The sequence below is a fragment of the Oreochromis aureus genome, linkage group 19 (genome assembly GCF_013358895.1).
Source record: "Oreochromis aureus strain Israel breed Guangdong linkage group 19, ZZ_aureus, whole genome shotgun sequence".
Lineage (NCBI taxonomy): Eukaryota > Metazoa > Chordata > Actinopteri > Cichliformes > Cichlidae > Oreochromis > Oreochromis aureus.
The window spans coordinates 24,407,631-24,522,037 of NC_052960.1; the positions used below are offsets into that span (position 1 = coordinate 24,407,631).

At 41.0% G+C, this 114,407-nt stretch overlaps 6 protein-coding genes across 25 annotated transcripts; 1 reads left to right on the forward strand and 5 right to left on the reverse strand.

Moving 5' to 3' along the window:
* Positions 1-5,520: 5,520 nt before the first annotated feature.
* On the reverse strand, positions 5,521-29,842 carry letm1 (leucine zipper-EF-hand containing transmembrane protein 1). 3 transcript variants are annotated; one of them, XM_031750935.2, is made up of 14 exons: positions 29,511-29,842; positions 25,250-25,307; positions 24,521-25,013; positions 20,448-20,591; positions 19,234-19,371; positions 18,693-18,896; positions 18,446-18,565; positions 18,154-18,285; positions 17,876-18,034; positions 17,298-17,426; positions 15,936-16,070; positions 15,564-15,757; positions 12,523-12,661; positions 5,521-10,923 (listed from the first exon to the last, which is right to left on the reverse strand). In XM_031750935.2, exons 1-14 carry the CDS (start codon positions 29,593-29,595, stop codon positions 10,771-10,773), a joined length of 2,283 nt encoding a protein of 760 aa, XP_031606795.1. In that variant the 5' UTR covers positions 29,596-29,842; the 3' UTR covers positions 5,521-10,770. The 3 variants fall into 3 exon arrangements, with proteins under 3 accessions (XP_031606795.1, XP_031606793.1, XP_031606796.1); XM_031750933.2 differs by having other exon boundaries at positions 12,523-12,679; XM_031750936.2 differs by lacking the exons at positions 5,521-10,923; positions 12,523-12,661 and adding an exon at positions 12,694-13,312.
* Positions 29,843-31,994: 2,152 nt separating this feature from the next.
* nsd2 (nuclear receptor binding SET domain protein 2) lies at positions 31,995-46,850 on the forward strand. 3 transcript variants are annotated; one of them, XM_039603793.1, is made up of 22 exons: positions 31,995-32,140; positions 33,635-34,275; positions 34,500-34,668; positions 34,767-34,930; positions 35,356-35,589; positions 35,870-36,089; positions 36,490-36,596; positions 36,786-36,900; positions 37,053-37,168; positions 37,408-37,497; positions 37,597-37,723; positions 37,832-38,032; positions 38,578-38,757; positions 40,292-40,448; positions 40,552-40,754; positions 41,141-41,244; positions 41,637-41,906; positions 42,138-42,254; positions 42,573-42,714; positions 42,821-42,927; positions 43,032-43,230; positions 43,713-46,850. In XM_039603793.1, the coding sequence occupies exons 2-22, from the start codon at positions 33,664-33,666 to the stop codon at positions 44,012-44,014; spliced, it is 3,936 nt and encodes a 1,311-aa protein (XP_039459727.1). In that variant the 5' UTR covers positions 31,995-32,140; positions 33,635-33,663; the 3' UTR covers positions 44,015-46,850. The 3 variants fall into 3 exon arrangements, with proteins under 3 accessions (XP_039459727.1, XP_039459729.1, XP_039459728.1); XM_039603795.1 differs by lacking the exon at positions 31,995-32,140 and adding an exon at positions 33,056-33,169; XM_039603794.1 differs by lacking the exon at positions 31,995-32,140 and adding an exon at positions 33,226-33,459.
* A 1,467-nt stretch (positions 46,851-48,317) lies between these two features.
* Positions 48,318-62,772, reverse strand: jade1 (jade family PHD finger 1). Of its 9 annotated transcripts, none has more exons than XM_039603434.1 (12): positions 62,532-62,772; positions 60,822-60,904; positions 60,356-60,550; positions 59,709-59,776; positions 58,866-59,023; positions 57,364-57,548; positions 55,691-55,902; positions 55,030-55,197; positions 54,544-54,660; positions 52,846-53,439; positions 50,922-51,039; positions 48,318-50,234 (listed from the first exon to the last, which is right to left on the reverse strand). In XM_039603434.1, the coding sequence occupies exons 2-12, from the start codon at positions 60,895-60,897 to the stop codon at positions 49,183-49,185; spliced, it is 2,943 nt and encodes a 980-aa protein (XP_039459368.1). In that variant the 5' UTR covers positions 60,898-60,904; positions 62,532-62,772; the 3' UTR covers positions 48,318-49,182. The 9 variants fall into 9 exon arrangements, with proteins under 9 accessions (XP_039459368.1, XP_039459369.1, XP_031606797.2 ...); XM_039603435.1 differs by having other exon boundaries at positions 60,822-60,968; XM_031750937.2 differs by having other exon boundaries at positions 60,413-60,550; positions 62,532-62,771.
* Positions 62,773-63,234: 462 nt separating this feature from the next.
* asmt2 (acetylserotonin O-methyltransferase 2) lies at positions 63,235-72,120 on the reverse strand. 3 transcript variants are annotated; one of them, XM_039603630.1, is made up of 9 exons: positions 71,793-72,120; positions 71,608-71,698; positions 70,901-71,075; positions 70,364-70,493; positions 70,136-70,204; positions 69,937-70,055; positions 68,937-69,074; positions 67,705-67,827; positions 63,235-66,669 (listed from the first exon to the last, which is right to left on the reverse strand). In XM_039603630.1, the coding sequence occupies exons 2-9, from the start codon at positions 71,686-71,688 to the stop codon at positions 66,458-66,460; spliced, it is 1,047 nt and encodes a 348-aa protein (XP_039459564.1). In that variant the 5' UTR covers positions 71,689-71,698; positions 71,793-72,120; the 3' UTR covers positions 63,235-66,457. The 3 variants fall into 3 exon arrangements, with proteins under 3 accessions (XP_039459564.1, XP_039459565.1, XP_039459566.1); XM_039603631.1 differs by having other exon boundaries at positions 71,161-72,118; XM_039603632.1 differs by lacking the exon at positions 71,793-72,120 and having other exon boundaries at positions 70,901-71,331.
* Positions 72,121-74,043: 1,923 nt separating this feature from the next.
* On the reverse strand, positions 74,044-81,087 carry pgrmc2 (progesterone receptor membrane component 2). Its single transcript, XM_031750930.2, has 3 exons — positions 80,576-81,087; positions 77,971-78,126; positions 74,044-75,816 (listed from the first exon to the last, which is right to left on the reverse strand). Exons 1-3 carry the CDS (start codon positions 80,916-80,918, stop codon positions 75,719-75,721), a joined length of 597 nt encoding a protein of 198 aa, XP_031606790.1. The 5' UTR covers positions 80,919-81,087; the 3' UTR covers positions 74,044-75,718.
* A 5,604-nt stretch (positions 81,088-86,691) lies between these two features.
* larp1b (La ribonucleoprotein 1B) lies at positions 86,692-111,711 on the reverse strand. Of its 6 annotated transcripts, none has more exons than XM_031750928.2 (19): positions 110,901-111,711; positions 108,469-108,530; positions 106,953-107,009; positions 105,902-106,127; positions 103,105-103,278; positions 102,348-102,473; positions 102,027-102,195; positions 99,700-99,844; positions 99,291-99,468; positions 98,293-98,480; positions 97,072-97,431; positions 92,735-92,846; positions 92,328-92,497; positions 91,839-91,945; positions 91,020-91,180; positions 90,721-90,865; positions 89,848-89,957; positions 87,780-87,907; positions 86,692-87,464 (listed from the first exon to the last, which is right to left on the reverse strand). In XM_031750928.2, the coding sequence occupies exons 1-19, from the start codon at positions 111,271-111,273 to the stop codon at positions 87,192-87,194; spliced, it is 3,264 nt and encodes a 1,087-aa protein (XP_031606788.2). In that variant the 5' UTR covers positions 111,274-111,711; the 3' UTR covers positions 86,692-87,191. The 6 variants fall into 6 exon arrangements, with proteins under 6 accessions (XP_031606788.2, XP_039459458.1, XP_039459459.1 ...); XM_039603524.1 differs by having other exon boundaries at positions 91,020-91,177; positions 92,735-92,849; XM_039603525.1 differs by having other exon boundaries at positions 92,328-92,494; positions 110,901-111,710.
* Between the last annotated feature and the right edge of the window lie 2,696 nt (positions 111,712-114,407).

The following is a 114,407-nucleotide window of genomic DNA, read 5'->3' on the forward strand; positions in this document are numbered from 1 at the left end:
TAACTTAGTATCTCAGGGTTTGTAGTTTTCTGTTGGGTTTTTTTGCATCTTTATGTTCATAAATTGTCAACTAAAAGGCAACCACGAGGATTTTTGTGTAATAGCAGATTTTGTTAGTGTGTGACATAACAGGAATTTTTCATAGACATCACCTGCCAGGTGTTACATTAACATTTAGCACCACTGTGGTTTGTGAGGTGTTGGTTTTTTGTTTGCAGTCTCTTGAAATGTAGGTTAACTTTAAGTGTTTTCAAAGCAACATGAGGTTAAAAGGAAAGAAAGAAATCTGCAGTCGGTCAAATAATAGCTGACTGAAGGTCCTCTTTTAATTTCCCATTTTTAAACTCCAAAGATGAGCGTTCATAACCTTTGCTATCATCTACACTTAGCACAAACTGCAGTCTCTCCAGTTCTTTCTGTGCCCAAACTAAAAAAAAAATCAAAGTTTAAAGCTGTCGCTTTTTAAAACAGTGATTTATAACTGTTTTGAGACTAGCTGGTATGTATGGAAACAGCTGGTAAAGACACTTTTTTTTTTCCTAAGGAGGTGGTGGAGACCAAACACTGAGCTAAAAATTGAGATACATTTTACTTTATTTCACGAGGTGGGCGTAAATCCTATAGTTAAAGTAAGTTGAATAAACAGGCAATGTATTTCAATCCAAAACTTCAGAGTCATTATACTGTAGGTAGATTGTTTGTTTGATTGTTTTAATAAATGCAGTTTTGTGAGAGATACATATGTAAACGGCGCAATGCAAGATTAAACTCCACCATTAAGTCCACTTAGAAAAAGTCCAATAGGCCAGTCAACTCAAGAACAGATGAGAAGTAATCAGACGTGAAACTCTGGCTTTTTTTATGTTGACTAATTGTGATTTTTAGAATAGTGCTCCTGCTCTTGGTTATGTTTCTAAATTATGTTCTAATGGAGCCCCCCCTCCCCCTCCTTTACTATTTTTTTCTTTTACATGAATAACTTTGCTTTTGTGTGTAAAACGTGCTATACAGCTTATTTTCTTTGTTTCTGGTGTCCCAGTTGTGGAAAAAAAAAAGGTTCTAATCTTTGTGTCTTATTGTCTTAAGTGATTCAAGATATCATAATTTTTTAATTGAACCCACATTTTTAAAACTGCACTCCCTCATAAACTTTAAAGTTTACGTTCCGGCTTTACAAATATAATGATGCACAACTGCACATGGTGATGATTTTTTTTTCATATGCCCTCAAGACTAAAAAACACCCAAAAACCCCATAATTTCTGTTCTGTAGGAAATGAGAGATAATCATAAAAGTTCACAGCAGCCACAATCCCCTTTGTAAACAAGATGTTAATGATTAATGTGTTTACAACAATAGAAGCTCCAAATAACGGCTTCATTTTAAGCACTGTAACCATAACAAGACACAAAAAACAAGGACATGTGTGAAAGCTGAGCTACAGGCACTGATTTTTACACACGGTCATTAATGAACTAAGCCTCTGCTGTGGGAGACCCAAAACTTAAAAATAAATAAATAAAAATGTTACAGTACAGCAGCATGAAGCACCTGTGAAGAGACGAAAAGACATCATCTGCGTGTCATAAACAAGTCACTTCCTCTTTCTTTTGTTTTAAGAGTACATGAAGGGCCGAAGCGTGCCACACATTCCCGGCTGAATGTTTTTTCTCCTCCCCAGAGTCAGACTGGCCCAGTCAGTTCACATATTTGAGAAAATCTCACAGCTCGCTGCGGGAGCTGTGAGGAGAGTGTGAAATATACAGGATGACAGTTTTTCAGCAGCATATCCAACACAACAGGAAGATTCCTCACAAAGCTGCGTTTACAAACTGCGCTCAGGTACGACAGTCAGGGATCAGCTACTGCCACATGACATATTTACATTTAAACCACGTATTAAAGAACACAGTTTATACTACAGTTAAGACCTCAAAATGAGCCATCAGCTGTTTTAAGTGCACACTTCATGGAAACTCTCAACTCTGTTATTTTCATATAGCACAGAAGCATTTGAGATCTGCTTCTGTGTTTTATTTTGTGGCTTTCAGCAGCAGGTACCAAACTGGCAACCACCCAAATCCCTCTAACAGATGGAAAGGTGGATCATCTTAAATAACATCCTGGAAGTAATGTTTGTGAGCATAAGGGGGATAAAATCAAGCGTTCTGGGATTAATAACTTAAAATATATATCTATATATATCCATTATTTAACTCTATACATAAAATAAAAACTAAATTGTCTATTTGCAAAGCACATACAAACATTGTACAGCTCTGATATTCACTCCCAGCAACCTAGAGTGACCCATCTAAAATAGGTAGTTTATACTCTTTAGCCTTTGACCCTGAATTCCAAAGATGCATTTTCCAAACTTGTTCATTTTACATCCTTCACATTGGAAATCATTCCCAGTGAAATTAAAAAAGGCCGTACTGTGTTACAGCTAACGCTCAACAATCCTGAGGGCAACAAGCTTTTTCAGCATTGCACGTTTCTGCCATTCAGTCTTGTCTTTGTCTCCATGAACCTGATTACAAACTGCATGCACAGAACTGTCAGCATCATCATCTTTGCATTGCTGAAGCCTCTCAAAACCTCCCAGGCGCCTCTGTAATCAACACCTCCTCATTAGAATATTGTTCCTCCATAAACAAAAACTCCCTGAAGCAGACACCTCGCGCTTCCCGAGATCAATGCGATTTCTTCAGTTACAGGCTGCAGGCCCGAAACGCCGTCGCCGTGAGCTGGTTTAGAGATGCGCTTCCCCTTTTCCTGACAGGCAGCCCAGACAAACTCCTGACACCTACCTGCTGAACCGACTGAGGTGTAAATATCTTTTGTTCTCTGCGGGGATGTGATGAAGGATGGAAGCGGAGCGCAGGAACAAAGAGGGAAAACATTTAACTTGACTGTTACAGGGTGTCTGCTGCTTTCAGCGGGTTCAGCTCTTCTGGTTTTAGTGCTCCGTTAGCAGGTGTTTACATTCGGCCACACACATTTCGCATGACTGGGTTTCATTTTCAGCATTTTAAAGCTTGCACAAAAGCATGTCATACACCGAGGAACAATGTGAATGTGAATAAAGTAGCCGCACTGAATGCATAGGGTCCCAAGGATTCCCAGTTTTACATCAAATATTCAGACACAAGCTATTGCAAATTTCTTTTGAACAAAACAGTGACACGAAAAAATACGTGTCACTGTTGGACTGTGTCTGAAAGCTTCTGCATCACAGCTGGGGGATTTTTCTGCGACTAATTTAAAGTGGAGCACTGTCTCGTATTTTGTCTGTGACACAACCCGGATCGCAACCGGGCAGCAAAGTAGAGGAGTCGTGTTCGGCCTAGAAGTCCCCTCCTCCTGCATGAAATAGAAAATGTTTCTGTCAAATTCTTACAAGGAGCCCAGACTACACAGTGTGGTGTTAGATGAGGTGGACGTATTTTTGTTACACCGCGCCATCAGAAACACATTTTCTACAGTAATGTACCGTTATTTTTGAAAACAGCTAAAAAAGCTGAGAAAAAAAAAAGATATAAACAGCAAGCTATTCTATGTGTTTTGCATCTCATTGTTCTCGTGTCTTGCAATGGGCCACAGAAACCACTACAGCCATTAATCAGCTGTTCACAAGTTGCCTGTTTCAGAGATAAAAGGTCCGAATCCAAATATGACAATTAAAGTCGCTGATTGGCTTCTGCTTGCATGATATTTCCGTTCCTTTTAAAACATTTTAAGCTTCACTGCATTGTTTAGATGAGTTTTAATCATACATATTCATAACCTTATGTCTTAAATGGCTCCATTCTTTGTTATGTAACAGTTAAAAATAATCAGAAAAAGCTCTGTATAGGTAAGACTTCATAGGAAACATTAAATGACATGTAGACGTGCCGGTTTTATCACTCAGCTGCATGTCTGTCTATACGCGTCTCCACAACCAAGCGTTTTTAATTATTTAACAGCAGAGAGGAAAGGCAAAGGTTATACTTTATGCATTTCACCGGCGCAGGCTGCGTGAGTCGCAGTATTTCAACATGTTCCTGCTATTAGGAAGGTCAAATCCAAGGTCAAAGCAGAGGTTGAAAGGTCAAAGAGGATTGATATAAGATTTGAAATGTTACTTTTCATACTTCATTTAAGCCTTTCACCAAAATAGGGTGAATATTTAAAGTGGCCATCTGAACACGATACCTAAATATTAAAGTCGAATTGTGTCTCAGACATTCTCCGGTTTTGATTAAAGACCAACAATTTTAAGAATCAGTTTCAGTTGCTAAGTGTTAGTAAAGTCTGACTAGATTTTTTTAAAGCATTTTTGCTGTAGTAACCTTTTTGTTAAAATGTTAAATAGAGCAGCATTAGAGTTTTTATACATACAGATTTATAGTATTTTAATACAATTTATGCTTATAAACCGTCTATAGAGCTGCCAGTCTGTAAAGTAACAGTTGTAGTGCTGTTACATCAGCTGCTATCTATAAAGTCTCACCGTGAATTAAGCTGCACTCAAGTACTTAACTTAAAGTCGGTTTTCTTCTTTTAAGCTGATTTCTAAATTGAATGCAAACAAGAAAGCTTTAATGAGGTAGGGGATTAGAACGGCCTTATTTCTCCTGTGGAACATCGTGAGCTGTACTGACTCTGTGTGTGTCGAGTGCCTCCCTTCTTCCCTGCCACAATTATCCTGTTGCCCTCTCATTGGATACCGCTCATCCCGCTTCTCAAACCTGTCTCCAAAGTGCACAGTTAAATAAAGCCAATCTGAAATCTGTCACAGCGCCTGGATGAGCTCACAGCGAGGTCAGGAAGTGTCTCAGAACTAAACAGCCTGTCACCACAGAGGTGTCTATACCAAATCCAGGGTGTTTCTCTAACACTTCAGCATGCAGTTTGTAACGGGGAATTCACAGCAAATTACCACACAGTTTGCCCTGGGCTTTAGTCATTTATAATATCAGAGATCACAGCCTGGGGAATGAAACCAATGCTGAAAGCATCCACAAGATAGAGAGCAACCCACTCCCAGAAAGTCTGTACAAAAATACACACAGATTTGTGTTTCTCTGTAGGCCATGCTGCATAAACCACGGTCACAGGACGGACGTGCGCGACCTCTGACGTAACTTACTGGACATATTTTGTTTAATTGGCTCGTTATGAGGATAATGTAGCTCAGAAAGTGGGATTTTACCATCACGCTCTGAACAAATGGGGCTGACAGCAAAAATAAAAGCTAACAGCATAAGTGCATAGCTTAGCATTAAATGATACAGAACTCAAGGTTATATTTCAGATCTTGCAAGAAAAAATAAGATTTCACATGTGAACATGTGGCTCAGTCTAAAATCCTTTTAAAATAAATGTATTTAAGATGGTGGTTTGGGGTGAGAAATAACAAAAACTGGCTTCACTGAGCTTTACAGATGACACACAATGGCTAAAATGTTGGTGTGGATGACTTAGAAAAGATAATGAGATGTAAAACGAAACAATAAAGAAATCAACAAAAATGAGAAATCATAATTTATTCAAAACTTGTGACTCATTCTGCAAATAATGCTTTCTTTACATAAACCCAAGATCTCAGTTAAAAAGTGTTGTCATACATTTGAAATTCAAGTTCAACTAAAATCAAATACCCAGTCGTGAAAAAAAGGAAACTTTGATTCAATAAATAAATAACAGAATTTTTTCAAGCAAAATGCAGTAAACTATACGTGGATTATTTTTAACATATCAAAAACATCGTGTCACCAGGTAAGATTTTACACTGCAATTTTACTGCAACTGTAGCATCGTCTTTCAAACTGAGATTTTCTCTGATTTCTGTCTTTTTTATTTGGTTTTCTTTTTTACAACTTGATTTCATAAAGTTCTTTGGGTTTTGTTTTTTTCCCCCTCTCTGAGGTTTAATATGGTGTAAGCTGATTGTGGCCTGTCTGATGCTTTAAAACAAATCGAAGATGAATTTTGGTCCGGGTTTTTTGTGTGTCTGTGTGTTCAGAAAGGAGCCAAAGTGCATTATGGAGGCGACAAAGCTGTGATTTTGCCTTGGCATCTTCAATTAGAGTCTGAGCTGAAAGATTGCAGTTTCGGACACAAACGATCCCAAAGGAATATCAATATCAATAAATTATCAATAAAGTTTGATCTTAAAAGGGGAGGCACTTTGGCTTCTTCTTGAACACAGCTTTAGAACAATTTGTAACCCTTCATAGTTTTTGAGACATCGACATCATCAGTGTGATTGTTTTCCATCCAAAAAACTTAAATAAATTCATGATTGATACAAATTAAAGCTCATATGCAAGTTTAGATTTATTATAACCCTAACCCTTATATCAGAAGTTTCATAAACACTCCAGTTTCAAAAAATTTGAATTTTCTGGCAACTACTTCAAGGTTCAGTCTTTACAGGGTTAATGGTGTTGGCTGCACTATGATTTAAAATATAGTGAAATCATGTTTTCTACTTTTCAAATGAAACTACAGACAGAGCACATCCCCACTGCTTTACCCATTTCAGCTGCCTTTTTCCTCTTTAAACAGACTGTACTCTTACATCCAGCACAAGAGAAAACTCGATTATATTTTACAAAAAGCTGCATATCACTAATAATAAAAAAAAAAGACTGGCGCAAAAAAAAGTGGGGGGGTTACTACAAGCTCAAACCCCAAACAGGAAGAATAATACGATTATATCATCAAAAGAAGCCAAATCCGCAATGCTTTTTAGCTACTCTACCTGATAGCACACAGGACCAGGGCACAAGAAGCCCCCCCCGCCCCCCCCCCCAGCACAAAATATGTTGATTTTTGTCAGAAATTGACAAGAAAAACTAAACTGGTGGAATCAGCTGAGGCTAAAGAGCAAGCATTCAGTCTTTAAGTTTTAAGGTCAGCTTCCCATCACCCATGAGTTTTTGAAATCAGTCCATAGTTCATCAGCGCGGATGACTTTAAATTACAAAGATTTACAGCGTACTGCTAACAAACTGAAGCCAGTTGTTTCACCTCAAAATGGGAGAAAACAAAAAAATAATCCTTTAAGCGTTTGTTCTTTTAAACCCAACACCCACAACTGAGCAGGAGTCTGAGAGGACGGTTTGTATTGTAGACATTCACACAGAGACGGCCAGTCAACACATAACAACTGCTTTAAAAAAGAATAGTGCATTTACACTGTGGCAATACTGTGCAGAGAACAGTCAAAGTTAGTGACAGTGTGCTAAAAATCAGCTCAAATTTTTATTTCTCCTGAGTCACTTTCTTCTAAAATATCATGAGGGAACTAAATGAAGGAATAAAAGGCAAGAAATGAGCCTCGGCCTGGTTGGCAATGGAAATTTGCTGACACAAGCCTCGAGTCAAACTGCTTTCACTGCCAACTGCATCTCTACATTTCTCTCCCCTTCTTTCTCCAAGACTGCAGTTTAAAGAGCACAGCAGCCACAGACAAGGACATACAATCAGTTAGGGAAGTGTTAGTTTGAGGGAATTTATATTGTAATCATTTTGTGGTAATATGTAGGTTTTGAGATGTTTTGGAAGTTAAAAAAAAACAAACTGATTTTTTTCCCCCTTTTCCGTCATCTTGGAATTTTAGAGTTGGCTAGACTTGTAAATAAAGAATATGATCAAATCTTCCCACTGGTGAAGGTGGAACCAGTTCGTTTTTAGCTGTTTGCAGAACAAAAGGGAAAAAGTGGCTGATTATCTGCTTGTTGACTAGTCGGGTCTCTTTGGCTAAACTGAAGCTCTGTGCATTTAGTAAAACATGGCAAAAATCACGTTAAAGGTAAAAATAAGCTCTCAGGAGCTCTCTGTGCAACTGTACGTAACTGACATCAATACTGACATCTGCATTTCAGCAATGACTGCAACGCATAAAAAGTCCCTGTCGATTTCAACCCTTTCTGGACCTGCACAGGAACCCTGTGTATTGATCTCCAGCAGTCTTACACTCTGGTATTCGTCTCTTTCCCCTGCTCTGACCTTTGACCCTCTGTCCCTACAAACAGGGCCAGTCGTGCTGATATACAAAGTGCTCCTCAGAGTTCAACCTTGTCAGGCGGGAGGGGTGACACAAACACCACGCTCTCCTGCCGAGTGTAGACGAGACCTTGTCACAACGTTCTTTTAAAGTGTTTACACTGGCTGCTGATTTATGCAGCACGCGGCGTGCCATGTCCCGCCGGAGCGTCTCTAACCTAAACACAACCCTCCAGCGGAGCTGGCTTTGGCCCATGTATGGGGCGAGTGTTTACCTCGCACCCATCAGTCTGACTGGTCCCAGGCGAAGCAGAGCCTTTGCTCCGCCAGGCAGCACTGGATGCGAGCTGGGACGATGCCCGATGGAAGATGAACAAGCTCTTAAACTTCCACGTGTAGGACGGCAGATTCTGGGAATGGATTAAATGAAGCGTTGTCCACTCAGCATTATCTTAAGTACCACTCCGTCACCCTCGTTTACACCCGAGTTCTTCTCTGGTTATGCAGGAGGAACACCAGAGCGGTGGCAAAGACCGTAAACTAGGTCAGCTCATCAGACAGAGGCGGCTGGAGGCGTTACGGTGGGTTCACACGGCACCCGCGTGTGGCTGGACAGGAATCCAGTTAGGTGAGAAATTCACCAGCGCTCAAAGAAGCAATCAGATTTTTGGATTTCATCACTACCAAGAGTTTTTATCTGAGGTTATTAGATAAATCTGTCTGCAATTCTTCTATTTTATCCCTTTTCCCCCATGAATAAGTTCATTAAGATTACATTTCACATCATTTAAATGTCAGAAATGTCAACATGTCTTCAAAATGCTCCATAATTATGATAATTAGACAGAAAAAAATGTTTATCGAATACTGTCAGCACCATTAATGGTTAGGGAATAAAATGTCATTATTATACATTTTTTTTTCCATTCATTTATTACAGGGATTAGCGAACTGGAAACATGAGGTTGGAGTCTTCTAGGGGGCATTTTCCTCACACTATTTTCAGTTTTTAGGAAGCACCAATGAGCAAAATAATAATTAGCTGCACCCCTGATCAAAATATGCAGTTAGTATGGTTTAAAGTTTCATTGCCAAGCTGATGCAGTGTGAACACAGAATGGGATATGTGGATAGGTAGCAGGATATATTTAATCATCTAAAATCGTTACACAGCCCTGAGGAATCCTTGTTTACATACTACGTACATTCATGGCTACAGTGCAAAGAAAAAAAAAAAAAACTATATATAATTTTAAAAAAAGACAGGACGCAATTTTCAAATTCATCCAAACAAGAATTCACCTTGAATTATTATGCAAATCGGAAACGTCACAACTCCGTTAAATTCTTAAAAATCCTCAGAAATAAATATGCAGTTATAAGAACCATAAAATTTGTGTGATAGGAAGGCCACTTTGCATTTAAACAACGAGAACTACGACACAACTCATGAACTCATCTATCGCCTGAACGGATGATTTCCAGACTAATTACTGCAAAATGAATGTCTTACTTTGCCTAAACTTTGCCGTCCCCAGTATCGTTTGTTGGGTTTGCGTGCTTCGGTAAAAATCAACAAGGAACATTTAGAGCCTTAGCGACGGATGGCGAAGGCTGCTCTGAGAGACAGAGCGAACGAGCAAAACATCATAGCTGCTAAAACGCTACAACAACATCTCAATATCCAAACTGAAGGGCGAACGCGAACCCAGTGAACGAACATTCGGGGACAGCCCGACTGACTAGTCACAGCAGCATCAGACACATTGGTGGCTTCTGTCCCTACACTGATCCTACACAGTTTAAATGCATCTTTGCTGTTTTGCCTAATGACTTTAGGAGTACCTCGAATGTGCTAATAATGCATCTCAGTGCAACTTTGGCATTAAATAAAGAGCTACGAGTGAACACAGGAGGAGTATTTATGAAGAGCTGCACTAAATGTACTTTTTCCCCATTCGTGAGTGCAAAATGTAAAGAAATTGCAGTACTATAGTTTTGGTTTTCATGGAAAAAATTTGATGTCCTACCTAAGAAAAACCTAAATTGTTTTTAGCATATATTCGCTAGTAGCCCCTTTTTAAAATGGATTGTTTTAAACCTGTAATTTCAACATGTTTCGAGTATTTTTATGCTGTTTCCAATACCAATAACATCTTTGGTTGCAGCCACCATTATAGCCAGTGATAAGCTACCTGCCCAAGTACAACTTAAAAAAAAAAATACTTTACAAACAGGTATGAGGTGGATAAATAAAATATAAGAGGAAATAAAGTGAGCGGAATGACAGAAATGACAATGTTGACTGTGCAAAGTTCGGAAATGATCGCTCATTTCTCCGAGATGATGACATGAACGAACTGAAAGGCAAGACGGTTCACCTACAACTTTAAATAACACGTCTGATAACACATTTCCCAAACCATTTTTCTGATTAGCTTTCAATTCCATGTCACTGATAAATACTGAAGTAAAACTACCACATATCTTACACGACCAGTCAAGAATTTTTTAACATGACAGAAATTTAGTTTCTTGTTGAATTTGTACATTTTAAAAGGCAACAAGCCTTCTCTGAAGATTTTTTTTTAATTTTAGGAGCTCAATTTACAGCAGAATGACATTTTCAGAAGAAGGCAGCTGTTACCTTGTAGTTCTCAACCTCTCCAGATCAACCTGGTGTCCAGAGTCCTCTATGACCAGATACCAGTCACAAACTTCTCAGTGCTCATTTTTTACAAACACTCGTGTCTCTGAAGCAAAATGAGTTAACTTTTGAGTGTGGCTGCCTGTTCCTTCTCTGCCTTCTCTTTGGCCTTTTCCTTCCCCATCAGCTTCTCCTCTTTCTGAAGCATCACCATGATGTCGGCCACCTGTGAGGTGGAGATGTCGATGTCCTCCTTGTCGATCAGTTCCACTACCTGAAAAAAACCAAACATTTTTTGTTTAAAACCACAGAATAGAAGAAAATCGAAGACACGTGGAAGATATACATACATATAACAATACCCTCAAGTCCTGATGATGCTTATAAAGCGCTTTTGTACTTATGGGAAAGACCAGAATGTTTTGGTGAGACTCAAACAAAGGGAAGTATTTTGGATGTAGAAATTACAGGACACTATGTTTTTGTATGTTGAAACCATTTTGGACGCCTCCATCCTGTCCTAGTTTATAGGTTCCCATTAGTTTCCATTACATCTTTTAAAGGCTTGTATGATGAAATGGGCTGGAGATTTTTTTTAGGTTAAACAGAAACAGGCCATACATTTGAAATGTTTGGACTCTTAGCAAGACTCTTTGAGTTCGTTCATTTTAAAGCATATCAAACCTCTCGAAACACATTAACACTGTGGTATGTTTTTTAAAAGCAAAAGTAAAAAGTGTGTGTATAAAACATATGTGTTTGGCAGTCAAGTTGGCAGCATGACCACAGTGATTTAAAAAAAAAAAAAAAAAAAAAATCCTCCAAACAGAAACTGCAGGGGCCAACAATAGATACCAAAGAGTGCAGTTCTTCAAATGGCCACTAGAGGCTGGCATAATTTATGAATCAGACTAATCTGTTGTTTTTTGGGGGGGGGGGGGTTTATAAAAACTGCAATTCCTTGTGGCATGCTGGATATCAGCTCCAAGGACAAATTCTGATCGACGGTGACCCATTTTCCTCCTGCCTTACCAGCGATCAAAGTCGATCACACCTGTGCTTAAGGACTGATCAGGGAGTTACCTGGCCATGGATCCAAAATGCTAATTCAATAATCTCTTAGCAATTTAGCTTCTTACATGGAGCTACATAATGCTGATAAATGCAGTTGGTCAACAAACTGCTCCTGTATGATTAGAAAGTGTTGGACAGCCCAGCGCCGTGATAAAGTGAGCCGTCATTTGCTGTGAAATCAGCAGGTGCTGAACTTTAACAGGTAACAAACTGATGAGCAGTCAGGCTGCAGCCTCCGTTTCTGCCTGTTCATGTCTCTACAGTAGAATCACCGTGACGATCGCTTTAAAGTCTCTGTGTTGGTTTTAATCTTTTATTTGTGTTGTTGGCTTTGTGTTCATACCCAAACACTAAGAGAAAAAGCACATGTCCTCACTAGGATCTGTAACTCTAGCCTGCAGGTTTATATTGTTAAATAGTAATTATGAGACAGTTTCAGATCATTTTACAGAGTAACATGACGTGAACGTAACGAGTGTCTTTAACCTGGGTGTAATTCAGTATCGTACTGCATTACTTTAAAGACAAGTGATCTGTGTAATAGTGCAATAATTACTTTTTGAGTAATGACCCCAACACTGATCACAACAAAGACGGGACATACTTCCAACATGCACAAACATTTGAGCACTCAGCATTTTGCATGTATGTAATATCATTGATATGCTGCTTGGAGGTGGCGTGGCCTCTCAAGTGAAGCCAGTGAGAATCGATGAGTGATATTGATAATGAAATCGAAATTGCTAAATTCTTAACATTTCCCATCCCTAACGATGTTCCTCATAGCAGATCAACTCACTTTGATGACGTCGTCGATGTCAATCTTCCCGTCCTTGTTGTCGTCGAGGGCCTCGGCAATGCTCTGCAGCTTGTGCTCGGGAATGTTCTGGATCTGCCGCATGACGTTGATGAGCTCGTCGATGCTGACCAGGTTCTCCCTAAAGGTATAGAACAGACTGTATACAGGAAACGGTTACCAGGTTTGACGGGACGTAAAATGTGGTGGAGAAGTCTAGGGTCAACATGCTGCATTCAAGGTTCCCAAAAAAAATGAGCAAAAAAACCACACCAATCAAAAAATTTGACGGCAATTTGTCATAACGGCAGAATGAATTGAATTTGATTTAGTTAAACGCATTTATTCATGCTGAATGCAGCATATTTGTTTTAAACTAATTTCTTTAATCTGGTATACAATTTCTTTAAAGCTGCCCTAAGATAGAAACAGAAGCTTACATGCCAAATAATGTCCAAAACATCCTTTTTTTAAGATTTCATACACTTTCATACAGTCTGAACAAACATCAAACATTTCCAATCATTTTATTTTTAATTAAATGTGATTTAATTCATTAAATAGGTTAAAAAAGAAAACAAAAAAACAACATTTAGCATGTCTGAAACACAGCAACCACATGTAGCGAGCAGAAATGGAAGCTGAGAGTAAGATGAGAGCAGTGTTTGATCCTTTATTGCACCGTTTCAGCATCTGACACCAAAAAACATGCTAGCATGTTACAAGCAAGCAAATGGCGGTTTACCCCAGTTTTGCTTACCTCTTGGCATCACTATATTTAGCAAAGAATAATCTGTAAAATTTCAAATGAATTAGGGACTCAATTTAGTCAAAACGACTGAAAACGACATTAAAAAGGTATTATTCACTTTTGAGGGGGGAAAACCTTTTGTTCCCTTTGTTATCTCCACCACCATTTTACAGTGACACTAATGATGATGATGATGAAGATGGTGATGATGACGATGAAGATGATGAAGTTATCAATAACAAAGACAAGCTATGTTAGATACACTGACGTCATGAAGAGTTTGGGTCAATGATCCATAAGCAACATTTTGATGTTTTCATGCTGTTGTCATTGTGTTTACCTGCTGATACAAAGTATAAACATGTTACAAGTGTTGCTTTAAAAAAAATCAAGGAAATGTAACCTGAAGAAGATCAAAGTACTAAAGGTCAGACTGTGCAGCTTAATTTGATTAGCTTGATTTAACTGATGCAGATTCTACTAAAATCAACTTGTTTAACTTTTACAAACAGGAGATGTAAACCAGAAAAGCTGTACTCCATCCCATCAGTGCTAACAGTGAGTATGTCTATGCAGTCACGAGCCGGGTTGTTAATGACGGCTCGTACTCAGGCAAGAGATAGTTTTAAGGTGAGCAGACACGAACAGCGCTTTTCATTAAAAGGTTGCTTGTGGATCCTTCACTTTCAAAAGCTTCATGGCCTTTACAAACACACACACACAGCTACAAAGCCATCAGAGCGGTCTAGTTCAGCAGCAGTTGGCCTGTCAGCTGATCATTCCCTCATGTCAGCTTAACACAGAGACACTAAGGTGATGTTTCAGATGGCTCAGTTAGCCTCGCTAACTGATAGTCTGCATTTAAAGGATAGATACAGGTGTAAGTAGCCAATCTTTGTGTTGTATCAACACCTTTTGTTTGCACTGAATATAAAATATTCAAAGAGTGATAGAGAGCTGAAAGACTTATAGTCTTTCTATAGAATAGTAAAATAATATTTTACTATTATTTATCTGTTTAACCACACCACAAGTGGGAATAAATAACTTGAAGTTATTCATTTCATAAGCCCTGTTGGCTGTTAATACGAATGAGGCGTCTCACTGTGGGGAACGCTCGGTCAGCATTGTCCTTAGAAGCTTCTATATCAACACTCCAGCAGGAGCAGCCCTCTTCTCTTTTAAAAATAAATAAAATCATTTCTCATTCATTCAGCCTACCTGAGCAACCTACAATAGATAAACTGGGTCAGGCAGCTGTGGTGAGAGCTAGAGTGATCTGGCTAGTGTAGTGGTTAGCGCTTATGCTACTGAGCCATGTGGTATTAATGCAGTTAGCTTAGCCAGCTACCTATTGGCAGCTAACATGCTCTAAAGCCTAACTCTATGGCAAAGTCTAGTCTGTTAGGAAGATGTGAGCCAGTGACCAAGGTGTTAGCTTGTTCAGGTAGCACATTAAGCTAGCACTCAGGTTAGCAAGAAGAATTTGAATGAAAGACAAAATGTGTCAAAGGGAACAGGATGGTTGTTATTCGACGCAAGTGTCACAGCTGCCAGTCTATACTGGCTGAACTAATGACGTAGAGCAAGTGTGTCAAATGTAATCGGCCGCCAAAGACGCCAATCTGGCCCAATAGATGTCTCTGGAAAATGTGAAGGGAGGGGTCAATTTTGGACGTCTAACTGTAGTTTCACAAGTTTTGTGGCATTTTCTACTAATAAAGACCACGCCCCCTGCCATTCATACTGCACTACTAAACTACAGTAAATAAGAGATTGATGAACATGAAATGACACAAAGTTACCATTTTTCACTATGTACTATAGAAATTTCGGATTTTTACAGTAGGCTTACTGTTAACAAAAATAAATTAAAAATAGACACTGTGGCTCAAGATCAAAGTGGGCTGTATGTGGCCCACCATTTAAAAGCATGTAGAGGCGTCTGGGACAAGACTGAGGAAGCGTTCTGCACAATAAAACACCAAAACGAAAAATAATTATAGAAACAAAATAAATAAACTGAAAAAATATAAGTATTAGTCATCAGTAAAATTGTTATTTGAACATCGGCATTAAGCCAGAATTCAAAATGGGTGCTTAGTAACAAAGCAAGTAAAGAAATTTCTTAGATGTTGAATTATTCAACTGCAGGGCAAAACTATCATGACGCCAAGTTCCCTGAAATCAAAGAGTCCCCCAGTTAAAGCAGTTATACGTGACAGATCCAATTCTGTCTAATGCTATACGGCAGCTTCTCTCACTGAGGCTGTTATGGCTGCTGTTTTCTTACCCAACGGGTGGGGTGGATCCACTGTCCATCTGTCCATCCAGGATGACCTTGTCCTTCTCCAGCTCCAGGATGATCTTGTCAATGCGACCGATCATTCGGTTCACCCTCTTAGAAAGCCGCTGGCTGGCCTTTGACTCCTCTATGGCCTTCTCCTGACCAGTCTTGGAGAGCTCTTTTTTTATCTCCTCCAGATCCTGGAAAACAGTGCATAGATGCAAATTTTGCACACAACCACATAAAACAACACATGAAAAGTCAAAGAAGATGGAGCACTACAAATTAATACTCTATTTTGAGGTAAAACTGCTTAAAAAATTAGGCCTGATTGGCAATAAATCATTAGATTTGTCCATTGAAGCCAAAATAAGGCACCTCATTGTACTCCTGGACATCATCCTTCAGCTCTTCCAGCTCCTCTTTCTCCAGAGTCAGCAGTTTCTTCTGCTCCTTCAGCTTTGAGCAGGCATCACTCAACAGGTCAATCTCTTCCTTGGTGATCTCCTCAGCCTGGAAGTTATAAAAAAAGAAGAAAATATAAACATATGCTATTTTAAATCAAGACAACCTAATTTGAAGTTCACAAAAAAGTTACTTTTTTAGATTGTGAATTATTACCACAGCCACGTGGTAGATGGGAGCAAGATGGGTGTATACCACTACACAAACCAGGTCAAACACTTCACTTAGCAGGTATAACATGTGGATTTGATACAAAACAAACCCTAAAACAACTAAATATAAGTGGTAAAATAGGGAAGCTGGCAGGCATAGTGGGATGCTCCACATAAAAAAAAACAACTGTGGCACTACAAAGGTTGTTAGTAAAGGATGGGAAGGTTACACGGCTTGAAGGACTGACGAGGGGAGGTCCGCATAGACGTGGGCCAAACAGCATCTCCTTAAGAAAGTTTCAAAAATAAAAGTAATGAGTGGGAATTTTTATAGGTTAGAAAGTGCTGACAAACACTCACCACAGGTTATTAGCACAATTTGGCCTAAATATATGGACGTTTGTATTTCCTGCTTTAAATTTTTTTTTTTTAATAGGAAAAGAAAAATTTTTGAATTTTTACATTCAGAAAATACAACTTCCTCCGAGTCTTTATAACAGGTCTGAAACTGGAATCTGTACGATTTTCATCCCAAAGCTGAACGTGCCCTCGCTACATTGTCGTTGCTCTCATCTCCAAGCACTAAGCATTGACTGATTTATGTCAGCATCAATGTCGTCATGCATTTGGAGGGTACTTCCTCTAACTCTGATTATGTTCTCAGTCTTGGGGGAAAAAACATGCTAGTGCTGTTTAACCCACATCTGGATCTGCTCAGAGGAAGACCAGACACCATAGGTTCAGGGATAGAACAGGTATCAGGGATCATTTGGGAGGAGGTGTTAATAAAGCCAACCTGGAAACACAGAAACCTCTGCCACTGTTCAAACTGCATGGTACAGAATGAAAAGGCAGCAACAAGTGAGTGAAGAATAAAAAGACATCAGGATATGATACAATCTGTTGTCTGAAATTAAAGCTCCAGGTAAAGGAAATAATACAACATGACATTACATGTAGTAGAAAACTGGATGTGTGCAACACATGAGGCAGGTTTAGAGGGTTAAACTGAAAAGCTTTATTAGAATTCTGACTTTAAGTCAAATATTATATAAATGCACAAAAATATGAAATAAGTAACAGAATAAATACAATGAATGTTATCATCTATTACTAACTTTACCTTGAGTCCCTCTATAATGGGCGCGGTGTCCTTCAGTGTCTCTGAATCAGCTGCCTTTTCAGCTTTAGATGAAGCTGGCTCTGCCTCACTGCGCTTCATCCTCTCTGCTTGAAGCTCGGGTTCGCCCTCCTGCGGAAAACAGAGCATGATTCAAACGCTATAGTAACAATTACAGAAACAACACTACAAATGACTGCAGGAAGCCTTCAACTTTAAGGGAAATGTGTCCTTGTTGCAGTAGTTACAAACTGACAAATGGGACTGCAAGAAAAGAAAGTTTTTCTTGTGAGAAACTTGCAGATTTAGCGTTAATGCAATCATGTGGAATAATACAGAAAGCTTTTGATTTCTCTAAGCTGAAGCTTCAATGAAAAACAAAGAGCACATCATTCTACCTGAACACTTACAACTGTGTAGCAAAAGCATGGCCTCTAAGGCTTGGTCACTCTTTTAAGGTCTTCTGGTAATAACTTTATCTTAAACTGGCTCATAAAGTCTGTCAGTTTGTTGGCACTGGTATCAACGACTTAAATAGCACCTGGCCTAATCACTGAACAGACATCATACAGAGTCAGTACCCTGGCAGCCTTCTCTGCAGCGTCAGCCAGCCTCTCCATCTCTCGGTCCTTGTTGTCCTGCCGTATGGCTGCCTCCTCCTGCAGCATGGTCTCCAGTTTGGTCTTGTTATCCACTTTGGAGAGCTCCAACTCCGCCGCCATTAACTGGGCCTCTTTGGTCTGGAAAAGCAAGCAGAGGGTAGGATATTCGCCTGTATTCCAATATTGACCGAGGCAGCATGTCAAGCTTTAAAGTACTGCCTGCAACTTTATATCCCAGCTCTGTACTGTTTACATACCACCATTTCAGGAAGTGTTTGCAGCGTGGTTTTCAGCTGGTCTGCAGGAGACAGGGTATCTGGGAGGTACATGGCTCGAGACAAAAGCAGCAGAGAGGTGGGGATCTGCTGGTTGAGATGCAGCTCCAACCACTACAAGAGTCAAACACAACATTACAGAGGTTGTTACAAATATGCAGTCAAACACACATCTTGAGAGTTTCACCCCTGAAGTCTCCAGACGGTCAAGCCTCTACTTTATTTTTACAGTGAATAATAAAAAATGCCCCCATCTGTCTGCTGTTGTCGTTACCTGGCCGAGTTGTTCTCTTAGTCGTTCTTCTGTGACTCCCAGAGATCTCATCCCTCTGACGCGACACGCTGCCTGCACTTCGTTCACATTCAGGCTTTCCACCCCCTCCTCTGCTATCAGCTGATAAACACAGAGCAGAGGTCACACAGAGTCAGGGGCCAGTGTCGCTGCTTTCACCCAGGTGCTGCCGTGTGCTCAGACATAAAACAACAGGTTTATTTTTCATTTTAACCACATAGATTCGTACCTTGTCGTCTGCGCGGATGGCCCTCAGCTTCATGATGAGCTGGAAGCGGAGGAAGTTGTTGGTCCCAATTGACTGGAGTTCCAGGAGACGACAGAGCGCCACAAGCTGAGGTCGAGTCAGGTTGTCCAGCGTCAGCTCATCCTCAAACAGTTTGGAGAACTTTATGATCTGCTCATTACTGGGACGCTCCCCAGAGTCCCGGATCTATAGTAATGAGAAGATCAGGGCTTGTAAAAAGTTTAAATGAGACCAGGTTTACATGCTGATGTAAACCTGATGACATTACAAGATGTACTGCTGTTCTCCCATGCAAAGAATAATCCATGAAATGAATTTAGAGTTGAATATAGTCAGTGAAAGCATGTAGTAACAAGGAAATATGGAAGAAATACTTAAATTCCCCACTATAAACGCTCTTAATGGTAATCAACTGGTCACAACTCTGTTTTAAATAAAAAGAAATTAATGTTTTCACCACCAGAGAGCAGCAATGAGCTTTTTATTCTCCTCATTTCACACTGCTCGGTGTTAGAAAGCCGACCTTTTGGAAGAAGGTGGAGAATTCCTCCGTCACGTCGCCTTTTGCTGCCTTATTCCTCAGAGCGATCTCCTCAATCGTGTCCTGCAAGAACTTGGCCATCTCCAGTTTGACCCTCAGCTCCTTTTTCAACCTCTCCTCCTAAAAAGCAACAGGTTACAAATTCAGTGTGCTTAAAAGCACTACAGTAAATCCCATTCAAATGATGTTAGCACTGATGGTGAGACATATGAGGACCAACACAGTCTGAGTCTCTACAGTCCGCTTGCGTTCAAAGCTGGAACGGTTAGTTGAATCCACAGCAGACAAACTGTTTCAAACATTTTTTGTCAAATACAATTTTGATGACTGGAACCAGCTTCTAAAATAAAAGACAGACACTAAGGTGATGTTTCAGATGGCTCAGTTAGCCTCGCTAACTGATAGTCTGCATTTAAAGGATAGATACAGGTGTAAGTAGCCAATCTTTGTGTTGTATCAACTCTATGGCAAAGTCTAGTCTGTTAGGAAGATGTGAGCCAGTGACCAAGGTGTTAGCTTGTTCAGGTAGCACATTAAGCTAGCACTCAGGTTAGCAAGAAGAATTTGAATGCAAGACAAAATGTGTCAAAGGGAACAGGATGGTTGTTATTCGACGCAAGTGTCACAGCTGCCAGTCTATACTGGCTGAACTAATGACGTAGAGCAAGGGTGTCAAATGTAATCGGCCCGCCAAAGACGCCAATCTGGCCCAATAGATGTCTCTGGAAAATGTGAAAGGAGGGGTTTTTCTTTATCACACAGGACAGAACACAGGGTACCTCCACCAAGGAGGTCATGTTTTTGCTTGTGTGGGTTTTACTGTCTCTGAACAACCTTGAAAAGTTTTGAATGGATTGTGATAAAACTTTGTAGAGCTGTAGAGTGAAGTCACGTTAACAATCCATTCAAATTTAGCTCACATCCACCCAGGTGTTAACTGTCAACTAATGATTTATTGGGGGGAAACTGTCTCATAACTTAGACACTGTGATTCTTACCAGTGATTATGATTACAGTAACAGGTTATAACCGTCTAAATAACAGCTTAAGTACATGTATAATATTCCTGAATAATACAACTACATATGACATACATATAACAATATTCCAACCACAATATTAAGCAAACTCTGCATCATGGAGCTAAAAATAAATACAATAAATAAATAAATAATCAACCACCCATTTCTGCTTACCTTCTTTGACTGTGTCTCAAAGGTGGACGGCAGCATGTTGGGGAAGAGTTTCAGAGCTACAGGAAGCAGGAACTCCATGAAGGGAACGATGATAAACACCAGGAAGGGAAGAAGTCTGAAGACATCAGCACATGTTCTGAGAAACTGAAAGGAAATTAAAAAAAGGAAATAATATCAGCGAATGGGACAGATCTGTGTAAACTGATGGAATCTTTAAGTGAGACTATGAGCATCTATGTCAGCGCTCCTGTTTGGATTTTCAAACAAGAGCCGTCATCTCATTAGGATCCAAGCACGTGGGAGCCCACAGTATCATTTTGTGTTGCTGCAATGATGCATGCATGATTTTTAAAGTGTTCTTATATTTTATATAAAGATTTTTCTTTTTTTTAAAAAACATGGAGGCGACAGGAAAAAAAATGCCATTCATTCCCACCATTGTAGTTCATATCTGCCACCAGCAGAGGGCAGCAGCAATGCACAAACTGTGTGAAAATGTTGATCTCATCTTTTGTTGTCTCTCCTTACAATCGCCCCTCTAATAAGTTTCAAAAGTCAGCACTTCCAAGCCCACCTCTATACATCCCCCGTCCACTGAATTCACTCACACAGTATTTGCATGGAGCCATAGAGCAAAGCGAACATTTGGCCTCACAACATTTGATCCAACAGGAAGCACATTTGTTCAGCGCACACACGAACAATCCCGAGAGCACAGAAGCACCGGGCCAACACTGGTCGACTTCATTGTACGGCTGTCCAAACGTGGCTCGCTGACCATCCAGGACACAATTCCAGCGAGCCATCTACAGAAACAGCCCAGAGGGGAAAAGGCCAAAAACACGAGTCCTCCTTTCTCCGCTCATCCCACCTGCATGTCAGTGGGCCAGTAGGGTGAAGGATTTAGGCCAGCCCGAGTGAAAAGGCCTTTGTCCGCAGGCCCATTGACATGTATATCATCTCCCAGAGTTCCACATCAAAGAAGGGAGGAGGGGGCGAGACACGTTCAAATGGAGGGAGCCTTAAACGGGAGGCCTGAGTATTGTAAGGGAATATGAAAGGAGGAGATTAAGGAGGCAAAGCCAGTCCAGGTTAGATGAATGGCATGTAGACGGGTTTGGGACGTGAACTCCGAGGGAGCCTGCTGCATTTGAAAAGGTGCAGATGGGGTCATAGTGTGGGCTTAATGGGGGGAAGCTGCGGTCATCCTCTGCACTGACCTGTGACCATTAGCATTCCACTGAGGCTTTATATCCCCAGCTGCTTTAACATAATCACAATGAAGTCAGTTAATGAATGTGTATACTGTAGGGCTCAGTGTTATGGTGTATGACGCATACATATCTCTGAATTTGAATATTAAAGAAGCGAAGAAAAAAAAAGATTGGTCTTCACTTAAGAATTTTGTAAGACAGGTTACATCACATCATTTCACAGAATGACACACCCTACTGGACTTCTGTGTAAGTGGATATTGAGAAACATGTCGTAAAATGACTCTGCAGCGAGGGCTATAAAATCTCTGCATGTCCATAACTTTCTCCAGCACACTTTAAGATGAATAATCAAATAATAATGAATCTGAGTCACAGTTTCATCTGAATTTACAATCAAGTGTAACACGGCAAATGGGTCATTTATTTTTTTTAATAGGGAATTTACAAAAAAGTAAAATAAACGTATAATGGCAGATTCCCAAATATCAGTTTAAGGGTTTCTTTTAAGTTGGACATAAAACAGTGGGTGAAATGTGAATTTGGCCACATATTAAAATAAAGAACATGGAAGGATTCCCAGACAAGATCTCATTACATCACACAGTTAATACCTTTGTATTAAATCTATGTCTAGGTATGTCGTAACCACAAACCCCTCTGATACCCTGCCACATAACCTCTGCTGTTACCTGATGTGCACCTCCCTGGAACTGTATCAACACATCTCATAACACAGGCCACAACTATTGTGATTGGCCTACATTTGATTCCCGTTTTTGAATTCATCAGTGGGAGAATAACAATCATCACCACAACTCATGGATGTCAGCAAATTCCTGGGGGAACATAGCCAAAGCTGTCGAACTGAACGTGAGGGAATACACAGAGTGGAAAAACCTGAAAAAATACGTTTGCCTGACCGCAACAAAGAGCTGGGTCGCCGTTGGCCACTTGCGTAGGCTACGTTCCAGGCTCTGCAAAGATTCCCTGCAGAAGTCTAAATCAGTCACTAAGAAGCATTTGCAACTCGCCAATTGTGTCACCTAAATCTGCACCATCCTGTGCTGCTGGATTGGAACAGTACATAAGTGTGAACTGAGCTGACCTGCCCACCTTCCTTGAAATGACACCTGTCTGTGCCAGAACCTTTGGCAGATTACTGAACCGGGCCTCGGTCCACACCTCAAATCGTGCTGCCATGGATTCTGAGCAGCTTGTCTCATCAGAAATATACAAATATTTGCATTACTTCACACAAATCCTACAGTTCTCATGCAGTATACTCGTGAAGTCATTTTAATAACTGGAATATATTCTGTATTAAAACGAAACTGTGTAAATAATCGAATTTATCATATTTTTAATACCATGTCCTGTTGCACAGAATTTATCAACAACAGCTGTGTTAGTGATTTGTTGTGAAAGTCACAACAAAATGAGAGATGCAGGCTGAGTGTAGAGATGGGATGAATCTGGTAAGTGGGGTAAAGCTTCTTCCTGAAGAGCTTTAATGAAAAGGCACAATCTGCCCGGCGCCTGATGAGTAAACACAGTGTGCGGCCCGTTTCCATAATTGATCCCATTAGGATTGAGAGGCTATGGATAAAACGGTATAGAACAAGATGTCTGAGCTTTCAGGCTTGAATCGGTGCTCAGTCATCGCTGATCTCTTAAACTCGCGTCGGTTATCCTCAGTGGAAACTCTGAGCCGGACTAGAAAAAGAATTGTTTCCTTTCGCTGGAAGCACTAAAAACTTTCATTTACTTGTTACTGAGCAACGTTAGAACGCTTCTTCATATTCTTCTGTTAATGATCCTGAGCTCTATAGCTCAGTTACTACTGATACACCTAAACATGAGGTAACCAAAGATGGCAGGAGAAACTTTTAAAACATGAGCCTATTTTTAGCATTATCTAAATAAGCTTACATTAGCTGTGTTCATGGGCTCAATTCACAATCTTGAAACTGACATTATTGTGTTAAAGACAAGCTAAAGTTTGTTCCAGGTGAAAAAAAAGGAAACTGTTTGCTGACTGGAGGTTGGCATTAATTTTGCTCTGGGCTACAGAAAGAAGGCATAGTTCAATGTGGAAATGCTGGATCTTGTAGATTCTGTAAACAATTTTTCATTTAATAAACACACTTTTGTGCTACTCTGAGTTTGGTATAAATTAAAAAGATCCTAGGCTTAAATATTTACCCTCAGGGGCTGGAAACTGAACTGCAGCAGCCCACACACACACACCTCTGTGTGTGTGTTACCAGCGAGAGCAATCACCAGGGAAAACCCTTCCTTTCACCTACATTTTTGTTCACTAACTGAAACAAAGTATAGCCTGCACTGGGATTCTGGTATGACTGTGTAGTACAAATGTAACCTTCACTTCACTTTTATAGATTTGGTAATGTCTTCTCATATCTGTGACATACGGCATAAATTCCAGGCATTAAATCTGCTCATTCCAGCAGAAATCAGCAGGTTTTTACATTTCTGCATGACCGTGAAAGAATTGCATGCTTTATGTGAATGTTTGAAGAAAAAAAATGAATACATAAAACTTTCAGATTATTTCAAATGATCACACTGAAATCTTTTGCAAGGATTTAAAAGAACATCAATTCCTGAAAAACTATTAAAGATGAAATGTTTGCTGCCCTTTCTTACCATTAAAGTAAATCAGGATCTGTAACTCAGGACAGACACATAGAAAAATGTCTAATTTAAAAATGTAAACCCCAACCGGCACCAGACTCTGCAGCAGACAAAGCCTGGCAGCACTCAGAGCAGTATCTGTCCACAATGTAGTTTCTACAGAAATGACAATGTCTAGCAGCCACACTGTGCAACACTCACCTGTCTCCTCTCACGGCGAGACAGGGGATGTCCGTTCAGCACCCTCCAGAGCATCCGCCCAGCAATGGTGGTATCGATCCAAAGCAGCCTGAAGCCATGGTAGTAGTGTTTGATTTCATCTACAACCCACTGTCGGAGCGTCCTTCGGACAGGCTCTGCGTCCAGTGTCGGGCTGTACACCGGCCCTCCTTCCTCCAGCTTCTTTTTCTTATCCTTTAACGAACGCAGCGACTTCTCCACCTTGGAGTCGTCCCATCTCCTCCTCGTGGTATGTATCCACCTGACACCAGGGATGTCTCGCGGTCGTGCTATTGTCCATTGGGGCCCCGGTGCGACCGCAGGGTACAGTGATCCAGAAGTCCCCAATGCAAAAGTGCAGTAGAGCCGCTGTGTGTCTGAGCTCTGACAGGGACCCACAAATTCATCTGACACGGGCAAGGAAGGACCGAACGAAGAGACCTGAGCCAAGCTGCCAAGTCGGAGCCCATCAGGTCTGAGGAGACAACAGAGCAAAGAGTTTCAGGACCAAAAGTTTATATTTTGTCCAAGACTTGATATAAAGTAGCATTTGAAATGAATGACTTCCTATAAAAAAGAAACAGAGTGTTATTTACAGGGAGGCACAAAAAAAATTACAAAATTAAAATAGAATTTCACCTGAAAATGCTGATAGATCTTAATTAGCATATCATACAACACATTTTGGATCATTTGGTTAATTTGTCTTACTTTTGACTGGAAAGTGTGAAGGCTGTGCAGCTGAAATAGGAACCCTCCTGTAATTTCCCTGTAAGAAAGAAAAGAATAAGATTAAAGCAGGTGTGTCCTTGGGGAAAAAAAGCCTTCAGCTAAACACACACACACACACACACACACACACACACACACACACACACACACACACTATATGTTGGTTTCATGAACGTCCAAGAAGCACCTGCTCATTGGCAGTTATCTGTAAATCCAACGCATTTATGCAGATTTTCTTAATGAACTGATAATCATGCTATACTAGCAAAAACACACTGTGCTTAAAACTAGTCAGGAAATAACATCAATCATCAAACTTTGTGTCCTTTGCAATCGCCTGTTCAGGAATACCTAAAAAGTTAATTCCGCTTGAGGTTGCCCTTTTAATATTTTGGGGGACGCTTTAGTATATACATAAAAAATTAGTTCTTGCTATGGCCACATGTTTTTTTTTTTTTTAAATATTCTGCTCTTATGTATTTGTCTGTACAGAACCGCCTTGAAGTCGGTCAGTCTTCTGTAAATATCTTTCCACTGATCTTTCTTGGGTGGCTAATTATTCATACTCTCAGCGAGGCCCACAGCAGGGTTCACAGTACTACAGTGATATGCATGCAGCTAGAAGGTGGAGTGGTGAGACACTTCTAACCAATCACACCAGAGCCGAGGCCTGGGCCACGCCCCTTTTCTAGCTCTCACATGGCCGGCTGGAGTGAGTCCAGCATGGCCGGGCTGAACATGAGGCTGTGGCCTGCAGCCAGCAGGACAGAGAGTTTACTGGAACAGTTTCACCTTTGTGGCTTGGCAGTCATCTACAGTAGCACAGAGAGAAAACCCTGGAAATACAGTGGACAACTCAACTCTCCAGCATGTCCCCAGGCTACACAGCACTGCTGCCTTCTCACAGTTCGAATCCCCCTGGGGGTTTTTATGGTTTTGGTTTCACATTCAAACACTGCAAATACAATGAAACTGATTTTCCAAAAATTAGTCAAAAGAAATAAAAAGACACAGAGTTGTGATCAATGAATGAAATTTTGTATTCCAGGTTTCTCATACTTATGATGTCGATATGAAATCGTGTACTTTCAGATAATTTGCTTTTTCCTTTCATTTTTGTTTTTGTGGTGATGTGATTACAGACAGTTGCATAGCTGCACACTGTACAATCCTTATTAAAGCAGAAGTAAGAAAACTGCTGACAGAAGCTTTCCTGCATTAACTGTAGGAATAAATCTTCATTAAGCCTGGGCTGTTAGTTCAAATGAATAGAATATGGTGAAGTTAGGACATGGACATATTTCACTAAAGTAAAAATCAATAAACTATAACCTGGACATAACAATATATTGAATATTGATTTGTTGAATCCAAATATGTGAGGCCAACTGATTGGTTGACTGGTTTACCAACAGGATCGTCCAAAAAGGAAAAATCAGGGAAACTATAAAAAGATTTACATCACCGCCTCTATATTCCAAGGACCCGATGCTTAGAGGCTAATCCTGGCCACATTGATCCGGCTCATTCAGTTTCAAAGCCAAAGGATATCTAGCGAATTAACAAATATATCGATACCGGAAACCATGACCAGAAACTCTGATTGGAGTGATGACAAATGGGAGACCACAAAGCTTTTCACACATATAAGTACTTTACAGAGATGCTTTAGAAGCAACACAAGCACAGCAAGACAGAAACAAATTGCACCAATCCCAACCGGTTCCCCCCACCAAAAGGCCACAGCCATGGTTAGTCAACACTGTTTAAGTCCCCCATCTAATTTTGTTTACACTGAATACACCCGCCCCCCCAAGTAGGTTTGACTTTATGTACATGTTGCTGAGACAACCAATCCAACAACTGCTGTGAAGAACTGAAAGATCCATGCTCAAACGAATCTTAAACTAAGTCTTAATGCACATATGGAAAACAGGAGTCTGCTGTAGTTCTTTAGAGCGACAGCAGACTGTCTGTAAACAAAACCGAGGTTTGAAACATACAGTTGAAATGCTCGACCCTCTGATTATACAGTCCCCACAAAAATGTAAATATTCAATCACAGTGATTGCTCGTGCAGAGACAATGAACACTCGCATTGTGCAAATGTGTAAATCAATAACAGTGCACGTGTACCTCACTATCTTTGTCTATGACGGTCACAAAGACGGCAGCCTGGTCAATGCTCAGCCATCATAGCACAACAGAAAGCTCAATCTGCAGCTCCAGGTCACTATTACTACAGATCTTAAACTTGAAAGATTTTCAGAACTCTACTTATTAATAAGTAGATTCAACCATACTACAGGGATACTCCTGTACTCATTTTCACACATGATTACATGACAGGAATATTAGTTGTCTCAGGTGGGGTTATAAAAGGCACTGACCTTTCTTCATGGAAAGCAATTTGTCTGATAATCTGGGCCTAAAGCCAAGAGCACAGTCTCAGTCAGTCCACCGCAGGCAGGCAAATCCCCATTATGACCCTCTCATCTATTTATACCCCCAGGCTCAGTGCAATGAGGAAACACATCACCTTAACTTCAGACAAGATATTTATTCTGTAGCATAAACCTGTAACGTCTCTAATGCCTGCTGTGGTACACCTATTAACTGTTCAAGCCACAAGCACACAGACATACCAGCTGCTGTGATTCCTTTAATATTATATTAGTCATAAGAGTGATTTCATTACATTGAATTTATTTATTTTATAAACTTGTGAGATGAAGTATCTTATTTTGGGAGCATCTATGTGACTAAGTCTCAGTACACTAACTGGTGCACTTTTCATGTCTTTATTGAATACATTTAGCGTCACAGAGCACAGGCTGGGAAAAGGAAGTAAACCAGTATGCTAGAAACATCTGCGATTTAAGGATGTGAGATTAAAACTGCAGCAGCAGACGGTCCACCGTGCTCTCTGCAGACATCTCTTTGCAAACTTGCTTAAAAAAATGCCTTAGGACCTGATTGTTATTCTACAACAAACCAGGGACCACACTCCCTGGAAATACCAGACAAAACATTAACAAATGCCAACATTTCACAGCTGAATCAAGAAATCCCGGAAACGCTGATGAACTGAAACACCAACTACAGGAAGGTTGTTGCTACTACTAAAAGGTCAAAAGTTCACTTATGTTCACCAGTCTGCACTTTGAGTGTTTATTCATGGGGAGTACACGGGAAAGCTAAACTGTGTGTGTTATTAGTTTGCCAGACTGTGTTTGTGTATCATTTCACTTGGAGAAACATCAGACCACATTGCATAACTGATCAGCACAAAAGTCCTGGTAATTCTGAAGGGGTCACGGTCTTTTTTCTTGCAACTTTAAGGGGACATTGCATTTTTCATATTGCAGTATTGGGGCACTAGTGTCCTCTATACTGTAAAAAAAAAAAATCCACTGTAGCTAAACAGTCACGATGCCTTGGATTTTATATTCAGAAATATTTAAAAAGGAGGGCTAGAATGACATAATCGATTATAGCCAAATCTATCCCAAACAGAAAATGCAATCGTCATATTACCCACCTCAAATTAATCAACCACAGAAAAACAGTCAATGCTGATTTTACTCATAATCAGCTGTGACTATGACTGACTATTTGGTATTTTCATCTGCCAAATCACTCTGTGGCTTCAAAGTTGGGAAATATTGAGCAAGGCTAAAACAAACTGCCCTCAATCGTGAAAGTAAAGCAAGACACCTGAATCAACTAAGTGACATCAGCATAACACACAACAGAAATATAGCCTCATGTATCCATAGATCCTACTTTTGTTCTTCCTAGGTCCTGACTAACCACAAGGGAACAAGGGAACCATAGCAACGAGCATCTACTCAAACGTGTGTGTGTGTGTATAACCAGGTTGCCTTCAGATAACCAAGTTAAAGGAAAAATCCTGCCAGGTTGTCCTCAGATAACCTAAATCCTTGGTTATGCTTCGCTTCGAGTGTATCACTCCGATACATTCACCGGAGTGATACACTCTCGGTCCAATTTATTCTTACAGACTCGTTTCATATAGGTAGCTTAAAAGAATGAATGAGCGCCCGGAGTGCGATGAGTAGTCAGGTGTTTATTCCTGAAACCGGGGCCAGGACCACCTACCTATATAAAGGACCCTTCTAGATGCTAATATCAACAAGCTAGTTGTTAGCGTTATTTGGTCAACACTGGCAGAGTAAACATCAAGCTAGGTAGTAACAAACCAACACAGAAACCTTACCTTTGCCTTTCCTGAATTCATTCTTTAGGGATCGAGACGTTTTCATTAAAGGTGCCCGCGATCTTGTAAACAGGATTAACGCCATGCTTTCAGTATGCAAGTGGTTATCTTTACCTTAAGTTAGAAGGTAGCTATCGGGTTAGCGAGCTACTGCTTTTTCGAGAAGTCGAAACGAAAAGGCCTCTAACTTGGTACATATAACTGACAATTCCTTAGATCGATTTAACAAGCCACGCCGCATATATAACTGCAGATGGGAAAATTTAGCTCCATGTCATGCCCTTCCCTGTTACGCATATGACAGCTAGCCGGGCCAGGCTTCCAAAATGACGTCAAACCGTGCGGCAGCGATAAAAAAAAAAAAGCACCTTCCGGTGACCTTATCAAATAAAAGCCTCCATTTCAGAGTAGAAGTGAGAGACGAAGTAGTATCCGACCGCTTTATAATACCACAAATGCGAATAATTATATATATAATTTTATAAGACGTGTAGCATGAATTTGCGTTTATATATAATCTAAATATATAAGGAACCACAGATATGACAGCTTTGTCTTTTTTTTTAATTCTTTTTTTTGGCAGGAAAATGTACAGGCCATGACTGTACATCATTCCGAAATAAGGCAAACTAGTTATTAAAAGAATATACAGGGGAATATTAGGATGTGTAAATAAATTAAATAAATACATAGACATATTTATACGTATTTAGTTACATAAATATTTAAGTAAAGTAAGGAGATGCCAGTACTGGTAAAGAAAGGGTGGGGTGGAAGGGATGGTGGGGAGACAATCAGTAACTATGTTGGCATACATGAAATAGTAGGAGACTCTCCCACATTTCAAAGATTACCACGGCTAGGCATCAATTCATTTTTTAGTCAAGCAAGCTTGTTTATTCAGCAGTCAGTGGGAACTTAATTACACTATTGTCTGTGACTGCCAGAGAGTCAGTAACCCGGTGACCCGCATGCTGTCCACCTCTTGGGTTTACCCTAGTTGGTTCAGATCAAAATAACCCAGTGACCTTCGTGAGGTAGTTTAATTTAGTTTTTTTTTTATTACAGTTAGTTAATTTTATATAAAATTATAACAGAACAAAAGTCTGCATCATACCGCTTGCTCAATTCATTTTATATATGTATTTGGAGGACATCTAAAAAGAAAAGCTGAACAAAGAGAGACAGGACAAAATTTCACTGATGATGACATTTAAATCCCCCAAACCAGCCTCTACTTAAAAGTTAATGACAAATATGATGTTCTTCTCAGCACCTTATTCTATATAGGTCGATGGGACCTATAGCGTATGCTGATAAAAACAGTAGACAATTGCCATGTAGCACATTAAAAGAAGAGGTGGCTTACTGGTATGAGCAAACGGAATCTAACAGATACATATATACATATTTTTACATATTTAGTTGCTAAATATTTGAGTAAAAATATTTTAGAATTCCTCAATTTGTGGAGTATCGTTAAATGCTGCTTAACAGTTTTGCAGCTGCTGCTGAGTGACAGAAGGGGAGAATTTGTCTTCTGTTTTAAAGTAATTAAAGTGCCCTGTATGCTAGTGTTATGATGGGTTTCTCCCACTTGATCTGTGTTCGCCTCGTGGTAAAATGTTAAAAAAGCTTAATCCTGACCAAGACTTTAGCTCAGAGACGAATATATATATATAGTTTTATTTTGAAGGGCCGTTCTTGTTGTTAAATAGATTACTGTATGTTTCGCGCCCCTTAGCACGCCCTGCTGGTACTGCATTTTATATGCCTGAATTTACAGCATGAGGCGCAAGTAAGCGTCGGGCCTATGCTTAATGCTCTGCCGTGTTGGTATTGGTTATCATAAAGCACTGATAAGGGATTTGGACGAAAGCTGAATGTGAGCGGAGAGTTTCCCATTAAGCGGAATCACAGTGATGTGGCTGTAACAACTCTTCTCCTTACAAAGGACCCACACAACTTTTCTTGTAATTCTGTGATTTTGATTCTTTCTCTCTTTTTTTTTAGCAACCTAACTAATGCTGATATTTAGAATAAATTCTCTATATACCTCAATTAGCGTGAAGCATTTGACGATTTTAAGCCACCCCTATGATTAGAGTCCAGTGAGACAATGTGCAGTTATTTCACAGCCATCATAGCCACCTTCCTGCTATTCTAAGTTTTGCCTGTATAGTCATCTCATATTAGTTTGAGCACTTCAGTCACTGTCAATGTTTTTGTCCATATTTGGCACATTTTCGACGGAAATCTTTGAAATTTGTATTTAAGTATTAAACACTAGCTGTAATGTTGAACACTACACCACTGTTCATAAAGCAAACAAAGACTTATATTGAATATATGCTGTAAAGATAAAAAGGGACGGGGAAATGTGAAATGTCATTAAAAAAAAAACAGACGGGAGACTCCGGGGTCAGCTACTTCCTACGGTTGTTTTTTTGAAAGGACCGGTTGGATCCTCGCTCTGCAGCCGACCAATCGGAAGTTAGTATTTTTCGCGCTGGTTGGCCTGAGAGTTTGAGTTTCCCGCAAGCTTTTGATTCGACTTGAATGAAATCCTTCGCTTTACATGATGAATACGGGTATTTTTTCCCTTTAACCACCGAGAGGAGATTCAGCAGGTAACTAGAAAGATGCTGTCTTTCATGTTATTGTCAATCCGGGAATATGAGGCTGGTTGCGTTTTTGCTAGTGCAGTTATCCGGGGCGACCATCCATTTTAGCAAGAGATGACTTGCTAGTTAGCCATCTATGCTAACGTTAAATGTGCAGTTTGACTTGGCTTCAATGGTACACTGGGGCTAGCTTTGGCTAGCACTGTTAGCTTTTTGAAACAAGCTGTCATGGCGCCTGCAAAATAAATTTAGAAGTGAAACAAAAGCAGAACATTTTAAATGAGTTACCGCCAATGTGCAACTATGCCGCCACGTAGGTATTTGCCTATTTGGTTTAATCGGATAGCAAGTAGGCTGATGTCTTAAGCGTCTTGATGGCGGCTTTGTCTATTTGCTGGAATCCGGTGTAATGGCTGACTGTAGTGATGACAGAGATGCGGTTGTACGCTGTATGAAAATGCTTGACCGCCTGTCCATGGATGTGATCCATGAGATTCCCTCATCGTGGCTTCCGCTTCAGGAAATAGCCACGGCCTCTTTCTTGCATGACATTATAGAGAAGTCCGCTTGGCAAAGTAGGTAGCCTACGCTCGCCGGCGGAACACTTTAACGTAACGCTAATGTTTAACGTACAGACGGAGCGCTCGTTAAAACCGCTTGCGTTAACGTTAACATTAATAAGGCAGCTTCAGTCGTCCTGCAGTTACATTGCAACGAACGAGCACATTACTGTCACAGTGTAGGGCAATAGACAATATGATTTAGCTTTGTACAAAGGGTGGTATGGATTAAATTCCAGCAATTATTCGCACTCCCAGTTGCATTGCTCTGTATGTCAGCTGCTTCCATTTCCGCGGCTTTTCTAGCCGGTAATGCGGTCGTTACGCGGCACAGCCAGCCATCCGCTCATTGGACATTCGCTGCATGCGGTGGAGCCTGCAGGCTGATTCTCCATACTACTTGCCACAGTCTGCAGCTAGCAGCTAGCAGCTAGCGAGTCATTTTCCAGGAGAAAGCCAACTTAAAATTATCGCGGTAAGAGGGTTTTCATGCCGCCAAGTGGGTTTCGTTCGCATGCATGGCTATAATCAAGGATAGGCTTGAACTGACCTCACTCTCATTAGTTGTGATTGGTCTGGAGGATGGATAGATAAATATATAGATATCGTTTCATTAAACACAGTTATTGCTGCTTCAGACTTCTGGTCAATCGAGTCGCTCTACTTTCTTGTAAAAGCATCCGAAACTACAAGGCTAGAACATTTCGTGACAGGTGCAGTATTCTGTGTCCCCTCCCAGCTTTCTATTCAAGCTCGCTGGAGCAAGTGAGTGCCATTTTGTAAAATGTGTAACGTTATGCTTATTGGAGTCATGTCTCAGAATGCAGTTTAGCAAATTGAAGGAATCAGAAGCATACACACACACAAATACTGGATAATATTGTTTTCTGATTGAACCTGTGGAATAAGACGTTTTTATGTGTCACTTGTTCCCTTGTAGCTCAGTGACCCTGGAGGGGGTTAGAAGTGATGGATAGCAAAGGTAGCTCCCTGCCTTCAATGCCCGAACCAGCCAATCCGATCAGCATGAAGCAGCCACCGGAGTCCCTCAGTGTACGGAAAGGTCGAGGGGATATGAGTAGTGACCCGGCTATGCTAATGGACAAAGCTGCTGCACAGCTGGCTGCCACACTACAAGACAGCGTTCTTCAGAAGATGGCTGGCCATAACAACCACAGTCACGACAGGCTCAAAGACCTCACCTCCCGCATGCTCAACGGTGACCAGGACTCGCTACCCGAGCTTTGTACCCCTGAGCCACCTATGTTCAAAGGTGCCGAAGCGCCTGCCACAAATGGCACCCATCAGCACAACTGTACTCCTCACACTGAAGCTGAACTAACAGTAACGATACCCCAAGTGGTCACGCAGCCGTTATTTGAGCCATGTTGTGCCAATGGGACCAGTTTGGCCACAGCCGCTGAAGGTACTATATCTGGAACCGATGAGAGGCAGGATATGAAGAAAAGGAGGGGGCGAACTGTCAAACCAAATCCTCAAACAAACTTAAATCCCTCTGACATCCCAGTGGAGCCTCCTGGCCACACAAACATTGTGGAGGGAACCGAAGAGACTGATGAGGTTTTACTTTTATTCTTACCTTTTTAAGCTCTACTTAACCCCTTTGTACAGTGTAGTATACTGCAATATGCTGAGAGATGGTACAGTTAATTTAACAGGACTGTTTTACATTAAAAGTAGGACATTTTCAGCTAATAATGATGTGTTGGGAAAATAATCATTTCTTACAAAGAAATTAATGTGTTTGTATTTATTGAGTAACTGTCTTTCTTTCTCTTGTGCAGCCTGAGAACAGGTCAGAGTTGAAAGAGGAAGTAAAGGAAGAGGCTCCTGTGGTGAGCCGCTTCTCCGTTGGGGATCTGGTTTGGACAAAGGTGTCAGGATACCCCTGGTGGCCCTGCATGGTGACCACAGACCCAGAACTGAACAATCACTTTAAACAGAAACAGAAAAGTGAGAAACTCACGGGCACCTGCACGATTTTAACATGTCTTGGAAAATTGATTTATGGTTTTATTGATTTGTCCATTTATTTTGTTTGTTTTCAACAGCCAATGGGAGGTCAGGCCTCCTTTACCACGTGCAGTATTTTGGAGATGCCCCAGAGAGAGGCTACATTTTTGAGAAGAACATGGTGTCTTTCACTGGTGAGGATCAATACCAAGAGCTTAGTCGGAGCAACAAACAGCCGGCCTCCCGTATCAACCATAAAAAGGTATGTCTGCTGTTTTTTTTGGGGGGGGGGGGGGGGTTCCCCTCTATGTGCCGTCTCTGTGTGTTGGCTGTGTAGCAAATGTGGTGTGCCGTTATAAGAAACATGTTACTTGGACGCAATTTTGAAACACTGAATTTCCTCAAACTGTTTTGTTAGTTTCACTTTGTTCAGTCTTGGGGTTTAGAAAATCTTTTACCTTAATATCACTTCATTACAAAACCAGTCTTAATTCCACTTAGAGCTCTTTTCTCACAAACAAAATGCTAACAAAGAAATTATGTCTGCATCTCATAAGAGGCTTTTTTTTTTCTTTTTTTTTAGGATTTTTTTTTTCTACTCAGAGTTGTAAAGTTGAATATCACTGCTGTAATGTGTCACCTGTAACTTGGCACATAACCTAGCTCATTCCTCTACCTGTCCCACAGACGACTCCCTCTGTGCCGCGTAAACTCCAGACTCAGTGGAACATGGGCATCATTCAGGCCAAGGAGGCACTCGACATGTCCCTGGATGCTCGCATGGCCAACTTTGGATTTCTGTATGACGACGACGGGCCTCATCTGAACCTCCACATCTTGGAGAAGTTAAAGCCGGAACAAACCAACAAGCTGAACCAGAAAGCAGAGAATAGGCTTAGCCCAGATCTCCCCCTCCAACCGGTGGGTACTGCCACTCTGTCACAATTTGTTCCACAAACAATACAAAAGCTCGATTTTTATGCTGGTGTAACAGAAATGATAAACCTGAATCATCAGATTGTTGAAACCTAAAACAGAGAGCTGTGTTGATCTGTGATTAGTCAGCATTTTAACTGTGTGTTCTTAGAAATGCCATTTTAGCGCATGTTCTTAAGATGTGTAATACTGTAATCATGCTTTAAGTCTGGCAAATTGCATAGCATCATTACATACATTAAACAACATTTTTTGTTTTTTGCAGAATTCCTCAAAGTCTGTATCAGGTAAACAAGGTAAACCAGTTGTACCTCAGAAGAAAAAGAGAATATCCAAACAGGGTCATTCTCCCACTAAGACAGCGAGGAGAAAGAAAACGTCTGCAGCGGACAACACTTCTGAGCCCGTGAAGAAGGGGAAAACAAAGGAGGTCTCATCAACAAATGATGTTTCAGAAGTGGCCTCACTTCCAGTTTCAGTTCCAGGTTGGTTGAAAGTTGAAGACCTCTCAGCAGATCGATGCTAGCCACTAATTGAGTTTTGGCCGAATTTGACCTTAGCTGGTGTATAATTACCAAAGCTGTGGAGTGTGGCTGGTTTATGGCAACCCGTTTATCATCAGGAGGCTGAAGCTTAAAAATGCTGCAGAGTTTTTAGCAGGAGCCACTGATGTTACAGGGACTGAAAGTATGCTAGCGCTAAAATGACCACAACAGTTGTGCATGTAGCAAAGGTCAAGGCAGCTTCCGTATTATTCCTATATTCATTTTAAATTAATAAAATGTAAAATGAGTCATTGGAAGGAAGCCAACCAATGACTCATTTTACAAAATTTTACAAAAAAAAATACAAAATGAAAATGAATGACATTCATTTTCTTTTTAGTGAAAAAGGAGCAAAAGAAGAAGAAAAGGCTGTTAACAGATGCTGTGGCAGACAAGGATCAACAGTCTAAAAAGAGATCCAAACCAAGCAAAGATACTCAAAAACAGGTGAGTTTCTTTGTCAGTCACAAGTCTAAGAATTTTTTAACACTTTGTTCAGAAGAAACTTTTCCCTGGTGAAACTGAATTATTCACTTGGCATGTTTGAATGCTGAAAACGCAACATGTTTTGTATCTAACATGGACATTAAGTGCTTTGTGATAAACAACATACTGAGCAAACGTTTACTTTTCCAGACTTTGACTTCAGAAGGACCAGTGAAAAAGCGGAGAAGGTGGACAAAGAAAACTGACGTAAAGGATGCAAAAGAACCCAGGAAACATCTGAATAAGTCAAAAAGTCCCCTGACTGGTAAAAAAAAAAATAAAAATAAAAAATTAGATTACTCTATATTTGTTTGACTGCTATTTTAAATTCACATCTTTGTGGATTTGTGGCATCTTAGCTGCTTTGAGTCTTGGAATATATTAAAGTTACAGTCCAGATATTTTGATGGTACACAGATGACCAAGAGGCAGAGAAACCAAAGCGCAAGAGAAAAAGGAAACAGGATGGAACGAATCAGGCCACACCCTCCAAGGCAAAGAAGAGGCGTTCCTCCCCGTGTCCTGATCCCGAGGTGAGGGGATGTAACAGCTGGTGGTACTAATGTGAAAAGGTTTCTCCAGTAATTCAAGTTGTTTTCATGATTGACGTTTCTTTTTGTCTTTACTCTTTATAGAGCGGTCAGCCATGTTGTCAATTAGTTTAGCTCGTTATTCAGATGAGAAGCAAATTTAGAGGCTTCAGTATGAATGGTACAACTGTAGCTAACTGGCATTGTCTTATTCAGAGTTCATCACACGTTGTTTGCTGCAGGGTTCTGGGAGTGAAGGACGCCCTGAATCTCCGAGTGACAGCTTAGACGGGACAAAGAAGGGTGAACGCAAAAAAGAGTTTGTCTGTCAGGTACGTCTGCTGTTTGTTTTGAAATGAGTCGGTATTAAAGCTCACTCAGTTCACTCTTTAGCTTTAGTTTAAATCTGTCTGCATGTGTTTTTCCATTAGATGTGTGAGCAGGCTGGTGAGGACCTGGTGCCCTGTGAGGGTCAGTGCTGCGGGATGTTCCACCTCCACTGTCTCGGTCAGACTCTCAATCCTGACGACAAGCTGTTGTGTCAGGAGTGTAGCACAGGTGAGATGAACAGAGGCGGCGTTAATAGTGGAGCAGAAGGAGACTGTTTATGGTAACACCATAATTCTGTTCCCGTTGCCGATTCTTTCTTCTGTTTCTTCTCTTTAGGAATTCACTCGTGTTTCATTTGTAAGAAGTTGGAGGGTGAGGTCCGCCGCTGCCACGTCCCACACTGCGGCAAATTTTACCACGAAGCGTGTGTCCGCCTCAACACCCTCACGGTGTTTGACAACAAGGGCTTCCGGTGCCCGCTACACACCTGCCTGAGCTGCCACTACGGCTGCCGCACAAAGCACAAGTCCAACAAAGGTAGGCTCTCATCAGGACATTTTAGCTCATGGAGGCAGAGCTTGGTGTATTTGTAAAATTTGCACTTGAAGGTAGATATAAATTGTTGGTTTTCTTGATTCTAAACCTCATACCAGTTAATTAACTAGTATCACTGTGTTACTTGGAAAGTTGATATTAGTACAATTGATTGATTTCTGTTGCAGGTTTGGTCTTACATTGAATTAAAGTGTTATAACAGTGTCATTAAGAAAAAGTCTTAAATGTAAGACTTTGCCTTGCTTATTTGTAGAAACCCAGTTATCTCCAGTTTGTAACAGTTAACACTATATTTAAAATTGCAGTTTCATGTAAAAAGGTTTATGACTAACCTTTCACAGGAACAAACAAGTAAGTGAATACCTGCCACTTATGTTTGAGGTCATCAGTTATCAGTAGAGTCCTTGTCCGTGTTTACAAAGGTATCCATTCAGGGTTTCGTTTGTGCCCTTCTGGCGCTTTGGGTCACTGAGTTTACTGACTTAGCCGTATGTTTGTGTAACCTGGTCCCGCTCTTTGCGCTGCAGGCAGGTTGATGCGATGCCTTCGATGCCCAGTAGCGTACCACATTGGCGATCAGTGTGTGGCTGCAGGAAGTGAGATGATCACCAACACTGCCATCATCTGCACCAACCACTTCAACGCCAAGAAGGGCTACAGCCACCACAGTCATGTCAATGTCAGCTGGTGCTTCGTCTGCTCCAAAGGTTCGCAGCAGCTGCTCACCTCTTCACACAGGGCCATTACTAAAAGCTCCAGACTGATTGGTTTTAAGAGACTTGTATGCAGTTAAAATTAAACTTTGTACTAGTCAGTTTTACATAAAGCTGCTTTTCAGTACTGAATGACATATTTATAGCTCACTAAACCTTCTATACACGGTAAACTGCTTCTCCTTTACTACTCGAAAACTCTGTGGTATGCCTTCAGTTTCTTTTTTTCCTCTGTGTCTTTAATGTTATGCGTATAGTGGCTGGCTTCTTTTGTTTTTTTGGGTTTTGTTTTTTGTTTTCTAAACACCTGACCACAGTCCAAACAGACCTTCTCTCTTAAAGTTAAAGCACTTAATGATGGAGGTCAAATGTGGAGCCATTAATCCCAGGCTGCTATTACTGTAAAATCAGAAAATGTTGAACTGCAGCAGCTCAAGGTTTTTTTTTTTTTTTGTTTTTTTTTGTTTTTTTTTCCCCCCCCTTCCCTTTCCCACAGCCAGTTTTGACGTGTTGTTGTGTGGGAGTGTGTGAGATGAACGGACTGAAACAGAGAGAGAAAGTTTGTCTTTATTAGCTACAATATTGTATCCTGCAGAAATGCCTCACAGTGAGCTCACTAGCTCTTTTCACATATCTCAGTTTCACAACCCAAACAGAAATGAAGCTATATGTTCTGTTTTAGGCTCTATATTGACAAGTGTGTACGTAGGAGCTTTCTTTAGCTGAGAGTCAAGCTAAACATTTGTTTTAATGTGCTTTTTTTTAATAAATCAGCACAGTACAGATTATACTTTGAGATTTTCTTTACAGCATGTTGCTTCTGAGTGACAGGCATGTGTTAAAGACCTGTATGATTTCTACTTTACTGCTTCTAAATTCAGATAAAACGGGTTATTTGTACCCAGCCTTAAAAATCTTGAGAGTTACCTTGTCTAACCAGATACTTAATCACTTAAGCCTGCAGTAACACTGTGAGGAGTCTTGAAATAATTGTTGGTCAGGATGTGTCCTTCCTCATGCTCATTAAACAGATATGTGGGAAATGTATTTGTGCAGTATCTCTAGAATTGGAAACATGCTTTCTCAAAGCGATGGTGAAAAACGACTTCAGTTCAAAATGCTGCAGCGAGAGTACTGACGGGACTAGAAAGCAAGAGCTGGCTTCTCTTCATTGGCTCCTTGTTAAATTGGCTCCTTCACCTCACGTAAAAGGTCTTGAATAATTTAAAACTAGAATGGGGGGGCGCAGCCTTCAGCTCTGGTTCCCTCTTCTGTGGAACCAGCTCCCAGTTTGGATTCAGGGGACAGAAACCTTCTCAACTTTTAGGATTCAGACTTTCCTTTTTGATCAGGTGACTCTAAACCATCCTTTAAATCTGCTGCAGTAAGGTTAGGCTTGTCATCCTACAATGTATTGCACCTTTAGGCCACCGCTGTGAACTGGCAGTACATAAATAAAATTTAATTGAATTTGTAAGTAAGCATCTAAAGTACCGGTCCCCCATCTAAAGTTGTCCTTGTGTTGCAGGGGGGCAGCTGTTGTGCTGTGAGTCCTGCCCGGCAGCTTTTCACCCTGACTGCCTGAATATCGCTATGCCGGATGGGAGCTGGTTCTGCAACGACTGCCGAGCCGGAAAGAAACCCAAGTACAGGGACATCATCTGGGTCAAACTGGGAACATACCGGTAAGGGAACTGGATGCAAGGGTATCTTTTTACCTTCCATATCTTTGAGCTAAATCAGTAAGTTATACATTTGTTGTTTCTATCTTTCTCTCGTCCTCCTGAGATGGTGGCCAGCAGAGATCCACCACCCAAGAAACATTCCCACCAACATCCAGCATCTTCGACACGAGATCGGAGAGTTCCCAGTCTTCTTCTTTGGCTCCAAAGATTACTTCTGGACTCACCAGGGCAGAGTATTTCCCTACATGGAAGGCGACAGGGGAAGCAAACATCAGAGGAATGGAATTGGCAAAGTCTTCAAGAATGGTGAAGATCTCCTCTACTGTCTGCATGCTTTAAACTTTTTCCCTAATTAAGTAATTACTCAGTTTTAAAAAAAACTTAAAGGCGATGATACCAATCAGATTTGGTTTCAAGCCACACATCATTATAAAAATGCTTCTCTTTTCAAGCTTTGTGTTAACAGAAGTAATTAAATGGTGGGTTTTTGCCAAAAGCTGCAGCTTCCACAATAACTTCTTCAGGTTTTGCTGTAGTTTTAATGCTTTACAAAAATCCAGAAAATAGCTTTCATGTCTAGTTGACCTTGTCTTTATTTTTATAATGTAACAGATGCTGTCATAATTACAAAAAACACAACGTGTATTTTTAGCTAGATGTGCTCATACTCTGTTCTGTTTTGTCTTCCTCAGCTCTGCTGGAGGCCGAAACTCGATTTAAGGAGATAAAGATAAAGCGAGAGGCTAAGGAAGCGCAGGAGAACAGCCGTAAACCTCCCCCATATAAATTTATCAAGGTGTGAAATGTCTTTGTTATGTCTAAGCACCTGTCCACAAGTACAGAGTTACATGAATGGAATTTTAGGATTTTCATAAACAGTTTGTTTTCATGTGGACGAGGAAAATTCAAATGTTTGTCTTGCTGCGTTTGATTTTGTTTGTAGACTGCTGATTGGTGTCAGTTTTACATTTTCATGTTGTTAGAGATTTTTCAAAATAAAAGCAGAAAAATTCCCCATTTAAAAACAAAAAGAATGGCTGCTTATGAATTGATGTAGCTTAAATGCACCTGTGTGTAAGGTGTGCTGTATCTTGTGAATGATGAACTTTGCTTTTCCTTTCCATAATGAGGTATAAAGCATGTTCTTTCACATTTTCACCAAATGTTTTTTTAATCCCCCCCTTTTAGGTCAACAAACCTGTCGGCAAGGTTCAGGTGTACACTGCAGACATTTCTGAGATCCCCAAATGTAACTGCAAGCCATCTGGCGAGCGGCCGTGTGGGTTTGAGTCGGAGTGCTTGAACCGCATGCTGCAATACGAGTGCCACCCTCAGGTGTGTCCCAGTGGGGAGCGCTGCTGTAACCAGGACTTCACCAAACGTCTGTATCCAGAGACCAAGATTATCAAGACTCCCGGCAAAGGTTGGGGCCTGATCTGCCTGCGCGACATCAAGAAGGTGAGAAGCTTTCTTGCATTGACGTGTTCTCGCTTGAAGTATCGTATTTGTCCATTTCATTAAAACTGCTTAAAGATGCTGCCCGTGAAAGCTCAGGGCCTGTATTCATCATGACATTGATCACTGCCCAAAAATACTCATGCCGTAGCTCTGCAGACCCGGCCGGAGTATACAAGTAACACGATATCTCTGGTTTCTGGTCTGATTGGTTTCTGATCATTTCTCGAACAGGGTGAGTTTGTGAATGAGTACATTGGAGAGCTGATCGACGAGGAGGAGTGCAGGGCGAGAATCAAATACGCTCATGAAAACAACATAACCGACTTCTACATGCTCACCATCGACAAGGTTGGTACCGACCGCTTATCGAGAAAGCCCAGCACGCCCTGCGGGTGGGCTGTTTGCGCTCCTCACAGTGTTAGGGTGCCGACTTCTCTGTAGCGGTGCCATTTCCACGGGGAGCTAGATTAACAGATTGGTATTGCATTGGGAATGTTGCATGACAGACAGCTGTAACATTACAGTAGTCAATACTACAAATGCAACTCGACTGCAAAATTTGTTAAGTGGGAAATCAAAGTGTAGCTGGGTTGTGGATGTGCATTAGTTATAAACTGCTAAGATGCTGCAAATGACTGACTGTGGCCCTCTGTTTGTGACGGTAAGGACCGAATCATCGACGCTGGCCCGAAAGGAAACTACTCTCGCTTCATGAACCACAGCTGTCAGCCCAACTGTGAGACACAGAAGTGGACGGTGAATGGTGACACACGTGTGGGGCTGTTCGCCGTCTGCGACATCCCAGCAGGTGAGAGACATTTGACTGCAAGTTTAGTCTTACATTTAAGCAATAAATATGCTCTTATAGTGTATTCTTTAATCTGTTTTGGTTTTGGTTTTTTTCTCTATCACAGGCACTGAGTTGACTTTTAACTATAACCTGGATTGTCTCGGCAACGAGAAGACCGTGTGCCACTGCGGCGCGCCCAACTGCAGCGGATTTCTTGGTGACCGACCGAAGGTGAGTTTCCAAATCCAAACAAATTCAGTACAAATCGATTGAGGAGCACTGAACTGCTTTGGTGAAGGTCCATAAGTTTGCTCACCTCTGCATTTCCTCTGTAGAACTCAAATGGCCAAACAGCTGAGCCAAAAGGAAAGAGGTTGAAGAGAAAGTATAAAAAGAGGAAATCTGAGGGAAAGAAAAAATCTGAGGACGAGTGTTTCCGCTGTGGAGACGGAGGACAGCTGGTGCTCTGTGACAAGAAGACCTGCACCAAAGCTTATCACCTGTCCTGCCTGAACCTCACCAAGAGACCGTTCGGTAAGACTCCACAGACAGTCTGAATGCATCTGTTTATGCTATGTTAACTTCCTGTTATTATTACTCACAAATTACATGGCAGTAAGCAGACTTCACTTATTTAGTCTGTATTTTATTTTACTCCAATCAAACGAGTCTGAACTAAATGAGTCAAAGCCAGGCTTTCAGAGAGGAGGGAGTCTGTTTACCCCCAGAAAAGTTGCTGCACCTGGTGACTAATCACCAAGTTTGCAGTGGAGATGGAGATAGAGCTGTACTGCTTCCAGCATGAAAGGAGAAATGGGCTTCAGCTGCCTATTTCTTTAATCCTTCTTTTTCCATTTGTTTTTAGCTGTTTTTACAATAATGTGTAAAAAAATTAGTTTTTATTATCAAAATTGATACCTCTCACAATGTTTAGGCCCCACATGGGCACCATGAGGCTGTTCTTTGATGAGCTGTAACTGACTGAGCTCTAGTGAAAGTGTCGTGGCTCTCTACAGGCCGCTGGGACTGCCCCTGGCATCACTGTGACGTCTGTGGGAAAAACTCTGAAGCCTTCTGCCAACTCTGCCCCAACTCGTTCTGCAAGGCTCACCAGGAGGGGGCGCTGCGTCCCTGGCCCCCCACAGGACAGCTGTGCTGTATGGAGCACGAAGAGCTGGAGGGAGGCGACAGCCACGCCCAGGATATCGACTCGGAGACGAAAACGGCCGCCGCCAGTCGTTCCTCTAAAAGCTCCAAGAAGGCGGAGGGAGCAGAGGGCAAAACAAAGGGCTCCAAGAGAAAAGCCGCAGACACCTGAAGTGACCTTTCACAGAGCCAAAAACACCAAACCAGACTCGGGCCCCCTTCTTCCCCATCCGCATATAGTGTTTTCACAGGAACCAAGGCACTGAACATCTTTGTTATCAGGGAAAGCCGCTGATCTCTCACATGCTCAGCAATGGCTCATCGCTCAAGAGTCTTTTTGTTTTTTACCTTTGAAATTTTCAGGCTTTTTTTTTCTCTTGGTTTTTTTCCCTCTCCCCCCGTCACGCCTGAGGCAAACCATCTGTGGTGAAGCACAAATCAGCAGATCAAGCACAGGTCCAGACACTCATTCCTCCAGAAACCAAACAGCCTCTTCTCTTACTGTCAGCTTGTTGGTTTGTTTTTCCTCGTATATAACAGAAGAAATGAGCTGGCGTCTGCATTAACACTGATCCAGCCAGGGCTGAAACAGCGTGCCAGTGTCACCGTCTAACTTGAACCTCAGTCGGGCCCCCTCCTCTCACTCAACACGGATTATCTTGAACAGCAGAGTTTTATAGCTTATATCTATATGTGTATATCGAAGACCAAAAGTATAATTACTGGAGTAGTGTAAGACATCACACAGGTTGCCAAATGGATTGTTTTTATTTTTATATATAGTATATATATATGCCAGATGTAATATGGAACACCAAGACACTATGGATAGGCGTCAGATGACCTCTTTTGTTTTTGTAGCCATAGATGACCTGTAACTGTAGACGTGTGCTGTTGTTTTTGTTTTAGCTCAGTTGAACCTTTTTCTTTTTTTTAAAATAATTTTATGATTATTTTTTTTACTTGAGTTTATTTGTGAAACAAAGATGTTGAACAGTGTGAAGCATGTCCAGTAAACGAGGGATTACAAAAGGTATTAAAAACGAGAGCAGTCTGAAAACTGCCCTGTGACTTTTAAAAAAACAACAAAAACACTACTTGGAGGATTTCCAGGTCTTAAATACTCTCTGTTCGATGATGAGCCACATTCTTGAAGGAATGACGGTGACTTTTCGGGTCAGTTCAGAGTCCTTAAGGTGCTCTCTCTCTCTCTCTCTCTCTTTTTTTAAATATCCACTGTAGCGTCTGAAATCTGAGCAGATTTTAGGCTAGAGATATAATAATGCTGTCTGAAAGTCGGGCTTTTTATCGACGTCAATCTGAGATTTAAAAAAAAGAAACTTTTTCTTTCTTTCTCTCTTTCAATCCTCAGGAGGTTTTTGTCTCAGAACTGCAGTCCGGTTATTGTTTAACACTCACACACTGGCAGACGACGGCACACTGGCTAACGTAATGGATCTTAATATTTGACGTGTATTTTGTCGCATTTAACGATGAGCCCTGAGGGCGACGTGTCAGACACTTGGCTGAGCATAAAACTGCTAAAATACTTTGCCTGTGTTTGGCTGATGCAAGTTCCATAACCTCACCCTGCAGACGGTGTAAGGATGGCCACCATGTCCCCCTAGTCCCATACTGAGGGGTTTTTCAAAAATTTGATGTTCCAATAGGAGACGTGATGAGTCGCTGTCATTGGCTGACGACTGCCAGCGTTTGCTGAGGTCACAGAGTGAGGGAGCTCAGTGCTTCTGTTTGTGCAGCATTTCACTAGAACGCCTAAAAGCTAGTCCTGATATTTGTGCAGGGGGGAGTCTGTATTTACCTTCTGCATCAGCCAAGCCACCAACACCCTCACCCCACCCACCCAATTTTTATTTTTTTCCCCTGAAGGTGTTAAAACGGCGTTCCCACAGGTGTATCTTCATGTATGTAATGATTTTCTTTTATTTAAAGTGCTGAGCTGAGCCAAGTCTGACAATATAGAGCTCTGAAACCACTGCTTCTGAAACGCACACACACTTGGGGAGGGAAGAGCACAATCAGGTTGCTGTAATCATGTGACACCTTCACACTTTTGCCAGTTTTTGCCTGAAAAGTGCTGATTATGCTTCCTGAGCGGATTTGACATATTTTAGGTATCGCTGCTGCTGCTGCTCTCTGAGTCGGTCACGAGGCTGCAGACGTTTGCTTGTGCCTTTAACTTCACATTTGTCCGACTGTTTAAATTCTCTCTTCCAAACAGGTCGCTTGTTTCAGCAACTTTTTTCTTTCTTTTTTTTTTAAATCTCTTAAAAAGAAAAAGACTCGGAAGCAGATTTTACTTGTATACATCCATCAGGAGGCTGTTCTCTTGTTTTTGTTTTTTTTAATAACTGCACTTTTTTTTTTTGTAAAGTTTTCCCCCAGGGTATGTGACTGGGACGTGTCCAAATGTTCAGCGATACTTGTATGAGTATTTTTGACTTCCTATGTTAATGATCTTCATCCTAACCTTGATTTATTGTTCTGTTGAGTGAATGTAGTCCAACCAGTTCCTTTTTTCTTTTTTTTATTTTATTTTGAAAGCACTGTAATTTCCTGTAGAGCTGAAGTGTAATGCGTGTAGGGGTTTCATTCTGTAACTACTGTCATAGTAAACCAGACTAATATGTACATAATGTATAAGTGGTAATAGTGATGCATTTATTGTAAATATACAAGTTTGTGTCCTTTTTTTTTTTTTTTCTTTTCTTTTCTTCCTCCCCTTGATGCAGTGCTGAAACACTTTTGTGCAGGATCTCACGTCAGCTGAATCGTGCAATAAAAAGTGGTCAAACATGTATCCACCGTCTGCTTTTTTTTTTTTTTTTCTGTGTAACTGAGAGAAATAAATGTATCTCTGTTTTTACCGAGACACCAGTGTGAGATGGCACGCCTCCACAGAATTCAGTCAGGAGCCAGAAGAATTGCTTTATACAGCATAAAGTCAGTTTTGGTTTGGTTTTTAATAAAGGCATTCAAATCACAAATCATCTTGGAATTTTCTAGTTGTGATGGATTTTTTTTATTTTTTTTTTTAAGCTGCCAACGAGATGAGTCAAATTTCCTCAGTGTCCAGTGTTAACGAGGAGGTTTTAAAGGAATTTTGAGGTTGTTATCATTGGGGGCTCATCCGGTCAGAATGTGAATGAACAGTCATCTGTTGCTGTATCTTGGTTTATTGAAATGAATCAGTAGTAACTCAACTTAAAGGACACACATGGACTGCTAACTCAGCTGCCGCCCCATGTGGGAGTGAAAAGAGTGAGCTGTAAGTGAGTGCAGTCCTTGTATAACATGTGACAGGTGAATGCAATTAAGGGCAAACTCCAAAGCCAATCAAAGGTGAGAAAAGGAAACGAGGTGAATCAGATGAGGGATAGTGAGGAGAAAAGAATCTTTACAGCATCCAGGTATTACAATACTACATCGAAGGCATGTTTCTTCCTCCAACATGACTTGCATTAACAAGCCTCTGATAACTACATGGACCATATGGACCTTCATTCACAGAACTCCACTGTAGTCTGTGGACCAAGAGATGAGAAGTAATCTGATTACTGGCTTAGTTTTCTGCCTCCACCAAAATTAAGATGAGATGCCTTTGTTGCTACTGTCTTTGAAATTAGCTGTTTGTCACTTTGAAACGGTTTTAAATGGAGCATCTTTAGCAGTGATAACTTGACGTAATGTTTTTCTTTGACTTTGTCAGCTTCTCACATCACTGTGGGGGAATTTTTGGCCAACTCTTCTTGCTTCAGTTCACCGAGGTTTAGAGGTTTTCATTTATGCACAGCTCTAAGATCCTAATCATCACCTCTCCCTCAACAGCCATCATGACCTGTTTGTGCTGATGTGGATGTGATTGGTTTTCACCAAACGTGGCACTGACTCATTACCGAACATCTCCTCTTTGGTCTCCTGTTCAGGGGATGTTGTTCCAGAAGTCTTGCGGTGTGTTAGATGCAGCTTTGCAAACATAAAGCTCAGCAGCCCTCAGTCTTTAATGGTATTGTCATAAACTTTAACATGCTGAGACCTGTAGAGTCTGAGCTGTACCACGAGTTCTGTGTGACCCTACAAGGACATCCTCCTAAAACCAGCTCTGACCAGTCACACTGGAGGATGTTTGAAGGCAGCCTAACATTTGCCAGTGTCTACAGACTCTTCGACACCTGTAACCTGCATTCAGGGCACCCATAGGTGGACCTGGCAGTCCTGATGTTCTCAGTCAAGCTGCAAAGCGAGAATAAGTCCCTCTGCAGGGCAACAGGCCCTCATGGAGTCAGACATGCACGCAGGTCCTCCTCACACATGAAGCAGCTACTCACACCAGAAAAAAGTTAATGTATTTTACTTTATAAGGAGATCTTCAAGATGAGAGCATTTTAACATATACCTTGAATGACTGATCGGTTATTGTATCTCAACAACTTATCAATGAGGCACAGAAACCATTTTTCAGTCCAGCAGAGTTTTTATTCCTCTTTAAGACGACAACAAAAAAATAATATTTTGCATAACAGTAGTACAGCAGCGGCCAAGGGTACAAAACGCTTTTTTTGTTTGTTTTAATTATTCAGTGTAAAAATAACTCTACTCACACCTGTGCCGTCCTCTCGTAGTGCAAACGCTTCAAATAAAAGTTAGGCACATGATGGATACGATCGCAGTTCAAATTACACTTAAGTGCTGATGACGAGTAAAACATCATTCTGTATTCCTGTTTCAGTTTGCCAACCCCCACCCCCTCCCACCCCCGCCCGGCGTCATCGCGTAGGACAACCACAGACTGAAGAAGTACTCCGTTTAAACAGCGTTAAAAGGGCAGTTTGACCTCCTCTTTGAAGCGGTCGAGGTCCGATGAAGCCTGATTAATTAAAAAGACCTACGCAGTCCTGATCACTGACAGTATGAATGAGGATTACCTGTTTCTGATTCTTCCACTAAGTGCAACTGACTCATGGCCGAGTTTAATACTAGAGATGAAAAGAAAAGACATAGCAAGCTTATGGTCCCAAGCAACAATCCCAACTTCTCCCTCGTTGATGCTATTGCTTGTTTATATCTGAGCGAGCGATTAAGTGGCAACTTGACATCTTTCTATTCTGAGGAAAGGAAAAAAAAAGAACTAGCACAAAATAAAATAAAATATTTCCCAGTTTTACATATGTTACAAATAAAAAATAAATATCAGCTCTGTTTTTACTCTAGCCTTTTTTGTTTTGTTTAGGATTTAGAGAAAAATAAAGGTACAAAGAGCGGCTGTCGTTCTTCTCCGAACAACACAGTGCAGCTTCATTTCTAAGAGTTGTTCCGTCATCAGGACGCCAGGACGCCCCGGCGAATGATGTCAGACACGTAGCGGCGGCTGAGTGACGAGTCGCCTCTCAGCTGGTGTGAGTGGCATCGTTTCAGGCAGGGCTCCAGCTCGCCGTCGCCTGCCTTGGAGTCAGAGGTGTAGTCCTCGTTTTCCGTCCCCGTGCGCAGTCGGGTCCTGGGGTATGACGGCTTAGGCGTGTTGGTCAGCGGCCTGAGCAGGGGCTTGTGTAGCTCCGCCTGCTTTTGCTCCATTATACTTGCGGGTTTCTCGCTTCTCTTTGGGATTCTGAACTTCCCCCAGCTTCTCAGCTGTCCAGCCTCGGGCCCGTTAGGCGCATGGGAGCTGTCGGCCGAGGCTCTCCTCAGCCAGCCGTTGGTCTTGGCGCTGGGAGCGGTGTCTGTCACCGTGCTGGCTTTGTTAAATTTAGTGTTGCTCGTCACATCCGCAGAGACAGGGCTTCTTTTGATCCCTTCATCTATGAAGTAGTTGTCTGAGTCAGAGTTTCTGATGTCTACCAGTCTGATGGACACCGTTTTCTCCAGATGCTTTGACCCAAACCTGTTCTTCCCCTGGATGGTGAAGCTTTCTGTGGAATCATTCCCCTTTTTTCTCCTCCTCTCCTCCTGCTCATGCTCATGCTCAATATCCCGTTTTCGTCTCGCTTCCAGTTCGGGCTCCGCAGCCTCCCTTCTCGGCCCTTTCCGGCTCTCATGCTTGGGCAGTTTGACGACGGCTGGTTCCTGAATGACCTCTGGCTTTGGGAGTTTTTTAAACGGTGTCTCCTGGCTGATGGGTTGGATCCTGGCCTCCATGGCTGCAGCCTCTTTGATCTGGGAGCTTTTGCTATCCCTCGTCTCCGATGCCTTGCTCAGATTGTCTTTCTTTTGAGTGTGCGGTGAGTTGGGCATGCTTTTTCTCTCGCTGCTTTTCCTTTTTTCCTTTCGTTTGGTCTTCAGTCCAGAGGGGCTCCAGGAGGAGCTAGACTGGGAGCCCTGAGACGATAACCAGCCCAGAGAGAACAGCTTTTCCAGATCCTTCGCTGAAGGATCTCCTGAAACACACAAAAAACATACAGGTTTATTACAACATGAGAGGTAAATAATCTGTAATTATCAGCCAGCCAAATTAGTTGCTTTTTCTAACATTTCTATCCTGATGTAAAGGCCAACAGCAGAACGCAGGGCTTTGTTGTGAGCACCAGTTCAATTTTTTTAGTATGTAGCAAACATTTGTAGTCTTTTGATACAGGAAGTAGCTTTATCATTGTACTGACTTATTACTGAGCATGAATCAGACCTGGGAATAGGATGAGGAACATGACCTGTGTGCAAGTCGCATGTTAATTTCTGCCCTTCTCTCACTAAAGTTTCCACGTGTGATCGGCGATGCCATCAAGGATATCCACAAAGATCTGCTTGAAGTAGCCTGTAACACGTCGCCTGCTGATGGCCTTTCAATCAGCTCAGCAAATAGTTGCTGGGTGTAACTATACAGAAATGACCAAACCCCACATCAGACGTCGTGTGTAGAAACACACTTTTATAATTCAATACAAAATATCTCAACATGTTACAAACTGCAGGCGGTTGCAGTTTGTAACGTGCAGCTTTCGCACCTGCAGACGTGAGAAAGCTGATGGGACACACTGTCGACTAGCTAGGTTTACTAACATGAATGTAAAGTTCATATGGAAGCTACCACATGCAAACCTATTAGTTTCTTCATCTCATGGACTCACCACTGAGCAGCTCATGGTCAAGCAGTCGGACCTGGTGCTGGAAGATCTGCTCCTGGACTTTCCACAACGACCGCTTCATCTTCTCTCTCCGAGTCACCATGTAGGTCAGGTTACGAACCTGTGGAGCAACAGCAGCTTTTTTAGTCACGCTTTTATCAGATTGCATCCTACAACTCTGCAACTACGGCTCGTGCTCACGCTGTCTTTTCACTTCTGCTGACTTAACTGTCGTGAGCAAGTGCCTCATTTCTGCATTTCTACAAACAAACCTGATATCCCAATTTCAGAAACCTGGATAAGCATTCACAATCACAGAAAAAGATGAAAACAAAAACAGGAAAGTTGACCAAGTTCAGTCAAGTTATGTGACAGTAACACAAAATAGATTTTTAATCCGTTTTAGAATGATGGGATTAACCAGGTAAAGATCCTTTATAATTTTAGACGGAGACGCTGATCTGGTCATGTGTGTAAACAGGTTTCCCGACAGAGTGACTCATCCACAGCACTCTGTAACAGAGACTGGTATTTGTAACGTAACCTAAGATGTGTTGAACCAGATGTTTAGTGTTCGTGATAATATAATCTGGGATCAACCTCACAGCACACAGCTAACTAACCACACAGACTGTCAATATAAACACTGGAGCCATAACCAGCTTTCCATTCCCTGACACAACTGAGTACCCCTGCAGAAAGGTACTGATGTCTCACCTGGGCCTCACCTGGCCCACAGAGAGCATAATCTTCTTGAATGTCTCACTTAAACTTGTCTTTGTTTCAAGGTCAAACAGCGACTAGCATGTGTGTCTACCAGGACAGTTTTTAGGCTCAGCACTACTGGTTGGGCTAATATAACACTAACCAGTCCAAAAGTCTCAACAGCAGAGGGTAAGAGGGTGAGAAGGATTTAGCCTACTGTGTTTAGAAAATACAAGAGGACAGATATCAGCAGAGCAACTGAAGATAAACTATTTTAAGTCATGACACTTGAATTGTTTTTTTTTTTTTACTCTTTAGTGTGACTGAACACTATGACCCTGATGAAGGCCACAAGCCGAAACACGTTGGTCAATTAAAGTTGTTCTTCTTTCCTCAAGTGTTGCTGGAGTCCCTGTTTTTTTAATTCTCTCATCTTCTCCATGCACCTTGGAAGCAGGTGAAGTTGTGCCAGGATTTTTTGCTGTTTTTTTAGTGTGACTGAATCTGTCAGGCTTGATTTGAAATACAGCAGGATAATTACATCCATCAGCTTAGTGGTTGTATTTGGTTTCTAAAAATCAATGCTTCAATGTTTGGAGACCTGCAGGAGGTCGATTTAGGGCTGGAATATTTCATCACCAAACGTGGTAACGATGGCAGCTCTCACAACCAAACGCAGCACCGAGAGCACATTTTTTCATTTAAAGCCTCATACAGCAACACTGTGGATTGCGGTCAGTAGGCAAACCTGCTGATTAGATATTTAAGAAGTATTATAAACCAGCTAGTGATCGTGTAGTTTCATGCAGCGCAGGTCAGTGATGGTAAAGATTATTGGTCCATGTTTTTTATCACAGAGCTGGCTCACAGTGCCAAAGGTCCATTCTATATAACATCAATCATCTTAGAAGAGTTTTGTCCAGCTTTTAAAAGATGGTTATGTTAGAATAAATGTACCTATACAAGCAGTTGTCTGCTGTACTACTGAAAGGCCCTCTCGTGGACATAATTCAAGCCTGTTTGTTTTGGTTTTTGAATAAATAAACGACCAGCAGCCCTCCTCTCCTCTACAAGCATCAGACTTTTATGTTGCACTGAAAATTTATTGAACTGCATTTAAGCGTTTCTCTCGTCATCCCCTGCTCTTCATAACATTTCTCTTCTTGCCTCCGCTGTTGTCTTAGCGCCTGTGAGTCCTGCTGCTGGTGAAGTCGAAACCTACCCGCTCCAGATCTTGTCGGAGATGTGTGAAGAGCTGCAGGCGGCGCAGCAGCACCTCTTGCTCGCGCCGTGCCAGGCTCTCCTCCTCGTCTTTTTTGGGCGTGAGAAGCGGCTGGTTGAAGTTGGCTTTGCGTTTCAGTTTCCAGTACTGATAGAGAAAGTCCACCACCTCGGGCACCAGCTTCAAGTTACTAGCTACCTCCTCCACGTCTACAAACTGGTAGAACTCTTCCTCCATCTCTTGCAGCTTCAGTTTGCGGAGGTTGACTCGCTTCTCTTCCTTGCTGAGTGCCTCTGGGTTGGTGAGTGCTCTATCGATGAGCTGAGGGGCCACACAGGAAGATGAAGAGGGGGAGGCAGCATCTTCCTCCTCTAACACCTTCGCTCTCCTCCTGCCCTTCTTGTCTCTGGCACTTTCCTTCTCCTCGTCGCCCGAGTCGCGGTCCCTGGACTCGTCACCCTCAAGCCCAGAATGTTTGGGGCAGTAGGACTTGAACTTGACCTCATCGTCATCTGTGAGGATAGTGTTCATTTCAAGGTTGGCGTGGAGGCCGCACGTCACGTGAAAGGCAGTCCGGCAATTTTTTGCAGAGCACTACAGAAAGAAACAGAAAGAAACAGAAAAATGTTTACTAAAATTAGTTTTTTTGTCCCCCATTCCTACAGGAAATATAATATATAATTTAAAAAAAAAAAAAAAAAACACACAAAAACTTATTACTTAAAAATGCCAAAACTGAAATTCTGTCAAAGATATCAAATTCACCAAAGCACAGCCTGAGACATGAACCAAAAAAATCTCAGAAACATCACATTTCTCCTCTAGTTTTTCTTTAAACCTGCAATTCTGTATTTTGCCATCTGGGGGCAGCAAAAACAACATACAGGTATTTAATTGATCAAAATAAACCAATCAAATATTAAAGTGACACTCCAGCCCTCTACTAGCTGTGACTCAGGCCCTCATACAAACCCGCTTCAAAGAAACAGAACTACCTTCAGCTTAATAAGAAGTGAAAACACTCAAACGGGTATCTGCACTATCAAAATGTCATGAATGACATCACTAAGGTTTCTGAAAATTGTATCAGTAACAATTTTAGAATCTTTGAAATGAGACTTTTCCATTACTGATGAGTCCCTTTTAATAAAAAATGACTGTGATATCTCACAGTGTGATGTACTTTCAGCTGCCCTCTTATTTCCTAAGGGGTTGCCACAGCGGGTGGATCCGCATATTTGATTTGGCACAGTTTTTAGGGTGGATGCCCATCCACACAACGCTGATATCTCACACTACCAACACATATATCATGCACCAACATTCAGCCTAAATATACACAGAGATCATTTCTTTCTCCATATCACTCAGTCCAGATCTGCTGTGTGTCAAATTGTCTTTCTGGCTTACTTTTATGTTGTTACTGTTGTGAATTTAACACGTTTAACACAAAATCTAAAACCACACACTAAAACGTTTTAGTGCTGGGTGAGCTGCTGTGCCTTCACTCCTCCACCCTGCTGAGGTGTAAAGTCACTGCCTTCATTTCCAGTACATGTAAACTGAAGAACACTGATGCACTTTCACCCGGTGTAGATCAATAATCCCCACACTGTGGAAATCTCCTCCCGTAGTCTGAGGTACTGACACGTGCTGGATGAGCTTTTCACATTAAATGAACTGTGTAACGTTAATAACCTGTATGCATGCGCCAGTCTTCTCTTTGCAGAGGCAGCAGATCAGAGCCCATCTGTTGCTGGGAATGTGGGACACATTGGTGATCGGCTCCATCTTCTCTGGATTCCCAATGCTCACCTGTGCAGAGGATTTAACACACAAAGAGGACACGAGTTGCTCAAACGTCAGCGCACATGGTGTTGACAAATGAATGGTAAATGGCCTGTATTTGTATAGCGCTTTACTTAGTCCCTAAGGACCCCAAAGCGCTTTACACATTCAGTCATCCACCCATTCACACACACATTCACAAATGAAAGTACATGCCGAGTGGTCTTAGACACAGTGTCACTGCCATGTGTGTCGAAACGGTTACCAACATTTTAAACAAGTGGGATTAAAACCTCCAACTCTTAACAGTGCAAGCAGCTGTCAGGAGCAGCCAATCAGAAGAGAGTCCCAGAATGACAATTTGATTAAAAAACAGAAATTATGACTGATCTTCACCTCTGGAATCCACAAGGCACAGCTGACGTGGACCCACTTGGTTCCACTTCGGGTCGGCTTCATGGCTCCGCCCTTTTTGGGACACAACTGGCACTTTGGCAGGATGCCGAGGGCACAGATCCGACACAACCAGCTGCCCTTAGGGACTTTCTGGATGCCGTAACACGCCTGAAAAGAAACACAAACAGCGGCTCAGTTACCAGAAAGCAAGCAGAAATGACGATGCAGACAGGAAGTAGGTGTGTCACATGAAAAGCAGACCTAAAATGTAAGACAAGTCGCTTTTTCTTTTTTTTTTTTTGCCACAGTGAGACGAATCTCTAAAGTCTTGCAACTTTCTTTTTTCTTTGAACAAGTTAACAAAATCCATCTTTTTCCCCTACAGGAAACATTAAAACTGGAAGAATTTTAATTTAACTCCTTTCATGTACAAAAAGCTAAATAACTGTGTTGACGTTGGCATTACACAGCCAGTTTATTCAATAGGAGTCACTTCATATATTTGACTGGACAGGGAGAAGTTTAAAACTGACAAAAGAAAACAGATTTGACTTCATATCACACATTAACAGATTCAGAACAATATTCTGTGGGAATTATGACAGATTTGTCCTCTGTCTGCTGTGTTTTTTTCTCATTTTAAAGGGACATGATCGCTGACCTGGTGAACGCAGATGTTGCACTTGTCGCAGAACACCATCTCGTTATTGTCCTCCCCGTCAGGTGACTGGCAAACATCACACACCACATCCTCGTCATACTCGATGCCTAACCCCTCCTCGGTCTCCATGGCGTGCGTCATGTTTTCGTGGCAACAGCGCTCAAACTCTTCCATCACACGCTCCATGGTGATTTCATCCAGTGGCGGCATAGCTGGAAAAAAATATACATGAATGAACATGAAAGATGTCCTGCTCTATTATAAAGTTCCCTTATTTGTTGATGCTCTCTTACACTTTTGGTGAGACATTATAATCAGAATGCAGTGATAAAAATTAAATAAATAAATCCTGCCTCCTGCAGGATAGTCCGGGTTTTATCATCTTCAGTTTCACTATAGTTTAAGCATCAATATTTCTCTGTGGGCTGAGTAAATGCCCTTTTTGTTTGGCTTTTAATTTGTAATTACACCCTACATTTTCCATCCATCTAACAGCAGACAGAAGGCACAAAATGCTCAATAACACTTACAACACAGAGTTATCAAAAAGAAACTGGAAACAGCAGTGCAGTAACACAAGAAACCTAAAATAAAGCCGGACTCTTTACTCAAAACACAAACTGGACACAAAAACCAAGTCTGTATATAAACACAGCTTGCAGCTGAAGGAGCAGAGGAGAAGTTCTGAGGGTGTCAAGGACAAGAAAGATGAACAAGAAAGATTTCGCTGGCTCTCTGCGTCTCTCAGCTCACACTCCTTATGAAGAAAATAGCTTTGTGACTATAAACCTGCACTGCACGTATGCTTATACAACAAGGATTTATAATAAATAAATACATAATAATAGTAATCTTTCAATGAACTTCACTGAATACTGATGGCAATCAAGCAGGCTGACAGAGTATAAAGCTCAATGTTAACATCTCAGACCTTGCAGCTAGGGCTGCTCAATTAATCGAATTTTAATCTAGATTACGATCTGGGCTTTCAACGATCATTAAAAATGACTGAGCCGATTATTAGCACCTCCCTCGTGCTTTACTCTCGCGCTGTTCCGTGTGGCAAATCGAGCGCACATCTCTGTGTTTCGAACACGCGTCACAACAATTAAGAGGACCCGAGGGAAGCTCGGAAAGCTAAGCAGAAGTTATTTGGAGAGGAGAGGATAATGGCTGCTGAAGAAAGAATGCCGTTGGTTGAAAAGAGAGGTAAAACGACTTCAGTGGTGTGGAAAGATTATGGGTTCGCAAAGTCAGACGTGGATCAAATATTATGCAGTATTTTGAAGTTCACTAAACATAGATGTTTACATTTTTCATTTATTTTTTATACTGCAAACATTTCCACTGTAATCAGTATTTGCACACTATTTTATACTATTTTTTGACTATCTTTAAAGCCATTATTCAATACATTGTTATTGTTAAATAAATATCGTCAAATAATCGAGATCTCAATTTCAGTGAAAATAATCGTGATTATCATTTTTGCCATAATCGAGCAGCCCTACTTGCAGCTGTGGACACAGCTTCAAAACGCTTTCATCTGCTCTGTTTCATTTCATTTGATACAACAAAAAAACAACTATATTCAGTTCCTGAGCCTAAAAATAACTTACAGATTTAATCATCAAACAAGCAGCTACAGAACAAATATGTACTCAGTGACTCACCCATCTCTGTAAACTCTTCATTTATGACCTGCAGCCAGGCTACGTCTTCCTCGTTCAGGTCGTAGCGACACATCCCCTCCGCCAGCGTGCGGATGTCCACGTAGCCGAGCGCTTCTGTGCCTGATGTCCGGATCAACTTCTTTGGCCTACCAAACATCGTCTCCTTTCCTTTCTCGCCCAGCACCCTGCACAACCGAGACCTTTACATTCACTATCGTGCACATGCAGTACAATATGGTAATGTGTTTAATCGAACTATACATTATTAACCAACAACTGGTGGTCTAACATGTACGGCAGGCTTCACAGTAGCTCCTAGCCTAGCCAAAAACACCTCTGGACTTTTTAAGGAATTCAAGGACTTTTCTTTTCAATGACACTTTCAAAAAGGACGCGATTTCCTGAAATGCACTTAAATAGCCCTCAAATTTATAAAACATGTAATATTTACGATTCTGATACTGATGAACAGTAGACAGGACAGTAAAAGTCAGATTATAATAGCTCTTTCATGGTCATGCAAATGAATGGAAACACTGTTACTAAATTAGTAACACTGTAACATTTCTCTGCTGTAATTTTGTTAGAAGGGTATTTCCTGCACGGTGGGATTTCTGGTGTCCCCTCAAAGAGGCTTTAACCAGAAACTCACCAACATTCTAATAACGTTTTGTTAATAAGGGTTTCGTTTACTCATATTTTCTTGAAATGCATCAATGTCTGTTAGGCAGGATGATACAAACTCACTGCCTTTATCATACACGGACTGTGTTTGCTCACATCCCCTAAAGGCAAATTCTGAGCCACAAAAACCCTTCAGCATTTAGTGGTCGACAGATAAAACAATACAAGTTTCGAAGGTGACATTTTAGCACCATCAGCTTGATATTTTGATCTACCGCTACACAGGCTTTGCTAAATCACTTGGAGCCTCAGCTTGACTCGACTCGGTTTCAGACGTTTTCCGTTACAGCCGAGTACCACCTAATGCTGGGTTGTTATAGCAACGTGATCTCGTGACTTCATTGTACGTCACACAAACACCACAGCAATGGAGAACGTCAAGGCGATGGCATACCTGCTGCTCAGTGTATAGCTTTTTGTCACTCTGGGACCACTGTGGTTTTTTTGTGTAGCCATTTCATTTGTTGCTCGGTTTCAAAAATGGCAGTTTTGATTTTCGTAAAGGCGTGATCTCATGACTCATCGAGTTACGCCACTGACTAGCCAATTGGTGGTATGCAGTCTCTTGACATCACATTTTTGCACTGCTCAGAAGCCCAGTTGAGCAGGTATTTAAAAAAATAAATAAAAAATTTAAGTACCCGGTTCCAGGTACTACCACCTAATCGAAAACCATAAAAACCGAGGCAAGTCGAGCCAACCCAAGTAGGTACAAGTGGAAAAGGACTAGAAGTGTCAAAGTCGCCATCAGCTACGCTGCCTCTCATTCACTGAAGTGAACTATGAGTGAGATTGAATGTGTTACTTTTATTTCCTACCTCACAACAGGCTGTGGGATGGAGTGGGGGCTGACGGGGACCTGGACGCCCTTCTCCCACTCCTGCCTCCATGGGTCAGCTAAGACGTAGTAGTCCTCGGTGTTCAGCTGATATGAGTCGTGCACTTTCATGGCCGTGATCAGGTCCGTCCTGAAAACCTGCAGCACATAGCAAAATGTTCATGTTAAGTGTATAATGAGATTTCAGAGAAAACTGTTGCAAAACAAAGCTTGTCTCTGCAACAGCTTCAAGAACTTCAATCAGAATAAAGTAGAAAGCTGAAGGTTCGCTAAATTACATTTTTGCAAAGCAATTAATAAATAAATATAGAATATATGAAAACGTATATCAGTGTTTGAACAGGTTAAAAAAAAGAAAGGGAAAAAAAGAATCGACCACATTGTGCGCACACAGCTAAAGACAGCAAATTAGGATCCTGCATTGGCTCGAGTCATTGTTTTGCTTTAATTTGACTGGCTCTCTAGTGAAAGGGAGGACACAGTGGACTGCAGGGACCAAGTCCACAGACTGTACAGTAGATAACAGTAAACGTGCTTTCATCTCAAGGACACACTATCGAGTGTGGGTCCAAGATAGCACGTCTTTTCTTACATGTATAAACAACCACATAAACACTTATTTTACAGATGTGCTGCCAACTGGTCCTTTCATTTTCACATTCACGTGTCAGCCACATATACACGTCTTTAGTTAAAATCTAAAGTACAATCTCAGAGTACAAGACTGACAAAAAAGAAGGGCCATTAATTATAATCTACACATTTGAAATTTTACAGCAACCCTTTAAAAACCACAATAAATAGTTTGAGACCAAATGCGTACCTCAGAGGGTTTCTGCCCAGTCCACCTCCTGTGCTGCGATGAATGCTGGGACCAGCAGGTGGAATTACCTGAAACAGAAACGCCACAAACTGTTGTACAGACCCACATTTCTTCTTTGAGCATCAACCCGAGTCTGCTGATTTTGTAATAAACAACTTCACACCATTAAATATGTCTGGATTTCCCCCAATGAGGGGAAACTTGAGAGAAACACAAGCGTGGCTCATTTGGATAGTCAAACTGGAGCAACTGACATTTTCTGTTTTCAATTTCATTTTATCAGCTAGAGTCGCCAATTTGACTTTGGGCCAGGTATGAAATTGATGACAAAAAGAAGAATCAAATTGGGGGTTTTTTGTTCTGATTTTTTAATTCACTTGTGTGGCACTCATATCTAACTGCAAGAACCACAATAAAAAGTGCTTGATCAGTGTGGTGTGCTTTATGGCATTAAATATTTTAACTTGTCTGTCTCATAAAACCCTAAAACAGACCAGGCTAAAAGCAATTCCCAGTAAGCGCTTGGGGTTTGTTTTTATAACAGATGGCAAAATGATAAGAATGCTCAGTCATAATGAAGCACGTACTTTGCTTTCTGTAATTTACAGCTCCGAGGAGCATTTTAAACAATGTGGTAAAACTCCAACCTCTGAGGGAAACCAACAACTGCAAGCTGTTCCCAGATTTGAGACCATCTGCCTGACCTGCCAGGATGTCTTTAAAGGTCCAAACATGCCTCCTGTCCCTACTCTGTCTCCTGTTTCTCGGACTACAGGACTTCTTTTGCTTTTCCTTTATTTTTGTCCATCTACTGCACTTGTTTCTCTTTCTTTTCTTCTTTCCTGAAGATGGAAGTACAGACTTACTCACACTGACACCAACAACATTAGAGATACATTTTCAAGTCTACCTGCAAAGCAAAAGTGTCACGGTTATCAAGGAAGCTGTCAAAAGGCTTTACTTCTAAAAATAGCCAAACTTCATGAAGTCATTCACTTTGTCTGAACTTATCTCGGTGCTTGGCACTTGCGCTGGCAGGGTTGTGCCAACCTCGTTCCTGTCTATATTTGGACCTGGTATGAATGAGTCAGCAGAGACAATATTTTTGCTTACTTCCATTGTCCGAGTCATCGCTGCTGCTGGGGTGTCTGCTTCTCTTCATTGTCACCTGTCTGCGGAGCTCCGGCATAAGGGCACTTCACAAACAAGAAATGAGGTGGAGATACAGAATGGGAGGATGAAACGGTACACGATAAACAACTGTGGAAAAGATTTGGTAGTAAGATTAGTAGGCTGCCTTAAAAACCCTCACACAAAGAAAGTCAAGTCAGTTAGTAAATGCTACCTGTGGTGAGTAGCTTTGCACATTGTTGTGAGCAAATCATTCTCAGTTACACCATTACCAAAAGCAAACATGTTGACCAAAAATATTCTTCTGGGTATTATCAAGTAGCTTCAATTCACTGCAGCTAAACACGGTGGTATAATGTATTGATTATGCAAAATCTTGATCGTTTCTGGGAAAACGATCATGTTGTGGTGAAATATGTTCCCAACAGTAGTGGGGGGGGGGCAAAAGTGGATCATTCAATATTTACATTACCGCCATGCTAGTGCTAAATTATCACTTCTACCATATGAGAACGAAGCACAACAACAGTCCAAGAAGTTGTCACTATCCCACCGGTTTCCGTCCTGATCAGCCAGCAAGGCTGTGTAAACACACACGCACCAGTCACTGCTCGAGAAGAAGTTACCGCATGCTGCACTGACAGGAAGCAACACTGTTATAAGATCAGGCTGCCCGTGCACGGACTCTCAACTCCCAAGAGCGCAGGAGTAAATTTCTCGGAATCCGCCGCCAACCCGCATAGGGAGAAAGGTGCTAACCCTAATTTAGCTGGCTAGGCTAAAAGCAGGCTAGCCAGGGTCTGTGCGACGCCCCTCCTTCCAGCAAGCAGGCTGCAGAAAGTACGAGCTAAATTACGAGAAACTAGCTCAAGCCACCAGCTGTTCAAAACAACGGCTCCCCGGTGCTATTCTGGCAGCCTTATGTTATAAGGATGCAAGTTCTAAGCAGACCACGGAACGTTGCATTTTTTTAGTCACATTGCAACTCTACACGGCTAATGTTAGCCTGGTTGCTAATTTCCGTTATGTAACATAAGGGCCCATCCCTAACCGGTGCCTCAAATTGGCATGTTTATAATATTTTTTTTTAAGTTAGCAACAACATTCGCTATATACAAATAAGCTAATTTAATAAACAGAACATATGGAGGCTAATTCGTATCACGAATATTTAATTTTGTTGTCTAAAGTCATTGTACACCTTATGTTTCGCTGACGTTGTTGGTTAGCACATCGGCTAACTAGTTAGCTGGAGGCTACACGTAATGTAGTTTGTGTTTAGCATTATTAGCCGATGTTGCTAACGTAACACAGGGTTCTATGGTGCCACTCACTAAATCCCACTGCCACAGACAGCGCGCTGTCAAAGGTTAGGGGTCAATTCTTGCGCCAAACAAACTACACCAAATCAAAAAGAACACGTGAATTTAAACTCATTGTTAACACAACACTGCCTTTTCACTACTATGCAGCTAACCAGCAGGGCACAGTGTGGTAGGTTTACCAGCGGTCCACTGGTTGAGGTTAATCTTTGGCGCCATTTTAAATGACGATGTCGCGTTTTCCTAGCGGACTGCTAGTACGTCCATACTAGAAATATAAACTCGCTCAAATTTCTAGATAAAATAATTCTGTTACATATGCACCTGAATTAAAACAGCGTAGAGTTGAAATAAATTGCATAGTACGTACAGAGCACGTCAGGTCGATGCGAGCCGCTGTTTTGAGTTTGAAGTGAAGCGCAGTTTTTGCCTTGAGTTCCGCTTGACCCGCATTCCACATACACAAACACAGTGGCGACTGGGGAGGAGATTACTCTGCACACACGCAGCTATGTGCATCGGCCGCTAGAGGGCAGCAAAACCGAAACTGGTAGCACCAATCCGTCAGATCACTGCAGGAAAAAACAAGAAGTTTCCACAGCCTCGGTAACAACCCACGTTGCCCGGTTGCCAGTTTGAGTGTCAACAAACCATAATAATGTGTGCATAATTCTTTCCCAAGTGTGTACGACGGAGGTTTTCTACTGACATCAAAGTCCCTGCTTTCTGGCAAGGACACCACACTCTACAGGGACAGACCATCAGCAACATAAAAACAAACATTTAGTGAGGAAAGGACACATTTTCTCCCCTCCGTAAAGGTTTCCTAGATCAATACAATCCCTATGGATCCTTTCTTTACTGATACGCCCCTTTTTTGTTTCTTTCTGTGCTCTTTGATATTATTTCCAACATACTGTATCAGCTCATTTAAAGTAGTTTGATAATATCTGATTATTTATCCCAGAAGCTAGGAAACTTGCAAGTTACAGCAAGCAAAACACTGAAAATAGCCTTTGATAAAATAGTCCTGTTAAAGCAGAATAGCTGAATAAAAGGCAGAAGAAAATATCTCAGTGAAATGAAGTATTTTATCAATTTGTTTATGGATACACCAGATTATAAATTAAAAAAAACTGTAAGACTCATTATCTATAATTCTTGGATCCTCGTAATTTTTGCCAGGAGAAACTGAGACAAATGATCACATTACATATTGAATATGACTTCTTAAAATTGCTGCTTTGATAACAAAGAACAATTCAACACAAAAATAATAATACAATAACTAATGTGTAAACTGTGTAATCTCCAGGCACAAATTCAGGGAGGCTGTAAAAAAAAGTCTTCTAAAAATATTTAAGAGTAAAGAACTGTCACAGTATCAGCTACAAGGCCAAACTCCCAACACCCTGTGGCTGTGTTTACATGCAAGACTTTTAATACAAAAAATTATAAACATAATATTTTTTGTTCAAATGAACTTTTTGTACAGAATATCCAAGATGTGTGTCTGAAGGATGCATGCTTACTGGAATGAGCAGGAGGAGGAGGGTCCGATGACTCATATGCTCCATTTCTATTGCACCTGTTGTTATTCTACATTTACATGTCATCGGTGACACACATGCTAATAAAACATAATCTCACAGCTCCATTAACACGTTTTAATTCACGTGTGAACTTATCAGCAGCTATGAGGAGCCGGTTTGATGCGAGTCGGCTTCTGGTGTGAACAAGAGCTTCAGTTCCTGAAGCCTCGCTAACTAACATCATAAAAAAATAAAACATATAAAACGACAAAATGCACCAGACATCAACAAAGAGGGTTTTTTAAACAGCCCCCAAGTGATTCTTTTTTCTTCAACCAGCAAACACAGTGAGAACTTCATAATAGCAGCAGAGGAATGATGAAGGTAAACTGAGGTGATCATAAAGGGTTAAATCCAGTTGAGTCTCATCTTCCACTCGTCACAGTGAACAGGAAAGCTGGGAACACGCACACGTTTACACACTTCACATCACTTTTTTTAAGTTTAAAGGTCAGTATTTATCCTATTTGAACTTCACTTCTTTTTAGTCTGATGTGTCTTCATGTGAGTGAAACAGAATCATTAAATACATGAAGACACACATCGAGCACAGACTTGGTAAGATCTACAAGACAGACAAAACTGACTTTTCTACAGAGACTGAGAAATGACAGACACGTTACAAGATAGACACAACTGAGAAAATCTTGTGTAGAACAATGAAAGCAATGATGGCAGCAGGTTTACAGTCTGATTTTTGCATGAACAAATATTATAGGCTCAGTTTTCCCAACAGTGTGAAAAATGACTTTTTTCTTTATCTGGTTAAAAGCTGTTTATGATCAGATTATATCTGAGGTATGGATGTAATTCAAAATTATAAAAATAACTTTGTGCAAAAATGTTTAAAAAGGTTTTGGGGTGCATATACAGTGCCCACTATGATATACTGGTCTAATATTCTGGTTGAATAGGCATAAAAATAGTCATAAAAAGCTATACTAAATCTGTAGATACATGGTCACTAAATCCATAGATGGCTGTGCCAAACTGATAATAAAAACATTGTTCTGACTAATTGTACTGTTACTGTAACATGATTTTTTCAGTAAACATTTTTATCAGCTTCACACTGTGTCCGTGTCAGTGCTTGTTTATCATTGAAACACATATGAAATAACTGATTATTTGTTGTTTTTTTACAGAGCATTAGGTACAGATTTGATGGCTGAGCCCACTTTCAGGTGTCTCTATAAAATAACACACTACAAGCAGCAGCTGGTTAGCCTAGTTTAAACTATAGTTAAAGACTTACTAGACCAGGGAACCATTAAAACAGCTACTTATCTTTTTAAAGGTAGAAGCTGGAGAACTTTAAAGATGCACAGGTGTGGTTTTGTAGGAAAGCAAGCGTCAGTGTTGACATTAACTCGTCCACCAATTTGGATGTGTGATGATCACAGTGATAATGTAGGATCAAGTAAATAAAGCCCCAGTCACACAAGCCAATCAAGTGGTCTGTGACCATCTGGCAACCACTGACTCTGAGGGAAGTGAGTATACCCCAACCAGTTGCTTGAAGTTGATAGTAGTTGCTGGGACGTAGACAAGGAGCTTCTAAAAGCCATTGGTACAAGTTCAACCAACTGGTGAAAACCTCTCTGTGATTGCTCTGGTTGCTAACATGTTGCTGCTGTCCTAGTTTGACTGGAAGTGACAGAGTTGACTATAAACACTTCCCAGCCACTCTCCGAACTTTAGTGAAACTGCAAAAAGTGCAACACAAACTGGAAATAAAGACTCTTTGCCTTCAAAGTAAAAGTTGCAACTTGTGAAACATGTTTGGCTCCGTTGTTAAGGCACGGCTTCTCCATTTCTAGTTTGCGTAACATTTTTACAAATTGTAAAAACGTACTAGTTCTCAGCTAGTAGTTAATGAGTAGTTGCAGACAACCACGAAAAACTACAAGCAATGTGCTAGCAACCAAAGCAAGGATGATTTTGGTCCTGCACATATTTTGCAACCATTTTCACCCAGCGAGAGCCAACAACCACCAGGAACCACTGCCAACCCATTGGGGAACACACACTTCTTATGCAAACGCTTGTTGTGTCATCTTCAATATGGTGAACAACTCTTGAGCAATGACTTCATGTCAGAAACCTCAACACTGAGCTAACCAGCTGCTGCTTAGCTTAGTGTATTTATTTAGTTAAAGGTAAATTAAACATATCTGCAGGTTAACCTAGTTTTGTCTTTATGCTAACTATGCTAAACAGTTCCTTGTTAGCTTAGCTTAGCTTAATGTTAAGTTAACAAGCGTCTGCTGGTGGTAGCAGCTTCATATTTAGCATACAACCATAAGAGTGGTATCGAGAGGAAATCTTCATCAACTATTAAATTCGTTTTTTAATCTGAACCCATTCTTGGATCTTATTTTGCTTGTTTGGTGTAAGGTGAGAACATTACTTATAGACGCAAGTATGACTAAAAGATATTATCTATCACAGCAGCAACCTCTATCCAGAGGTGTGGTCGAAAGACTGTGTCAGTGAACTGGAAGCAAAATTTTAAAAACATAATTGGGGTTGACAACAACATAAACTGGAGATCCATGTAGACAACTTTTTTTTTCTCCCCAAAGTTTACAGTTTGATGTTGACATCTGTTCCTTATCGAGGCCTTGAAGTTTCCGCTTAACCTTTCTCTAATTTCCCAGACTTTTGATAGATGCTTCCTAAACATCCCGCTCTCGGTCTGAGCTCATCTGATGGCCAATATGGCATCATAGGACTTGCCCGTGCGGCAGACTTGAATGTTCTGGAAGCCGGTCTTGTTGAACATGCGTGTGTACTCGGACGGTGGGCGCTCCCTGCCCTCCGTCTGCACCAGCATGTTGAGGGAGAAAAGCTGAGTCATGACGGGCCCTCGTCTGTTCTCAAACAGCATCGCTTCCACCAGCAGGATGCCGCTGCCTGGCAGGAGGACAAAAAAGATAGTGAAAGCAGTTTTTGTTTCAAATAGAAACAAAAACTGGTTATCGCATAAGCAACAAGAATGTATTCAAAAGAAAATCGTGCCATGCCGTTAAAACCCAAAGTATAATAATCAAATGAAAAAGGCAGAAAATATAGCAACAATGTGTACTCTACTGAGGGAAATAAGTGTTTGATCTCCTTGAAACACATGATTTAGTACTTAGTGGAGTAAACTAGTGTTGGCCAGCAGGTTTGTGAACATCTTACAGTGCAGCAGATAAAATACAGTTCAAATCATTAACAAATGGAAACAATTACTAAAACTGTCACTCATGCTGTGTTCGGAAGTCGGAACTTGGGAGTGTCGGCAGTAAAGTTGCAAAAGCGAAGAAAAATGGGATTTGTTTTCATTATTACCAAGATAGAGGCGTTCGGAAATCTCAACTTCGAACCTGATCGCTCAATAATATACTCATATTATTATTACTCTTTTGATGAAGCTAATTAGCAATGTGAAATTTAATACTAGTGGCTATTATCAAGCTGGCCACTAACTCTGGTAAGAAAATGTCTCATTTTGACACAAACTGAACATAACTTGTCCGTTTTTGAAGGTGTTACTTCTCTACTTTCCCAGACTTTTGACAGATCTCGCTCATGACACTAGGTGAGAGCAGAACATAGTCTATGATGATGTATGATATACCATGACATAAGAAAGAGGTTATGTTGAATAGTTAGAACAACTAATTGATTTATATAGTGCTAAACAAACAGGAGCATAGCGGTGGAAGCATTATGCTTTTGGGTGTTGAGAAGGAAAGATGGAAAAATAGAAAAATTTAGAATGGGAGCCTCATGCTTCCACCGCCATGCTTGATGGTAGAGAGGGTTTTCTTGGGGCCATTCTCAGCTTCTACTGGGACTTGATGTCACACACTGGCGTTTTCATGCAAACAAACAAAAATTGAGGCCACATTCAGTGGTTTGTCGCTAAAACAACAAAATCCCACGTGTACCTGGTGTACTGACCTGGTGCACACATGTCATAGATCTTCTTCAGCAGCGTCAGGCACTTCTCTTCAGGCCAGTCATGAATGATTCTGGCCAGAACGTACAAGTCTGCAGTGGGGATTTCACCAGTGAAGAAATCTCCTGCACATAGAGGGTGCAGCATTAATAAAGACGTATTTACCAGTTTTTTGGTTACAGTGAAGAAAAAAAAAGAAGCTTTTTTCCCACTAATCCCATAGGGGACCTATTATACCTACTTCCAATGTCATCTTTTTATCATTAGTCTATACAACAGTAGCTTTGCATGATTCAGATTTCAAAATAACCAAAACGAGATGTTTAAGCTCCTTTCCTCGTCTTTTTTAACCCAGCTTTTTTCTGATTGGCTGCACCTTGCAAACAGGAGCTTTGAACAGCATGTGGTTGTGTTACCAATGCTCAGTGTTTGAGAGCACAAAGACTGGCAGCATTCTGAAGTCTTAGCTTTGGACTCTTAGGGATTACTTATACCTACGTTATATGGACCTTGTTACATAAAGTTAGCAACCACTATGATAACAGCATACAGGAAAGAAAAAAGAGAAACATAATTGGTCCAATATAATGTTAATATACTTGATATAAAAAAAATACAGGGTCTTCTCTCATTGTTTAAAATTGTGATTCTAATACACAAAAGATGAACTTTATTTAGTATATTTTGTTAGATTTTCCCCTCAAACACTTCATGTATGACTATCACAGACATGGGCGACCGTGGCTCAGGGGGTTGGGAAGCCAGAGGGGCCGATGGCGCGATATGGCAGCCTCGCCTCTGTCAGTCTGCCCCAGGGCAGCTGTGGCTACAACCGTAGCTTGCCTCCACCAGTGTGTGAATGTGAGCGTGAATGAATAATGTCATTGTAAAGCGCTTTGGGTGCCTTGAAAAGCGCTATATAAATCCAATGCATTATTATTAAATGCTAAATGGACTGGTTCTCTATCTGAGCACTCAAAGCGCTCTACACAACTTGACTCATTCGCACAAGCACTTTTTTCTATGCTCTTTCTAGGGAGGTACTTTCTATCTAACATTCACACACATTCATACTCTGATGCAAGCAGATGATGATGGTGGAGAGCAACCTGGGGTTAGTAGCAGAGGATCATGAACCCACCAACTTTCCAATTAGTAGGTGACTTACAGCCACCCCCATGTATGTTTTTTCTTAAACATTTAAGGTGTTTTAAATAATCCATAGCAGACTTACCGGACTGAAATACAATGATATCATTCTCCTGAGAGAAATGCTTCTGAGCTGTTTCCACGACCTGCTGGAGATCAAACACTGTGACGGTGGATGAGGGATACGCCTTTGCCATCTCACGTGCCAAAGCACCAGTGCAACCTAGCAGTCATTCATAAACAGCGATCAACATTTATCAGAGGGAAACGCTACAAGGAAGCCACGTTGGTCCCGTTCGGAACAACTACAATCATTCAAAATGTTCATTTTTGATATACATGAGTTTGAGGTATCTACACCAATCAGGTATAACACTACGAGCACTGACAGGTGAAGTGAATAACACTGATTATCTCCTCATTATGGCACCTTTTAGTGGGCGAGATATATCTGGGACCAAGTGAACATTTGTCCTCAAAGTTGATGTGTTAGAAGCAGGAAAAAAGGTTGAGTTTAAGGAGTTGAACGAGTCTGATGAGGACCAAATTGTGATGGCTAGACGACTGGGCCAGAGCATCTCCACAACTGCAGCTCTTGTGGGGGGTTCCCAGTCTGCAGAGGTCAGTATCTATCAAAAGTGGTCAAATGAAGGAGCAGTGGTGAGCCAGCGACAGGATGATGAGTGACCAAGAGACATTGATGCATGTGGGGGAGTGAAGGCTGGATAATGTGCCCTGCCACAAGGCGAAAATGGTTCAAGGAGCACAACAACGAGACTGAGATGTTAACTTGTCTCCGGTTTCCCCAGAGCTCAATCCAATTGAGCATGTGTGGGATGTGCTGGACAAACAGTCCCGATTCATGGAGGCCCCACCTCACAACTTAGATGATTTAAAGGATCTGTACCTAACATCTTGGTGCAGATACAACAGCACACCTTCAGAGGTCTAGTGAAGTTCATGCCTTGATGTGTCAGTGAAAGGTGGACACAATGTTATGTCTGATTGGTGTATATATCTATTTGCCTTCTCGAGAAGAATAACAGGCCCTCTCAGATGTCAGAGCATCCCTGAAAGCCTCTTACCTCCAAGATCTACTATGTTCTGGAAGCCGGAGAGATTGAACGCTGTCACAATGTCATGTCCATCCAGAACCCATGACGAGTTCATCAGACCCATGAATTTCAGCATCTCCTCTTCTGATCTGTGTGGTACAGTTTAGGTTCATATACTGACTCCTAACAAGCTCAAAGCCACACTTGAAGCAGCGGGATCAACACCAACCTGTAAATGGCTTGGAAGACCTCCTCTGCTGGAAGGCCGAATGTCTTTTCATTCTGATTCTTCCCCTCCCTGCATGATGACAGAGTATAAGGAACAGTTCTTTTTGCTCATGAAAACAACACTAAGTGAAAGAGAATGGTTGCTTTACGTCTGCAAACATTTCTAAAAGCCCTGATAAATCAGCTCATTTTGTGTGGTATTTTAGCCTGATGTGGTGGATACACAGACCTGACAGCATCCACCATGTTGTTCCACAGTGGGTAGATGGTTTGGGATTGGTAGATGATCATGTCATGGAGAGATTTGGCGCTGCCTTTGGCTAGATAAAGATTTGCCACGTCGGTGCTGCTGTACAAAGCTGTATTAATAGAAGAGAAAGAGTAATAAATTAAAATGAAAGCTTTAGAAGAGCAGCTACATGTAACTATTACACACAATTATATATAATTTAATTATACCTTTTTTTTATTATAATATTATTATGATTATAAATCAACCCTGGTGTAGCTTAAATTTGACATGTTGGCTTTTTAGAATGATCACACTGGAGATAATTTTCATGCCCAGGCAGAAACCATCATATTTTTGTAGTTTCCTTCTCTATGTACATCGAAAACTACTTTTGGTCACCACAGCAGGTAACTCTACAGATTTCTACCCCTTGTGCCCTTCTTGACACAACCCCAAGGAGTTTGCATCTCCTCCCAGAAACAAAGCAGGGATCTTTTGCTTGCTACACTATACCCGCCTCCTCCTCTTCCTCACCTGTTCCATCTGTCTTCTCGACCTCCAGGATCTCGATGCCCACCAGCGCATCCAGCAGCCTCTCCATCCCATCCAAGCTGGTGCCCAGCTCCTGAGCAACATGCTGGGCACTCAAAGGCTCCTGGGACCTGAGCAGCAGGTCAAATACTCCCAGCTCACAGGCTGAAAATATCACCTGCAGAAAGACTGTGAAGTTAACAGCTTTGCACTCGTAGGCAGACTTTTAGTTAAAAAACTATGACTATGGGCAGATCCACCACCTTAGTCCAGTTTGTAATACTTCAACAGTTCCTGGTGGACTACACTGAAGTCAGGTGTGGAGGTTAATGTTCTCCACTGGGTGGCTGCTATAGACTTTCAGGAACAACTTCCCTCCAGTCATTGGCCTCTAATGGGATTGTTTTTGCATGTTTAGTCTCAGTTGCAGCAAGCTGTGGACACAGCAAACTAGTCAGTATACAGAAAGGCCATTTCAGATTGATAGCGTTTCTTTATAAGTTGGGACTCATTTGATCTATTTTATGCACTGCTGTCTAGTATAATACATATATAACATATTATATTCGTAGGTTTAAATAGCTGTTCCTTTAAAATACTTACAGTGGTGTAAAAAATGCCACAGTGGGTTGCATATAGTGGAGAAAAACTGAGTCTACACACATTAAACCAGGCTGACACTCCCCGAAGATAAACTATGAAATGTTTACCTTGGACACCCTGAAGCCGTTAAAATACTCCAGAAGTTTGAACGGGTAATCCAGCTCACTCTGGGACATATGCTCTGCCATTACTGCGCTCCTGATGGGGAAACATACCGACACAACGCCCTCACAGCCGGAGGAAAAACTCGCGCTTAACGTGGACAAACACTCTCCACGGGATCACCACTTACCGTCTGGAAAGCAGCCAGAAGGATCCGAGTCTGGTGAAGGCGGAGGATTATTATGATGATGATGGTTTTAGAGGGTGTAAGTGCAGCACGGTTAGTTTGGGTTTTAGATAAAACAGCCAAAATGTCGGCGGTGTGTGATGGAGCTGCTGCTGGGAAATGGTCGGCAGAGAATCAGCTGAGGTGCATCCGTGATCCGTGATCTTGCTGAAACCCCCTTTGGCTTTACACAACGGCGACAGTGCATGAGCCACAACAGCCAACATCAAACACACACACACTCACACACGTTGTGATGAAGTTCCCGAATCAATCAGCGGCGGAGGGAGGCGCTGTTGAGTTGTTGTTGATGTCAGAGATTTACGCTCCACGTGAATGAATAAATGCAGCTCTGAAATATGGATTAATGTCTATTATTGTTATTACATGTACCTAAAATATTCCAGCGTCTCTGGATATGACAGCGAACCCGGGAGAAGAAATTAGTGAGCAAAATAATATTTACTCATTTTTTGTGGCTATGAAGGACAAGAGGGGGGACAAAGTGTTACATTGTTACAACCAGGCTGTCATAAAAAACAGCACTTGTTCCGATTTCTTGAATTGAACATATGAAAATTCACTAATTGTCGAACTGTCGAAATCTTTGATCTGTAAATTTGCAATTTTGTACATTTATATACAACATTATACAACTTCATACAATATAAACAATTTTAATATTCCATATTCTGCATATATTACCACTGTGACAGTGTTGCAACTACTTGCACTTTAAATTCTGACTACACCCACACATAAGCTACATAAGCACTTGTTTTACTTTATTATTTTCTGTGCTCAGAGTTAAGTCTATTCTTTATTTTAGTTATTTGTTTATTTAATGCGAAGGGAACCTTGGCATGTCTCAGCATGACGTGCAATGTGTCCTTAAAAAAATAATTAAAATAAAGAAGTGGAGGAGAAAAGACGTGGCAGACCTAAAAATGATCTTTAACAAACGGACAGTATCTTAAAGTCTGTAAGAAACTGGAAAAATCATGACACGTGCATCTGGACCATTAGATGATCAATCAGCTGTTTGCTGAAGGTTATCAGAAATAGTCTCTACGGAGGGGTTAATGTCAGGAAGACATATTTAGAGAAAGGAAACAGGAAGAAAAGGCTGAAGTAGAGGAAATTACACAAGAAGTGGAGTAAAAATCAGCAATAACACTCATTCGTGGATTGGCCTCCCCAGAGCCTGGACCTCAACATTATTGAAGCAGTGTGGGATCAGCTTGGTAGAGATCAGAACAATACGCAGAAGAAGAGCTTTGAAAGTCCTTCAAAAAGCCTGGAGAATTATTCCTGACTATTCCCGTTCCTACTTAATGAAATCACAAGAAAGTTTGTCTAAGAGATTGCAGCCTCTGTTGAAGAAAAAAGGTCCTCATACAAAACACTGACTTTCAAAGCTCATTAGAACTGTACAAACTCTGCTTTTCCTCCGATACAGGATGCAAAGGGTGTTTCAAAATTTTTGCTCAGTACTGCAAATGTTTGCATACACAAGACTGTTAATCCAGTATGTTTATATATGAGTAGACTTCCAGAAGGTGCAGCAATAGGAGGCCGAATTTATCAGTCTTTGCAAAGATTTGCATGTTATAAATGTTGGTCCTAATGTACCAGCGAGCTACGGTATCAAAATATTAGTGTTGTTAACCCAAGTCATGTTTCAGTTTCATGCAAACATGTTGCTGCGTGTGGTACTTCTTTTGCATGTTTCACGTTTGAACTACTTCTTTTGTTAGGGACATTTTATGTATGGGTTGTCTTAACCAAGCAAATCAAACCTGTCCTGATGAGGCCGAGTGATTCATTCAAATCCTATTAAATAAAAAATTGCTCATTATTAAAGTCACCCCAAGTATTTCCTACAACATATACATTTTTTAAAATTAGTGCAGTATCGAACAGTAATTTTAATTCTTAGTTAAACACAAAGGTTTTTACTCTTAAACTAGAAGCAGCCTCACATTTTGTCAAACTCTTAGCACATTTTCTTTTCTTCTTAGAAACACATTACATTACAGAACTTTGAATTACTGCATGCGTGTCCCACCCAGCATGACTGTTCCCCCACCATCGCTGTCTGAAGAAAGCAAACAGGGCTGATGGAAAGACACCCAGTGATAAAACACTTAAATTACGAGAAAACTGTGTTCCTGCTAACGATCCAATCACGCATCTCAAATAAATTCCAGACATCTTCAATTATTAACCAAATTGATTTATTATGCATGAACAAATCCCTTCCTGCTTCTGTCACGCAGACACACACACACACACGCCCAACATTTAAATACATGATGTGGTGGGAATTCAGCATAGCTCACTTTGTTGTTGCACATGCTTTAATAAAATGATAGATATATTTACAGGATAAGCAACGGCTCTGAAAAGAATTTTCTGCAATAACAGCTCCCGGTCCCACCCTGCAGCACACTGCAACGCTCCTTGTATTTTATTTTCCCCCCGTTTGGAAATTCACCCACATTTAAAAGAAGTTCAGAACGCAAAGAAGGAAAAACAAAAAATAAAAAAAACAAACAATGGAGGGGGGGTTTGGCCAATACGACATAGCATTATACGTATATGGAGTTCATCAACTACATAAATATGGCAGTAACACTGAGTAATTCATACGGACTATTTACAAAGTTTGTGAAGTGGGGAAATATTACAGTCTGTGCATGGACGACTGATAGAACATATGCCTTCTTAAAAGTCTGGGGGACCGAGTCTAGGAAAAGCCCACACCTCCATCCTTCTGCTTGCCTCCTCTGTTAGACCGGTCAGGACTGACACAACAAACAAAATAAGGCACAATTAATACTTGGACCATTTTCAGGGGAATCTACAGACTTGCAGCTGGCTTGTGAGGCATGTAAACAATTGAGTCGATTGATTAGGACTGCCCTGTCATCTTCCCTTTGTATTCCCGATCACTGATTCAGTCCATCTGATGTGATTCAAAACAAGTTTCATATGGCGAGGACCTCTGACCCCTCCACCCCCTCCCATCCAAAATAAAAAGGAAACAAAAAAGAGAAAAAAAAAGGAGAAAAAACAAAACAAAAATTTGCCCTCCCGCCCTGCCCTCCCTCTATGCTACTCAACAAATACAATCACATGGTGACAAACAAAGAAAACTAGTAGTGCATACACTACAAACAACAGGAAAATGCGACGCCCTGCCAATTGCCTTTGGTTAGGCCACAGCACTGCCCTCTGAACAAAGGGAGACAATGACTTGAACACAAAAAAAAAGAAAAGAAAAGAAAAGAAAAAAAATATATCAAATGATTGATTGATAAGCTGTCCGAAGCTGAAGCAGTTTCAGTTGCAATGTGACTAAACCAAAGATAAAAAGAGAGAAATCCGCTTCCCCATCCCAGTCCACTGATCATCTCAGACCAATGTGTTTCTCTGACTACCTCGGACCAGCCTCCACCCATGCCCTGCGGCGACCATGACGACCACGCTTTCCCCCTCCCCCCGGACAAATGATTAAAATATTTTAGGATTTTTGTTTCAGATACATCTAATGGCACGAGGCCTCTCACCGCCCCCAGACGTGTTTGCTGTCGATAAAAAAAGCTCCTCGAAGGTTTTTGCAGTCAATCGCTTTCTGTTGGTGGTGATCTCTGTGGGATGGAGAGAAGAGGGAGGTCTGGGTGTTTACACTTGAATTCTGCCATTCCAGAGCAGCCATGTCACCGGGCAGAATCAGGAGTGAAGATTTTGGCCAGTGGGGCAGGAGAAGGGAGTGGCAGGTAGGCCAATAGGGCAGGAGGAAATGGAGGAAGTGGTCTAGGGGGGCCTGGGGGGGCCCTGTCACAGCTGTTTGGGGCTCCTGGCTTTGGTCGAAGTGATGGAACCTCTCAGTCGTGTTTCAGGTGGTCCTTGATGTCCTCCTCGTCTGTGTACTCTGACGGCTCGTCCCCCGGCTTCAGCAACCTTCCAACGTAGTCATACTTTTCTGGAAGAAAGTGCAGAAAGGATTTAAAGCTCAAACTAAGGGCTGAGTGATCAATAAAATCACCTGACAGACAGCTAACCTACAAGTAACTGGGCAATAGAAGAATTGTTTGGCTGGGTTTCCAAGTAAAATGTCAGACAGCTGGTGAATCCGGCTTCTCAAATATGACGTCAGGGTACATTCAATTTTCTTACGTGGTCAATAAATTTTGGAGATAAGGGATTGCATGTCTGATAAAGATTTGGCTTTGCTTGGGTTCACTAATTTTCTCTGGATTTATAAATGACTGTAGGGCGGAAACAGAAATCTGGGCCTGCATGTGTGCTGGCTGCCCTAAAAGACAGACACACACAAAGTGACCGTTGACCCCCCGAGGCTGAATCAGCAGACTGGTTTTGGCTGATAAAAACAAGACATCTGACCCATGTGTGAGACAATCAGCAACAGTCCAAAAATCAAAGATGCTCAGTTTTTAGGCTTAGTTTGGGAAGGCTTACGTGTTTGAGGCTGGAACCAAAATTATTACTTTATAATTTGTTTTATGTCAGTAAATTAATCAACTGGTGATTTAAGCTCCCAAACCTCTCTCTCAATACTTAAGTGAATACATTTGCCCTCGATGTCAAGATACAACTTTGGGCTGGAACAGTGCTGAGTGTAAATGACATGCTGTCATCCTCTTGTAAGATTCAATCAACTGCAGTTTGGGATTCACCAACTCAGTCAAAGCTGCTCAGTCCTGCTTTAAAGTCTTATTTAAGCAAGCAGAAGCCCGGCAGTACTTCAGACGAGTTCCAGTCCAAAATTAGGCACTAATACAGTAGATCTGAGGTAAATCACACAAGGAGAGTTTTAAAATGACAGACTGTAACAGGATCCAACACTGTGCTGCATGTACAGCGAGCACAGAATAATCCTTGGATTATGACGTGTCAGAAAATGAAGGCCTTTGTTTCCTTCCAGTTTCAGTGCTTCCTGTTGTTAACTGCTCTGCTGCAGATGTGGTAGCGGGAGATATTTTCAGGGTTTTTTATGTTTTTGTTTTTTTGCATGTCTCTTTCAAGTTCACTCCAAAGTTTTGTTCAACTCCAGACAACCAACAAACATTCAGAGCTGAAAGTGAAACACATCATGGAAGCCATTCATATCTTATTTATCTCTTAAAGAAGACATAAAATAAATCTGGAAATCATTATTACATTTCTTTTGATTTGCATCTATATGACCTAATTAAAAAAGTCATTTCTGTGATTCTTGTCAGCTGTTATTTTGTTCCTAAGTGTGATGATTTTTTTCTTCATCTTCATGGCTTTTTGTTGCTATAGTGTCATTCTTTAAAATGTGAGAAAACAGCAAAAAACTTGTTATAATATCCCAAAACTAAAGAGTGTTTGCTTCATTTGTTAAGTATTGAAGTTCTCCAAAGCACATACTGAAGAAATGGATCAAATCATTGTATCTGAGAAGCTCAGACCAATTTTTGCCTGAAGAGAATAACAATATAATTTTGTAGCTTCAAATCCTTCAACACCTCCCTTTCTTAAAAAATATTTTAATTAACTGCAGGTTTTTAACTATAGACTGCAAATAGTCCATAGTGAAAATAATTGCTGATATAATTTGACAGTGTACTACTTCTGATCTTTATATCACACACAGTAATTAGTCTGTTTCCAGAGTAAATAAGACACTTTATGGCATCACCATAGGTGTATGGCAAAAAGCAAAAGATGCCCGTATGGCAGAAACAGTAGGTCACTTCATTAGCAGATTAATGAGTTATGAAAAGAGCTTTTAGCTACAGCTGCTTCTCCATACTTTCTACAAGAAGGGGGAAACTGAGGCTGCTGACCCATTTGGTCCACTGATGGTTTTTCCACCACTGACTCACCTTTAAAAGCCTAATAAGTCACTAACGAGTATTTAGTGAGGCTCTACTTACATAATGACTGCAAGTAGTGTTTTTTTTCCCCAAAATGACAGGCCTGAGGGTCCAGTCTTTTGGACAGTGAAGTAAACTCGAAATCAATACAAACAGAAGATTAAAACTCAGTCAGTGCTGTCTAGCTATTTGGATCCTCACTTAATATGATGGGTGCTGTTGTGAAATCTGAGCTAAATCAATACGAGTGTATTTTCTCTTCATAAGCGTACCCATAAATTGCATCTCCCACTCTCTAACACTCTCCATCTGTACAGCACTGAGATCTGACAAGTCGTCGTACTCGTCCCTCAGGATGTCTTTCTCCAGGCAGAAGGTGGCCAGGCCTCTCGAAGCATCCCGGCCAGCGAAAATGCCGTAAGGACCATCTGAGAAACAAACAACAGCAAGAATGAGTAAGAGTTAAAGTACTTTCATATCTCCTTTAACTAATCAAATAACCAACAAAGTGTTTGAGCTCCACTGTGTGTGCAGCGCAAAGGCATCACATGGTTTTACCGAGAATAAGGGAAAGTATACAGATAAAGTTGCAGTAAAGCAACAAGTTAACCTTTTATGATTAACTCAGACTTGCATCTTGTGACTATAGCAGCTGCTTCACATTAAAAGTTTTCCAGAACAGTAGATGCGCATGAACGTGTTCATTAAGCTGCCAAATAAATACATTAAAAAAATTGTTTGTTTTTAAAATCATCCACATTGTAGATGCTGAATGAGCACTACTGATGTTTTTATTAGAAGTCTGGAGATAGATTAGTATGATCATATTGTAATCTGAAACTCAGTATCAGCAACCTGAGGAGTGCATTTCCTGAGTTGCACAAGAGTTTAACTGGGGCTGCAACACTGTCAATTAATCAGTTACTCAAGCAGAAATTTAATCATGTCAACGGGCACTTTTCAAGCAGAAATGCCAAACATTCACCCGTTCACACCACTCAAAAGGAATGAGTCCTTACAACTCTTCTTGTTGCATTAAAAAGAAAAATCATATCATGCAAATCTTCAGAGTTGCAATGAATAGGCAGTTGTTAGAAAAAGAACTAATTTTTTGTCCTGTAGAAATGCCACAGAAATGACAGGTTCCTGTTGTCACATATGACAATTTGTTACTCTAAACTCGACCTGCAACAAAACTCACCACATTATTAGCACTGAGGGCTTTAGTCAAACAAACATTGTAATCTAATCAGTTCACATCCAGTATTTGCCTGCCTTTGTTACAGCCCAGTCTTGTAACATCTGCCAGCAAGATTAATTTTTATAAGGACGTGTGTTACACTAAGGGACTTCTGCTTCTGATATCTGAGTTTATTATCGCTCGAAAGGGACCAGTGATATACAGTCTCATAAAACTCCTGAAGTTTTTCTCCACGTTTTGAATCCTTCATCATCTTCCAAGAGGAGAATCATCTGACTTGCATGTGTAAACTCTGCAGGCTCTCTGGTTTTGTTCTAATATAACGGTGCAACCCAACACAGATCAATCCTCACTCTGGCACCGCTTAAGAGTTTATGAAGCAGAGCTCCTAATCAGCTCAAAGATAAGGAGTACTCTTTACCTTTCACAACCAACCACGAGAATTAGAGATAAAACTCCAGCCTGCACTTCACATGAAACGTCAGTGTGCAACATAGACATTTACTAAATCATGCTGGTTTTTTCATGTTGACTTGATATGCAACAAAAAAGAAAAGCTCACTGAACCACATTAGTGCCTGAAAGACTCCAGAGCAACAGCTGTGAGTGACAGCTACAACTGCAGGGATGCAAGTGACTTAATATAATTTCTGATCAAAGGGTGGATCTATTTAATGCCACAACAAATGACAAATGCATCAGATCTGACAAGGAAGGTGGTGATGGAACAGCAGAAAACACCACCATTACCAAGTTGCACATCTTTATTAATTTAACTTAGTATCGATTATGCCTTGTTTTAGTTTTCTATCAACTGTTTCTCCAGCATTAAATCCAGTGTGACTAATATACACTACAGTTTATGTCACGGTCCTGCCAGCTCCACTGAGCCTCTGGTAGTGTGTCATAACTTGGTGAGGTGGACAGATTTAGGGCCTGCTTGGCTCGGTCCTCTCAGTGTGAAGTAGCAGACTGACACATGAGACTGCTGTTTGAATAATTATAGTTTATTGCAGAGTTGACGGCTGACTCAGCCTAGCCAGAGAAAATGCAGAGTAGTAGGTCACATTCGTTTGGTCAAAGTGAAAGACGTGTCACATCTTCTTTTCGTGATTTGCCATTCTCTTCCCTGTAACTCCGTTTAACTTCACACAGTGGCGTCAAAACGTGCTTTTCCCAATCGCAAATAAACATACAGTACGAGTACAGTAGTTCTGAGGTCATTTGAGGTGAAAATATTCATGCAAACTATCCAGAATTGATGCATGGTGAGTCCCATCACTGTAAACAAGCGACGGGTCCAGTCCAGACACTCGCTCAGTGTGCACGTCGACAAGCTAACAGGCTAGCGTTAGCAGGCTAGCTTGCTAAAACGTAATAATCATCTCCCGGGTGCATAACTTTAACCATAAAGTGTTTCAGGTTTGCGGTACATTAATATATATAAGGTTCAAATGTCTGCAACTTTAGTTGCAGTCACAACCCGTGAAGAAAAGTCGTGCTAGCGGCTAGCTAACAGCTAGCACTCCATTCAAAAACATAGACAAAGCCAAAGAGCTAGGCTAACCCCGACGGTTTGCGCCCAAATTTTGGTTCGGGACAACTCACCCCAAGCGGGGACACCTCAGCTAACTCACCCAATCGTAAAGATGGTCGTTTTTCCACTGCTCACTCACCTTTACCGTAAAACTTTTTCCCGCTGGTCACGTCGAAAACTTTCATGTTGACGGCCATCAGGATGCGGGGGTTCTGGATACCGTCGTACTCCCGCAGCTGCTCCAGAGTGAAGTCCCGTCTCCTCATCTTGGGAAGCGCCGAGGCCTCGTCGCCCTGGGCCGCGTACGAGTATAGCCGTTTGCCCCACCGTCGGTAGACCGCCAGACAGACCACCGCTACCAGAACTAAAATACTGATATTCAGCAACATCCCTCCGAGGCCGAGCCCGTCCGACTCCTCCGCTGCCCCCTGCCCGCCGCTTGTGTCAACTGGTCCGCTCGAACTGTCTCCATCGTCCGCCATACTGCACGGTTAGCGCCTACCCGCCCCTGGCCAATGCCGCGTTCACGTCCTGTCGGGAACCACTAGTTGAGCGAGGGTTCAGCGTTGCTGCTGCTGCTGCTGTTACGGCTAGGCAAAAATGAAAGCGACTGCTCCACGGGAGCCCCAAAATCTTCAGTGTCCTTGTGTCAGCGGATTCGCCTTACACTGATAGAAAATATGTTTGAAAACAGTACAAAATTATATTGAGATAAATAGCTTTTGAGACTATATATATATATATATATATATATATATATATATATATATATATATTTTTTTTGTTTTGTTTTGTTTTGTTTTTTTTTGTTTGTTTGTTTGTTTTTAGTTTAAGCCCTTTATGTGATTAGTCTCTGTGCTCCTCTTATCTGCTCCTTCTCTGCAATCGAGATGACTGCCTCTTCCCCAGGCTGGGTCTGCTGTAGGTCTCTTCCCGTTAAAAGACAGTTCTTCCTCCCCACCTTTGCCTGGTTTACGGTTCTCTTCTTTGAAGTGACTGTTGTTGGTAACTGGCTTTCAATACAAGTAAAATCAATTATCTTCTGCTCACAGGGTGAATCTTCTTAAATTTATATATAAAATACTATTCTAGCACTAACATGGTTTTCTATTGTAATACAGTACTGTGCAAAAGTCTTAAGCAGCCCCAATTTCTTTATATTTTCTAGAAAAATAGGAAATGGGTGCAGGGATTTCTTGTAACATCTGCAAACATACACGAAAATATAAATTATAAGGCAACGGCAGAGTTTGTACAATTTTAATGAGCTTGAAAGTTAATATTTGTTATAATCACCTTTATTCTTCAGTATAGTCGGAACTCTCTTAGGCACCCCCAAAAAGGTCATTCTGTTCATCTGGACATAGCGTTTTCACTGGGAGAAACGTCTCGTCACTGATCCAAGTGACTTCTTCAGTCTCAGCTAACTGGAGGTTACCCCAGCCTTATAAACACCTTTGCACAATGACTGAAACCAGCCCACTGAACGAACAATGGGCTGTGAGGTCAATTTTCTTTTAGGCAGCTTTCTTGTCATTTCTTTAAGTCTTCAGAAATAGTTCTCCTGGCTTCTTGAAGAACTTTCAAAGCTCATCTTTAAACGCTGTCTTTCAATACTCTAGAGATCCAGACTGTGGGGAGGCCAATCCATGACTGTTAGCATTCAGGGATCATTGTCATGCTGATAAATGAAGCTGTTGCCAGTCAGATACTTTCCAGGTGGTATTGCATGGTGGATCCAAATCTTATGGTACGTCTGGATTGATGATCTTGTCAGTTGACAAGATTCCCAACTGACTGAGATGCAGCCCAGATCATGACACAACCTCCACCATACTTTACCTGTCTCTTAACCAACTCTATACTACTGGTAAAAATTTGAACTAGCAATTTAAATTTGGATTTATCACTCCATAAGGCCTGTTGCTACTGATTTTCAGTACAGTTCTTGTGTAATTTGGCCTACCTCAGCCTTTTCTCCCCATTTCCCTTCCATAAGAATGGCTTATTGATAGCTACCCTTCCACTGAAAACATTTCTGATTAACTATAGGTGGATCAACTAAAGGTTTAGATGCATCTCTCAGGTCCTGTGCCAGGTCTTTGCTGAGTTTCTTTCCTTTCCTTCGAATACTGTTCATCTACTATAGATAGAGTTTTAGGCCCGCTGCTTCTTCTTTTGTCCTCCACTTGTCTAATCTCCTGAAATATTTTAAGGACACATTGCACACCATGCTGAGATATGCTACATTTTTAGTTGGGAACATATTTATTCCCAGCTAAACAAAAGTGCCAAAAGATACATTTTAAAACTATTTCTTTATTAAGTTGAGTGTTATTGGTAGACAACACTGATTCATTCCTTAAGTGACTTTTATGCTTGAATGATTCATAGGTCAGTCTTGAGAGGCTTAATAACCAATACAAACAAAAACCTTTAAAAATTGCAGGCACAAGAAGTGGACTGAAAATGAGTGAAAAAGCAGTCCATGTCCAAATAAAAACACAAAAAGACCTTCAGAAAGCCTGGAGAACTATTGCTCAAGACCTCTTTAAAAATCACATGAAAGTCCAGCTCATTTGAAGCAAAATATAAACAAATTACGGGTGGCTCAAGACTTTTGCACACTATTGCAAATAGAAAAAAAAATAAAATCCTCCTTCAAGTTATTGTTTATATCATTTATATTTCAAGTAGCTCTTAATCTGCTAGTCACTGATTTGACCTCTGGTATAAACTGTACCTTTTATAATTATGTTGTTGAAATTTTGAGAAAATTAATATATTTAGGACTTTAAATGGACTTTAGAGGGTTTTTTTTTTTTTTTTTACAAAAGCACTCTTAAAGATCCACTTCTTATTGACCAAGAAATTTACGATGGACACCCGGAGGCAGCAAATCACACACCTATCACTCTTTTTAAGTTTAGGGTCAACTTGTTTAGTGGTTTTTGTCCCCCTGCAGGAATCTGTAAACAAATAATTAGAAAAATAAGTTTCCTCTAAACCTCTTCAAATATTTAGTTAAGGATTAGTGAGATTAGTTCTCTGGTAAATTTGCTTTTCCCAAGAAACTGCATGGGAAATGATTTCTGACAATAATTCCTCAATATTGGACTTTTTGACGTTAAGTCACAGGATGTCTTTGGATTCCTTTGGAGCTGCTCTGTTTTTGCTTTTCCCCGAACCCATGCACACACTTTCCAGTATTAATTGCTTCTTTAGGCTGTTAAAAGCTGTGACTGGTGATTTGACAACAAAAACTAACTTATCAGGTTAGGCGACTTGACCCTGAAAAAAAAAAAAGAAAAAAAAAAGGAGAGATAAAGTAGGACAGATCACACAAACACAATTTTGTACAATCAGTATTTTATATTTTTTTGCATTTTACAATTCGTTAACATGCACTGCTTTACCCTAAAAACACACTCAACACCACACTACCAATAAAACAAATCACTTCTCAAAAATCAAATGAATAATAGAATGGCAAAATGATTTTTTATAGTATTTACATTTTTTCCTGTTAAAGTCAGCTCTAAAACACATTTTAAGTTCATTGGTGAAATAAAAGGAAAGTTAATGATTAAAGTGCTCTAGAGCACCAAGCCTCAAACAAAATATAAACTTCAAGCTAAAATATACTGTAATTTTATGATGCTAGCTCACACCCATTATTCCAGCAGAAACTTTTATTTTTTTTTTACATTTTTATTTTATTCAATAGCAAAAAGCAATTAAGAACTGCAATGCTTACCTAAGACTATTCCATCCATCAAATACATGGAAAAATAAAAATAAATTATACTACTTCTGGTTGTAAAATGGGACGTCAAGTGTCCCAGATGAATTTTTGCAGGCTGTAAATTAAACAAAAACTAAAACATTGTAGTTTAGCTGCAATGTCTGTCAGAGAGAATAAACATTGTTATGGAGCAGCAGCTTTGGTGCGAGTCCTTCACTAATTTTAAGTGCCCCTATTATGTTGTTTTTTTTGGTTTGTCCTCTATCCTTTAGTCTGTAATAGTCCTCACTCCTGATGAACTACTTGAAATGCCTCTTTTACAGTCTAGGCTTTTTTCCATGACTTGTAACAATGTCCACCTTGTAGCTGTAGTCAGTCAACCATTTCCCCCCCGTTTCCATTATTCTGACAGTATCTGAACATGTTAGCTTCATGTGTGAAAGAGCACCTTTTCACTTTTCAGTAAAATCTCAGACTAAAATCTTACAGGCGTAACGTGACCACAGTTGAGTAGCGGTCACTTTTAACGGACAGGCATGCACAGGTTATGACTGTGCACGGCGTTAGTGCATCTTTGTGAGTCACTGAGCTCACAGTCAATGCCCTAAATGGCAATAGCATGAACACAACAACATTTTATCTCAGCCACTCTCTTTCTTAATTGCAATAACAATAAACATTTCTCCATGATGAATTTTTGGTATCAGAGCCTGTGTGGGAGGGGTACAGCTCTCTCAGCAGCACCATGCCGCACAAATACAGACTGATCCCAATGAAAGGGAGCTGAACAATCACAAGTATGGTTACACTTTGCTAAACATCTCCCCAGAAAAGCAACAGTTCTTTTTAGCAGGTTTAATGTGGCTCTTTTGTCATTGTTGTGGATGAGTATGAAGGAAGCCAGAAGAAAAGAATTCTAAGGGGACCTGAGTGTGAATGACTAACAAACTGATGAAGCAAGCAATATTACTATGTGCACAGACAGTACAAAAGATGGACATAGCCACTGTGATGTCACCTACAAGTGAGCAAACCCTGGATAATCCTCCTTTCTGAAACGTGGCACGCCGAAAATTTACAACAGTGGTTTACCTCATTTAACTCAGCGGTCCCCAACCCCCGGGCCTCGGCCCGGTACCGGTCCGTGAGTCGTTTGGTACCGGGCCGCGAGAGTTGAGGCTCAGGTGTAAAATGTATGGTTTTCAGGGTTTTTAGCGTTATTTTATTATCGTTTTTATCGTTAACTCGGTTTTCCTGGGTCTTTTCACGTGTGTCATGAATAAATCTTCTTTTTTTGGTACCGGCACTAGTTTTATTTTGTTGTATTTATCCGTGACACCTTATTGCCGGTCCGTGAAAATATTGTCGGGCATAAACCGGTCCGTGGCGCAAAAAAGGTTGGGGACCGCTGATTTAACTAATAAGTGGAAGATCTCAGTTTCAATTCTGAGAGGAGACACAAATCTCTTTTGGGTCGCTTCAGGAAAGGCACCCGGTGTAAAAATCTGTCAAATCAAACAAGTGGAACGACCCGCTGTGGTGACACCTTGTGAATGAGTGAGTAACTTTATCACCTAATTTTGTATTCAACATGACCCGAAACAAAGAACTGACACTGTGAGCTCGTCAGGAAAGTCCCAGAAATTTGATTATGTTCATTCATTCAAGTGACTTTCTCAGTCCTGGATGAGCGATGAGACATTTCTCCCACAAAAAAAAAATGCTACCTCCAGATGAACACATTCAACCTCCTGGGATTTGGCCAAATCCAAGGGCCCTTTTCAAATTAGACGTCTATAGGACCATACATTTTTGCAGCCACAGGTATCGCCCCCTGGTGGCTATTTAAAACAAATCGTTTTAGCTCTTTTCTCCATAAAGACAAAATTTATCTACTTTCATTGTACCCTTAATGACGAGGTTTGATACCTCAGTATTTATTAATAAAGACGTGGTTTGACGACCATTAGAATAGTTTGCGGGTTTCTCTGAGGGTCGCTGCATAGGCAGAGACCACCTTCACTACCTTCTATTGCACACCCAGTCATCTTGTTCTATAAGCAGGCATGAAACATGATAGGAACCACTCGGCTCCGACAAGAGCATCAAGGGTTACTTCGAATAGGCATTAAAGGGGTTAAGAGATAAAACACTTCCACACTGGCTTCACTCTTTAGAGCTAAAAGTTGCATCCTTCTGTTATACTGTCTATGGTTTAGTGTTAGCATGGTGTATGTTAAGATCATGCTCGTTCTTTTACTCTCCATGATCATATGTACTGCATTAATGGAGCCAAATTCCCAGAGACTGTGCTTTTCCAGATAGAAAGGAGCTAAAAGCAGAGCCTTACAGACAGACGGTGCTGCAATAATGGACAGAATGGGGAAAAACATGTAAACCTAATCTAGCAGACCCCCCAAAATAAAATGATAATATGGGCACTTTAAGACTCAACTTTGATTGTCATGAGAAAAACAGAAGGTTACATCCTCAGGAAAAACACAAAAACAAACCTGCAAGTGTTTAATTTTAAACACATCTGAATCCCAAATCATCAATTAGGAAGACTTTTTAAAAAAGCAGAACGCGGTCTATTTTAATGAATGAGAAAGCTTCCGACATCCTGCTGTATCCGATTAGTCACACACTGTGTGCAGTGTGTGTCATCTTGGCAAACTAGAATCACAGTTCAACAGCCCTATATAGACCAGCGCGGTTTACATATTGTAGAAATCAAAGTATTTGTTGAAGAGTTTGGCATCTGAAAAGGCAAAATGCAGGGAATGCATTTATTTTTGTAAACGTTATGAGCTGTCAGGTGAACACATTCAAGCTCGCTGCCTATGCTTTTAAATGAAATGCACTGATAAAAACAATCAAATTGGATCAACCACGCTCAGTCTCTCTTCACACCCAAGCAGTTTGCCTCTGAAATGAATGAGCGCTGAGCCGAGAGCTGCAGCCGCCTCACTTTGCTTCTTTTCAAACCCACGTTTACAGGAGGAGAGCTTCATTTATTTGGTGCACCACTTTCCTTCTTCCCAGCTCTGGCTTCTGTCTTCTTGCTCTGTGCAGATGTTGTCGCTGCTGCTTTCTGGGCTTTGTCTTTGGGTGTGGTCTGTGCAGCGGCGGAGGCTGAGGCAGACTCAGCTGAAGTGCTGGAGGATTTGGAGGCCTGCGCGGGCTTTGAGGTAGTGTTGGAAGGATGTCTCCGACGCCTCCCTTCATCCCCAGCCGAGGACGAGGTACGCCTCCTCCTGCTGCCATCGTCTCCTATCGGGGGCTGCAGAGAGTAATCACAGGAAAACAAAGCGTAACTACGTGTGGAACAACAGATCACTCACGAGGTTTATTTTTGCTGAGGCCAGATGATACAGTTCAATGACTCGACTTTGCGCAGGCGCAAACTGAGTAGCTCAGAGTCTGTTAGTGTTTTAATATGAAATAATGATGTTTGAATAATATTATATGCTGGAAATACTAGCTTCTCTTTTCATTAATAATTCATTTAGGCCAATAAAACTTGCAGGTAAAGAGCACTCTAGTGTGGAGATAACATCAAGCATCCTTTCAAACGTGTAAGCCAGCAGACACTCACCACCACCCTGAAGTCCTCCAAGTTCTTGAACTGCGAGAGGTGTTCCTGCAGCTTCAGATCAATAGGCTGGTTCTTTATCTTTGAATATTTCAAAAAGGCCCAGAACTTCTCCAGTCCATACAGCTGACCTGGAAAGGGAAATGCAAGGAAGAGCAGTTTCATTCAGTGTTAAATTCTAGGTAAAATTCAAATGCCTAAATGTAGGCAATATTTTTCTAGTCAACTTGTATCAAAAGAAGAAATATTGGAAGTGTATAGATCCCAAAAGGAGCTATTGTACTTGTTTTGGGACAGATGGATGGCTAAGGGGGAGAATCATTGCAGGGTGGGCGCAGGATGAATTTTTAAAAACAAACAAACAAAAAAACAAAAGAAAGCTTGGACACTGCTAACATAATGGACAGGCTTTTGACGGGGCTCCCACACAAACGCAAAGCAGAAGATGAAGCATCACCAAATATGCTTATAAGCCCAAAACTACACCATAAAGATGTTTTGTTTTTCTGTTATTTAAAAGAGGTAGTGGTTTATTTTATTGCAACCTGTAATTTATTGCAGTTAACTTTTATTTGTTTAATTGTTTACAAAAGATTTGAGATGTGAAATAAATTGCAATAGAGTTTCTAAACAAAATATGGGTGTGTGTGGTTGGAGGGTGTGTTTGTGCCGGCTGGGGGGGGGGGGGGTTGTAAAACAAAGGGGGGCCTAGCAAAAAAAAAGTTGGGAAACCACTGGATTAACTGGTTTTCCATTCCAATTTTGTACCTCCTAATGTGCATGGTCATTGTCATAGCAATGCGTCCGAGTGTCCTGTGACGTAAATGCAACATAAGTGCTACAATATTAGTGGGCAAGAATATATCTGTATGTATACTCTGTCTGTGGCTTTTCATCAGACTCGAGGACCACGCTGCCAGGTTGGAAAAATGGCAGTTTTGAGTTTCATGAACAAGGCGCTCATGATGCCACTGACCAGCCAATTGGTGACATGCAGTCTTGCTTGGATCGCTTGGAACTCCGGCTGAGCACTAAGGTACTAAAAAAGTACCAGGTACTATGACCTCATGCAAAACCCTGAAAACCGTGGTGAACCGTGCCGAGTCGATCTGAGTAGGTACTAATGCAAAATTGGCTTAAGAATTGGAGCCCTGTGTAAATATTTATAGCGTTTACTGCTACACTGTGAGTAGAGCAGTGACAGAAAATGGAGGGGGAGAAAAAACAGACTTGAAAGTGAGATATCAGTTAGGTCTTTAACCTCCTTGCTATGTGGTTCCATCAGATATTTGATGGGCAAAGACTGCATGTAGGTTATAGATTATCATTCTGTATCTGTCTGTATGCAGACATGCCTACATGCTCAGTGTTAGCTTTTTAAACAAGGGGTTCTCTCATTAAATGTGTTGGAAACATGCTGCAGGTAAACTCATTTGTAATCACCTAAAACAAACTCTCTAAAAGACTCTAAAAGTCTTTGAGTAAAACTGAAACCAATCTTGAGTGCTTGCTAGAATCGGAATCCAAAGTAGCCGATTTAAACAGCTCAGATCTACTTTGGTCTGAAAGCCAGCTCTTTTAATTTAGTCTGCTAATACTGGCTACTTGCATTTTCATTAAATGAATATAACACAAATACTATTAGGGGTTAGGTAAGAGGGAATACACGCGACATGTACTCTAGCAGAATGTTTTTTCTAAGTTTGGTTGAGTCTAAACAAAAACAACCACAGTTTGTTTGCTTCACTGAGTCACACAGTGTTGAAACAGACTGAGAAATCTACATTAATGCTCTCTTCTCTTTACACATTTCCACATTAAGCTGAGAGGATCAAGTGAACCAAAGCTAAGTCACATGTTGGCCTTCTTTAGCATTTTTATATTTAATTATATGTAAATACTAAATATATTAATAGAATGTTTAGAATTTTGGTGTTTTTATGAAGCATTTATTAACTTCTCACACTCATACACGATCACTGAATATGGGATTTATTCAGAAGAATCTGCTACATTAGTGAAAGCAGCAGCTGACATTTGGGAGAGCCTGTTTACATTTCATGTTTATTACCTTTCTCAAAGTCTCTGAGGGTCTCTTCTTGAAAGTCTTTGAACAGATCTAATCTGAATCTCTTCTCCAAACCGTAGCTGTAGTATCTGAACAGACACTCCAATCCGTACCTGCAGGGACACAACAAACACTTCCCTTCACTCTGAGTTACAAGCAAACAAATATCACCGAGCTTCAAACCTTGCTTATAGAGGTCAGTGTGTGCACATAATGATGCAACTGCTTCGTTGTCAGCGCTGCATTTTCACCCAGCCATTTTCTCACAGTGCATCTCCAACATTTCACAACAATGGATTCCCTTCTCTCGTGGATTATTTACAGCTGTAAGAAGCTGTCAGAGGAACCAGACAGACAAGTATACTGGTTTCTGGTTCAGACAGGGTGAGCTCCAGCAGGAAGAGACAATGAGGCTGCTACACCCTTATGCTACAGGCACTTTCACTTCAACAGGCAGGGCTGAGCTACCCACTTCTTTTAACAAGACATTTAGGTTTGACTGGTGTATAAAAAGCCCTTTAGATTGACAACAGAAGCAGTGTTCACCTTTAACCTCATGCTATCGAACAATGACACTGCTTAAACCTGCAGGCGCTTCAATTTCTGAATAACATCAATAACATCAATGAGTCTTTCAATCTGTGGACGTGACTTGTTAATGCTATCCAGAGTCACTATCACGACTATGTGAGACACAAACACAAAAAGCGCTTCAGGGCGTTTTTTTTAGGGTGTGGTTGTGTTTGTGGATAAGTGACACAAACAAAGCAGTCTGTGTCTGCTGTTTGCTTCTCTGCAGGCTTCATTAATGAATGACATTTACTTCTTATCCCTAGGGCACAGACACAGAGCTCAGGATTTAAATGTCCTCCTCACCTGTAGTTGTCTTTGGCATCTTCTACAGCATACTGTTTGAACTCCTCATACATCTTCCTGTTGAAGTTGTCCCTGAGGAAGAAGGACCAGAACCTGAACAGAGTGTTCATCTCCTGAGATTGGCCGATCCCCAACCGTTTTCGCTCTGAAGGGAAAAATCAAGAACAGGAAACAGAGATTGTGACCATTTCTTCTTGTTTTTGGTACTTCTTTCTCAAAGCTTTTAGTATGTGATGGTGTACTAGAGCTGAGGGGTACTTAGAAGCAACATTTGTGGGGAGTTTTAGAGGTCTCTGTACCATTAAGGCACCGTCGGCGGTACTTGTGGTATCCCTGTTGAGTGAAGCCATTGTCCCTCAGCAGCTCATGCGATGGATGCCAAAATTTGGGCAATGACTGAGGGGTACAGCCGTAACTTCCTGATAGCGGGGCTCCTTCTGATGGAGAGGCGTTGGAGCTGCTGTGGAAGGATGGAGGAAAAAGAGATGTTTGAGAAGCAACGGGGAAACATTTAGTTGCCAGTTTATTAGATAAACCTAACTAAAACAAATCTAGACTAACAAAACAAAAAGCCAGATTTTTGTCTCATTTCTGTTTGAGGTGATAATGAGCCAATGGCGACAAAAACCCCAAAACAAAGTGTGGAATTAGGCTCAAACATTCCTTACCAAAAGTTGATTTTTTAAATACTTTGTGTAAATCACATTAGCACCAACTTCTTTTCATAAAAAGGATTATATATCAAGCAGTTGTTCTGCTTGACATATAATGGAGAATGACTGGCGGGGTGAAATGAGGAAGTGCTCCTTGTGGGTTCTACTTTTTGCTCATCACCTGTGAGGCACCATCAATGCAGCCATAAAAAAGAAAATGTCACTGACATAGCAGCTCATCCGGCTCATGAAACACTTCTCTATTTAATTCCCACAAAACAACAAACGTGACTTTGACCTGGAGACCCATCAGGTGGCGATTGTGTGTGTTTGACTCAATTCTGATCGTAGGAGGAGCAGCGATCCTTGTATTGGGATGGACGGTGCCTTGCCATAGCATAACCACCTGGTCCCTTTGGCCAAATGAGCAAAAAACCAAATTACACTAAAATGAAAAAGTCAGACCTGATGGACGCAGAGCGCGGTCGGTGTTCGCGAGAGTCCATCACCCAGCCTATGTGAGCCTCCTGGGGAGGGTTCGAACTGTGGCTCGTCTTCTTCTTCCTGGGCGTCTGGAACAAACATCAGGACAGGACACTGGTTAAATGAGGCACAGGGTGGCTGTGCTGCCTGACATTTTTAGTTTGTTTTATTTGAGTTTAAGGAGCGAGGAATGATATATTCACTCAGTATTTACATATTTGATCTTTTAAACCAATGTGATACCACAAATAGAAAACAGGCAGCCGCTGTTTGTATTTGTGGGAGTGGTCACACTCTTACTGTGTTAGGCACATGTGAAAAAAAGAGTTGGGACAAACAATGACAAACAAGGGAAAGGAAAAGTTTCACCAGCAGGCCTGCGGACAGACATCAATCCATCTGTTGAGATGAAGTCTGGCAGATAAAGAGGAGCTTTGCTACTCCTTGTATGTACGGACACAGAGAGCTTACCTGTCCATCGATGGCGCCAGTCTCCTTCATCACGGGGTAGAAACGTGGTGTCTTGTTGGGGTCCTGGCGTCCAGGGGTGCGAGGGGTTCTGGGGGTCCGGGGTTGGTGAGCTCTGGGCGACTGTGGGACCATTGTGGGCACAGAACGAGCCAACTCTGCTCCACTGTCTGCTGAGAAGCCCATCATTCCCCCCAAAACGTTATTCATTTATATTTACTGTCAGGTAATTATCTGATTATTTCCCATCTTTATGTTTACAATGCACAAAAAAAGCCCATAATACAAACAAAATCACATCCTACACTAGCACACCAGTGTGAGGGGGGTGTGGTTTCAACTGCAGAAGGTAGCAACACAGGATGCTCGCTCATATGATACTGGCTTCACTACAACTCTACAAACCCCACCTGGCATGGGAAGAGATGGGACTTCCTGGTTTGAGTCAATGGGGGCTTTGGGGGTGAGAGTGTCGAACTCATCTTTACTGATGACGTTCAGCTTCTTGAAGTTCTCCACTTCCTGCTGGGGAGCAGAAATGTGCCAAAAGGGAAAAAAAAGAAAAGAAAAAAAATGAAAAGAAAAGACACAGAGTTAGATAAACACTGATCATTACCATTTGCACTCCTTTAACATGGTCTGGATTTAAAATTGAGATCATCATCATCTTTTATCGAAGCAGAAATAATAAATGCTGCACTTTGAACTGAACACAGATAAAACAAAAGATCCTGTTGATAAGGTAACAAAAAGCATAAGAGATGAGCTGGAGGCTGATATTTTTTTAAGCTCTTAAAACAAAGTAATATAATTATTGATCAAACTTTAAAAAAACAAAAAACAAACAAACAAACAAACAAAAAACTCCTGGGAACCAGAAGAGGGTAAATTATGGAGCAATTCACTGAGGCCCTGAAAACAATCTTCTTATTTAGTTGATTTCCTAGTGACAGATCTCAATTTTAAATCAGATTAATCAATAAAAGGATTTCTGCACTTCCCCTCAGATACTACATTTGGATGTTGCAAGGCTGTTTAAACTGATAACAGTTCACTATGGTGGTAAAAAACACTCACACATCAGCAGCTGCAGCCATGCAGGCCTGTGTGACACACAGCACATGTGTCGCAGACTTTGTACTTTACACGTCAGCATCAGACAGAGGGGGAAGAAAAATATGCAGGTGGCCTTGGTGCATGTGTGCTCAGGCAAAACATTTCCCACATGCTTTATTTATTGACCAACCCTTGAGCCCATGAATGAGCTGACCCCGTTGAAAACGTTTTCACAGAGCAGTTTGAATAAAGATTCTTATAGTTGATTCTGCTTTTGTGGTTGGCTTCATTTGTCATTTTGGTCACCGTTATACCAGCAAGCTTTCACTTCTGCTCTGATTTTACACCCCCAGTTTGTTGACAGAGGCAGGATTAAATGATTCTTCCTGAGTGTAACACATAAGTTTTTGTCTTTGTGAGTTGTGGACGGCTCTGACGCTGCCAGCGATGAGGTGGCAGTGTGTGAGAGTTCTTGATGTTTAACCTGCTGCTCTAACTGTTTGGTATTAAAGGTCAACTAATGACTCTTACTCTCTCCTTTCATTTCCCCTTTGTAGACCTTCTGACCCAACACTTCTCCACAGCCCGTGCATCAACTCCTCATCGTGCTCCTTCTGTCCTGTTACTATTAGTGGAGAACAGAGACCGTTCTCCACTAATAGAAATGATGACATCAGTTTTTCTTGTAAGTGATTAGCTGATTACAGAAAAGTCATTGATAATTTAATTCAAATTTTATATATGCATGCACACAAATCATAGACCCACTTTCTAACATGCATCTCAAATTTATTTGGAACAGTTGACCTGATAAAATAAGCATTTTAAATGGCTAGGAAAATGGCTCTGTCTCTTAACAGCCAAAACATGCAATCAAGAAATGTATCAGTTCACCAAAATAACATTAACAAGCCTACTTCTTGCAAATTACAAACTAAATTACTTTGACCAGCATGCATTTTATATGGATTTAAATAACAATCACACTTCTGAGTACAATGAGCTTTTTTAAATGTGTTTCCACATTAAACATCTTCAAATGATTTAAGTCTGCTTCTGTTTTTTCTTCCACTACGAGAACACCCTTCATATGCTGGTAAAAACCAAGCAGACATTTCTGTTCTGTTCTGAATCCATAAAAGTCTATTTTCACCTACTGATCCACTTCCATGCAACTGAAGGTTACATCATCTATGCTGATGAATGGGATCAAAGTGTTTTTAACTGATGATGTGATTTATGGTGACCTGCTACTGAGGTTTGTCCATCAGCATTATACGATGCTGTAGTGTTGTAAAACCTGAATATACACTGGTCCTGTGCTATAGTTCTGTTCTAATGTAAGGCTTGCATAATGCTGTGTGACCTATAGTCAGAGTCTGTACATGCACTGTATCCACAGAAGAGGCAGCTTTCAAAAAGGAGGTCACTGAGCTCTGGAAGCAGCTGTAGTCTGGAGGCTTGTATAGTGGACAGTAAATGGTGCATTTATTTTTGTCCCTCCTCTGCACAGTGTGAGGTTTAACAGCTCTGTCACAATGTCTTCATGTCAAAGTGGCATGAGTGCCAGTAGTGCTTACGCTTTAAAGGAAACCTACAGTTGAAAGCAACCAAGGGCTACCCCAATGCTCCAGAGCACCATTCAATCATATACTGTCTATATATCCACTGTAGTGTATGTGCAATTGTGTTTCCTGCTGTATAACAAAGAAATTTAAGACTCAGTGCAACATCACAATGATCATCACTGAAGAGGTGCTGCAGACAGTAATGGTTATGAGATATGAGCCCTAATGCAACCATAGCAGAGTGCTTTGTGTGGTTTTAAGGACCCTGGTCAAACGATTACAATACAAGCATACACAGACTCATTTTTCAGCCCAGCATTAGATTTCTGATCCATCATGTGGCAGTCTGCTGGGTCATCTAGTACATTTCTTAGTGATTTCCATATCAGTGATCTGATCACAATTTTTACTGATCAAACTGCATCTTTAAAAGAACAATGTGAATTAGAACACAATGCATAAAATTCAAAGATGAGCACTTTTTTTTAAAGCAGGACTTGTGAACTGTGGAAATACAAGAAAACTCCCCTGGATAAATTCTTCAAAATCAAATCTGGCAGAAACTGAGGATTCACTGATAATGCCAAAGTTTATGGTGACTTTCTGAGTCAGCACATTGGACCAATAAAAACACTTCTGGTCTCTTTAACTGATTTCTTCATTGACAACTCCTCACCTATTTATTAAAAAAAATATGAAGGCTGGAAGTTAACAGACGGATGCTGACACGGTTGTTTGTGCCTTTTGGGGCATTTCTGCTGCAACTACCTAACAGTTTATATCAAAGAAGTCTGGGCTCCAGGTTTGCTGAGTCTATAGCTTCTACCCACTGGCTGTGCATACGTAGTATAGCCTGATCTGTATTAACTTCTCAAAGACGTTTCTATTCCACAGAGCAGGGTGGGTGCACTTAGCCTTCAATAATGCATAAATATGTCTAATTTTTCTCTCAAGCCATCAAATATTGTGACAGTGATCGTGACTGAATAACTGATAACTGGATGCGATGGCTTGATGCACACCAGGTTTTCTCACCCTTTAACTTTTGTAAATATTACAATATAAGTGGATGTTCTTATTTAATTAATTTTCAGTTTTGGTAACAACCTATAGAGTTTAAATGTGATCATCACATAAAGCCCACTACACCAGTCAAAATTCAGAAGAATTTCATCCATGCAACACCAGAACGAGCTTAGCACAAATCCTGGAATGATAATGAGAGAGCTAACTTAGCATCATCCAAAGTATTTCTTAACAACTGCAAAGCTGTTTCAGCGTATAAAATCAAGTTAGAGTCAATGTTTCCATGGATATTACGTTAGAACTGAAATATGCAAACACATACGAAACTTGAGCAATATTCTGTGAATAGCAGCGAGATGCAAAGGCTGGTTTGTTCAGGCATGATTTGCTACGCTGTGTGCTGTACGTGCACTTCTGTACTGGGTGTTCCTTTTCTAGTGTCAGTGCAGTGTTTTTTTAAACCGCTCTTTGGCAGACCTGCTCCAACATGCTACATGATGACTGTAAGACTTTTTTATTAGCTGTCAATTCCAAGCAGAAAATGCTGCGTACTGATCTAAAAGTGCAGGTCGTCTGTGTGTCCAGCAGGTAAAAATAATTTTCCCCATATGAGAATATTTGATCCATACATCATGTTCTACACCAAAAACATTTGGTGTAGAAGATAATGACTTTATTTTGATTTTTTTTAAAAAGGGAGTTTGAGTATTTGGTGTGGTATTTGAGTCATCTATAAACTTTTAAAATAGATAAAATATACAGCGCTCACTGATGCTATACGAGTGCATTACAGTCTAGCCTTTAGGCCAGGGGTGCCCAATCCCAGTCCTCAAGAGCTACTGTCCTACAGCTTTTAGATGCATCCCTACTCCAACACAGCCGAATCAAATGGTTTGATTACCTCTTCTGTATGCCACCAAGTTTGGCAAAGGCCTGATAACAAGCCATTCATTTGATTCAGGTGTGTCTGACCAAGGATGCATCTAAAAGCTGTAGGACGGTAGCTCTCGAGGACTGGGATTGGGCACCCCTGCTTTAGGCCTTTAAAATCCACCATTAACGTAATGTGTACAGTATGATTTTCACGTTCGTCTTACCTTGATGCACTCGATTGGCTCCTCCCCCTTCCACAGGTCCTGTTCGTAGTAGTACAGCCCGTCGTTGATGGCTTTGGCCAGGTCGGCAGTAATCTTAGCTCGGGACTCGTGGTTACCTGTCCGATCCCCACTGGGATGCTTACGGAGGTAGGGTGGAGTCTGGGTGACGATGAGGATCTTGTTCACATCCTGGTCATCCAGCTCATAGTCCGAGTCGTCCTCATCTAAACAGTCTGTGAACTTGTTCTTCCTGGCCGCCATCTGCTCCATTTCCTCATCAAACATGAAGTCCAGCTCCTCCTGGTCGGGCTCTGCCAGTGGAGGAGGCTGCTGGCTGGGAGGAGGCGTTTTACTATCCCCCTAGACAACACAGTGAATACAAAGCCGTTAACAAAGGAACAGACAAGACCTGCTGGAAACGAGGTGTAAAACCTACACATAATAAATGTGATTAAGCCATCCAATTATATTAGCCAAACACACAGTCCAGAGTTATACTGATCCATCATTAATAGAATGTTTCTTACACGCATTTCTATTAATAATGTTATATTAAATAACAGAAATACATCTATGAATAATCCAATTCAGTTCAACAGCATCACCAACTGCACACTCCAAATACAACCACAAGGTTCATCGCCACCATCTCTCTAAAGCATAAAATCAGAATTATAACTTTGTGAAGGACTTAGCTGTAACACGGTACAACTAATCCCCTATTAAGTTCATTTGTGAAGTAAAGAAACAGACATGCAATATTTAAGTGAAAAAGAAGCACATGGAAGAATGAGCAGAGGACAAGCTTGGATGGGTGAGTGCTGGAGGAAGTACTCAACTGCAGAGGAAAGGCAGTGAGGTTGGAGCGATGCGCAGAGAGAAGAGCTGGCAACGCACACTTCGTCACTGACATACTGCCAGGAAAAAGATGGAGGAGATGGGCAGAAGGCGTTGACAGTAAACACAGAGGAAAGGAGAAGAGAAAAATGATGACATGGTAACAAATGAGAGACAATGGAAGGGATGAAAGATGGAAAATATGTGTGACAACTTTTAATTTAATGAAACCTGGTGAAGGAGTGAAGCATGTGTGTGCCCTTCTAGTTCTGATTGTTATGGCCATTACTTCTACCAGTTACCATAGTAACATACTCAAAGCCCAAAATTAAAGCAACCCCAGGGATGAGGGGAGTGGCCGTTTCACCTTTTTGTACTCCCTACCTTTGCTTTTGCAGAGGGCTGCCTATGACGTTTCTCAACCTGGATCCAGGCGTCAGGGTCGGGCTTGGGGGCGAGGGCATCTTTGGAGTCATCTGTGGCCGGTAGAGATTCCTGGCTGGAGAAGCCAGGGTCAGCAGAGTCCTGAGGCTGCACGGGATCAGGAGGAGTCGCCTTCACAGGTGATGAAGCTGAAAACCCCGACACATAACACAGACACTCAGTCAACCTTGTACAGAGTGAAAAAAACAAAAAGCTCAAAGCAACATAAAACTGTGCGTTTAATCTCAATACCAACAACTCAACAATAACTGATATTAGAGAAACGGAACTGTTTTTGATGACTAATGGCAGCCTTGCCTGTTATTAGTTCAGCTTTGTCAGCTAGTTTACAAAGTGTCCATCAAAAGCTGTTTTTATGACACCCAGACAGCGTCATCTTAATTATTAATTTTTTTATTTTTTTTAAATTCATAATCATGAATGTTTCATTTAGCATGGAAAAATAAAATAATAATAATTAGACTGAATTAATCATTCAAGCATGCAGATGATGCTTTTTTACACCGTCAACAAATCTCATGATTTCAAAGCCAATCTGTCTGCTGTCTCTCTATCCACTGCGATTTATACCATGCTTGTGCTTCTGCAGCCGAACCTCCCAAATATGTAGGTTCATTTAGTAAAATGTTCCAGCAATGTCATGTTTGTAGTGCCTTTGTTGGAGATCGCTTCCAGCTGCGTTTAATCCACATTTGCTGCTCAACTGAATATTTGGGGCAGTAGGTTGGTGAAAACAGAGTCAAAATAAACTGTGTGTTCATAGTTCACCCAGTGTCAAAGGGGCCGCTTAGCAGTGCTCTTTAAATATAACTTAATTTTTGTATAGCAAAGGGACACAACAGCCCAAAGTGCTAACATTCAATATATATGGGGTTTTGGATACACACTATGGATCAACATCATGAGATTTGCTGAGAGGATATCATTAGGATACTGACCGGAGTTTGTGGCATTGAGGGTCTGTCGAGGAACAAACTCAGGACAGTTAATGAGCTGGGAGAAGTCGGTGCGAGGGGAACCAACGTTGGTAGGGGTGGGAATCGGCCAACGCTCAGGGTCTGTTTTACAGCGGATCCTTTCATCGACCAGCTCCACCTCTGTGCTGCTCTTCAGAGCCTGCAGAGAAGGATTTAATCGCAGCAAGGAAAATAAATTCCAATTTCAAAATGCGAGATAGATACCAGAGCCAAGCATTAAAGTCAAGGCATGTAGTTAAGAATATAAGAACTTTTAGATTAGCATTGAAAAAAAAACATAATTACACACACACTTATTTTTAAAACAACGTTAAATCATAGCTTTACAGCCTGAGCACACGCAGCATTTACACTGATGATGTGATGCTACCTCAATGATGAGGCTGACGTCAGTGGTGAGGGCCTGCACTCTGTGGAAGCTGGCGATGAGGGAGATGGGGAGGAAACCCTGCGCGTCCATTTTTCTCCTCAGGAAGAAGTCTCGCTCCAGATTGTGGAGGCTAAAGTAGTACTCACTGAAAAGGAAGGAGGACACAATACATTTAATCACCAGCACAAATAAAACAAAGTTATTTAATAGTCCATAAAGGAGATCCGTAAAGGAGCAGATTGCCCATTTTGAAGTATTCTAGTGAAGCTGGCAAATTTGTGCCTGTGTCCCTGAGGCTCCATTGATTTCAGGAATCAGGAACTATTTCTGAAGAATTTACAATACTCTGTGTTACAGCAACATTTCAGTCTAGTATTGAGGTAGAAACCTGTAAGTCACCAATATAAAGAAGTATAAAAGAAATAGATATTAAGAAATCATAATTTCTTTTATAATCCTTATCAAAAAAAGACATAGTCTGACTTCAGCATCATATCTAGACTGGAAGAGCTCCCTGCTGACTGCCTGTCACACTATTTGAAATCACCATGGCACACTTTAGTGCCCACCCTGCAGGCAGTAAGTAGCCAGAGTAACGTCGGCTGAGTGAGCAGCCTGAATAACGCTGAGTGAGACGAGAAAGGAGAAGACAAGAGTGGCCTCTCTATCCTCCCTCACCCACTCTTCCTCCCCTTCTCACCCTCTAACAGTTTTTTTTCCACGGTCACTCCTGGGTATAATTCATCTCCTGTCCCCTTCAAATCACTCAGACTATATTTAGGATTTCACCTCACCATCCAGTCTGAACAGCAATGAGGCCAAAAGTGTCAGGCAGACAAGCAGTGGACACTGCCCCCTGCAGGCCACCCTGAACCCAGATCACTGCCTATCATACATGTACTGAGACATCCTCACCCCTCTTCTATAGAAGCTTCTCTCTCATCTCTTTCAGACGTTATTTTTGATCACACTAGTATGAAAAATTCACTACAGAAATAAAGACAGACCTTCATGAATTTATGGTCTTAAACTGAGTGACTTTTAAAAGAATACTCGAGGAAATGTTTTGAGGAAATAAGAGAACAACAAAATCAGAAAACACTTCACTTACTATGTTACACAAGGGAAGGAAGAACAGGAAATTTAGCTTTAACGGTGCCTAAAAGTCATTACTGACTATGAAAATGTGATTATTCATATAAAGACACAAACTGAAGAGGAAAATGTATATAAGATGAAAATGAACCATGTTAATGTTGAGTAGAAAGTGGCTGCAGACTGGCACTACAGCCCCTGGCAAAATGATGAAATCACTCGCTTTTTTATTTTGTAGCAAATAAAAACACAGATCTGACACACATCTGTTTTGTTTAAGAGCTGAACATTATACTGCATGAACAACTGTTCAGAATTATTTTAATTAATGGCTTTTTTTCAACAGATGAAGTCGAAGAAAAGGAATATGGACTCGCCCCAATTAATCTGTTGAGATGTGGACTTCACGAATAAAAAGAAAGACTCATCATCATCTTGATAGATGGAGCCTGTCATGGCCCATCACCTGAGATCCAACTCCACATCATAAAGAAAGGAGGGAATTTGGAATATTTTCACGGGAACAGCACCAGACAAAAGTTTAGCATCATCTCAGCAGCCAATCATCACTTTCCTCCCATCGTCCACAGTTCACAGTTGTTTCTCGTTAAACCTCCTGACATATTGTTTTCTTCCATTTAGGTGTTTGTACTGGTTTTCTTTTTGGCTTTTCCATTTCGTTCAGCACATTCCTTTCAGTTCTGCCACAAACACTGCCTCGTATTTCTATCCATTTTTTTGTTGTTGTGCATTTTATGTTCTCAAGTCATGCAGCTTTGAGTTTTCTGTCCTGATGCTTTGGATTTCACGATGATCTACCCATGCATGTTCCTCTTGTAACCTACCCATTTTGTTTGTACCTGTTCCAAATTTTAGAGGCAGCAAACATCCTTTGCCACACTCCATGTTGCATTCCCGTCTTTAAGGAATACTATTATTAGTTCAACTAACATGTCTGTGGCAGGGATGCTAAAATTGGCGAATGGATTGCTTTGCATAGTTGGACCTGCTCTGGTTTTTGTTTGAGAAACGCAAACAACAAAATGACCTGATTTCCCCCCCCCGCTTCTACTTGATGTGGCAAAAAAATATGTCATTGATTAAAATAACCATTTTTAAATTTTAATTTGAAGTACGCTTCATGAAGCTGGAACATCGCGCTATTAATAGTAAAAAGTAATAAGAGCCTCCGTAAGATAGGACAATAGTTTTTCCAGGTATTAAATTCTTACATTTGCCGTTTGATGTATTCCTTAAGAAGCTTTTCATCCACCGTGTACATCTGGAGTTTGTTGCCATCACTGTAGTAGTAAACCATGTTGGTGCCAAACTCTGCAGGGGCCTGAGCAGAGCCATCAGATGACTGAGAGTCTCCAAAGTTTAGAGGGTATTCATATCGCCCTAAAAACAAAACAGAAGGAAGAAATAATGGCATATCAAGGAGAGAGAACACTTCAAAAAGCTGGATTTTCTTGTCTTTGACAGAAATTGCATTGCTGATGATTCTGCTTCCAATTTATGTGTGGCAATAAATGAAGAACACTAGTCTGCACCTCGCCCACGACCTCTTCCGCGTCCACGTCCCTTCCCTCTTCCTCGTATTCCTCCACGAACACTCCCACCGTCGCTCCGGATGCTTGTAGCATCATCGCCAAAGTCCCGCGGCTCTCTTCGCCAACCTATGAGCAAGAAAACATACACTCATGATCAAAGCTTAAAATTTCTTCCACGTACTGCTGAAGGGCATGAACAAGAAACTCAATGTAAGAAAACTGCTATTTTTCAATAATTTGTGGTAACCGTCTAAAGCTGCAATATAAAAGTTGTAAATAAACCCTAATAACAGCCAGATCATCTAAACTACTTTTTGGGGATGACAAAAGAAGAGCTACTTTCAGCACAGATGATAAAAACATAAAAATGTCCGACAACATCCAGTTAGCTCAACAGCTTTATAACAAGCAGCAGCAGCAGCCTGTTCTCGTAGCAGAGATCTGAAACCATTTAATATTTGTTTTTATTTGCAGGAAAAATTACAAACATTTGGTTTTGTTGGCAATTTGTATGAGAATAAATGTCAAAGAAGCTTTAAAACATCCATCTGATGCCAAATTAAAAAAATGAGTCATGCTTTCATTGAGCCATGCAGTAGGAAAAAAGCCATGTGGACACTAAAGACAGATGGCAGCTTGCTGAGCAAATGTTAAAAAGATACCAGAGAGATAAAGAGCAAAGCCAGCCCAGCGAAGTGAGGAAGAAAGAAAAAGACTGAAGGCGTGAACAGTAAACAGTGAGCTCGTGGCCACTTACTCCTGGTGCTATCATGCGCCCTGTTATTATGGAGCGTTTGATTAGGCGACGTGAGGTCAGACGAGTCATCGATGGGCTCTGTGTCTGAGCGTGCTGGGTCCCTGCCGGCCGTCTTGGCATCATCATCCCGGGACACTTCCTCCAGCGGCAGAGAGACCCACTTACGTTTGTTACCTAACGATGATTGCACACCGAAAACAAAGCTTGTAGAGTTTTGGTCCAAAAGGGGGGGGGAAATAAAAAAGATCAAATAAAGAAATAAAGCTCCATGGTGACTAAAACTGCAGCGTAAACCTTTCATCATAGCAATGAATGACTACTTAATCGTTTTCCAGGTTTGTTTAGCAAATAAAGGACTTAAAAGTCTTTATTCTCATGTACCCATAGCTTCTAGAGTTTTTGGACTAATGCCCTGTACTCAGGTTTTGTAGCCACATAACTGCAAACCATGTGACATTAACTTGTTTGCCATTTTGGATGTGTGACGCTGTAGTTTCAGTGAATAATGCCTCAGTCACACAGGCCTAGAGACTAGTTGGTGTCCAGTTGTGACGTTGTGGCAGTAATGTCGATTCTCCAAGTACGTGTGGTCGCAAAACCCCCCCCAAAAAAACCAGGCAGGCATAGCCCATCCACACAGACCCTCACACTGACTGCCTGATAATGACATTTAGGTTACTGGGACTCAAGGAAACTGTAGCGGACGCGCAGACGCAGAAAGTATGATCCCCACCTGCCAATTACTTTCCAACTGTGGAACACAAAAGTGCAACACAAACCGGGAACAGAGAGCGTTTGCCTTCAGAGTTTAAGTTGCGACTCAGTGCTTCAACCAACAGGGTTCAAAAGGCACAGCTTCTACAAGGTTTTCTGTTTCTGATTTTTGTTGTACTTTTTCAAGTTTTACTACCGATCAGTTAGCAAGTTTTTGCAGACCAGTGAGCGTCTTGCATGCAAACCATGGACTACTGATTAAAGTAATCAGAGTTTGGTTTTGGGTGTTCTTTGCAACTGATTTAACATAGCGACTGCCAGGAAACTCCAAGGACCACTCACAATTGGATCGGAGAATCCACATTATTCCCTTGTGACAAGTGGTTATCAATCACCTCTTGTGGAATATGTGCACGCAAGAAATTATAAAGTTTAGAATTTTAGAGAAATTTTAACTATGGATAGCTGTTCATGGTAGGGCTGTGCGATATGACCAAAATCTCATATCCCGATATTAAGACATCTATCGTCCGATAACGATATAAATCACAAAATGTGACATTTTCTGTAAATTCTGTGAATCTCGGGCAGCTCGACTTGCGGGAAGTGTTTCCAGCTGGGCGTCGCGTACCTGGAGTCGAGTGTTTTAACTGATGCATGAAACGCTACATTTTTAGACATAAGTTGTAACGGCTGCTGTTTTCTTTGTGAGTATTTATTACACAGCGTGCTGCGGGAAAAAGCCTGTTCTAACGTTTGAGTCTAAGGTTTATTTTTTAGCACCTGGCGGCTCTTTTTTGCTTCTCATCCGTAAATACTCTGCATCTTTCACGTGATTCAGTTTATTTTGAAAAGTCTCAACAGGATCTTGAGCTTTATTGTGAAAGGTTTATGTGGAACATAAACAAGCGGACACGAGGTGGTTTTACCGTCGTTGTTGCTAACGACAAGGCATAAAAACAAGCGCTTGCCTGTCTGTAGTGTGGTTATATTAAATATAAGAGAAAGAGAGAACTTTAGGAAATTCATATAGCCACTACAGTGACCATCAAAATAATGAAAAAATATTGCTGTAAACAGTTTATTTTGCGACACCACGAAACAAACGATAGCGTAAAATGAAACGATAGACGTTTTTCTATCGTCATCCGATATATATCGTTATATCGAACAGCCCTAGTTCATGGAGTAGGTATTTAGTCTCTAGGCCTGTGTGACTGGTGCTTTAGCAAATCGATTTCACAACAATGGCAACTGCCATCAATCTCCAGCAAGCTCTTGTCAACTGGATGGGGGAAAAACTGTTTCCCTTGCAACTGGTGGTTGCCACATAGTCACTGGTTTGTCTCTAGGTCAGAGATTTTGTTGCTTCATTTAGCAGCTTTTTGGATCTCTATAGAACATATTTGTCAATTACTTCTACATAGTTTTGTTCTTTTTAACAATGTGATTTTAGGCATTTTGTACATTTTGCATTTTGTTTAATTTTTACCCCTACACTACACTTTGACTGTTCATTACTATAATGATTTAAGCCCAGAGTCAAATTTTAAATTATTGAAGTTTTGCGGCTGATTTAAACTCTATATTAGGTCAAAACATAGTTTAAGAATTTATTTTATTTTATTTCGAAACAAAACTTTTCACTTCTAGTTTAGAATTCGAGGAGTTAATGAAGGTGCTTATCTCTGAATGGCTTCCACAAAGACTGGTGCCTGTGATGTTTACAATGTAGGAGTGGATCATTGAAAGAGAAACACGTAAGATAATCACAGCAGAGCATGCACAAGTCTTCACCAGCCAGCAATTATCGAGTTAATACAGTTACAGACATGCTAAAAAATACAAATCATCACAGTCGAGTGAAAAACATGCATCTCCAAATTTGGAACTCAAGAAACATCTGTATGAAAAAAAAACACATTCTGGAGATGAATAAATTCACAAGACGGTGATGAAATGTGTGTGAATCAGATTCAATCAGGATTGTAGCCACTGTCATTAGCCTTATCCAAACCATTTAAGAGAGAGAGAAAGAGAGAGAGACAAAGCTTCATCTCATCAACGACTTGCTCTCCCATACCTCCTCTCTTCCTCAGGTTGGCACTCTTGGCGTCCTGTCCTGCTTTTGACTCTTCATCTTTGGTCAGCTCTCCCATCGGCTCCACCTGAGCCTCCTGGTTCTCTTTGCTCTCACCTCCATCATGGCTGCTCTCAGATTTTCTCTCTGGTCGCTCTCTTTTCTTCTCCTTATCTCTGCGCAAAGAGGGAGGCTTCTTTCCATTGTTGTTGAGGACATTTTGTTGTTGCTAAAATTTTAAAGGGGGGAAAATACCAGCTGTTAGTCACACCTTTATAGAACAATTTCAATTTTGTGGGCTTTTACTAATATGTTTCCTGCTCTGTGGACTTGAATTCTTTGCACAAGTAAGAAAATATACAATATATTGTTTTAGATGCAATTATAGTTTAATCTCAAGGCTTAAAAAAAACTGCACAACTGGCAGAAACAAGCACCTCATTTCCAACACTGTGACAATGACAACATTTTTAATAACTTAAATATTCTTCGTGATGAAAAACACATCAGTTGCTTCTCCAGTTAATCAAACTTTACATTTGAAGATTTTTAAGTATTTACTGATATTTTTGACTTTTCTGAATTCATCAGATCTTGAACTATACTGAAGATTAAGTGCTGGAGAATCAATCTCTCAAAACAGCAAAGATTGAGGAAAAGGAAAAATCTAGAGTCCCCTTAGTTAGTTATATTTTCACCGCTGTCGCCTGTACTATACAAAACCTGAAGTAGTTGTTAGAAGAACCTGAGGTGAGTGTAAAAGTTTTCACAGTCAGCTGAAGACCTGTTTCAGCTTCATCGGGTTCTGAATCACACATCTGACCATGTGAGATCAAAACCAGAATACCTTTTCACATTTTATAAGACAGCCCCTTTTTTAAAACCTGCACCAACCCTCTGCAAAGCTACACCCTGAACACTTCAGAATGCTTCTAGCGCTCCACCTAGTGAGCAGAAATTGGAAAAATAAATCCGTCTTTGACACGGCTAGTAGAAGCAGCAGAAAACAAGCTCTCATTGCTTATAAAAGTAGTTGCATTCACACATTTTATACCTCTTTGGCCAGTTCTCCAGGTGTAGGCCAGTTTGTGATGTCACTGAAGTCACTTGACTGTGAAAGAGGAAGAAAGACTGTCAGCTTTCAAAGGATGATACCTAATGATCAGAAATCTTTTCATTTGATTTAACATTGGGTGGTCCGAGCAGGTAGCACTGAAGTGCCCAGCACTGAGAAAAAGGAGGTCAGCGCTGTGTGTGTGCGGGGAAAAACTGCAAACAACCATGATAAACATAGTGAGTCAATTTCCACTGCTGAAAATTCCATAAATTTGGACAAACTGATATGGGATCAAGGTTAGGCAGACAAAGGGTACACACTCCAGAAGTGATGAGTATGGTGGGCAGAAAAAATAAACACAAACTCAAATGCTGATTTCTCCAACCATATCCATTCTACGATATGAAGTGCATCAAACAGAAAGTCAACTAACTTTATCCTAAAGGGATTCAGGCTTTTAAACAAACCCTGCTCTAATGCATGTGTACTGACCGAAAAAGCTTCTGTTCCAGTTCATCCCAAATTATTGTTTTTGCGACACGATACAACAAAAGGAGTAGCAGTCATTGGAGGTAACAGATCATAAGCACAGCAAAAACAAAACACAAAACTCTCTTCATATGTAAAGAGTGGCGAATACAGAAACCGGGCGTGCAAGAAATACTATTTAAAGTTATGAAACTACTTGTTACATTTTTCTTAACACATATGAAGGGGCCAGGCTTCAATGCATTTAACATCAGTTTGCTTATTTTGTGTATGACTACCAGAAAACATTCAGTAACTGTGTAGTAATGATAATATGTGGTCCTGTAGAACTGTCAGTATGACCCTGATGAGGAAAGGTCTGCAGGTTGCATTATAATTCCTCAGGTTACATAAAAGCCCACAATATGTGGCAAAAGCATGAATAGGTAAGATGGTATGTCACACTTTAAGCACATATAATAGTATTAAAAACACAGTGTATCAATCCTCAGTGGAATTAAAGATCCACTGAGTGGATGCACTACTAAACACTTCCCCTACTTAACAATCATAATATGTATTTTTTTTTGGTCAGCAAACATGACCATTTTATATACGATATTATTTTCACATAATCCAAATCCCTTCTAAATATGAACTTCAAGTAACTGCAGTGGAAAAACTGGTTGGAAAAGCAAACAAAAAACCACAGGTCAGCAGCTTAAACCAGCTAACAGGCTATCAGCAGATGGTTATTTCCCATTCTAAATGTCAGTACCTACCAAAATCCACAGCAATGAAATGTGAACATGTGATCATTTTATAGTGGTTTATTTGCCATGAAGAAAAGACTACAAGCAAAAACATCGCTCTTTATATTAGCTGAGACATTCAACAACACTTTGTGGTTACTTTGCTGTAGAAATAATTAGTAAGATGTGGCCTTTTTTGTGCTAACTGTTGATGTATACCTCTTTCGTGACATTTTCAAGACTTACCTGAGCAACTATGGACATTAAAGAATAGAAACGTAAAAAAGGATTACCTTGCTGGATTTTCTCGTTCTGGGCTTGGTGGCGCGGACGACTTTCGGAGCATTTTGCTGATCTGCGGATACACAATCAATAACTGAGAGTGAGGTCATTATGTTTGACAGACAGGAGAGGACTAGATCCAAAGGGTTTCAGTCCTTTTCAACTCTCTGAATTTAAGAAGAGCTTTGAGGAAGTTTCCGATTGAGAAAGGTTGCTCAACACTGGAGTTAAAAAGTCGAGTCATCTACTCTTGCATGCGCTGCTCTGCTGTGTTTGAACACCATCGGATATTTCTGTCAGTACAGAAAGAATAAATGTGCTCCCCCCATGGACTAAGTGACACGACTTGTTGAGGGTGTTTTGTGCACAGGCAGCACCAGCGGTATGTGGCTGCGTCTCTGCAGGCTGCTGCAGCCTGGGAGTGGCCCACTGCAGCCTGACAGCTCCTATCAGCTCGACAGAGGATGGTCAGATTGATAAGAGAAACAGGGACGAGGCTTCCATATGAATGGGTGTATGCCTGAATGAGCCTTCAGACATCCACCCACAAGACTGGTTGTACAGTGACGCTGTAAAATGATGCCTGTGGTCTTGCCAGAGTCGTGCGCTTAAAATATAGCTCCCTCTTGGTTGCTCTGCGCTCTGACACACATTCACAACTCAAATTTAGCTGAACGGTCTGAACTCAAGAAAGCTGTATTTCAGAGTCGACTGTCACGTGTACGATAAAATAAATGCGATCACTCAGTGACCAATCAGCAGCCTCATCAGTCAATCAAATGAACTGTTGATACTGAAATGATCAACTGATTATATATTATAGAGAGAAAGGTATTCGATTCAGTTGTGATATCTGATTATTAAAAGCAGAGCTAAAAAACAGATTACAGACAGACTTGTGTTTAATATTACTCCTCATGGCTGGTCATGAACCCTACATCCTACATATCCCACAATGCTTGATGGCTTCTTTTAACTAAACTTTTCCTACCTTCTAGACCTCCAAATATCTTAAACTTTACTACCCCCACCCACCGCCATTTTTTTAAATACAGGCTTTCAGCATCAAAGTTGATTTATTACTAACACTAAGAGGAATCAGTTAAACTTCATGTGCACCATCAATGACCTGCTACTTCAGTATTGTTATTCGTCAACTAAATGTCTTTTAGCTGTAGCTTTAAATGCACAAAAAGATCACTGTCTTATAGAGCTTAAACTCTTCTGTTCATTTTTAGGGTGTCATTTGATTCTGTATTTTGTCTGAGTATCGGTTTTCATTCTTTTCATTGTTTCTGTGTGCCCTGTACTGTGTACAGTTATGTGTACTTGTTATGGTTGCCACATTACATGAGTAAATTAAATAATAAATACGAAACAGATTTTAAGAAATGATCAGCAATCAGGCAAAAAAAAATTCATGACACAAAAAAATGACCCATTTGTGTCACTATAAAATTAATATTATGTGGTTTGCAGAGTAATACTGGCACTGGGGAGTATCTAGAAAGGAATGAAGGGTATTTTGTTTTGTTTTTTTAAAATCAACTGACAAATTAAATGTAGCTCCATTTGCAAACCTCACTTTTTTCTCCATTATTTTTTAATATCGAACATACTTGAAGCTTATCAATGTTTGCCAGACTTGGCTCAAGTGACTTATTAAGTCTTTTTTTTTTTTTTTTACTAAAACAAACGATTTACTGGTCTCACTCATAATTGTTCGATTCTTTCAAAATAAATATAATCATTAGATTACAACCCTGTCCCGTTTTATCTTATCCACCTGTTCAGCCACTTTATTCTGATACTTCTGCTTTACTAGTGACAGTGAGGAGCTGGCTGGCCGGTGGGAGGAACTGCAGACAGACAGGCCATTGGACATGCAAAACGTGCCTGTAGAGCAGCAGGAACAGTTAGCCAGGCTGTCTTGGCGCTTACTTAATTATTTATTTGTTTGTTTTTAGAGTGTCAAGCATGTAATCACGACATTAAGAATGATTACGTCCCACATTCAGGTTTTCGTGTGCTTTCACTTCACAGACACCAGCTCTGACCCTCGATCAAGAGGGGGGAAAGCAGCACGAGAGTTAGCTGGTAGTGGCTAAAAGAAGTAGCAGTTGTCAGCAATCAACACGTGGTGCTACGGAGCAATCCGAGCACAGAGGGGGATGGGGCAGTATGCCCCATCAACATCTCTCGACCGCGCTGACATTTAAGTTATGCACTCCATTCAACTCTAAATAAGCCTAAATGAGATATGTCAGGGCTGTGCAGCAGAGATTAATGTTGATTTCTCTGCAGTGGAGCTGCTAAAATGCTGCAAAGCAAAAAACGTGTTTAATAGCTGCGGCTGCAGAGGGAGCTGTGTGGCCAGCTGTTACCATATTGCAAAGTTTAATCTGTCTTAATACATGAATTTTTTTTTTCAAATCCGTCTCACCTTTGTCTTGGGAGCTAGAGTTGGTATTGCTGACCGGCACTCTGCCCGTGGTCCTTTTAGTCCACGGGTTGACTTTCGGCGGAGGCGCTTCAACAACTTTCTTCTTCACCGTCTCAACAGCCGAGTCAGCGTTACTACTTTGGTCGTTTTCTTTACAGTTTTCTTTGCTTTCCTTTTCTATATCCGCTGGGCTCTTGGGAGCCTCGGAGTCGTGGCTGTCCACTAGTTGTTTTTCCAAGACTTTCTGCCCCTGATCTTGTCCTTTGTCCAGGCGAGCACCCTGGGACGTGTTTTGGTTCTTCTCCACCACTCCGCTCGGGCTGGCCGCTGTCAAACCCGAGTCAACCTGAGCACACTCAACCTCTGTGGACATCCTGCTAGTTTCCTAACAGCGCACAGTGTTAAATCCAGTGTGAATTGTTGGTCCTTGCTCTCTTATCCCCAAGAAAAGTCGTGAAAAGCTCAAGGGGCGACCACATCCACAAGTTGAGGTAAACAACTTCTGGGCTGGACCTCGCTAGCCAGCTAGCCAAGTAGCTCTTGGAGCTAAGTCCTAGCTAGCTAGCGACCGACCATGCAGAAGTCAGCGAGCCCGAACTAAACGTTGTTGTTTTTCACTCTAGTTGACTGTTTCATATGAACAAATAATTACCTCTGAGTTTGTAGTTTGTCACCATGTAAACCACTCACACTCTATTCTTTCTCCAACGAGTTTCTGTAACTTTTTCTTTTAAAAGAACTACTACAGCGACCTCCTCTCTGGTTTCAACTCCACGCTACCAGCCAGGAGCTCGTGGAGCTACGCTGTAAACAGTGACTCTGGTGCCCCCAGCGGTCACGTACTGGTAATGCAGCAAATTTTTTTTATCATTAATTTATGTCACTTTAAAAACGGTATAAAATGGAATAAATGTGTATTGTTGTTGGTTTGATCTATTAAATCAAACCATAAAGGGCGACTATGTCACAAAATAGCAATGATGGATTTATTTTTTTTTCAGAGAAAACAATCTACACTTGACACACTTGTTCAAATATTTATCAAAAAGAACATGAAGGTAAAATGAAAGTAGGTATTATATCTTTAGAAATACTGTATAATTTAACTGTTCTTTCACCAGCATTCCCGTACTTTACTGTTCTGACATTAACTGTATAGTAGGTTTGTTCAATCTCTTTATTTTGAGTGATTTGGTGTCCTTAGTTTTTGCAAATCATTTTACAACAACTCATAGTTTTTTAATTACTGGATCGTTTCTGTAGCTCAGTGGGCATTAAACTCCCTGTCCATGTTCTAACTTGTATGAAATGTGCTTCATAAATAAAATTTGGGTGATTGTTTTCTATTGATCAGGTGACTGTGGAGGCCATTTGAGTACATTAAACTCATTGTCATGATCAAGAAACCACTTCGAAATCATCTGGACTTTGCGATATGGCACATTAACATGCTGGAAGCAGGCATCAGAAGATGACACACTGTGGTCATAAAGGGATGGAAATGCTCAGCAGCAAAAACTTGGGTTGTGGCACTTAAGCAATGTCCACTTGGTACTTAAGGAGCCCAAAAATGCACACATCACCATACCACCATCAGTCAGAACCACTGCTGCAGGATGAAATGCAGTAAATGCCTAATTTCTAAGCCTACCATGTGAATAATGAAGCAGAAGTCAAAACTTGTTCTTGAGGTCCTTAGGGACTAAGTAAAGCGCTATACAAATACAGGCTATTTACCATTTACAGGCCATTTGTGTGACAGGAGTGGTTTCTGGTGTGGTCTTCTGCTGCTGTAGGCCATCTGCTTCAAGGTTTTACATGTTGTACATTCAGAGATGCTCTTCTGCATACCCTGGTTGTAACAATTGGTTATTTGAGTTGCTGTTGCCTTCCTATTTGCTTGAAGTAGCCTGACTGTTGTCTTCTGATTTCCAGCATCAACATGATTTTTCCACCCAGAGAATCGCCGCTGACTTTTTTTTTTCTCAGATCATCTCTGCAATCCTGCAGATGGTGGTGCTGGAAAATTCCAGTACGTCAGAAGTTTCTGAAACATAGCTCATCTGGCAGCCATGCCACATTAAAAGTCACCTAAATCACCTTTCTTCCCCATCCTGATGCTCAGCTTGACCTTCAGCAGGTATCATGACCATGCCTAGATACATTGGGTTGGTGCCATATAAATGATTGAATATTTCCCGAAATATCCATCTTTCTGACAAGTATACTCATTTATACACTTAATCTTTGGTTGGGGCTGCTTTACTATGGATTACTACATCAGTTTGGTGTGGCATGTGGGGACAGTTGATAGTGGCCCTCAGTTCACTTATATTATTGGTTGGGCATTTCTCATCTTCCTCTTGTCAATGCGCAACAGTTTCTCTATTGGCAGTAACAGCATTGTCAGCAAACCATTTGGCAGTAGTTTTGGCCATGTGGGCAGGTCCAAAGTCCTGATGTAAAAGAAAATCTCCATGAAGCACAAAGTGTTCTAAAATCTTCTGGTTGATGGCAGTTTTGACTTTGGACTTGATAAAACACAATGGACCAACCATCACCAACATCAAGCAATTGACACAGTACCCCAAATCATCACAGAGTGTGGAAACTTTACACTGGACCTCAAACAGGTTGCATTTTCTGCCTCTCCACTCTTTCCATAGACTTGAAATGAATTCCAGTTCTTTTTCTCCTTAGCCCAGGTAAGACACTTCTAGCTTTGCTTCTGGTGGTGTGATACTGGGTGTTTGAATGGTAGGTAAAAAGTATTATATGGTATAAAACTAAATAAGTCAGAAACCAACTGAAATGCTAACACGGTGCTTTAAGTTAAGGCCTTGCGTTAAGGATAGGAGTCAAGGAGAGGAATCCAGTATGTGCAATCTGAGAAATGTGAAAGGACTAAGACAGCCAGCTCTGAATGGGCCGGGTAGACTGGCCTGATGCTCCAAGATGCACTGACTAAGCTCCACGTGTCAGGGACCTGCAAACCAACACAGAAGGCTTTCCCCCCCCCCCCCATTTCTCTCATTTGTATCTCGAGTACTACAACTATTTGTAATTCCAGTGAACAAAACTCGAAGTTGTGGGATTCCAATCCCTCTGTTGAGTCTTTATTCTACACAAAAGCTGTCCACCAGGTGGCGTTACATAACACCCACTACTTTTTCCATTCTGTTATGATGTGCTTTGAATGTATAATGAACACAGCACTCTAAGCTGGCTAAATATGCCAGATATTACTATTTGTCATGGTCCTGGCAGGCCTGGGTTTATTTCTCTTCTTCTCCCTCTCTTGTGTAATCATGTGTTACAGTTAGAGTGGCTGTAAATTCCTCTCTGTGGAAAGACTCAAGTTGATTCCTTGAGGGGAAACAAAAACTCAGATCCCCACCTGCAAGATTCTTAAGTTCAAAACAACCCCTCAAACACACTGGAGGCTGTTTTGTTACCTCTCCCAGCAACCACCACACATAAATATTCAATGCCATGCACCTTTATCAG

What these genes read in the sequence shown, in the direction of transcription:
- letm1 (XM_031750933.2), bottom strand. Translation starts at nt 29,595, where the DNA reads ATGGCGTTAATCCTGTTTACAAGATCGCGGGCACCTTTAATGAAAACG. An exon ending in CTGCAGAGAAGGCTGCCAGG is followed by an intron (nt 17,427 to 17,875) that starts GTACTGACTCTG and finishes TGTTTTCCGCAG; the next exon opens with GAGGGCGAACCCGAGCTTCA. An exon ending in ACATCGACGACGTCATCAAA is followed by an intron (nt 10,924 to 12,522) that starts GTGAGTTGATCT and finishes GGTTTTTTTCAG; the next exon opens with GTAGTGGAACTGATCGACAA.
- nsd2 (XM_039603793.1), top strand. Translation starts at nt 33,664, where the DNA reads ATGGATAGCAAAGGTAGCTCCCTGCCTTCAATGCCCGAACCAGCCAAT. An exon ending in AAAAAGAGTTTGTCTGTCAG is followed by an intron (nt 37,498 to 37,596) that starts GTACGTCTGCTG and finishes TTTTTCCATTAG; the next exon opens with ATGTGTGAGCAGGCTGGTGA. An exon ending in TGGCAAAGTCTTCAAGAATG is followed by an intron (nt 40,755 to 41,140) that starts GTGAAGATCTCC and finishes TGTCTTCCTCAG; the next exon opens with CTCTGCTGGAGGCCGAAACT.
- jade1 (XM_039603434.1), bottom strand. Translation starts at nt 60,897, where the DNA reads ATGCCGGAGCTCCGCAGACAGGTGACAATGAAGAGAAGCAGACACCCC. An exon ending in TGAAGAGTTTACAGAGATGG is followed by an intron (nt 55,903 to 57,363) that starts GTGAGTCACTGA and finishes ATTTTTTTCCAG; the next exon opens with CTATGCCGCCACTGGATGAA. An exon ending in GCAACATCTGCGTTCACCAG is followed by an intron (nt 55,198 to 55,690) that starts GTCAGCGATCAT and finishes GTTTCTTTTCAG; the next exon opens with GCGTGTTACGGCATCCAGAA.
- asmt2 (XM_039603630.1), bottom strand. Translation starts at nt 71,688, where the DNA reads ATGGCAGAGCATATGTCCCAGAGTGAGCTGGATTACCCGTTCAAACTT. An exon ending in GAACATAGTAGATCTTGGAG is followed by an intron (nt 69,075 to 69,936) that starts GTAAGAGGCTTT and finishes AATGACTGCTAG; the next exon opens with GTTGCACTGGTGCTTTGGCA. An exon ending in TATCATTGTATTTCAGTCCG is followed by an intron (nt 67,828 to 68,936) that starts GTAAGTCTGCTA and finishes CTCTATGTGCAG; the next exon opens with GAGATTTCTTCACTGGTGAA.
- pgrmc2 (XM_031750930.2), bottom strand. Translation starts at nt 80,918, where the DNA reads ATGGCGGACGATGGAGACAGTTCGAGCGGACCAGTTGACACAAGCGGC. An exon ending in GAAAAAGTTTTACGGTAAAG is followed by an intron (nt 78,127 to 80,575) that starts GTGAGTGAGCAG and finishes TTTGTTTCTCAG; the next exon opens with ATGGTCCTTACGGCATTTTC. An exon ending in GTGGGAGATGCAATTTATGG is followed by an intron (nt 75,817 to 77,970) that starts GTACGCTTATGA and finishes ACTTTCTTCCAG; the next exon opens with AAAAGTATGACTACGTTGGA.
- larp1b (XM_039603523.1), bottom strand. Translation starts at nt 111,273, where the DNA reads ATGTCCACAGAGGTTGAGTGTGCTCAGGTTGACTCGGGTTTGACAGCG. An exon ending in CGGAAGAGGTCGTGGGCGAG is followed by an intron (nt 102,196 to 102,347) that starts GTGCAGACTAGT and finishes TTTTGTTTTTAG; the next exon opens with GGCGATATGAATACCCTCTA. An exon ending in CCGCCGACGGTGCCTTAATG is followed by an intron (nt 90,866 to 91,019) that starts GTACAGAGACCT and finishes TTTTCCCTTCAG; the next exon opens with AGCGAAAACGGTTGGGGATC.